The sequence below is a fragment of the Bos indicus genome, chromosome 18 (assembly GCF_029378745.1).
Source record: "Bos indicus isolate NIAB-ARS_2022 breed Sahiwal x Tharparkar chromosome 18, NIAB-ARS_B.indTharparkar_mat_pri_1.0, whole genome shotgun sequence".
NCBI lineage: Eukaryota > Metazoa > Chordata > Mammalia > Artiodactyla > Bovidae > Bos > Bos indicus.
This window is the reverse complement of record NC_091777.1, coordinates 58,431,257-58,575,435: the sequence shown is the minus strand read 5'-3', so window position 1 is coordinate 58,575,435 and position 144,179 is coordinate 58,431,257. Positions and strand designations below refer to the sequence as shown.

At 41.6% G+C, this 144,179-nt stretch overlaps 6 protein-coding genes and 2 pseudogenes across 6 annotated transcripts; all 8 read right to left on the bottom strand.

Moving 5' to 3' along the window:
• Positions 1 to 19,028: 19,028 nt before the first annotated feature.
• On the bottom strand, positions 19,029 to 20,301 carry LOC139177319 (vomeronasal type-1 receptor 4-like). Its single transcript, XM_070772275.1, has one exon. It carries the CDS (start codon positions 19,976 to 19,978, stop codon positions 19,040 to 19,042), a length of 939 nt encoding a protein of 312 aa, XP_070628376.1. The 5' UTR covers positions 19,979 to 20,301; the 3' UTR covers positions 19,029 to 19,039.
• A 17,214-nt stretch (positions 20,302 to 37,515) lies between these two features.
• Positions 37,516 to 40,203, bottom strand: LOC139177316 (vomeronasal type-1 receptor 4-like). Its single transcript, XM_070772271.1, has one exon. It carries the CDS (start codon positions 39,923 to 39,925, stop codon positions 38,975 to 38,977), a length of 951 nt encoding a protein of 316 aa, XP_070628372.1. The 5' UTR covers positions 39,926 to 40,203; the 3' UTR covers positions 37,516 to 38,974.
• A 14,823-nt stretch (positions 40,204 to 55,026) lies between these two features.
• On the bottom strand, positions 55,027 to 61,663 carry LOC139177318 (vomeronasal type-1 receptor 4-like). Its single transcript, XM_070772273.1, has one exon. It carries the CDS (start codon positions 59,381 to 59,383, stop codon positions 58,445 to 58,447), a length of 939 nt encoding a protein of 312 aa, XP_070628374.1. The 5' UTR covers positions 59,384 to 61,663; the 3' UTR covers positions 55,027 to 58,444.
• Positions 61,664 to 69,544: 7,881 nt separating this feature from the next.
• Positions 69,545 to 74,039, bottom strand: LOC139177311 (vomeronasal type-1 receptor 4-like; annotated as a pseudogene).
• A 129-nt stretch (positions 74,040 to 74,168) lies between these two features.
• LOC139177315 (vomeronasal type-1 receptor 4-like) lies at positions 74,169 to 81,536 on the bottom strand. The gene has a single exon (XM_070772270.1). The coding sequence runs from the start codon at positions 80,666 to 80,668 to the stop codon at positions 79,718 to 79,720; it is 951 nt and encodes a 316-aa protein (XP_070628371.1). The 5' UTR covers positions 80,669 to 81,536; the 3' UTR covers positions 74,169 to 79,717.
• Positions 81,537 to 81,544: 8 nt separating this feature from the next.
• On the bottom strand, positions 81,545 to 94,958 carry LOC139177317 (vomeronasal type-1 receptor 4-like). Its single transcript, XM_070772272.1, has one exon. It carries the CDS (start codon positions 87,163 to 87,165, stop codon positions 86,227 to 86,229), a length of 939 nt encoding a protein of 312 aa, XP_070628373.1. The 5' UTR covers positions 87,166 to 94,958; the 3' UTR covers positions 81,545 to 86,226.
• Positions 94,959 to 97,663: 2,705 nt separating this feature from the next.
• LOC109572179 (zinc finger protein 350-like) lies at positions 97,664 to 106,894 on the bottom strand (annotated as a pseudogene).
• Positions 106,895 to 122,913: 16,019 nt separating this feature from the next.
• On the bottom strand, positions 122,914 to 142,683 carry LOC109571807 (zinc finger protein 432-like). The gene is made up of 11 exons (XM_070770237.1): positions 142,400 to 142,683; positions 138,988 to 139,167; positions 138,221 to 138,347; positions 137,864 to 137,956; positions 133,358 to 134,693; positions 130,855 to 130,968; positions 130,705 to 130,767; positions 127,251 to 127,344; positions 126,811 to 126,937; positions 126,454 to 126,546; positions 122,914 to 124,437 (listed from the first exon to the last, which is right to left on the bottom strand). The coding sequence occupies exons 2-11, from the start codon at positions 139,000 to 139,002 to the stop codon at positions 123,143 to 123,145; spliced, it is 3,357 nt and encodes a 1,118-aa protein (XP_070626338.1). The 5' UTR covers positions 139,003 to 139,167; positions 142,400 to 142,683; the 3' UTR covers positions 122,914 to 123,142.
• Positions 142,684 to 144,179: the final 1,496 nt, after the last annotated feature.

The window sequence follows — 144,179 nt, the reverse complement described above, 5'->3', positions numbered from 1 at the left end:
ACCCTGGGTTGGGAAGATTGCCTGGAGGAGGAAATGGCAACCCACTCCAGTATTCTTCCTTGGGAAATCCCATGGACAGAGGAGCCTGGCAGCCTACAATCCATGGGATCACAAAGAGTTGATAATGACCTAGCAACTAAACAATGACATATAAAACCGAATTTAAAAAAATGAAAAACTGAAAAACTATGCTACAGTTGAATATCAAAATGGCATCAGTTGTGAGAATAAACGGGAATTTTAGCTAATTTTTAAAAAACCTTTATCTTTTAAATTTATTTATTTTAATTGGAGGATAATTGCTTTACAATATTCTGTTGGCTTCTGCCATAAATAAAGATGAATCAGCCATAGATATACATATGTCCTCTCCCTCTTGAACCTCTCTCCCACTACCCACCCCATCCCACCACTCTAGTTTGTCACAGAGCACCAGGTTTAAGCTAATTTTATTGTTTATTATTCTGTTTCTATTGCTGCTATAACAAACTTCCATGAAACTAGCACCTGAAACAACACTCATTTATTTTATAACAGGCCAATTAGTCAGAAGGCCAGAATCAAGTGGTCTGCTCTCCCGGGCACTTAACTGGACCCTCTCGAGGAGAATTACTTACAGGCTGATTTTTGTCTTTGCAAGAATTCTCCACATCTCTTCTACATGGCTTCCTCTATCTGGAAAGTCAGCATCAACAAACTGACACCCTCCCCCTCCTGTTTTCAATCTCTTCCTTTTCAGTTGCATCTAACTGGCCTTTCTGTTCTTTAAGGTCATGTAACTACAAACAATCTACCCAAATTATGAAGAATATATCCCGATTTTAAAGTCACATGACTAATAACCTTAGGCGTATCTGCAAAGGCCCTTTTGCCTGTAATCTTCCATGAACCACCAACAGATAATGCCAGGGGATAAAGATCTGCCTACAGTTCTAAGACAACAGTAGATTTTGTTCAATGAAATACATTTTTGTGATTATATCCAAACAACCATTGCAAGTGGTTACTTGGTATAGCTTCACACAAAAACAAACATTACTAATAATTTTTTTTCAATACTGTATAGTTACATTTTATGTCTTATGCAAAGCAGATGTTAAAGTTTAAAAACACTACAATAAGTAAGGGGAGTTTCATCAAATCAGTTTGGGGCATAAAAGTTGATGAATCATAGTATGGGGTCTATGTTGCCAACAGTCACAACAGGACAGGTCTCCTGTTGCCAACACTGAGGGCCCGGGACCAGTAAAGAGATGCTCTTGCCAGGTCCACACTAGTCACTTTCATGCCTGAAATTTCCATAGAGTAAAGTCCTGATGCTGTGGTATCATTCACCTTTTAGCAAGGGACCTACTGTATATTAAAACATTAAGGAGGTTTGGGTGTGGTCATGCTGTGAGGCTTGCAAGATCTTAGTTCCTTAACTAGGGACCAAACCCACGCCCCCTGCAGTGGAAGCATGTAGTCTTAACCACTGGACCATCGAGGAAGTCCCAGGAGTATTTGGTATCAGCAGAATTTTCGTTTCATGGGCCAAATGAAAAAAATGACCCAAAAGTGACTTGTGACTCAACTGAAAATGAGGGTGTTAATTATGGGGGATGAATTAGAGACCCCCAACCTGCCCTAATACCCCCATCCCTTTATCTCTATGTGCTCTTTCTCTACCTTTATCACCCAAAGACTTTCACCCCAGGACTTTGCTGGTCTTTATCCATCTTTTAGCACCTGTCCCATCACCCTGCAAGGCCATGACCTAAATTTCCCCCTCTAACCTCCACCTGACCCTTCTATTTCCTCACCCCACCTGCACTCTATCCCTCCTTGGAATCCTCTCCCTCTGACAACTCTATACCCCGACAGCATCACAGCTGGCTAATCCTTGCCTTGCATGACCTCCCTCTTCTTCATGGATCTATATTTTTTCACTATTTCACTCACTTCAACCCAATTCCCATTTCCTCTGTATACCTTCCTCTAGAAATCTTCCCTGTGAGTCAAATTTCTGGGGCCTTTCTCTTAAAGAAGCAAGCTGTATGTTTAGAAAAATTATTTTTCCAAAATCATTATAATCATGGAAATTTTCTCCCTTTATCCTGCTTCTCTTGGTGCCAGTGTACATGATCACCAAATTCCCAGACATCATTTATAAAAATAAAATGAGGAAACCATCCTATATGACCATGTAGGAAAGCATAAATTCGCAAACCTCACTTGCTCAAACTCTAATATTTGAAAGAAAGACCTGTCTTCAGCATTGCCTCACTCCTGGGACATAGCCTCTGAACTCTGGAATATTTTCCTGGTAAGAGTGTTTTGATATACTTGAGGCACTGGGCCATATAAGACCAGTGGGACCAGAGAAGTTAATCCTAACAATGCTATTTATGGTGAAGAGCTATTTCTGCTCTGGAGGGCTGGGGTCTGAGTAGCTGACATTAGTCACATGGGGCCACAGGGCTGCATGACCCCCAGCACAAAACCCTGCAACCAAGGCTCAGGTGAACTGCCTAGGTTGATGACACTTCACGTGTACTGTCTGTCACATCTTGTTCAAGGCAAACTCACAACATCCCCATGTTACTCCCCTGGGAAAGGACATGTGAAATCTTAAGCCTGGTTTCTTGCGGACTTTGCCCCATGCATGTTTTTCCTTTGCTTATTCAAGTAATAAAGAGTAACCTCGAGTGTAACCACTCCTGAATCTTGAGAGTCCTTCTATGATTCATTAACCTTGAGGATGGCCTTGGAGATCCCTGATGAATCATGTTAAAGAATATAACAAAGAATTCCTTGATGGTCCAGTGGTTCAGATTTGGCACTTTTACTTTAGGGTCCTGGGTTCCAACTCTGATTGGGAACTGAGATCCCATCAGCCCTGTAGGATAGTCAAAAAAATCACTACTACTATTAAATAAAACATTTTTAGAAATACCATCCTGTGGTAATAAGCTGTATTATTATGTCTAGGAGTATAGGCTAAGGAAATCCAACAGTGAATGTATTCTACCCGAAAGGGGCTTTAAAAATACACAAGAGAGAGAGAGATAAAGTTAGGATACTCATGGCCCTTGATTTATGGTTTTCTTAGAGGCACATGCCAAGATACATGGCATAAGGTGTCCAAACTCTGTGTCAGCACCAATTTCATGTGACTCTGAGTATTAAATAAGTACTGTTCCTGTCAAGTCCTTAGGAGGGATCTGCCTGTCAGGCATCCTCTTAGAACCAGGTCTGCTATGAGGCCCTGCTGGAGCTCCTGAATATGTGCTCAAGCCTGTGCATGAAGTAAAGATTCAGCAAATGCCCCCTAGAGGAGAAACAGGGATGTGGATGGATACCATCACCTAGACACACTTGCCAGTCCTGCCTATCTCAGCCTCCAGAAAGAGACAATAAGACATGTCAGGGTCAGTGTTTTCAATGACCATGACTTATGAAGAACAAGGTTCTGATTCAGAGCACCTTGTCCTCACAGCATTGCTGGTTTTAAGGAAGCTTATCCACAATACAGGAGAGAGTAGAGGGAGGGAAAAGTCTGAGGACCAGGGAAAGTCAGCTTGTTGCAGCCTAAGGATGCTACTGCACATACACAAAATTCACAAAATAAAAGAATACACTTAAATAATCTTTCATCATGGAAGCTGCGATACAGTAAGAAATATACGTTTGGACTTTGTCACTAGATTCTGACACAGTGCTACTAAAACCTCTGAAAGTGGTTGAGTGGTACAGATGAAAGGAGCCACTTTTGTTATCCATAACAAGCCGTTTTCAACCATATCTATTTGCTGCTGTTGTTGTTCAGTGCCTAGGTCAGGTCCAACTCTTTGTGACTCTATGCACTGCAGCACGCCAGACTCCACTGTGCTTCACTATCTCCCTGAGCTTGCTCAAACCCATGTCCATTGAGTCGGTGATGATATCCAACCATCTCTTTCTCTGTCGCCCCCTTCCCCTGCTGCCAGGAATGTCTCCCAACATCAGGGTCTTTTCCAATGGGTCAGCTCTTGGCATCAGGTGGTCAAAGTATTGGAACTTCAGGTTCAACATCATTCCTTCCAATGAATTCTCAGGGTTGATTTCCTTTAGGATTGACCAGTTTGATCTCTTTGTTCTCCAAGGGACTCTCAAGAGTCTTCTGTAGCACCACAATTGGAATGCATCAGTTCTTCGGTGCTCAGCCTTCTTTATGGTTCAACTCTCACATCGTACATGACTACTGGAAAAAGCATAGTTTTGACTATACTTTGTTGGCAAAGTGATGTCTCTGGTTTTTAATATACTGTCAAGATTTGTCATAGCTTTCCTTCAAAGGAGCAAGTGTCTTGCCATTTCATGGCTGCAGTCACTGTCTGCAGTGATTTTTGCAGCCCAAGAAAATAAAATCTGTCACTGTTTCCACTTTTTCCCCTTCTATTTGCCATGAAGTGATGGGACCAGATGCCATGTTCTTAATTTTTGGAATGTTGAGTTTTAAGCCAACTTTTCACTCTCCTCTTTCACTTTCATCAGGAGGCTCTTTAGACCCTCTTTGCTTTCTGCCATTAGAGTGGTATCATCTGCATTTCTGAGGTTGTTGATATATCCCCTGGCAATTTCAATGAATCCATCAAGCCCAGTATTTTGCATGATGTAATCTCCACAGAAGTTAAATAAGTAAGGTTTCAATCTACAGCCTTGACATACTCCTTTACCAATTTTGAACCAGTCTGTTGTTCCATGTCCAATTCTAACTGTTACTTCTTGACCTGCATACAGGTTTCTCAGAAGATGGGTAAAGTGTTTTGTTATTCTCATCTCATTAAAAATTTTCCACAGTTTGTTATGACCCACACAGTCAAAGGCTTTAGCATAGTCAATGAAGCAGAAGTCCATGTTTTTCTGGAATTCCCTTGCTTTCTCTATGATCCAACAACTGTTGGCAATTTGATCTCTGGTACCTCTGCCTCTTCATAACCCAGCTTGTACCTCTGGAAGATTTTGGTTCATGTACTAAAGGTCCATCTACTCAAGGCTATGGTTTTTCCAGTGGTCATGTATGGATGTGAGAGTTGGACTGTGAAGAAAGCTGAGCGCTGAAGAATTGATGCTTTTGAACTGTGGTGTTGGAGAAGACTCTTGAGAGTCCCTTGGATTGCAAGGGACTGCAAGGAGATCCAACCAGTCCATCCTAAAGGAGATCAGTCCTGGGTGTTCATTGGAAGGACTAATGCTGAAGCTGAAACTCCAATACTTTGGCCACCTCATGCAAAGAGTATACTCACTGGAAAAGACCCTGATGCTTGGAGGGTTTGAGGGCAGGAGGAGAAGGGGATGACAGAGGATGAGATGGCTGGATGGCATCACCGACTCGATGGACATGAATTCAAGTGAACTCCAGGAGTTGGTGATGGACAGGGAGGCCTGGCGTGCTATGATTCATGGGGTTGCAAAGAGTTGGACCTGACTGAGCGACTGAACTGACAGACTGAACTGACTAAATTAAAGGATTTGGGGCATTACCCTCCTAGCATGTGGAATGAAGAGTCATTGTATAATAGTTTGAATATTCTTTGTCATTTCCCTTCTTTAGGATTGGAATGAAAACTGACCTTTTCCAGTCCTGTGGCTACTACTGAGTTTTCCAACTTTGCTGATATATTGAGTGCAGCACTTTAACAGCATCATACTTTAGGATTTTAACTAGCTCAGCTGGAATTCCATCACCTCCACTAGCTTCGTTCATACTAATGTCTTTAAGGCCCACTTGACTTCAAACTGTAGGGTGTCTCTCTCCAGGTGAGTGACCATACCATTGTGGTTATCCGGGTCATTAAGACTTTTTTTGTATAGTTCATCCCTGTATTCTTGCTACCTCTTCCTAATATCTTCTGCTCCTCTTAGGTCCTTTCCATTTGTGTCTTTTATTGTGCTCATCCTTGCATAAATATTCCCTTGATATCTGCAACTTTCTTAAGGAGATCTCTAGTCTTTCCCATTCTACTGTCTTTCTCTATTTCTTTGCATTGTTCACTTAAAAAGGCTTTCTTAGATCTCCTTGCTATTCTCTGAAACTCTGCATTCAGTTGGGTTGATCTTTCCCTTTCTCCCTAGCCGTTTCAAAGCTTTATTTTAATTGGAGGATAATTACTTTACAACACTGTGATGGTTTTTGCCATACATCAACATGAATCGGCCACAGGGATACATGTGTCCCCACTCCATCTAGAACCCCCCTCCCATCTTCCCCACCCTCTCTCTCTGGGTTGTCCCTGAGCACTGGCTTCGGGTGCCCTGCTTCGTGCACTGAATTTGCACTGGTCATCTATTTTATATATGGTAATGTACACGTTTCATTGCTATTCTCCCTTGCCTTTCTCTTCTTATCTCAGATATTTGTAATGCCTCCTCAGACAACCACTTTGCCTTCTTGCATTTCTTTTTATTGGGGATGGTTTTGGTCACTGCCCTCTGTACAAACTTTAGTTCATAGTCCTTCAGGCACTCTCTCTACTAGATCTAACCCCTTGAAACTGTTCATTACCTCCACTGTATAATCATAAGGGATTTGATTCAGGTCATGTCTCAATGGCCCAGTGGTTTTCCCTACTTTCTTCCATTTAAACCTGAATCTTGCAATAAGGAGCTCATCATATGAGCCAGAGTCTGCTCCAGATCCTGTTTTTGTTGACTGTATAAAGCCTCTACCTCTTCAATAGCAAAGAATATAATCAACTTGATTTCTGTACCTACCTTCTGAGGGTATCCATGTGTAGAGTTGTCTCTTTTGTTGCTGGAAGAGGGTGTTTGCTATGACCAGTGTGTTGACAAAGGTCATAGCAAAGGTCTCTTGACAAAACTCTTGTTAGTCTTTGCCCTGCTTCACTTTGTACTCAAGGCCAAACCTGCCTGTTACTCCAGGTATATCTTGATTTTCTACTTTTGAATTCTAGTCCTCTATGATGAAAATGATATCTTTTGGGGATGTTAGTTCTAGAAGTTTTCATAGGTCTCCATAGAACCGTTCGACTTCAGCTTCTTTGGCATTCCTGGTTGTGGCACAGGTTTTATGACTGTGATGTTGAATAATTTGCCTGGAAATGAATCGAAATCATTCTGTCATTTTTGAGACTGTACCCAAGTCATGCATTACAGACTCTTTTGTTGAAGCTGAGGGCTACTCCATTTCTTTTAAGGGATTCTTGCCACAGGAAGATATAAGGTCATATGAATTAAATTCGCCCATTGCCATCCATTTTTGTTCACTGATTCTTAAGATGTCTATGTTCACTCTTGCCATCTCCTGCTTGACCACGTCCAATTTACCTTGATTTATGGACGTAACATTCCAGGTTCCTATGCAATAATGTTTTTACAGCATTGGACTTTACTTTCACCACCAGACACATCCATAACAGCATCATTTCCTCTTTGGCACAACTGCTTCATTCTTTCTGGAACTATTTCTGCACTCTTCCCCAGCAGCGTAATGGACACCTTCCAGCCTTGGGGGCTCATCTTCTGGTGTCATATCTTTTTGCCTTTTCATACTGTTTCTGGGGTTCTGGAAGCAAGTCTACTGGAGTGGTTTGCATTCCCTCTTCCAGTGGACCATGTTTTGTCAGTTAGTTAGATCTGAGTTCCTGTTAATGAGGTGATCTTGGTGGGCTCATGAGAGCTCCAATATAGGAAACTGGCTGTCAGATGAACCAATGGTTCAGTTGGAAGTTTCAGGCTTACCACCCCACCACGAGATCCAGACAGAGAGGAGGGACTTGAGGTTAGGCTTACTCATCAATTACCAAGATTTAATCAATGATGAAACCTCCATAAAAATCCCTTTAAAAATGGGCACAGAGAGCTTCAGAGTTGGACAACACATCAAACTGCAGGGATGGTGGTGATACCCAACTCTATGGGGACAAAAGTTCCTGTGCTTGGGCTCCTTCCAGGACTCACCCAATATACTTGTTCCTCTGTCCATTCCTCTGTATCCTTTATAATAAACTGTGGTAGTAAGTTAAAAGGTTACCCATAGTTTTGTGAATATTCCAGCCAATTTTTCATCTTGAACTGGAGGAGGACTGAGTATGGGATGCCTGATATTATAGTCAAGTCAGACAGAAGTATAGGTATCCTGGGCCCCCAGTATTGGGACGTGCAGCTGAACTGGGGAGAGTCTTGTAGAGTCTGAACTAGGTAGTTAATGTCATAGTTGAAGTGAGTTATAGAACACACAGTGGGGGTCCAGAGAGTTGAACAATTTATTTGCAGAGTGGAGAAAACCAACTCATATCTGGTGTCAGCATTGTTGGGAATAAACACAAGTCACTAAAACAGTGATAGGAAAATAACACAACAAAACAGACTGATAATTACAAAGATGAATTGCAAAATGGAGACAGCAGGTGAAAAACAAAGTACATTATAGTGACACAAAGAAGGTAGGTAACACCTCAACAAGCATTGGAAAAATTAATCCATTCCTTCCATAAAATATATTGGACATATTTTACCTGCTGTGTCAAGCACTTGATCTGCTGGCAGTAGACAGAACTCCATGAAGAAGGCACACATTTCCTACCCTTGTACAGCTTTATATTTTTGTGGGCAAAGAGAATGAATAGAAATGAAAAAACCCGCCTGAAGACAACATAGGAAGAATACTCTCTGATATTAATTACATTTACTTTTTTTTTGGATCTGTCTGCTAAGGGGAAAAAAACAAAAGCAATGATAAACTAATAAGATACCTAATTAAACCCAAAGGCCATTTCACAGCAAAGATAAGCACTGACAAAATGGAAAGACAACTTACCAAATGGGAGAAAATACTTGCAAATGATATGACTGATGAGGGGTTAACATCTAAAAGATATGAATAACTCAAAAAACTCAATATGGCAGAGGAATAGGACAGGGAGACCACTTTCTCTCCCACAAATTCATCAAGAGATCATTTGAATGCTGAGCAACTTCCACAAAACAATTTCTGAACACTGGTGGAGGACACCAGGCACCCAGAAAGGCAGCCCATTCTCTACAAAAGGAGGTAGGACAAAATATAAAAGACAAAAAGAGAGACAAAAGAGTTAGGGACAGAGGGAAGACACAATGGTGAAAATCAATGAAGCAGAGAGGAAAAACGAAAAAAGAATTAAAAGAAATGAGGACAACCTCAGAGACCACTGGGAAAATGTCAAACACCCCAACATTTGAATCATAGGAGTCCCAGAAGAAGGCAAAAAGAAGGCCATGAGAAAATACTTGAGGAGAGAATAGTTGAAAACTTCCCTAAAGGGGATGGAAATAGCCACCCAAGTCCAAGAAACCCAGAGAGTCCCAAACAGGATAAACCCAAGGCAAAACACCCCAGTTCAGTTCAGTTCAGTTCAGTGGCTAGGTCGTGTCCAACTCTCTGCGACCCCATGAATCGCAGCATGCCAGGCCTCCCTGTCCATCACCAACTCCTGGAGTTCACTCAAACTCACGTCCATCGAGTCAGTGATACCATCCAGCCATCTCATCCTCTGTCGTTCCCTTCTCCTCTTTCCCCCAATCCCTCCCAGCATCAGAATCTTTTCCAATGAGTCAAGTCTTCGCATGAGGTGGCCAAAGTATTGGAGTTTCAGCTTTAGCATCAGTCCTTCCAAAAAACACCCAGGCTGATCTCCTTTAGAATGGACTGGTTGGATCTCCTTGCAGTCCAAGGGACTCTCAAGAGTCTTCTCCAACACCACAGTTCAAAAGCATCAATTCTTCAGCACTCAGCTTTCTTCACAGTCCAACTCTCACATCCATACATGACCACAGAAAAACCAAAGCCTTGACTAGACAGACATTTGTTGGCAAAGTAATGTCTCTGCTTTTCAATATGCTATCTAGGTTGGTCATAACTTTTCTTCCAAGGAGTAAGCATCTTTTAATTTCATGGCTGCAGTCACCATCTACAGTGATTTTAGAGCCCAGAAAAATAAAGTCTGACACTGTTTCCACTGTTTCCCCATCTATTTGCCATGAAGTGATGGGACTGGATGCCATGATCTTCGTTTTCTGAATGTTGAGCTTTAGGCCAGCTTTTTCACTCTCCTCTTTCACTTTCATCAAGAGGCTTTTTAGTTTCTCTTCACTTTCTGCCATAAGGGTGGTGTCATCTGCATATCTGAGGTTATTGATATTTCTCCCAGCAATCTTGATTCCAGCTTGTGCTTCTTCCAGCCCAGTGTTTCTCATGATGTACTCTGCATATAAGTTAAATAAACAGGGTGAAAATATACAGCCTTGACGTACTCCTTTTCCTATTTAGAACCAGTCTGTTGTTCCATGTCCAGTTCTAACTGTTGCATCCAGACTTGCATACAGGTTTCTCAAGAGGCAGGTCAGGTGGTCTGGTATTCCCATCTCTTTCAGAATTGTCCACAGTTTACTGTGATCCACACAGTCAAAGGCTTTGGCATAGTCAATAAAGCAGAAATAGATCTTTTTCTGGAACTCTCTTGCTTTTTCTATGATCCAGCAGATGTGGGCAATTTGATCTCTGGTTCCTCTGCCTTTTCTAAAACCAGCTTGAACATCTGGAAGTTCACAGTTCACATATTGCTGAAGCCTGGCTTGGAGAATTTTGAGCATTACTTTACTAGCATGTGAGATGAGTGCAATTGTGTGGTAGTTTGAGCATTCTTTGGCATTGCCTTTTTTTGGGATTGGAACGAAAACTGACCTTTTCCAGTCCTGTGGTCACTGCTGAGTTTTCCAAATTTGCTGGCAAAGCCCCCAAGACACATATTAATCAAATTGACGAAGATCAACCACAAAGAGCAAATATTAAAACCAGCAAGGGTAAAGCAGCAAATAACAGAAAAGGGGATTCACATAAGGATAATAGCTGATCTTTCCATAGAAACTCTTCAGACCAGAAGGGAATGGCAGGACTTACTTAAAGTGATGAAAGAGAAAAACTTAAAACCCAGATTACTATACCCAGCTAGGATCTCATTCAAATTTGAAGAAGAATCAAAAGCTTTACAGACAAGCAAAAGCTGAGAAAATTCAACACCACCAAACCAGCTCTTTAACAAATGCTAAAGGATCTTCTCTAGACAGGAAACACAGAAAAGGTGTATGAACTCGAACCCAAAACAACAAAGTAAGTGGCAATGGGATCGTACTTATCAATAATTACCTTAAATGTAAATGGGTTGCGTGCCCAACCAAAAGACAAAGACTGGCTGAATGGATACAAAAACAAGACCCCTATATATGCTGTCTACAAGAGACCCACCTCAAAACAAGGGACACATACAGACTGAAAGTGAAGGGCTGGAAAAAGATATTTCATGCAAATAGAGACCAAAAGAAAGCAGAAGTAGCAATACTCATACCAGATAAAATAGACTTTGAAATAAAGGCCATGAAAAGAGACAAAGAAGGACACATAATGATCAAAGGATCAATCCAAGAAGAAGATATAACAATTATAAATATATATGCGTCCAACACAGGAGCACCACAATATGTAAGGCAAATGCTAACAAGTATGAAAGGGGAAATTAATAGTAACACAATAATAGTGGGAGACTTAATACCCCATTCACTCCTAGGGATAGATCAACTAAACAGAAAATTGGCAAGAAAAAATTTAAATGATACAATGGATCAATTAGACCTAATTGATATCTATAGGATATTTCACCCCAAAACAATGAATTTCACCTTTTCCTCAAGTGCACATGGAACCTTCTCCAGGATAGATCACATCCTGCACCATAAATCTAGCCTTGGAAAATTCAAAAAAATTGAAATCATTTCAAGTCTCTTTTCTTTCTTTTTTTTTTTTTCAAGCCTCTTTTCTGATCACAATGCTGTAAGATTAGATGTCAACTACAGGAAAAAACTATTAAAAAGAAAAAAAATATGGAGGCTAAACAACACGCTTCTGAATAACCAACAAATCACAGAAGAAATCAAAAAAGAAATAAAAATATGCATAGAAATGAATGAAAATGAAAACACAACAGCCCAAAACCTATGGGATTCAGTAACAGCAGTGCTAGGGGGAAGGTTCATAGCAATACAAGCTTACCTCAAGAAACAAGAGAAAAATCAAATAAATAACCTAACTCTATACCTAAAGCAAACAGAAAAAGAAGAAATGAAGAACCCCAGGGTTCGTAGAAGGAAAGAAATCATAAAAATTTGGGCAGAAATAAATGAAAAACAAGAAATGAGACTATAACAAAAATCAATAAAACTAAAAGCTGGTTCTTTAGGAAGATAAATAAAATACACAAACTATTAGCCAGACTTATCCAGGAAAAAAGGGAGAAGAATCAAATGGACAAAATTAGACATGAAAATGGAGAAATCACAACAGACAGCACAAAAATACAAAGGCTCATAAGAGACTACTATCAGCAACTATATGCCAATAAAATGGACAACTTGGGCGAAATGGATAAATTCTTAGAAAAGTATAACCTTCCAAAACTGAACTAGGAAGAAATAGAAAATCTTAACAGACCCATCACAAGCACGGAAACTGAAACTGTAATTTAAAATCTTCCAACAAACAAAAGTCCAGGACCAGATGGCTTCACAGGTGAATTCCACCAAAAATTTAGAGAATAGCTAACACTTATCCTACTCAACTCTGATGTTGGGAGGGACTGGGGGCAGGAGGAGAAGGGGAAAACAGAGGATGAGATGGCTGGATGGCATCACCAACTCGATGGACATGAGTCTGAGTGAACTCTGGGAGTTGGTGATGGACAGGGAGGCCTGGCATGCTCAATTCATGGGGTCGCAAAGAGTTGGACATCACTGAACAACTGAACTGAACTGATCCTACTCAAACTCTTCCAGAAAATTGCAGAGGAAGGTAAACTTCCAAACTCATTCTATGAGGCCACCATCACCCTAATACCAAAACCTGACAAAGATGCCACACAAAAAAGAAAACTACAGTCCAATATCACTGATGAACATAGATGCAAAAATCCTTAACAAAATTCTAGCAAACAGAATCCAACAACATGTGAAAAAGATCATACATCATGATCAAGCAGGCTTTATCCCAGGGATGCAAGGATTCTTCAATATTCGCAAATCAATCAATGTGATACACCACATTAACAAATTGAAAGATAAAAACCATATGATTATCTCAATAGATGCAGAGAAAGCCTTTGACAAAATTCAACATCCACTGTGATAAAAAACCTTCCAGAAAGCAGGCATAAAAGGAACATATCTCAACATAATAAAAGCCATATATGATAAATGCACAGCAAACATTATCCTCAATGGGGAAAAACTGAAAGCATTTCCCCTAAAGTCAGGAACAAGACAAGGGAGCCCACTCTCACCACTACTATTCAACATAGTTTTGAAAGTTTTGGCCACAGCAATCAGAGAAGAAAAAGAAATAAAAGGAATCCAGCTTGGAAAAGAAGTAAAACTCTCACTGTTTGCAGATGACATGATCCTCTCCATAGAAAACCCAAAAGACACTACCAGAAAATTACTAGAGCTAATCAATGAATATAGTAAAGTTGTAGGATATAAAATTAACACACAGAAATCCCTTGCAATCCTATACACTAACAATGAGAAAATAGAAAGAGAAGGAAACAATTCCTTTCACCATTGCAATGAAAAGAATAAAATATTTAGGAATAAATCTACCTCAGGAAACAAAAGGCCTGGCCTATACATAGAAAACTATAAAACACTGATGAAAGAAATCAAAGAGGACACAAATAGATGGAGAAATATACCATGTTCATGGATTGGAAGAATCAATATAGTGAAAATGAGTATACTACCCAAAGCAATCTATAGATTCAGGGCAATCCCTATCAAGCTACCAATGGTATTTTTCAGAGAACTAAAACAAATAATTTCACAATTTATATGGAAATAAAAAACCTTGAACAGCCAAAGCAATCTTGAGAAAGAAGAATGGAACTGGAGGAATCAACCTGCCTGACTTCAGACTATACTACAAAGGTACAGTCATCAAGACAATATGGCACTAGCACAAAGACAGAAATATAGATCAATGGAACAAAATAGAAAGCCCAGACATAAATCCACGCACCTGTGAACACCTTATCTTTGACAAAGGAGACAAGAATATACAATGGAGAAAAGACAATCTCTTTAACAAGTGGTCCTGGGAAAATTGGTCAACCTCTTGTAAAAGAATGAAACTAGAACACTTTCTAACACCATACACAAAAACAAACTCAAAATGGATTAAAGATCTAAGTATAAGACCAGAAAGTATAAAACTCCCAGAGGAAAACATAGGCAAAACACTCTCCGACATACATCACAGCAGGATCCTCTATGACCCACCTACCAGAGTAATGGAAATAGAAGCAAAAATAAACAAATGGGACCTAATTAAACTTAAAAGCTTTTGCACAATGAAACTATAAGCAAGGTGAAAAGACAGCCTTCGGAATGGGAGAAAATAATAGTAAACAAAGAAACTGACAAAGAATTAATCTCAAAAATATACAAGCAACTTCTGCAGCTCAATTCCAGAAAAATAAGCAATCCAATCAAAAAATGGGCCAAAGAACTAAACAGACATTTCTCCAAAGAAGACATACAGATGACTAATAAACACATGAAAAGATGCTCAACATCACTCATTATCAGAGAAATGCAAATCAAAACCACAATGAGGTACCATCTCTTGCCAGTCAGAATGGCTGCTATCAAAAAGTCTACAAACAGTAAATGCTGGAGAGTTTGTGGAGAAAAGAGAACCCTTTTATACTGTTGGTGGGAATGCAAACTAGTACAGCCACTATGAAGAACAGTGTGGCAATTCCTTATAAAACTGGAAATAGAACTGCCATACTACCCAGCATTGCCACTGCTGGGTATACACACAGAGGAAACCAGAAGTGAAAGAGATATGTGTACCCCAATGTTCATTGCAGCACTGTTTACAATAGCTAGGACATGGAAACAACCTAGATGTCTTTTGGCAGATGAATGGATAAGAAAGCTGTGGTACATATATACAATGGAGTATTACTCAGCCATTAAAATGAATAAATTTGAATCAGTTTAATGAGGTGGATGAAAGTGGAGCCTATTATACAGAGTGAAGTAAGTCAGAAAGAAAAATACCAATACAGTATACTAATGCATATATATGGAATTTAGAAAGATGGTAATGATGACCTTATATGCGAGACAGCAAAACAGACACAGATGTAAAGAACATACTTTTGGACTCTGGGGGAGAAGGTGAAGGTGAGATGATTTGAGAGAATAGCATTGAAATATGTATATTACCATATGTGAAATAGATCGCCAGTCCAGGTTTGATGCATGAGACAGGGTACTCAGGGCTGGTGCACTGGGATGACCCTGAGGGATGGTATGGGGAGGGAGTTGGTGGGGGTTGTTCAGGATGGGGGACACAGGTACACCCATAGCTGATTCATGTCAATGTATGGCAAAACCACTACAATACTGTAATGTAATTAGCCTCCAATTAAAATAAATTAATTAATTAAAAGGAAAATTCAATATCAAAAACCAAAAATTCCAAATAAAAAATCAATGAATGACCTGAATAGATATTTTTCTAAAGAAGACATACAAATGGATAACAAGCCTGTGAAAAGATATGCAACACTGCTCATCATCAAAAATGCAAATCAGGGACGTCCTTGGTGGTTCAGAGGTTAGAATTTGCCTGCCAAAGCAGGAGACAGAGGTTTATCCCTGGTTCGAAAAGATCTCACATGCCACAGGGCAACGAAGCCCATGGGCCACAACTACTGAGCCTGTGCTCTAGACCCTGCAACCCACAATTACTGAAGCCCTTGTGCCCCAGAACCTCTGCTAGGCAGCAATAGAATCCATCACAATGAGAAGCCTGTGCACTGCAACAAAGAGTAATCCCTGCTCCTCAAAGGTAGAGAAAAGCCAGTGCAGCAACAAAGACCCAGCTTAGCCAAAAATAAATAAAAGTGAAACAAAAAATGCAAATCAAAACAATGAGGTATCCCCTCATACCTGTCAGAATGGCTAGCATCAAGAAAACTGACAAACAGAAACGTCAGCCAGTTTGTATAGAAAAGAAAACCCTTGTACATTGTTAACATGAATGTAAATTAGTGCAGCGGCTAAGGAAAACAGTATGGAAGTTTCTCAGAAACACTCAAATTGAACTAGTATATGATCCAGCAACTCCACACCTGACGATACATGTAAAAGAAACAACACTAATTCAAAAGTAACATGCAGGACTCTCCTGGGGGTCTAGTGGTTAAGACTTGGTGCTGCCACTGCAGAAGGGGCATGGGTTTGATTTCTGGTCAGGGAAATACATGGAATGTGGTATGGGGGGAAAAAAGTAACATGCACTGCAATGTTCAAAGGGGCATTTTTAAAATACAATAACCATGATGACCTTTTGGGGGGGAAAATGAGGTACAATAAAGATTATTATTTCAATGTCCTTACAGCATTAGATAAAATGACACTGAATGTCATTTTTTACCTTTTATTCCACTTTTAAAATTTTTACTAGAGTATAGTTGATTTACAAGTATATGCAGGTCAAAAAACCTGTATGCAGGTGAAGAAGTAACAGTTAGAACCGGACATGGAACAACTGACTGGTCCAAATTGGGAAAGGAGTACATCAAGGCTGTATGTTTTCACCTTGATTATTTAACTTATATGCAGAGTACTTCATGCAAAATGATGGGCTGGATGAAGCTGGAATCAAGATTGCCAGGAGAAATATCAATAACCTCGGATATGCAGATGACACCACCCTTATGGCAGAAACCAAAGAGGAACTGAAGAGCCTCTTAATGTAGGTGAAGGAGGAGAGTGAAAAAACTGGCTTAAAACTCAATATTCAAAAAATGAAGATCATGGCATTCAGTCCCATCACTTCATGGCAAATAGATAAGGAAACAATGAAAACAGTGACGGATTTTATTTTCTTGGGCTCCAAAATCACTGCAGACAGTGACTGCAGCCATTCAATGAAAAGACGCTTTCTCTATGGAAGAAAAGCTGTGACAAACCTAGACAGCATATTAAAAGCAATGACTTTGCCAACAAAGATTGGTATAGTCAAAGCTATGGTTTCTCAAGTGGTCATGTATGGATGTGAGAGATGGACCATAAAGAAGGCTGAGCATGAAAGAATTGATGCTTTTGAACTGTGGTGTTGGAGAAGACTCTTGAGAGTCCCTTGTACTGTAAAGAGATCAAACCAGTCAACTCTAAAGGAATCAGTCCTGAGTATTCATTGGAAGGACTGATGCTGAAGCTCCAGTAATTTGACCATCTGATGCAAAGGGCCAACTCATTAGAAAAGACCCTCAAGCTGGGAAAGATTGAAGGCAGGAGGAGGACGGGATGACAGAGGATGTGATGGTTGGATGGCACCACTGACTCTATGGACATGAGTTTGAGTAGGCTCCAGGAGATAGTGAAGGACAGGAAAGCCTGGCATGTTGCAGTCCATTGGGTCAAAAAGAGTAGGACATGACTGAGCGACTGAACAATAACAACAAGTTGATTTACAATGTTGTGTTAGTTTCAGGTTAGAGCAAAGTGAATCGTCTATACATATACATATATCTTTGCTTTTAAATTTATGCTAAATTTCTCAGTAAAAGCTAACACATACTGAAAATACATCTTTCAAAGAGAAGATCAAAGTTATAAGGTAGAATTATATTTGAAAATTCATTGAAACAAAGTTAACAGAGATAAAATAAGAAAATAAACTATCAATACACAAAAGTATCAATTATTATACTAAATGTAAGTAAAGTAATTACTCAAAATTTTGTTACTACATTCATTAGCTGTTTTCCCAAGAGATAATGGTCAAATAATAGGATTAAAATACAAAAATGAAAAATACACTTTATGCAACTCAAAGAGAGAGAGAGAGATACATATACTCGTAGGTATGGCCATGTCTGTATTTTCTTCTTCTTGTTTTGTGATCCAGTTTGTGATTAATAATGAAGTGATATTCAATCTGTATATCCATTGGGTCAAAATTATTTTGTTTTTCAAGTGGTTGAATTCTCAATACTTTTATTGCCTGCAGGTTGTCAATACAAAGACAACCATAGAAAAATCTTTCCTAAAACCAAGGTAATGCTCAATTTGCCCTTGAAAATCAAGGAACCACAAACTCTATATACATAGAATAGATTCATGTTTTTCTTTTTTAAATGGCTCTTTCTACAGTGCTCCAAACTTAATGAACCTTTCCACTGCAAATTAATTTCATAGATTTGAAGATATGAGTATGCACCTTCAAGTCTCTTCCTTCCCAGTATGTTCAAGTCATTTTCACAAAAGAATGAAAATTCTGTCTTTTACAGATCCCACTCCCATGCAATTCATATCTTTTTCCATTTTCACAATGACCTGATGTTGCTCAAAACTATGGTAAAATGTATTTTTATCTTCTACTTTGCCCTTCTTCAGGTCAGTCGGGATGTTTCTACATGAAAATGTTGAAACATGCTCATCTCCCCACAAAACACCATATTTCATGTAAATGACTGTCTTCATTCTAAGAATATAATGGACAAAATTCATGACTAGCTTCCAAAAGCTTTGTGGAAGGACTAAATTTCCCCTCCAGCACAACTGCCTTCAGTTTCAGCAATGACCTGCCACATTCTCTTCCATTTTCACCCATTTCCTAGTATTCCATGCCTGCTCCATTTCTAGGAAATTTACAGTGATCCATTTAAGTTACACAGTCGTATACTTTATAACAATGAGAGTGTTTGTGGACCTGGTGTTTATTATTGCATAAATTCTGAACTCAATGCAAGCACTAGCAATACACCCATTACAGAAATATTGAGAAGATAATTACATAATACTTCTTTATCAACACTCCCATACCATTGTTTACTTTGAAAAAGATGCTCACCACTCCTGTTTAACATCCTCTGGTAAACCACTCACAATTTGACCTAGGACTCTGAGGGAAGCACCGAACAAGCCAAATGAATAAAAGCCAAACACATACCATTTACATCTTTCTCGTAAGGGTAGGGGCGTTTGTATTCCTCTTCCCAGCAAAGCAGAGCCTGGATATTGTGGAGTCACGACTCATGAGCAGAAAGGGACTTACAGTTGGGAAATATGAAGTGATTATTGAAGACATGGTCGAAATGAACAAACTAGGATTGTTCAAAAGACCCAAAACAATATAAGAGATGGAGGAAAGAGTGTTAAAAATAACAAAGATGCCCACCAGGAGAAGAATGGTTTTGGTGGCTCTGGACTCAGCAGAGGATATGGAGGACACACTGATCCTATGAAAGTTTTGGACCCTCTGCTTGTGCCTGTACAGGATGAAAACTGTGGAGCCACTTGTCCAGATCATGAGCAGAAAGCACAACACAACAGGGAAGAACATCATTGCTGTAAATATGTCTCCAGAACGATCATGATGAATAGCAGTACAATGTCTGAAACTTTTTCTGTTAGTGACACTTTTGTTGTTCATTATTCGAGTCACAAAAATGGGATAATTTAGATTTACCAGCAGGTTCAGGATCCAGCACAGGAAAATTGAAGGGACAATGAACTTGAGAGCTTGCACTTTAAGCTTTGCCCACCTGGAGTTCCTGGGACTGATCGTGATGGCCTGGAAGACACTCAAGATGCAGGTGATGCCAATGGATGTTCCCCTGCCCACTCCACGAACATATGCAAAAAATCTACATGCAGATCCACTGTTGAGATGATTCCACCCAAAATTTGTCATTGTACTGTGGAATCCAGCAGAGAACAGAACCAAGATGTTACCTACGATCAGGTTCTTCACAATCAAATCGACGGTCCTTAGCCTATATCCAGTGCAATACAGGAAAAGATAATGGTAAAGAAGAGAGAAATTCCCCAGCATTCCAAATACTGTCTGTGATAATAAGATGAATCCTGCTGCCAAATCACCTGCAGCCATGCTGTCAGGTCTGAGTAACTGATGGTTGTCTTCTGAGCTAGAGGGTCCTGAACGGGAATATGAGTTGTGGACCACAGGTACCAGGTCAACGGAAATCCAACATTCTCCACGTACCAATACTTCCTATTTTGAAAGAATTTGTTTTCATGTCATATCAGTGCTTCCAACAGTTGAATGTATAATCATTAAAGAACACTTGTAGTGTATGAATCAGTGCAATGGAAGACACACATGTAGTAGCCTCTTTATTCCTCACAAATTTATGAGGCAGACAGTATTATCTTCCTTATAAAGATGAAGCAAATACCAACACAAAGAAGTTAAGTGTTAGGTCTAAATTCAGTCCCTGATTGGGGGCAGATGATTACTTTGATTTGACCCTGGATTGGCTGATAACAATAGTGCATTTAATCCAGAATGTACTCAAATCCTAGTTGCCTGTGTTCTTCAATAAACCAGGTCTAGATTTAGTTTTGGTTTTGAACCCTGTCATTTCCATTTAGATTTGTAGAATTTTATTTTAAAATTTAGGTAGTGACAATTTCCCACTGATTTATGAAGAGTCATTCTATGGGCAAGAACAAAGTTTAAATAAAAAAAGAAATCTTAATTAAATGTAAATGTGCTGCTGCTGCTGCTGCTGAATCACTTCAGTTGTGTCTGACTCTGTGCGACCCCACAGACGGCAACCCACCAGGCTCCGCTGTCCCTGGGATTCTCCAGGCAAGAACACTGGAGTGGGTTGCCATTTCCTTCTCCAAGGCATGAAAGTAAAAAGTTAAAGTGAAGTCGCTCAGTCGTGTCTGACTCTTTGAGACCCCATGGACTGCAACCCACCAGGCTCCTCTGTCCATGGGATTTTCCAGGCAAGAGTACTGGAGTGGGGTGCCATTGCCTTCTCCATCACACAGCTAGAAGGCTTTAAAAATCTCATTAACACCATATTTTTTTAAAGCTGTGTTCTTGGGAGGAGGATGAAAAGGGAAAGCATTCCCTTGTGAATTTGATTTAGTGGGAAATGTATTGCCTCACTACAAAACTGCAGGTACCTGCCCCATGACAAGGTGGATTTAACGAATACAAAAATGGCTCAATATTAAGACGGCAATAGAAAGACTCATTTATTCTCACATGAGGACAAAAGCACAATGGCATAAATCATGGAAACAATGGTACAGGAAACACTGCTGCCTGATTAATACTGCATGGTAGAATCAAAATTAGTACCAATTTCAGTTCATATGGGGCTTCCCTGACAGCTCAGTAGGTAAAGAATCCGCCTGCAATGCAGGAGACCCCAGTTCAATTCCTGGGTTGGGAAGATCTGCTGGAGAAGGGACAGGCTACCCACTCCAATATTGTTGAGCTTCCCTTGTGGCTCAGCTGGTAAAGAACCCACCTGCAATGTGGGAGACCTGGGTTTGATTCCTGGGTTGGAAAGATCTCCTGGAGAAGGGAAAGGCTACCCACTCCAGTATCCTGGCCTGGAGAATTCCATGGACTCTGTAGTCCGTGAGGTCGCAAAGAGTCAGACACAACTGAGCAACTTGCACATTCAGTTCATATATGTATATATCAATTTATTAATACTGGAGTCAAATAAAGTATTAGCAGGAAGGAAAGATTTGTGAAAGATATGAAAATATAAGACACGTGAAAAATCAAATGTTAAGGCAAGCAAATTGTATACTGTAAAAAAGGCACATGTCTTCTGAATGGATATTTTAACATGTAAAAGCAATAGAAATATCACAAGATACATTTGAGCCTAAAAATGGTATCTGAAAAGTATAAAGTTCAATTTTTCTTAAATTCTGCTTTACTAAATGGGAAAATCCTCTACATATTCAATAGAGATGCAGTTATTAAATGTACTAAGTACTTCATACACCCATTCTATTGCAGCAACCGCTGCAAGACACAGTATTTCTGCACAGGATCAGATGATTCCTATAGATTTGTCCTACTCTTTCTTACAAGTATGGAGTATTATGGCTTCATTCTTAATCCTAAAAATTATGTCCATGACTCTTATAAAGTAAACTGCACGGCATACTTACTTGTTCATAAGAACACAAAATATTAGATTTCATTATTCACTGCAATAAACCACAAGAATCACAATCAGTCAGGATTACACACATCACATTAGGAGCATCAGGGATTGGTGAAAGGTCTAGGACCCCATCTTCCTTTTCTATCTCGGTCCAGACTCAGGATTTATCCCACCCTCCTGCAGGACTTTGGCGCTGGAACAAGTTCACACATGGGAGATTCCCTTTGTCCAGTATGTCCACTTACCAGATTCCTGATACAAATCCTTCCTTGATAGATTTTACCTCCCTGATGAATACTGAAAAAAATGCAATTTCTTTTTCCTGCTGCCTGGATGGTGGGCTCAGTGTAAAGGTCAAAGCAATCAGTACGTGTGCAGGAGGGGTAGCTCAACCCTGAGATATAAGTTTGTGATACTGTGACCTCACCTCCCCTCAGAACTGCAATTATCATGTCATCTGTAGCAGAGCTGGGAAGAATAGGTTTGGGAACTGGGATTATTTTTGAAAACAGTTTCCAAGTTGCTAATCGTCAAGAGTAATTATAAGTTTCCAGCTAATATGTCATAAGGCACTATTGGAGTTTTTGTGACTGAGGCTCATTTTTCCATGATCCCAGGAGGCAGACAAGGCTTACATGCACGGAGCAGGAAGAACTTAAAATTGACATATAAGGGATTGGCTGCAAGGATGAGTCTCCATGGAGGTTCTGCCTCACTGAAAACTTGTTCCCAGGACAAATTTTTCCTAATTTCATATACTGACCAGGATCATCAATTAAGTTAAGAGCAAAGAAGTGGAATTTGTCCAAATATCTGAGGTTTTCAAAACAGATAAAAGTAACAAGAAGGATGTGGTGTCAATAATCCACATTAGATATCAGTGTGCCCATTTGTAAAATTCAATATCAATAAATAAGTAAACTATTAGGAAACTAAACTGTACTGATATTGATCCTAACTAGGGTGATAGGTGAGCTTCCCTGGTAGCTCAGCTGGTAAAGAATCTGCCCGCAGTGCAGGAGAGCCGGGTTCGATTCCTGAGTTGGGAAGATCACCTGGAGAAAGGATAGGCTACCCACTTCAGTATTCCTGGGCTTCCCTGGTGGCTCAGATGATAAAGAATCAAACTGCAACGTGGGAGACCTGGGTTTGATCCCCGGGTTGGGAAGATCCCCTGGAGGAGGACATGGCAACCCACTACAGTATTCTTGCCTCGAGAATCCCCATGGACAGAAGAGCCTGGCAGGCTACAGTCCATGGGGTTGCAAAAAGTCAGACATGACTGAGTGACTAAGCAGATAGGAAGTGATGGTGACTAAGTGGTAGGAAGCAGAAGCAGACTGATATTGACAGAAAAGAGAAGGTTCTAAAAAGTCCCTCAAAAATAAAAGAACCAGGAGCAGATAGTTTAAAAAGAAGATTCTACTATTCCTGTAACTTTCAGATAAGCCAGTGCTACTCACTCAATTCAAGACCAACAAATGGGAATTCCCTGATAGTCCAGTGTTTATTTAGGACTTGGTGCTTCAACAATTGAGGCCCAAGTTTGAGCCCTGTCAGGGAAATCAGATCCCACCACTCATGAGACGTGGCCTTCCCCTCCAAAACAGACCAACGAGGTCAACAGAGGCCTCCACACTTCTTTTTATGCAAAATTTTGAGTAACCACACTTGCTTTTTAAATTAAGGAATATATATATACATTATATGTAATAGTTAAATTCAATTCTTAAGGTTTCCTGACACACAAATCTACTCTTTGAACTAGGTTCACTATGCAATAATTCTATAATGTCAAATCAGTTGCTCGAGCCATAATAGTGGACAACCCATCCTACACACACACCAACATGCTTACACACAGATGCAAACAAGCATGCATGTAAACTGACATACACAAACACACAGTCACACACATTCACATATTCACGGACATACACAATTACATGTTCATACAATGGCAACCACACAGTTAAGAGTATCAGTGCACACTCTGAACACATAAAAATTCTCATGTATAAATACTCAAAAATGCACACATGCACAGAAACTCAGAATTATCAGTTCAGTTCAGTAGCTCAGTTGTGTCTGACTCTTTGTGACCCCATGGACTGCAGCACACCAGGCTTCCCTGTCCATCACCAACTACTGGAGTTTGCTCAAACTCATGTCCATTGAGTCAGCAATGCCATCCAACCAGTTCATCCTCTATCATCCCCTTCTCCTGCCTTCAGTCTTTCCCAGCATCAGGTTCTTTTACATTCTTTCATAAAAATCAGTCACCATATTCTCTGTGTGTGTTATGACATGATCTTTCCAAAAAGAACAGTTTTCTATTTAGACTTCTGGATGCCTGAAAGCGGGAGCCTTCCCACACTCTCCAGGCCTTTAACCCTGCAAAAATCCCAAGGACAGTATTTACTACAATGCACAGCACCTCAAATGTATGGTAAATACTGCCATCTGATGTTAACACACACTCTGAGAAACTTGGCATGTTTGGGAGAGAGACTGTATGATGTGTGATAGAGTAGAGTAGGAATGGGTAAGACGGAATAGGAGCCATAAAGATAAGATGGTGGTGGAGTGAACCTGGGACATGGGGTTGTAGAGAAGGCATGGAAAGAGAGAGGGAAGAGAGAAAAGGCACAGGAAGTTTAATGTTCAAGTACATTCAAGTGCAAGGCTGGGGATGAAAATACATGTGAGCAAAGTGGGCAAGAAGTTATGATATGGGGAACTTCAGTATCTGGAGAGAGATGTCACAGGAACAAAAGTTCCATGGGGATGAGAAGTTCCTGGGCAAAAGTGAGCAAAGGTCAGTGGTGGGTGGGTGTACAAAACAGTGTGGGGAGAAGATGACGTCACGTGGAGTAGGCAGGTCCTGGTAGAGATAACAGTCCTCGTGAGATAGTGTGTGAGATGGGGATGGAGCCTGGGGGAAATAACAGGCACAGGACATGAGAGACACGGAGAGGACAGTGGGTATGAGGGAGCCCAAGAGCCCAGGACAAAGGGTCAGGACTACAGGGCTAAGGATCATGGATGCAGTGTGTGGACTGGGTCCATGGAGATATTGGGGAGAGCTGAGGTTCAGGGCAGATGAGAGTGAAGGGATACAGAAGGCATAGGGCATGTGATGAGATCTCTGAATTTGGGGCAGATGGTTGGCCAGAGGAAGGAAGGCACAGATGATGAACATTTCAGGGCTGAGGACAGCTGAGGAGGGTTAGAATGAGGTCCCTAGAATAATGGTCCCAGAGAGATGGACGTCAAAAAGGTCCCAAGATAGTGGTGGAGAGTGCAGTACTGAGACCTAAAGGAGTAGGATGGAGGTCGGAGACCAGGTGCGCTTTTAGGGGAGATCTAAATATCACAGGGTAGAGATGAAGGATGTGGCAAGGGAAGAGAGGCAGAGTGAGAACATGGACAGGTCCAGATCTAGGAGTGATGTTGGTGGCAGAGGGAGACTGGAGGCCTCTAACTGATTCTGCCTTCCATTTATTCCTTCATTTATAATCAAATCACAATACTCATGTATGGTTGGTTCCTTTTCTTAGTGAACTATATTTGACATATGACATTGTGTAAAGTTAAGCTGTACAACATTTCACTTCATGCTTTTATATATTGTAATATAATCACCATTGGAATGATAGTATTTCTGCCAGATGAAATAACCTTGACTACTTTTATGTCAATAGAACAATTACATTGGATACATACAATAGTGCATACATAAAGGACCTAGTTGTCTACTAGTTTCAAGTAGTTTAGGCAACTTTCCTATTCCTCCACCTCCCTACTTCTGGTAGCCATCATTTCCCTCTGTTTTTATGAGTCTGGCTTCTTTAGATTTCATGTACAAATGCTACCATACCCTCTTTGTCTTTCTCTGTCTGAATAATCTTAGTGTAATATCCTCAAGATTCATCCTTATCTCAAATGACAGGATAACCTTCCTTCTCATAACTGAATAGTATTGCATTATGTGTATGTGTGTTTATGTATGTATATATTTTTATCATTCTTTCATGAACAATTTGTTTCCATTATCTATGCTGTAGTAAACACGAGATTGCAGATATCTCTTTGAAAACCTGTTCTCATTTCCTGTAGTTTCTAGTTTCAATCAGTCAGTTCAGTCACTCAGTGTCTGACTCTTTGTGACCCCATGGACTGCAGTACGCCAGGTTTCCCTGTCCATCACCAGCTCCAGAGTTTGCTCAAACTCATGTCCATCAGGTCAGTGATACCATCCAACCATCTCATCCTCTGTCTTCCCCTTCTCCTCCTGCCTTCAATCCCTCCCAGCATCAGGGTCTTTTCCAATGAGTCAGTTCTTTGTATCAGGTGGCCAAAGTATTGGAGCTTCAACTTCAGCATCAGTCATTCCAATGAATATTCAGGACTGACCTCCTTTAGGATTGACTGATGTGATCTCCTTGCTGTCCAAGGGACTCTCAAGAGTCTTCTCCAACACCACAGTTCAAAAGCATCAATTCTTCGGTGCTCAGCTTTCTTTAATTTCAACTCAGGGGTAAAAATTATCCTCATGTAATATGCCCTTCAACACCCTTCACTTGAATCTACAGGAGAGCAGCTAAAATTTGGGGAGAACAAGACTTAACAGCAGTCTTTTTTTAATTTATTTTTTATTGAAGGATAATTTCTTTACAGAATTCTGCTGTTTTCTGTCAAACTTCAACATGAATCAGCCATGAACTGCCTGCCATATATATATATATATGTCTGCCGGGGTCCAGACCCGGTGGATCCAGGGAAATTCGAAGGAAAGATGGCATCGGCAAACTGGATACAATAGCTTTAATTAAATATTAATTAGAGATATAAAGAGTAATAGAATAAGGATAGCTCAGTAGGAAAATTCAGTGAAGAAAAGAGGCTGAATAACTTGGTTTACATGGAAAGCCAAAAAAATTTCAAGACAAGAAATTTGCGTCACCTACATAGGCCGCAGGCATCCTTCCGTTCTCCCGAAGGAGAGGAGACACTAAGGCCTCCCCGCTCAGATCTTAGAAGCCCAGCCATAATTAGTAGGCTTGACGAGCCTCCACTCTCCAGATGGGAATTCAGCCAGAAAGTGAGAGAAAGAACGACATGGGGAGACCAGTCTTTCCAGGAACTGATCCCATTTCTTTATTTTCCAGGGTCCGCTTTTATACACAGAGATGTAATACAAAAGTCATGCGGGGTCAGCAGTCCTGACTTTTATCAAAATCAGGTGCTTCATACAAATGTATACAAAAGTCTTAGGGGCATTACATCATCTTCTGGCCAGGGGGCCTGCTAACAATTTATGACCCTCTCCTTGTGACAGTGGTCAGTCAACCAGAACACTTACTTCTCCAGGAGTGATTATTCTTAAAACAGATGCCACCTTCCGAAGGCGCCAGATAAGGTTACATTCCTATAGGGTGAGGGTGTAGTGGGTTTTAATTAAGGAAAGAATTTCCTTAGCCTAAGGTCTAACATGATTAATATCAAAGGTTAATACTTATTTCTTCTATATATGCATTAATGTGTATAAGGGCAGGGGATGTGGACTTAGCAGCAAACATTGGCTCAACAAATGAAAACCCTTCACCAATACAATTTTTAATCAGCCCACTATACTACACTAATAATTTCCTAACTTCTCAGAAGAACCTGATTTTAGAAGGTTTAAAGCATCTCGTGCCTCTCACGGTTGGGAAGCTGTGAACAATCACATGTGGCCAGACAAACCTGTCAGGCAGGCTAGAGAAATTTCAGAGGAGTTTGTAGGTTGAAACACTTCTGTCACGCCCAGGAATTATTAACTGGAGCTCCGAGTTAACTCCTTCTCCGAAAGAGGTGGTGGGGGACAGCCCCCTGTAAAGTCAGAGGTGTAGGTGAGAGCACAAAGCAGTAATGTAGGCAGACTCTGGTTTTTGGGTAGGTGCTCGAGAATTTCCAGGGGGACTCCTGAGGCTCGATCCCGCCTTTGCATATGCCGAGCCTCCTTCCTCATGACCTTTGCCATGGGCAGAGTTCCTCACGCTGGCTCCTAGCATATGTCATGTCATATATATGTATATGTATATGTATATGTATATGTATATGTATATATATATATATATATATATATATATATATATTTCACTCAACAGTAATACACCAAAAGACCTGATGGGACATATCCAGGCTAAAGAATTTCCCTTTGGGCAAATATGGGATATTTTGAGCATCAAAATAAAAACTTACAATAATATTACACTATTGCAAATGAAACAGAAATCTTGAGTCCACTGTCATTAGATACAAGGAAACACTCTTCATTACAGAGGAATGACAATTATACACATGTGAGAAGGGGCTTTCCAGGTGGCTCAGTGGATAAAGAATCCACCTGCAATGCAGGAGATGCAGGGGACACAGGTTCAATCCCTGGGTTGGGAAGAGCCCCTGGAGGAGGGCATGGCAACCCACTACAGTATTCTTGCCTGGAGAATCCTATGGATACAGGAGCCTGGTAGGCTACAGTCCATGGCATCACAAAGAGTTGGACATGACTGAGCATGCCACATGCACACAAGTCATAGAAGAATGTTAAAACCATCATCTGATGGTTGATTCAGATGAAATATCAACAGTGGATGCTAGATAAATGTGGTCAACATATTAATATTTCAGCTACTCAGGGAACTTGAAGATATCACTGCAACAATTATTTATCAATTACACAGGAGAAAATCCACTTCTAGAAGGAGTAAATCTAGTGCATGATCATAACCAAGTAATCAAACTTGTGGCCAATAACAGAAAATACCCATCATCTGCCTTCAAGGTGACACAAACAGACATTTCTATAGTCATCTGGCTATAGAAGTTCTTATTCAATGTTAAAACTGAGTCTCAGAATGAAGCAGAGGATCAGAGAAATCTACATTTAAGGATGTTCTGCAAAACTGAGCATGATGGATTTAGCACTCTGAGTTCTACCTTTGGTCTGGAGAACAAAGATATTGATTGCCACACTGTACAAAAACAGTAAGCATGCGTTCTTTAAGAGTGTATCACTGAAGGGGGGAAAATGATCTGCTGGTGTTCTAGATTACAGAAATTAATGAATCAAGACAATTGACTCAATCCTTCTATCATGACTGGTCCTAGATTTCTGAAAGCAGTCATAAAAATATCATTGGGGAATTCTGTATATGGATGGTCTGTTCCATGATGGTATAACACTGTTGTTGATTTGTTAAGCATGATGGTTCTATTTGTAAGACATAAGAATGATCTACAAATAAGGAGACAAATATTCAGGTCAAGGGGCAAAGTCTCAAGATGTCAGAAAATTATTTTCATATGAAACTGCAAACACAGACAGATGAAAAACAACTTATGATAAAAGAGTAATGTTAGAAAAAAACAGTAATATTTAGTGGTTCCAGATGAAGCATATGCTGAAAGGTTAAATTTTCTGTAGAAATTTTCTGCTATATGTTTTAATTTTCTGGAGGTGTCAAGTTTTCAAAATTAAAAGTGACCACTAAATGAAAGTGGAGTGTACGGGTACACAGATGGTGGTATATGACTTTTTACTGCCAGCTCCAAGACCAATGTAGCTATTACGCACCCATAGTGGGATTCTGCGGTCATGGTGATAAACCCATGTTGCATCTCAGAACCACTGACATAATCCACACATGTACAAATCCATGTGACTGTCTACATACCATGGTGTGAGAGCTGATGTTCAATACTTTAACTGTATAAAAAGGGAGAGTTTGACAAAAATGTCTCATTAATGGCCTCCACTGAAAAAATGAAACTTCATATATTATTAGTGAGAATGTAATTGGTGCAACCATTATGGAAAACAGTATGAATGTTCTTTTAAAACAGAGCTACCATATGATTCAGAAATATCACTCCATGATACAACAGAACCAGAAAAAGTAAAAGCTCTAGTTAGAAAAGATACATGCACCCCAGTGTTCATAGAAACGCTACTAACAATAATAAAGACATGGAAGGAATCTAAATGTGCATCAGCTGATAAACGCATGAAGAAAATGAGGTCTAGATATACAATGGAATATTAATCAGTCATTTAAAAATAAAACAACACAATTAGTAGTAATATGAAAGGATCTAGAGATTATCATATTAAGTGAATTAAGTCAGACAAAGATAAATTATATAATATCACTTGTATTTGGAATCTAAAATATAATGTAAATGAGTCTCTACACACAAAACACAAACAGACTCACCAACATACAAAACAGACTTATGATGACCAAAGGAGAAAGGAGGGAGAGGGAGAGACTAAAAGTTTGAAGTTAGCAAACTATACACAAAACAGATAAGCAACAAGGATTTACTGTATGGCACAGGGAATTATATGCAATAGCTTGTAGTAACTGACAGTGCAAAATAACAGGAAAATATGTATATAACAGAATCACTTTGCTGTGAAACTAACACAAGTCACCTATACTTAAAAAATAAAAATAAAATTAAATTGAAAAATAATCTCCAATGAACACATAGTGATCATTCAGATAAAACTGTAGATCTATTTTTATTGGACTAAATATATCTTCATCATAGACCCCTGACAGAGGAAAGCATTGAAAAAGACCCTGATGCTGGGAAAGATTAAAGGCAGGAGGAGAAGGGGACGACAGAGGATGAGATGGCGGGATGACATCACCAATGCGATGGACATGAGTTTGAGTAGGGCCCGGGAGTTGGTGATGGACAGGGAAGCCTGGCATGCTGCAGTCCATGGGGGTCACAAAGTGTTGGACACGACTGAGTGACTGAACTGAAGTGAACAAAAACCTAGTGTGGCAATATGCTCTTCAGATAACACACATATTAAGACTTATCACTATTATAGTTATGGCAGAAAGTGAAGAAGAACTAAAGAGCCTTTTGATGAAAGTGAAAGAGGAAAGTGAAAAAATTGGCTTAAAGCTCAACATTCAGGAAACTAAGATCATGGCATCCAGTCCCATCACTTCATGGCAAATAGATGGGGAAACAGTGGAAACAGTGGCTGGCTTTATTTTGGGGGGCTCCAAAATCACTGAAGATGGTGATTGCAGCCATGAAATTAAGAGACGCTTACTCCTTGGAAGGAAAGTTATAACCAACCTAGACAGCATATTAAAAAGCAGAGACGTTACTTTGTCAACAAAGGTCCGTCTAGTCAAGGCTATGGTTTTTCCAGTGGTCATGTATGGATGTGAGAGTTGGACTATAAAGAAAGCTGAGCACAAAAGAATTGATGCTTTTGAACTGTGGTGTTGGAGAAGACACTTGCAAGTCCCTTTGACTGCAAGGAGATCCAACCAGCCCGTCCTAAAGGAGATCAGTCCTGGGTGTTCATTGGAAGGACTGATGTTGAAGCTGAAACTCCAATACTTTGGCCACCTGATGCGAAGAGCTGACTAATTGGAAAAGACCCTGATGCTGGGAAAGATTGAGGGCAGGAGGAGAAGGGGACAACAGAGGATGAGATGGCTGGATGGCATCACCGACTCAATGGACATGGGTTTGGGTGAACTGTGCGAGTTGGTGATGGACAGGGAGGCCTGGCATGCTGCAGTTCATGGGGTCGCAAAGAGTTGGACATGACTGAGCGACTGAACTGAACTGAACTATTGTAGTTATGGCCATTTTAAATTGTTCTTAACATACAACTTTACATTATATTACTGATAAATAACAAATATGGTTAATTTGATATGTATGTATATATACATACACATAGCTTCAAGCAAACACATATACACATTTATAGGTATCTGTACATGTATTTTCTTTTTCTTGCTGTGTGACCTAGTTTGTGGTAAATATTTAAGTGTTTCATGTCAGGTGAAAATGTTGGTTTCTCTTTGGGGTACAAGGTTCAATCTATATATCCATTGTGTTAAAATAAGTATTTTGCTTTTCAACCTGTTGAATTCTCAATACTTTCATTGGCTTCAGAATGGGAATACAGTAAAAATCTCTCCTTAAACTGAGACAATATGCACTTTACTCCTTGAAAATCAGGAACCACAAATTCTATACACACAGAATGGACCCATGTCTTTTCCTCTCAAATGGCTCTCCTTGGGATGCTCTGAATTTAATGGAAGTCTCCACCACAAACTAACTTCATAGAGCATTCATCTGCCAACATCTCCCATCCCAATATGTCCAACTCATCTTCACTAAAGAGGGAAAATTCTGACTTCGACACATCCCACTTCCAGGCAATTCACATCTTTTTCCATTGTCACAATCATCTGATGTTATTTAGAAACTAGTAAAATGTAATGTTATGCTCTCCTTTGCACCACTTCAGTTCAGTTAGGCCATTTATATCTGAACATATTTAAACATGCTCATTTCCCCCACAAAACATCATATTCCATATAAATTACTGTCTTCATTCTAAGGATATAATGGACAAAACTCATGACCGGCCTCCAAAAGCCTTACTCAAGGACTGAATTTCCCCTCCAAAATTCTGGTCTTCAGTTTTAGCAAGGACTTGCCACATGCTGTTCCATTTTCATATACCTTTTCTTAATGTCCCATTCCTACTTCATGTCTATGAATTTTATGGTTATAAATTTAAGTTACACACTCATACAATTCTCTATAACAACGAGATTGTTTGTGGACAATTGTTTCGTCCGCATTTGTTTTGGCATAAATTGTGAACTCCTCGACTGCAAGCACTAGTAAAACATCCATTGCAGAAGTATTTACACAATAATTATATCAGTTCAGTTCATTTTTATATAATACTTCATTAAAAGTACACCATAACATTGTTTATTTTGAAGAAGATGCTCACCACTACTGCTTACCATTCTCTGGTAAGCCACTCACAATTTTACCTAAAACTCTGAGAAAGGTGGGGAGGTTGCCAATAACCCCACCATAGAGCTGCCAGAACTTACACAGGACTGGGAAACAGACTCTTTGAGGGCACAAACAAAAACTTGTGTGCACCAGGATCCAGGAGAAAGGTGCAGTGACCCCACAAGAGACTGACCCAGACTTGCCCATGAGTGTCCAGGAGTCTCAGGCATGGGTCGGTGGTGGCCTGCTTCAAGGTTGGGGACACTGAGCACACCAGTGTGTGCATGAAACCTTTTGAAGGAGGTCACCATTATCTTCATCACCTCCACCATAGTTTGACCTCAGGTCAAATAACAGGGAGGGAACACAGCCCCGCCCATTAATAGAAAAAAGGATTAAAAATTTATTGTGTATGGCCCTGCCCATCAGAACAACACCCAGTTTCCCCCTCAGTCAGTCTCTCCCATCAAAAAGCTTCCATAAGCCTCTTATCCTTCTCCGTCAGAGAGCAGACAGAATGAAAACCACAATCACAGAAAACTAAACAATCTGATCACATGGACCACAGCCTTGTCTAACTCAGTGAAACCATGAGCCATGCCATGCAGGTCCACCCAAGACAGACAGGTCATGGTGGAGAGTTCTGACAAAACATGGTCCACTGGAGAAGGGAATGGCAACCCACTTCAGTATTCTTGCCTTGAGAACCCCATGAACAGTATGAAAAAGCAAAAAGATAGGACACTGAAAGATGAACTCCCCAGGTCGGTAGGTGCCCAATATGCTACTGGAGATCAATGGAGAAAAACTCCAGAAAGAATAAAGAGACAGAGCCAAAGCAAAAACGACAACCAGTTGTGGATATGACAGGTGATGGAAGTAAAGTCCAATGCTGTAAACAGCAATATTGCATAGGAACCTGGAACGTTAGGTCCATGAATCAGGGCAAAGTAGAAGTGGTTAAACAGGAGATGGCAAGAGTGAACATTGACATTTTAGGAATCAGCAAACTAAAATGGACTGTAATAGGTGAATTTACTGCAGATGACCATTATATCTACTACTGAGGGCAAGAATCTCTTAGAGGAAATGGAGTAGCCATCATAGTCAACAGAAGAGTCTGAAATGCAGTACTTGGATGCAATCTCAAAAACGACAGAATGATCTCTGTTTTGTATCCAAGGCAAATCATTAATAACACAGTAATCCAAGTCTATGCCCTGACCAGTAATGCTGAGAAGCTGAAGTTGAACAATTCTATGAAGACCTAAAGGACCTTCTAGAACTAACACCTAAAAAAGATGTCCTTTTCATCATAGGAGACTGAAATGCAAAAGTGCAAGTCAAGACATACCTGGAGTAACAGGAAAATTTGGCCTTGGAGTACAGAATGAAGTAGGGCAAAGGCTAATAGAGTTTTGCCAAGAGAATGCACTGGTCATAGCAAACACCCTCTTCCAACAACACAAGAGGAGACTCTACACATGGACATCAAGAGATGGTCAATACAGAAATCAGATTGATTATATTCTTTGCAGCCAAAGATGCAGAAGTTCTATACAGTCAGCAAAAAAACAAGACCAGGAACTGACTGTGGCTCAAATCACAAAATGCTTCTTGCCAAATTCAGACTTAAATTGAAGAAAATAGAGAAAACTACTAGACCATTCAGGTATGACCTAAATCAAATTTCTTATTATTATACAGTGAGAGTAACAAATAGATTCAAGGGATTAGATCTGATACACAGAGTGCCTGAAGAACTATGGATGGAGGTTCGTGACACTGTACCAGAGGTTTTTAATACTGTTTAGTTACATGTTATTTCTTATATAAAGCTTGTATTAAATTTTAAAAATACTAAAGTAAAAAAGGGGAATCTCATCCAATCAGTTAGAGGCATAAAAGTTCTTGAAGACATTGTACTTAGAAAGAGTCAGGTCTCCTGCTGCCAATACTGAGGGCCCCAGACCAGGAGAGATGCTCCAGCCAGGCCCATCCTGGTCACTTCCCATGCCCGAAATACCAAAGAGGAGTAAACTAGTGATGGTTTGGTATTCAATCAAACTTCAACCTAGGGACTTAGTGAATATAAAAATTATTAGCAATATTTTTTGGAGGGCTGTGCCATGAGGCATGTGGGATCTCACTTCCCAGACCAGGGATGGAATCCATGCTCTCGGCAGCAGAAGCATGGAGTCCAAACCACTGGACTTCCAGGGAAGTCCCAGGAGTATCTGATACGAACAGTATTTATCACTTCAATGTCTAGTTGTAAAAAATGGCCTATGAGTGACTTGTGATTCCGCTGAAAACAACAGTATTAATAATGGGGGATGAGTTAGTGACCCCCAAATCTGCCCCAAATAACTCCATCTACTTATTTCCATACTGGCTTCCCCTGCACCTCTAGTACCCGTGACCTTCACCCCACGACTCCTTAGGTCTTTATCTCTCTCTCAGGGCTATAGGCAACACTCTCCAAGCCCATGATCTACATTTTCCCCTCCAACCTCCACTAGGCCCTTCTATTTCCACACTTCTCTTCCACTCTATATAACTCCGTGGAATCCTCTCCCTTGACAACTCTATACTCCCACTAATCCCAGCACCTCAGCTGGCAAATCCTTGTCCTTCATGGCCTCCTGTTTCCCTGTGGATCTGTATTTTTCCCTAATCTAGTCACTCTATCCAATTCCCATTCTCTCTGTATCCCTCCCTCAAGAACCTTTTCCCTTGTGAGTCAGATTTGCGGAGTCTTTCTTGTAAAGAATCAAGCTTTAAGTGTAGACAATATATTTTGCCAAAATCATCATATTCATGCCAACTTTTCAGAGTTCTCAGGTTATTGTGCTTCTTGTGGTGCCACTGTACCTGATCAGCAAATTCCTAGACATCTTTAAGAAAACAAGAACAAGAGAACCATTCACTATGACCTAGAAGGAAAGAGTTAATTTGGCAAATCTTGGTGCTCAAACCCTGAAAATTTTAAAGAAAGACTTGTCTTCAGCATTGCCTCACTCTGGGAGATAACCTTTGAGCTCTGGAATATTCTCCTGAGAACAGTGTTTTGATATACTTGAGGCATTCAGCCATACAAGAGCAGTAGGACCAGGGAAGTTAATCCTAACAATGCCATTTATGACAAAGAGCCATTTGCTCACAAGGCCTGGGGTCTGAGTAGCAGATGTCCGTCACATGAGGCCTCAGAGTTATCTTCTTGACCCCTAGGACAGCCCTGCAGCTAGACTCAGCTGAACTTCCTAGGTTGGCAACACTTCATGTATAGTTCTAATACTTTTGCCACCTGAAGCAAACAGCCAACTCACTGGGAAAAACCCTGATGCTGGGAAAGACTGAGGGCAGGAGGAGAAGGGGACGACAGAAGATGGCATCACCAAAATAACAGACATGAGTTTAAACAAACTCTGGGAGATAGTGAAAGAAGAGGAAGTCTGGTGTGCTGCAGTCCATGGGGTCACAGAGTCTGACATGACTTAGGGACTAACAACAGCAACACGTGTACTGTCACATGTCATTTAGGGCAAACTCATATCATCTTCATGTCCTTTCCCTCGAAAAGACATTGAATCTTAAGCCTGGTTTCTTGTGAATTTCACCCCAGGTACCTTTCCCTTGGCTGATTCTAGCGTGTATCCTTGCACTGCAATAAAGAGTAACCCTGGGTGTAATCCTGGGTGTAATGGAGAAGGAAATGGCAACCCACTCCAGTCTTCTTGCCTGGGAAATCCCATGGACAGAGGAGCCTGGCAGGGTATAGTTCGTGGGGTCACAAAGAGTCAGACACGACTGAGTGACTGAGCACAGCACGCATATATATGTGTGTGGAGGTGTGGAGGGGAGTGTAATCACTCCTGAATCTTGGGAGTCCTTCTATTAGTCAACTTTGAGGATGGCCTTGGAGACCTCTGACTGAATGAAACAAGGAATTTCCTTGTGGTCCAGTGGTTAGGACTCAGCACTTTCACTGTTTGGGCTTTGGTTCGATCCTAGTTCGGGAAGTAAGATCCCATGTGCCCTGCACTGTGTTTAAAAAAAATACTACTTCTACTAACAAAACATATTTAGACATGTCATCTTGCTGTAGTAAGCTCTGTTACCAAATCTAGGATCCCGGGCCAAGGAAATCCAACAGTGAATACATTCTACCCCAAAGAGGCTTTAAAAATACACACACAAAACAAAAGACACAGAGAGTTACATTCAGTATAGACCTCACCCTTGAGACATGGTTTTCTTTAGGGGCACTTGTCAATATAAACCACATAAAATGTCCAAAACCAGTGTGTCACCCCCAATCTGCAAGTGAAATCCATCAGTACTAATTTCATGTGACCTGAGAAATAAGTACTCTTCCTGTCAAGTCCTTGGGAGGGATCTGCCTGTCAGGCATCCTCCCAGAACCAGGTCTGCTCCGAGGCCCTGCTGGAGCTCCTGAACATGGGCTCAAGGCCCTGCATGAGGAAAGATGAACACGTAAAGACTCAGCAAGTGCCCCTTAGGGGAGAATCAGGGACATGGACATCACCACCAGGACACAAATGCTGGCCCTGCCTGTCTCAACCCCCAAAAAAGACAATAAAAAAAAATCAAAGTGGGTGTTTTCAAAGTCATAACTTATACTGGACCTTGTATGGATTCAAAGCATCCTATCCCACAGCATTGCTGGTTTCAAGGACGGTTCTTTATGATACAGGAGAGGGTATGATGAGAGAAAAATCTGAAGTCCAGCGAAACTCAGCTAGCTGAAGTCTAAGGCCGGTACTTGCATGAACACAAAACTTACAATGTGAAAAAATAAACTTTCAGCATGAGAACTGTGACACAGTAAGGAACTCCATTTGGACATCTCCCTGGTGTATGACACAGAACTGCCAAAACCTTTAGAAATGTTTGAGTGGTACGGATGAAAGAAGTATTTTATTGTTTCTCATAACAAGCGTTTACTAATCATATCTGAGTATTTCTTAATGAGGTAACCTGGATGGGCCCCTAGAGAGCTTCAGGATGGCAGCTGATTGCCAGAGGAGCCAACCATGTGACTACAGAGGTGAAACATTCAGGTTGACCCCCCCAAACTCTTGGGACAGAAGAGGGACTGGAGACTGAGTGTACTCACCAACTGTCAATGACTTAATCAATGATGAAACCTCCAGAAAACCCCCGTGAGCAACAGTGCACAGAGACCCTCAGAGTTGGACAACACATCCACCCACAGGGAGGGTGGCAATGCCCAACTCCATGGGGACAGAAGCTCCTTTGCTTGGGCTCTGTCCAGAACTCACCCAACATATTCCTTCATCTGGCCATTCCTTTGTATCCTTTAAAATAAACTGGTGGTAGTAAGGAAAATGTTTCCCAGAGTTCTGTGAATATTCCACCAAATTCTTCAACTTGAAGAGGCGAGTGAGTGTAGGAACTCCTGATGTTACAGCTGAGTCATCAGAAGTGGACACAACATTAGCCCCCAACACTTGGGACTCCCATTTAACTGAGGACAGTCTTTTGGAATCTGAACTAGGTGGTTAGCGTCATTGCTGGAGTGACAGAGAGTTGAACAACTGCTTTGCAGAGTGTGGAAAAACCTACTCACATTTGGTATCACAACTGTTGGGAATAAAAGCACTTCATTGAAACAGTGGTAGGAAAATAAGAACAAAAAAATAGACTGATATTTACAAAGATGACCTGCAAAATGAAGACAAAAGGTCAAAGAAATAGAAAGCACATTATAGTGACACAAAGAAGGTAGGAAGAAACTCAGCAAGCACTGGACAAATTAATCCATTCCATCAGTAAAATATACTGAACCTACTTTACCTGCAGTGTCAAGCACTTTGCTGGCACTAGAGACAACAATTTACATGGGCTTCCAGGTGGCACTAGGGGTAACAGAACCTGCCTGCCAAGGCAGGTTAGAGGGAAGAGACACCGGTTCAATCCCTGGGTCCAGAAGATGCCCTATAAAAGGGAATCGCAACCCACTCCAGTATTCTTGCCTGGAGAATCCCATGGACAGAAGAGCCTGGAGGGCTACAGTACATGGGGTCACACAAAGTTGGACATTACTGAAGAGACTTAGCACAAATAAGGGTAGGAGATTTTGAGTGCCTTATCCCAGCAAAGCAGTTCCTGGATATCCTGGAGTCTCGGCTCATGAGCAGAAAGGGGCTGACCGTTGGGAAACATGCAATGATTACTGCAGAGGTTTTCACAAAAAAAACATCAATACTGTCAAAAACAGCGAAAATAATAGTACAGATAAAGGTAAGGATGTTGAAAAAGATAAAGGTGGTCACCAGGAGAAGGATGGTTTTAGTAGCTCTGGACTCAGGGGAGGATATGGAGGAGATGTTGGTCCTACGAAAGTTTTGGACCCTCTGCTTGTGCCTGGACAGGATGAAAACCGTGGAGCCACTGGCCAAGATCATGAGCACAAAACATAAGGCATCAGGAAAGGAGAGTAATACTGCATATAATGAGTCTTCAGGTTGGCCATGACTGACAGCGCTACAGTATCCGAGATCTTTTCTGTTTGTGGTGCTTCTGTTTCTCAATGTTCCGCTCATATACATAGGATAAATGACATTCACCAGCATGTTCAGGGTCCAGCACAGGATAACTGAAAGAACCATGCATTCGAGAACTTTCACTTTAAGTTCTGCCCATTTGGCAGTCCTGGGACTGATGGTGATGGCCTGGAAGACACTCAAGAGGAAGGTGGTGCCAATGGACACTCCCCTGCCAACTACACGAACATACGGGAAAAATCTGCATGCAAAATCACTGTCCATGAAATGCCACTCAAAATTTTTCACTGTATCATGAAATCCACTGGAGAACACAACCAAGATGCTGGCTACAATAAGATTCTTGACAATCAAGTCTATGGTTCTCAGCCTTTGCCCAGTGCAGCAAAGGAAGAAATAATGGCAAAGAACAGAGAAATTCCCCAGCATTCCAAATATAGTCTGTGATAAGAAGATCACTTCTACTGCCAAATCCTGGGCAGACATGCCGTCAGGTCTCAGTGACTGATGGTTTTCTTCTGAGCTAGAGGATCCTGAATGGGAACACGAGGCATCAAACACAGGTACAATGTTAACTAAAACCCAACATTCTCCACTTACCAATAGTTCCTACCTTGAAAGGATGGCTTACTTCAAGTATTCCCGTCAGTTAAGTGCTTCCAAGAGTTGAATGTATAACCATTAAAGAACACTTTCAATGTATGAATCACTGCTATGAAAGCCACATTTGCACGAATGTCTTTAATCCTCACAAATTCATGAAACAGACACTGTTATATTATATATAAGTATGGGGCAAACATCAGCATAGAGAAATTCAGTGTTAGGTCTAAATTCACTCATTAGATAGGAACAGAAGGCTAACAGCATGTGACCCTAGATCAGCTTGTAATAAGAATGGTGCACTTAATCGAGAATACACTTAAATGCTAGTCACCTCTGTTCTTCAAATAAACCAGGTCTAAATTTGGTTTTGCTTCTGTACTTTGTCATTATATTTAGGTTGGTGGTATTAATATTTTATTTTCATATTTAGGTAGTGACAATATTCCATTTAGTCCTAAAGACTCATTTTATAGGCAAATATTAACTTTGAATAAAGCTGTAGAAAAAAGTTAAATGTAGATGCACTGCCTCACAGCATAAAACTGCAGGTACCTTCTCCTGACAAAGCAGATTTAATGAATACAAGAACGGCTCAATGTAAGGATGGAAACTGAAAGACTCATTTACTTTCATTCCTGGACAGAAGTTCAATGGAACAAATCATAGGAACCATGGGACAGCAAATACTGATGCCTGATTAATGCTGTATGGTAGGTTTTATTACTAAATCCAAATCATATATACATATATATATATATTAATACCTGAGTCAAATAAAAGTATTAACAGTAAGGCAAGCTTTGTGAAAGATATGAAAATACAAGATGCATGCAAAATCAAGTGTTAAGGTGAGCAATTTGTGTACAGTATAAATGACATATATTTTTGGATGGGTTTTATAATATTTAAAAGCAGCAGAAATATCACAAAATACACATGAGTCTAAAAATGATATCTGAAACATGTAAACTTCTGTTTTTCTTACATGCTGCTTCGCTAACTTTAAGCAATAAGAGTTTCTCCACATTCTATACAGATACAGTTATTAAATGTACTAAGCACTTCATACACCCAGAGTTAGAGAAAACACTTCTACTCCAGCAACAGCTGCTAGACACACTGTTTCGGCACAGGATCAGATGATTCCCTGGTTCATCCTACTTCTTACAGTATGAACCACCCTGGGCACACTTATCAACCTAAAAAGTATGTCTATGATTCCTGAAAAGTACTCTGATCATCAAACTGGCTTAGGAACTACAGTCCTTTACCATATGAAAAAACAGATTTCATTATCACTTGCTTAAACCACAACGATCTGTCAGTGAAACATACGTACATCACACTAGGAGCCATCAGGAATTGGTGAAAGGTCTAGGACCCCATCTCCCTTTTCCACCTCAGTTCACACTCAGGATTTATCCCGCCTTCCTGCAGGGCTTTGGTGCTGACCAGGTTTATACACAGGAGATTCCCTTAGTCCAATATCTTCACTTACCAGATTCCTGACTCAAATCCTTCTTTTATAGATTCTACTTAACAGATGAATGTAGAGAAAACCACTGTTTCTTCCTGCTGCCTGGATGGTGGGGTCAACATCAAGGTCAAAGCAATCAGCCTGTGTGCAAGAGGGGTAGCTCGACCCTGAGATATGAGCTTGTGATACTATGACTTCACCTCCCCTCAGAACTGCAATTATCATGTCACCTGTAGTAACGCAGGCAGGAACAGGCTTGGGAGCTGGGATTATTTTTGAAAACAGTCTCCCAGTTGCTAATTACCAGGGACAATTTTAAGTTTCAAGTTAATATGTCTAAGAGACTATTGGAGTGCGTTTGTGACAGATACTTAGTTTTTCATGATCCCTGGAGGCAGGCAGTGCTCACATGCAGGGAACAGGAAGTACTTAGGTTTGACACGTAAAGGACTGGCTGCAAGTGTGTGTCTCAATGGAGTTCTGCCTCGCTGAGAAATTCTACATAGAACAGTTCTTTCCTTATTTCATACGCTGAGCTGAACCAGCAATTAAGGTAAGGGCAAAGAAATGGAATTGGTCCAAATATGACTGTTTCAAAAGATACACAGGTAAAAAGAAGGACATGATGCCAAGGATCTGCATTAGATGTCACTTCACTCATTTGCACAACTCAATACCAATGAATATGTAAACTTTAGGAATACAAACTTTACTATTGACCCTCACTAGTGACAGGAAGCAGAACCAACTATTATCTTTAGAAGAAAGAAAGAAGGTTCCTAAAAGTTCTTGAAAATAAAAGGACCAAGATCAGATAGTTTAAGAGGGAGATTCTACTATTCATGTAACTGTCAGATAAGCTAATGCTACTCAATCAACTCAAGACCAACAAACGGGTAATTCCCTGCTGGTTCAGGGTTGAAGACTCGGTGCTTTCACGTGCAGGTCAGGGCTTCAACCCCTGGTCAGGGAACTAAGATCCCACAAGCCACTGGCTGTGGCCCCCCAAAAGACAGCAACAAATGATCAACAGAATCCTCCACACATATTTTTGTGGAAAATTTTGAGTAAGGAACCATGATTGTTCTTTAAATTAAGAAACATATATATTTATATGAAACTATTCTGTATATATAAAACGTTGAATTCTATTCTTAATGTTTTCCTGTCGGGAGCCATGTTAGGCATTACTGACAAAATGGAGGCACGGCCCCCAGCCCCTTCTCCTCATTCCGAAGGCACGGACCAGGGATTAAGGAGTTAGGCCTTATAATTCTGACTTGTCTTTTCCTCTCCTCAGCTGAGTTGACTGAAAAGGAATATTAAGGTGCTTATTGTTCTTGAGAGGAGCATGAGAAGGCACAAAGCTTTCTGCAGCTGTGCTCAGAAAATAATTTATAAAGTTAATCATTGACATTTGTTCAAGGACTTTTACAAAAGAGTGTTCCAGGATGAGCACATAGGCCATAGCTTGAGGCCATGGGAGGATTGCTATTTGAAGCCTATTTGTGAGGAGAATGTTTATGGCAAGGGAGTTTACTGAATTTAGGGCTTAGAAATAATTAAAACAGTTAGAAGTTAAAGATTTAAGGAATGTTGTAAAGTTAGCATATTTTAACTATAGCTTATAGAAGTTAGGAATTTTTAGAGACACTATAGCTAGAAGCCTTTTTAAGAGATAGTGAGCTCAGGATGTTAGGGGCAAACGGGATTTAGGAAGATAAGTAGTAACCTGAGGAATGTAGCATGAGTTACAATGTAATTACAAGTTAACTATAGGACAGGAGGAAGTAGATAACAGATGATAAGGCTGATTCTGAGAGAGTCACTGAAGCAAGAACTCTGAAGAGCAACAGTGATTTACGGAGATAATACATCTGGGAAAGGGAGAATTGAAAATGTCAAACCTCTGGCCTAATGTTTTTCTAAAAGTATAAAACAGAATCTTAAACTTGAAATAAACAGGTAGTCCAAGAAAAATGAGAAGCTGTCTCATTCGCCGATACTGTTCATCTTTTCAGGTTGAATCCCTGGCTGCTGGAGTTGGACTCCGGCATTTTCCTATACACAAATCAACTCTTTGAACTAGGTTCATGATGGAATGACTGTAATATCAACTCAGTTTCTATAGCAATTAAGATGGCCAACCCAACCTACACAGAAACACCCCCCCCACACACACATGCCAACTCACCTACACAAAGATGCAAGTAGGCATGTGTGCACACTCATACATTCAAACATGTATTTATATACATTAACATGTAACACGCGCATACACAATCACTCTTGCTCTAGTAGTTTTCACTGAATCAATACACACTCAAAAGCATCAATACACACACTGAACACATAAAAACTGTCTTATATATTTATAGGGCAGCAGTGGAGAAGTAGACATATAGAATAGACTTACGGACATGGGGAGAAGGGAGGAGAGAGTGAGATGTATGGAAAGAGCAACATGGAAACTTACATTACCATATGTAAAAGAGAGAGCCAACAGGAACTTGCTCTATGGGTAAGGAAACTCAAACAGGGGCTCTGTATCAACCTAGAGGGTTGGGATGGGGAGGGAGATGGGAGAGAGTTTCAAAATGGAGGGGACATATGTATACCTATGGCTGATTCATGTTGAAGTTTGACAGAAAATAGCAAAATTCTGTAAAGCAATTATCCTTCAATAAAAAAATAAATTAAAAAACTGTCTTATATGAAATTTATGAACATTTTCATATCATAAATATACACAGTCATAGGAACTCAGAATTACACTGTTTCATAAAATCACAATCATCATGCAAGTGTGTCTCAGTAACATGATCTTAGGCAGAACAGCTGCATTTATAGACTTCTGACAGTCTGAAAATGGGAGTCTTCCTACATTTTCCAACCCTTCCAACACTGTGAAAATCACAAGGACAACATTTACTACAATAGACAGCATCTAAAATGTGCAGTCAACACTGCCACCTGATGTTAACACACGCTCTGGGAAACCTGGCGTATTGGGGGGAAAGACAGTGTGTGGGTGTGTCATAGAGTGGAGCAGGAATAGGCCACAGGGAAAAGGAGCCTTAATGAGGATAAGAGGGTGATGGGGTGAAACTGGGGGCACAGGGTCGTAGAGTGGGCAGGGGAAGAGAAACGACAGAGAGAGAAAAGGGAGAGGGAGTTTAATGTTGGTCAAGTACTAACACACAATGCCAGAGATCAAAGTGCAAATGGGAAAAGTGGGCAAGGGAGATACTACATAGAGGACTTGGGGATCTGGGTTGGTAAGGAGGATCATGAGAACCAAAGTTCCAATGGGTAGAGAAGCTCATGGGCAAAAGTGAGCAAACGGCAGTGGTGGGTGGGTTTATAAAACACGGTGTGGGGAGAAGGTGACTGCACATGGAGTAGGCAGGTCCTGGTAGAGTTAACAGTCCTAGTGAGATAGTGTGCAGGGAAGGGGATGGAGCCTGGGGAAGATAATGGGCACAGGACATGAGAGCCCTGGAGAGGACAATGGGCATGAGAGAGCCCAAGAGGCCAGGTAAAAGGATCAGTACTACACGGCTGAAGACCATGGATGGAGTGTGTGTCTGGGTCCATGGGAGCAATGATGAGAGTTGTGCTGTGCTTAGTCAATCAGACGTGTCCACTCTTTGGGACCCCAGGGGGCTTTCCTGGTGGCTCAGATGGTAAAGCGTCTGTCTACGATGCGGGAGACCCAGGTTTGATCCCTGGGTTGGGAAGATCCCTTGGAGAAGGAAATGGCAATCCACTCCAGTACTATTGCCTGGAAAATCCCATGGACAGAGGAGCCTGGTAGGCTACAGTCCACAGGGTCGCAAAAAGTCAGACACAACTGAGTGACTTCACATAGTTCACATATAGACTGAAGCCCACTAAGCTCCTCTGTCCATCGGGAGTCTCCAGGCAAGAATACTGGAGTGGGTTACCATGCCCTCCTCCAAGGCATCTTCCCAAGCCAGGGACTGAACACAGGTCTCCCTCATTCCAGGCAGATTCTTTACTGTCTGAGCGATGGGCCAGGGAAAATGAGAGTACTGGGTCACAGAGAGCACAGGGCATGGGATGAGGTCTCTAAATTGGGGGCAGATGGTCAGCCAGATGAAAGCAGTCATAGACGATGGACTTTGCAGGGGTGAGGAGAGCTGAGGAGGGTTAGACTCAGGTCCCTAGAGTAATGGTCCCAGAGGGGTGGACGTCAAAAAAGTCATAGAATAGCAGCAGAGAGTTCAAAACTGAAACCTAAGGGAGCTGGATGGAAGCACGTGGAGTTTTAGTGGAGGTCTAAATGTCACAGGGTGGAGATGAAGGATGTGGTGGGGGAAGAGAGGTAGATTGAGAACGTGGATGGTCCAGGAGTGATGTCAGTGGCAGAGGGAGACTGGAGGCCTCAGATTCTGCCTTCCATCTATTCCCACATTTGTGATCCAATCACAACATGTATGGTTCCTTTTCCTGCTGCTGCTAAGTCACATCAGTCGTGTCCGACTCTGTGCGACCCCATAGACGGCGGCCCACCAGGCTCCCCCGTCCCTGGGATTCTCCGGGCAAGAACACTGGAGTGGGTTGCCATTTCCTTCTCCAATGCATGAACGTGAAAAGTGAAAGTGAAGTCACTCAGTCGTGTCCGACCCTCAGTGACCCCATGGACTGCAGCCTACCAGGCTCCTCCGTCCATAGGATTTTCCAGGCAAGAGTACTGGAGTGGGGTTCCATTGCCTTCTCCATGGTTCCTTTTCCTAGTGAACTGTATTTGACATACAACATTGTGTAAAGTTAAATTATATAACATGTTTATATTTCATGATTTTGTAAATTGTAATATAATCACCCATGTAGTCACAGTATCTCACCCAGATTACATGATGATCAGTTTCTTGTGCTTAGAATAATCTTGATGATTATTATTCACTATTATTTTCCACATTCACTGTATTGCGGGTTACATCTCTAGGACCCAGGATTGTAATAGTTTCAAATGTATCCCATTAAACAACCTATCCCCCACTCTCCAACCCATGGTAATCACCATTTCACTCTGTTTTTATAGAAATGATATCACACAGTCTTTGTCTTTCTCTATCTGACTCATTTCACTTAGCATGTCCCACAGATCCATCCATGTTGTCTCAAATAGAAGAATTTCCTTCTTTCTCATGACAGAGTAATATTCCATTACACATGTATACATACATATATATATATATATAAAATCTCTTTTATGCAGTCATTCATTGTCAGACACTTAGGTTGTTTCCTTGCCTTGGCTGCTGTAAATCATGTGGCATAAACAGGGGACTGCAAACAGCATCTTGATAAACTCTTTTTATTTCCTATGGTTTCTAATTTCAGCTCAGAAGCAAAAACCACACTCTGAAAAAATGCCCCTCAATGGGCTTCCCTGGTGGCTCAGACGGTAAAGCATCTGCCTGCAATGCAGGAGACCTGGGTTCGATCCCTGGGTCAGAAAGATCCCCTGGAGAAGGAAATGGCAACCCACTCCAGTACTCTTGCCTGGAAAATCCCATGGACAGAGAAGCCTGGTAGACTACAGTCCATGGGATCGCGAAGAGTCAGACACAACTGAGCGACTTCACTTTTTCACTTTCACACTTCAATTGAATCTATAGGCAAAGTAAAATTTTGGGTGAACAACACTTAACACTATTTTCTCCCTTCTTACAGGGTACTATGTATAGGATCTACGATGGTGGGGCTGACGGGATAGGACAGGTAAGGTGAAGGAGGAAATGGGGGTGTGATAATTCAAGGGAATTAGATTTCCGTTTGAGGTGATAATAACGTTCTAGAATGAGACAGTTGTGACGGTTACACAGTACTGTGAATTTATTCAAGGTCACTCCATTGTACCCTTGAACTGCATGTTATGTGTATTTTAACTCAATAATTTCTACCAGAAAACCTGATGGGATATACCCAGGCTGAAGAATTTTCCAGTGGAAAAATTGGGACAATTTTGAGCACCAAAAATGAATATCACAGTAATAATTTATCACTGCAAATGAAAAGGAATTCTTGAATTCACAGTCAAAACATAAGAGGAAAAACTCTTCGTTAGAGAGGAGTGGCAATTAATACCCTTATGAGATAGGAGAATGCAGATTTGAAACTATCATCAGAGGATTGCCTCACATGAAATATCTACAGTGGATGCTAGAATAATTTGGTCAAAGTATTCAAGCTGTTCAGGCAACTTTAAGGTTTCACCCCAAGGACTATTTATCAATTACACAGGAGAAAATTCACCTCAAAAAGGAGTAAATCTACTATGGAATCATGACTAAATAATCAAACTCAACACCAATAACAGAAAGTATCCCTAATCTGTACCTCTGAGGTGATGCCATAAGACATTTCCATAGTCTTCTGGGTGTAGCAGTTCTGCTCAAATGTTAAACCTGAGTCTCAAGATGAGGCATAGGATCAGAGAAATCTACACTGAAGGATGTTTTGCAAAACAGTGAGTGTGTATTCTTCAAAAACATATCACTGAAGGAAAAAAAATAAGACCTGTAAGTATTCTAAATTAAAGAAACTAAAGAATCAAGACAATGGAATGCAATTCTCATATCAAGACTAGATCCTAGATTTATGAAAGTAGATAGAAAAGACATCATTGCCTCCCTGGGAGAAATCTGTATATGGACTTGCTATTCAATGATGCTGTTACATTAGCACTGATTTGTTAGTAAGATGCTAGTATTGATTGATAAATAAGATGCCTCTATTGTGTTAGAGAATGACCTTGAAAGAAGGAAGTAACTATTCAGCTATCAAGGGCAAACTGTCAAAAGGTATACAATTTATTCTCACATGAAACAACAAGGACATAAACAGATGAAAAAGAATTTGTGATAAAACGGCAATGTTTGCAAAGAAAATAGTAATGTTTGGTGAATCTAGATGAAAAGTACGCTGTAGGTTCAGGTATGCTGCAGGTCGATATTTCCTGCTGTATTTTTACATTTCCGTATGTTTAAATTTTTCAAAATAAAAAGTGATCATTAAGTGAAAGGTGGGAGTATGTGCAGAAAGCAAAAAACAACTAAAGAGCCTCTTGACGAAAGTGAAAGAGGAAAGCGAAAAAGTTGGTTTAAAACTCACCATTCAGAAAACTAAGATCATGGCATCTGGTCCCATCAGTTCAATTCAGTTCAGTCACTCAGTCATGTCCGACTCTTTGCAACCCCATGAATCCCAGCACGCCAGGCCTCCCTGTCCATCACCAACTCCCAGAGTTCACTCAGACTCAAGTCCATCAAGTCAGTGTTGCCCTCTAGCCATCTCATCCTCTGTCGTCCCCTTCTCCTCCTGCCCCCAATCCCTCCCAGCATCAGAGTCTTTTGCAATGAGTCAACTCTTTGCATGAGGTGGCCAAAGTACTGGAGTTTCAGCTTCAGCATCATTCCCTCCAAAGAAATCTCAGGGCTAATTTCCTTCAGCATGGACTGGTTGAATCTCATTGCAGTCCAAGGGACTCTCAAGAGTCTTCTCCAACACCACAGTTCAAAAGTCACTTCATGGCAAATAGCTGGGGAAACAGTGGAAACAGTGACAGATTTTATTTGGCGGGGGCGGAGGGGGGTGCATTCCAAAATCACTGCAGATGGTGACTGCAGCCATGAAATTAAAATATGCTTGCTCCTTGGAAGAAAATTTATGACCAACCTAGACAGCATATTGAAAAGCAGAGACATTACTTTGCCAACAAAGGTCCGTCTAGTCATACCTATGGTTTTTCCAGAAGTCATGTATGGATGTAAGAGTTGGACTATAAAGATAGCTGAGCACAAAAGAATTGATGCTTTTGAACTGTGGTGTTCTTGAGAGTCCCTTGGACTGCAAGGAGATCCAACCAGACCATCCTAAAGGAGATCAGTCCTGGGTGTTCATTGGAAGTACTGATGCTGAAGCTGAAGCTCCAATACTTTGGCCACCTGATGCAAAGAACTGACTCATTAGAAAAGACCCTGATGCTAGGAAAGATTGAAGGTGGGAGGAGAAGGGGACAACAGAGGATGAGATGGCTGGATGGCATCACCGACTCAATGGACGTGAGATTGAGTAAACTCCGGGAATTGGTGATGGACAGGGAGGCCTGGCGTGCTGCAGTCTACGGGGTCGCAGAGTCGGACACGACTGAGCAACTGAACTGGGAGTATGTTGATACACTGATGCTAGGATATTATTACATTTTACAGCCAGGTGTAAGAGCAGTTTAGCAACTATGCACCCACAGTGAGACTATACAGTCATGGTGGTGAAGCAGTCCCATCCCTCAGAACCAGTGAGACAGTCCATGTGTGCACAAGGCAACATGGCCAGCGAGCCACATCCCATGACGTGACAGCTGACATTTGACTCTTCAAATGTATAAACAGGAAGTGTTCTGACATGGAGGCCTCATTAATCATCTCTACTGAGAAAAGAGAAACTTCCTACACTATTTGTGTGGATATAAACTGGGGCAGTCACTGCAAAAACAGTATGGACAAGCCTTACAAAACTAAAAAAAAGGCTTACTATATGATCCAGCAATTCCACATCTGGGTATATATATTTAAAAAAAGACAACATACACACTAATTCAAAAGGTAACACGCACCCCACTGTTCACAGCAGCATTTTTCATAATACCAAGATAAGGACTCAGACTGAGTTACCAACAGATGAATGGATAAAGAAGAGGTGGTGCATACACAATGGAATACTGCTCAGCCATTAAAGAGAATGAACTTTTGCCACCATAACAACATGGATGGACTTAGAAATCACTGTGCTGAGGAATTATTATGTTTATAAGTCACAAAAAAGCCAATACTATATGATATTACTGTTATGTGGAATCTAAAAACTGGAACAAACTAGTGAATATAATAAAAAAGAGATTCATAGATATGGAAAATGAAGTAGTGGTTACCAGTGGGGAGAGGAAAGAGGGTAAGGGCAACAGGGGAATATGGGATTAAGAGATGCAAACTACTAGGTGTAAAATAAATTAGATCCAAGGATATATTGTACAGCACAGGAACCATGGCTGATATATTAACTATAAATGGAATACAAATTTAAAAATTGTGAACCACAATGTTTTACACAGATCAGATCAGATCAGATCAGTCGCTCAGTCGTGTCCGACTCTTTGCGACCCCATGAATCACAGCACGCCAGGCCTCCCTGTCCATCACCAACTCCCGGAGTTCACTCAGACTCACGTCCATCAAGTCAGTGATGCCATCCAGCCATCTCATCCTCTGACATATCCTTCTCCTCTTGCCCCCAATCCCTCCCAGCATCAGGGTCTTTTCTAGTGAGTCAACTCTTTGCATGAGGTGGCCAAAGTACTGGAGTTTCAGCTTTAGCATCAGTCCTTCCAATGAACACCCAGGACTGATCTTTAGAATGAACTGGTTGGATCTCCTTGCAGTCCAAAGGACTCTCAAGAGTCTTCTCCAACACCACAGTTCAAAAGCATCAATTCTTTGGCGCTCAGCTTTCTTTATAGTCCAACTCTCACATCCATACATGACCACTGGAAAAACAATAGCCTTGACTAGACGGACCTTTGTTGGCAAAATAATGTCTCCGCTTTTCAATATGCTATCTAGGTTGGCATAACTTTTCTTCCAAGGAGTAAGCATCTTTTAATTTCATGGCTGCAGTCACCATCTGCAGTGATTTTGGAGCCTCCAAAAATAAAGTCTGACACTGTTTCCACTGTTTCCCCATCTATTTCCCATGAAGTGATGGAACCATATGCCATGATCTTCGTTTTCTGAACGTTGAGCTGTAAGCCAATTTTTTCACTCTCCACTTTCACTTTCATCAAGAGGCTCTTTAGTTCCTCTTCACTTTCTGCCATAAGGGTGGTGTCATCTGCATATCTGAGGTTACTGATATTTCTCCCAGCAATCTTGATTCCGGCTTGTGCTTCTTCCAGCCCAGCATGTCTCATGATGTACTCTGCATAGAAGTTAAATAAGCAGGGTGACAATATACAGCCTTGACGTACTCCTTTTCCTATTTGGAACCAGTCTGTTGTTCCATGTCCAGTTCTAACTGTTGCTTCCTGACCTGCATATAGGTTTCTCAAGAGGCAGGTCAGGTGGTCTGGTATTCCCATCTCTTTCAGAATTGTCCACAGTTTACTGTGATCCACACAGTCAAAGGCTTTGGCATAGTCAATAAAGCAGAAATAGATGCTTTTCTGGAACTCCCTTGCTTTTTCAATGATCCAGCAGATGTTGGCAATTTGATCACTGGTTCTTCTGCCTTTTCTAAAACCAGCTTGAACATCTGGAAGTTCTACACATTCAAGTCCCACTCAATTCACATCTTTTTCAACTGTCACTACCACTTGATGTTGTTTAAAAACGTGGTAAAAAGTAATTTTATGCTCTAATTTGCACCACTTCAGTTCAATCTGGCCATTTCTGCCTAAAATAGTCAAACATGTTTACCTCCTCACAAAACATCATATTTGAAATAAATGTTTTCTAAGGGTATAATGGACAAAACACAAGACCGGCTGCCAAAAATTTTATACAAGGACTGAGTTTCCCCTTCAGCATTATTGTTTTCAGTATCAGTAATGACCTTTCTTTCAGACAGTATTCAATTCTCACATACCTTGTCTTGATATTCCGTGCCTACCTCATTTCTAGGAAATTTTACAGTGATATATTTAAGTAACACAGCTGCACACTTCTTCATAACATCCAGATTGTTTGAGGACCCAGTGTTTATCCATTAAATAAGTATTTGCATGATAATTACATAATACTTCATTACAATTACTGTCATAACTGTGTCTAATTTGAAATTCTTCAACTTGAATTGGGGGAGGGCTGAGTATGGGAATATCTGATATTATACGCAAGGCAGACAGAAATGTAGGTACCTTGGGCCCCCAATATTGGGACTTGCATGTGAACTGAGGACAGTCTTGTGGAGTCTGAACCAGTTAGTTAGTGTCACAGTTGAAGTGAGTTATAGGACACCCAGCTGGTTTCCAGACAGTTGAACAATCTCTTTGCAGAGTGGAGAAAACCCACTCTTATCTGGTGTCACAATTGTTGGGAATAAACCCTAAAACAGTGATAGGAAAGGAACACAACAAAACAGACTGTGATAGTTATAAAGATGACTTGCAAAATGGAGATAGAAGGTGAAAAAGATGGAAAGTACATTAGAGTGACACAAAAAAGGTAAGTAACACCTCAACAAGCATTGGAGGAATTATTCCATTCCTCCCATAAAATACACTGAATATACTTTACATGCTGCGTCAAGCACTTGATCTACTGGCAGTGGACAGAACCCCATGAACAAGGCACACAACCCTTGTGTAGTTTATATTTTGTGGGCAAAGAGAATGTATAGTAATGGAAAATAACCATCTAGAAGACAAGATAGGAAGAACTTCTCTGATATTAGTTACAGTAGTATTTTTTTTGGATCTGTCACCTAAGGGAAAAGAAACAAAAGCAATGATAAACAAATTAGACACCTATTTAATTTTAAGGGGCTTTCCTGGTAGCTCAGTGGTAAAGAATCCACCTGGCAAAAAAAATAAAAAGTCTGCCTTCCATGCAGGAGGAGTAAGTTCAATCCCTGGGTCTGGAAGATCCCCTGGAGAAGGAAATAGTACTCCATTCCAGTATTCCTGCTGCCTGGGAAATCCAATGGACAGAGGAGCCAGAAGAGTACAGTCCATGGGGCCACTAAAGAGTTGGACAAGATGTAGTGACTGAACAATAACAACAATTAAACTTAAAGGCCATTTCACAGCAAAGGAAACCACTAAAAAATGAGAAGACAACCAATGGAATGGGAATAAATACCTGCAAACGATACGATATCCAAAAGACATGAACAGCTCATATAATTCAATATCAAAAAACAAACAACCCCTCTGAAAAAACAAGTGAAAGGCCTAAATAGATATCTTTCCAAGGAAGACATACAAATGGATAGCAAGCACATAAAAAGATACTCAACACAGCTAGTCATCAAAAATGCAAGTCAAACAAAAGTGAGATATCACCTCATAGCTGTCTGAATGGCTATCAACAGAAATGTTGGCCAGTTTTTACAAGAAAAGAAAACCCTTGTGCATCATGATGGGAAATGCAAATTGGTGTAGCCGCTATGGAAAACAGTATGGAAGCTCCTCAAAAACACTCTAAATAGAATTACCATATGATCCAGCAATTCCACACCTGACTCTACATTAAGAAACTACTTCAAAAAGTAATCTGTAGGACTCTATAGGTGGTCTAGTGGTTAAGTCTTGGTGCTGCCACTGCAGAATGGGCATGAGTTTGATTCTTGGTCAGGGAAGTTCCATGTGCGGTGTGGTGCAGGAAAAAAAAAAGGCACCATGCACCTCAATGTTGAAAGTGGCATTTTTAAAATCAATAACCAAGATACGGACACAAACTGAGTTACCAACAGACGAATGGGTAAAGAAGAGGTGGTATATACACAATGGAATACTGTTCAGCTATTAAAGACAATGGAATTTGGCCATTGAAACCACATGGATAGGCCTAGAGAATATAACGCTTAAAGAGATAAATCAAACAGAAAAATAAATACTATATGATATTTGCTTCTCTGAGAAATCTAAATATAGAATAAACTAAAGAGTGTAACAAAGAAGAAATAGATTGGTAAATATAGAAAAACATCTAGTGGTTACAGTGGAGAAGGGGAAGGGGGTAAGGGCAAGAAAAGGTAGGGGATTAAGAGATGCAAACTACTATGCATCAAATAAATTAGATATAAGGACATATGGCATAATACAGGAAACATGGCCAATACGTTATAACAACAATACATGAAGTAGAACCTTTAAAAACTGTGAATGATTATTCTGTATTCATCAAACATATAATACTGTAAATCAACTATATTTCAATCTTAATTAACATGAAAAATTTTTTAAGTTCAAATAAAGGTAAATTAAAAATTAAGAAAAAAGTAAATAAAATCCTCTTCGAAGCCTTCTGGAAAAGATATGAGAAAGAGTGAATAGATTATTATCTCAGTGTCCTGATAGTATCAGATAAAATGACATTGTGATTAACTTTGACTTTTTACTCTTTTATTTCATTTTTATAATTTTTACCGGAGTATAGTTGATTTACAATGTTGTGTTAGTTTCACATTATAGCAAAGTGAATTAGCTATATATATACATATATCTTAGCTTTTAAATGTATATAAATTTCTAAATGGAAGCCAACACATAATAAGTACACAGATTTCAAAGAAAAAAATTGTAAGGTCAAATTATATTTGAAAATTAATGAAATGAAATTGACATAGGTAAAATAAAAAACAAACTATTGATACAAAAATGCATAAATTATTACATTAAACAAGTAGACTAATTTATTAATTGAAATTTTGTTATTGTATTCATCTAATTTTTTTTAGGTGATATGGACAAATAATAGGATTAAAGTAGGAAAATCAAAAATACACTATAAGGAATTCAAGCAGATATATACACATATTTGTAGGTATGTGCGTGGCTGTATTTTCTTCTTGCTGCTTTGTGATCTAGTTTATGGAAAATGTTTAAGTGTCTCATGTGAGTTAAAAATGGTGGTTTCTCTTTGGGGTACAAGGTTCAATCTATATAGATCCATTAGGTCAAAACAGTTATTTTATTTTTAAGTTGTTGAATTCTCAATACTTTTACTGGCTTCAGAATGTCAATACAAAGAAAACCTCTATCACCTCCATTAGCTTTGATTGAAGTGATATTTCCTAAGGCCCACTTAACTTCACACTCCAAGATGTCTGGCTCTAGATGAGCAATAACACCATCATGGTTATCTAGGTCATTAAGATCTTTTATGTTTTGCTACAAATAAAGCTAGTGGAGGTGATGGAACTCCAGTTGAGCTATTCCAAATCCTAGAAGATGAGGCTGTTAAAGTGCTGCACTCAATATGCCGACAAATATGGGAAACTCAGCAGTGGCCACAGGACTGGAAAAGGTCAGTTTTCATTCCAATCTCAAAGAAGGGCAATGCCAAAGAATCTTCAAACTACTACACAATTGTACTCATTTCACATGCTAGCAAAGTAATGCTCAAAATTCTCCAAGACATGCTTCAACTGTAAGTGAACCAAGAACTTCCAGATGTTCAAGCTGGATTTAGAAAAGGCAGAGGAACCAGAGATGAAATTGCCAACATTCTCTGGGTCAAAGAAAAAGCAAGAGAATCCCAGAAAAACATCTCCCTCTGCTTCATGACTACACTAAAGCCTTTGACAGTGTGGTAAATTCACAACAAACTCAAATTCTTAAGGAGACAGGACTACTAGATGACTTCACCTGCCTCCTGAGAAACCTGTATGGAGATCAAGAAGCAACAGCTAGAACTGGACATGGAAAAATGGACTGGTCCAAAGTTGGAAAAGAAGTATGTCAAGGCTGTGTATTGTCAGTCTGCTTATTTACTTATATGCAGAGTACATCATGCAAAATGCTGGGCTGGATGAAGCAAAAGCTGGAATCAAGATTGCTGGGAGAAATAGCGATAAACTCAGATATGCAGATGACACCATCCTTATGGCTGAAACCAAAGAAGAGTCAAAGAGCCTCTTGATGAGGTGAAAGAGGAGAGTGAAAAATCTGGATTAAAACTCAACATTCAAAAAACGAAGATCATGGCATCCAGTTCCATCATTTCATGGCAAATAGATGGGGAAACAATGGGAACTGTGACAGACTTTATTTTCTTGGGCTCCAAAATCACTGAAGATGGTGACTACAGCCATAGAATTAAAAGACACTTGCTCCTTGCAAGAATACTATGACCAACCTAGAAAGCATATTAAAAAGCAGACACATTACTTTCCCAACAAAGGTCTGTAAAGACCAAGCTATGGTTTTTCCAGTAGTCATTTATAGATGCAAGAGTTGAACCATCACGAAGGCTGAACGCTGAAGAATTGATGTTTTTGAGCTGTGGTGTTGAAGAAGACTCTTAAGAATCCCTTGGACTGCAAGGAGATCAAACCAGTCAATTCTAAAGGAAATAAATCCTCAATATTCATTCAGTCGCTCAGGCATTTCTGACTCTTTGAGACCCCATGAACCGCAGCACACCAGGCCTCCCTGTCCATCACTAACTCCTGGAGTTTACTCAAACTCATGTCCATTGAGTCCTGATGCCATCCAACCATCTCATCCTCTGTCATCCCCTTCTCCTGCCCTCAATCTTTCCCAGCACCAGGGTCTTTTCAAATGAGTCAGCTCTCCATCAGGTGGCCCAAGTATTGGAGTTTCAGCTTCAACATCAGTCCTTCCTATTAACACCCAGGACTGATCTCCTTTAGGATGGACTGATTGGATCTTCTTGCAGTCCAAGGGACTCTCAAGAGTCTTCTCCAACACCACAGTTCAAAAGCATCAATTCTTCGGCGCTGAGCTTTCTTTATAGTCCAACTCTCACATCCATACATTACTACTGGAAAAACCACAGCCTTGACTAGACGGACCTTTATTGACAAAGTAATGTCTCTGCTTTTTAATATGCTATCTAGGTTGGTCATAACTTTCCTTCCAAGGAGTGAGCGTCTTTTAATTTCATGGCTCAATCAACATCTGCAGTGATTTTGGAGCCCAAAAAAATAGTCAGCCACTGTTTCCATTGTTTCCCCATCTATTTGCCATGAAGTGATGGGACCACGTGAATATTCATTAGCAAGGCTTATACTGAAACTGAAGCTTCAATACTTTCACCACGTGATGTGAAAACCCGACTCATTAGACAAGACCCTGATACAGGGAAAGATTGATGACAGAAGAAGGGGACGATAGATGATAATATGGTTGGATGACATCACTGACTCAATGGACATGAATTTGAGCAATGCCTAGAGGTGGTGAAGGACAGGGAAGCCTGCAGTGTTGCCGTCCATGAGCTGGCATTCAGACTTGACAGAGTGACTGAACAACAACACTAAGCCAATACTCACTGTGCACCTTGAAAACTGAGGAGCCACAAACTCCATATGCACAGCATGGATCCCTTGCCCTTTCAAATGGTTCTTCCTCCAGTGCTCTGAATTTAATGGAAGTCTCCACTACAAAGTAATTTCATAGCTTTGGATATGTGAGCATGCACCCGAAAACCTCTACTTACCAATATGGTCATCTTCACAAAAGAAAGAAAACTCTGCCTTCTACAATCCAAGTTCCATGCAATTCTCAACTTTTTCAATTATCACAATCACATGATGATTTTTTAAAATATGGTAAAATGTAATTTTATGCTCTCCTGTACACCACTTCACTTCAATCTGGCCATTTCTACCTGAAAATCCTTAAACACACTCATCTCCCCACAAAAGACTGTATTTCACCTAAACAACTGTTGCCATTCTAAGGATAAAATTGACAAAACTCATGCCTACCTTCACAAATCTTTACTCAAGGACTGAAATTCCCTTCCCCATTGCCTTCAGATTCAGTAACAACCTGCCACATGCTCTTCCATTTCCACCCACCTTTTCCTAATATTCCATGCCTACTCCATTTCTAGCAAACTTGCATTGATACTTTTAAGTTACACCCTTCTACATGTGTCTATAAGAGCAGACTGTTTGAGGACCTGGTGTTTATTATTACATACATTCTGAACTCTTCGACTTCAAGCACTAGTAGAACGTCCATTACAGAAGACCATACATGATAACTGTATCATACTTCTTTGCAATTACTATCACAACAGTGTTTACTTTGAGGAAGATGCTCACCACATCCTGTTTACCATCCTCTGGTAAACCACTCACATTTTACCTAGGACTCTGAGGGATTGAGTGAATAAGCCAATGAATACAGTGCAAATACATACCATTCACACCTTTCTCTTAAGAGTGGGGGAGTTTGCATTCCTTTTCCCAGCAAAACAGAGCCTGGATACTCTGGAGTCACGACTCATAAGCAGAAAGGGGCTGATAGCTGGGAAACATGAAATGACTACTGCAGACATGGTTGAAATGAACAAACTAGAATTGTTGGAAATGCCCAAAATAATATAAGAGATGGAGGAAAGTGTGTTAAAATTAATAAAGATGCTCACCAGGAGAAGGATGGTTTTAGTGGCTCTGGACTCAGCAGAGGATATGGAGGAGCCATTGATTCTATGAACGTTTTGGACTCTCTGCTTGTGCCTGTACAGGGTGAAAACCGTGGAGCCACTGGCCAAGAGCATGACCACAAAAGAAAAGACAACAGGCATGGACATCATTGCTGCATATGTTTCTCCATAACGATCATTGGGAACAGCAGAACAATGTTTGAAACTTTTTCTATTTGTGATGCTTTTGTTACTCAATATTCCAGTCACAAAAATAGGATAAATGATATTTAACATCATGTTCACGACCCAGCACAGGATAATTGAAGGAACAACACACTTGAGAGCTTTCACTTTAAGCTCTGCCCACCTGGAGTTCCTGGGACTGATCGTGATGGCCTGGAAGACACTCAAGATGCATGTGATGCCAATGGATGCTCCCCTGCCCACTCCACGAAGATAAGCAAAAACTCTGCATGCAGATCCACTTTTGAGACAATTCCACCCAAAAGTTGTCATTGGACTGCAGAATCCAGCAGAAAACAGAATGAAGATGTTGGCTACAATAAGGTTTGTCACAATCAAATCTACGGTTCTCAACCTATCCCCAGTACACCACAGGAAGAGATAACAGTAAAGAAGAGAGAAATTCCCCAGCATTCCAAATACTGTCTGTAATAATAAGATGGATCCTGCTGCCAAATCACCAGTAGCCATGCTCTCAGGTCTCAGTGACTGATGGCTGTCTTCTGAGCTGAAGGTCCTGAATGGGAAGACGAGGCATGGAACACAAGTAGCAGGTCAACAAAAATCCAATATTCTCCACTTATCAATAATTCCTACTTTAAAAGAGTTAATGTTTTCCTGTCATATCAGTGCTTCCAAGAGTTGAATGAAGAACCATTAAAAAACACTTGATTGAATGAATCACTGTGAACAAAGCCACACAAATGAAAACATCTTTATTCCTCTCACATTCATGAGGCAGGCAGTATTATCTCCCTTACAAAGATGAGGGAAACATCACCCAGAGAGGTTAAATGCTTAATCTATATTCACTCACTGGCTGTGGGCAGATGGCTAGTGAGGATTTGAATCTGGCTGCCCCGGTAACAAGGAAAGTGCATTTGCACCAGAATACATGCAAATACTAGTGACCTGTGTTCCTCAACTAAACCAGATCTTAGTTTAGTTTTACAACTTGTTGTTTCAGATTAGTTTGGTAGTATTATATTTGAAAATTTAGGTACTGGGACTTCCCTGCTGGTTCAGTGGTTAAGATTTCACACTTTCAAGCAGCATGTGCTGTTTAGATACCTGGTCAGGGAACAGGATCCTGCATGCCTCATGGCAAAGCCCCCCCAAAAAGACATTCTAGGGTCAAGTATAAATTTTGAATAAAGCTTTATAGATACTCATAAGGAATATAATACTGCTGGCAACTGGCCTGTGTTCAAGTTGGATTTAATGAATACAAGAATGACTCAATATTAGAGCAGCAAAAAAAGACTCATTTACTCTCAATCCAGGAAAAAGCACAACAGCACAAGTCATAGTTCCATGGAACAGCAAACAATGATACCTCATTAATAGTTCACTGAAGAAACAAAAGTAGTATTAATATTAATTTCATGTGATATATATATTTATTTAGTAATACCTGCAGTGTTACCTCCAGGAGATCGTCCTATCCAGGTATCCTACATTGCAGGCAGATTCTTTACCTGAGCCCCCAGGTAAAGAATAGCCACTTCAGATTCATCTGAGCCACCAGGAAAGTGCAAGAATACTGGAGTGGGTAGCCTATCCCTTCTCCAGGAGATCTTCCTGACCCAGGAATAAATCCGGGGTCTCCTGCATTGCAGGCGAAATTCTTTACCAGCTGCATTATCAGCTGCTAAAGAACATGCCTCCCAACACAGGAGACATGGTTTTGGTCCCTGAATGGGAAAGATCCCCTGGAAAAGGAAATGCCAAGTCACTCCAATATTCTTGCTTGGGAAATCCCACAGAAAAAAGGAACCTGGCGGGCTACACTGGACAGGGTCGCAGAAGAGTTGGACATGACTTCACGATGAAATGACAACAAATATAAGTATTACCAATAAGGCAAGATTTGTGAAAGATATGAAAATACAAAATACATGCAAAATCAACGTTAAGGTAGGCAACCTGTGTATGGTATAAAGAACATACATTTTTTGAATAGGTATCATAATTTTGAAAAGAAGCAGAAATATGGTATCTGAATTGCATAAAGTTCTATTTTTCTTACATGCTGATTCCTTAATTTAAGTGAAAAGAGTCTCTCCACAATCAACAGAGACACAATAACTTAATCTTCTCAGTAATTCATACAACATCCAGAGTTAGAGGAGACATTTCTACTCCAGCAGTGGCTGCCAGACACACTGTTACTGCACAAGGTCAGATAATTCCTACAGACTCATCATACTCTTCATTACAAGGATGAACTATGTATGTGCTCACCTATGAAACCTGAAATGTAGGCACAGGCTTCCTGGAAAGTAGACTGAACATCATATTAACTGGGGAAATACAGTCCTTAGTTTTATAAAATAACACACTAGTATTAAACCAGAACAATCTCTGTCAGTGAGCCATATATGCATCACGTTAGGAGCCATTAGGAATCGGTGAACGACCTAGCACCCAATCACTCCTTTCCAACTCAGTTCAGACTCAGGATTTATCCCACCTTCCTGCAGGGCTTTGGTGCTGGATCACGCTCACAAAAGGGAGAATCCCTTTGCCCAATATGTTCACTTACATGATTCCTGATATAGATCCTCCTTTACAGATTCTATCTCCCTGAAAAATACAGAAAAAAACTCATTGACTTTTTCCTTCTTCCTGGTTGGTGGGCTCAGCATGAAAGTCAATCAGTATCTCTGCAGGAGGCCTAGCTGGACCCTGAGATATGAGTTTGTCACCCTGTGACTTCACCTCCCCTCAGAACTGCAATTATCATGTCACCTGTAGCAGCGCTGGCAGGAGGAACAGGCTTGGGAACTGCGATTATTTTTGAAAATATTTTTCCAGTCACTAATTACCAATGACAATTATAAGTTTGTAGCTAATATGTGTTAAGAGACTTTGGATTGTTTGTGACAGATGCTTACGTGTGAGCGTGCTAAGCCATTTCAGTTGTCTCTGACTCTTTGAGACCCTATGGACTGTAGCCCTCCCAGGATCCTCTGTTTATGAAATTCTCCAGGCAAGAATACTGGAGTGGGTTGCCATGCCCTCTACTTTCCACGGTCCCTGGAGGCGCACAGGGCTCACATGCAGGGAGCAGGAAGAACTTAGGACTGACATGTAAGAAACTGGCTGCACATCTATGTCTCAATGGAGGTTTTGCCTCACTGAGAAATTCTACCCAGGATAGTTCTTTCCCAATTTCATACACTGAGCTGGTCCATCAATTAAAGTGTGACAAAGAAATGGAATTTGTCCTCATATCTGAGGTTTTCAAAAGAGATACAAGTGATAAGAAGGACATGATTTCAACACTCTATATTAGATATTAGTGTACTCATTTGTACACATCAGTATAATGAATATGTAATTTGTTAGGAAAATAAACTTTCCTGATATAGATCTTCAGTAATTTTGGAAGCAGATGTAGATACTACCCCCAGAAGAAAGAGATATAGCTCAAAAACAGAACCATGCAAACAAAAGAACAAGGATCAGGTGGTTTAACAAGGAGATTCTAGTATTTCCATAAATGTCAGATAAGCCAGTGCTACTCACTCAATTCAAGACCATAGAGAGGTCAACACAGTTCTCTACAAAATTATTTTTTGCAAACTTTTCATTAAGACCTTAGGATTGCATTTTTAATTAAGAAATACATTTCCATAGGGTCAAGAAAAAATGTATATATATTATGAATTGAATCTAATTTTTCAGGTTTTCCTTACACATATATTAAATCTTTGATCCAGGTTCATTCCATATTCCCTCTCAATTGTCAAGTCAGTTGTTACAGCCATAATGGAGGACAATTCATTCTACACAAACACACACAAATGCTCACATACAAGCTCATTTACATGCAGGGATGCGAGGATATTCACACACTCAAATATATACTTGCACACATTCAGATACTTAGGCACACACATAATCACTCCCATCTGCATACAGTTTCAACTGCACACTCACAACCATGAATGCACACACTGCACCCATGAAAATTACCTCTCACATACACAAGTACTCATAAATATAAACGTACATAAACTCAGAATCACACTCTTTCATCAAGTCACAGTCACCACGTATGCACTTCAGTGATAAGAAGGACAGCTGTATCTTCAAACTTCTGGATGCCTCAAAATGGGAGCTTTCCTACACTTTACAGTGCTTCCAACCCTGTGACAATTACAAAGACAATATTTACTACAATACACAACATACTAAAATAGCAGACAACAGTGAGACCTGTTGTCAAGACACACTTTGGGAACTTGGAGTCCTTGGGGTAGTCACCGTGTGTGGATGTGTCACCGGGTGGAGTAGGAATAGGCCAGAGGGAAAAGCAACCGTAAGGATAAGAGGGTGATGGGGTGAACCTGGGGCCCAGTGTTATAGAGAGGGCCAGGGAAGAAAGAGGGCAGAGAGAAGAAAGGCACAAGGAGTTTAAAACATTTTTGTGGTCAGATTCGCAAAACAGAGTATGTTAAAAATTCATTTTTATACCAATTGTGATATAATATCAGGTTTACTCCTTTAAAGGGCTTCCCTGGGAGCTCAGTGATAAAGAATTCACCTGCCAAGCAGAAGACGTAGGTTCGATCCCTGGGTCGGGCAGATCCCCTGGAAGAGGAAATGGCAACCCACTCCATCAGTTGTAAGAATAAATGGGAATTTTCCCTAATTTTTAAAAAGCCTTTTTCAATTTATTTAAATTGGAGGATAATTGCTTTACAATATTGTGTTGGTTTATGCCATACATCAAGATGAATCCGCCATAGATATACATATGTCCTCTCCCTCTTGAATCTCCCTCCCACTACCCACCCCATCACAACACTCTAGTTTCTCACAGAGCAACAGGTTTGAGCTTATTTTATTGTTTAGTATTCTGTTTTTATTGCTGATGTAACAAACTTCCATGAAACTAGCACCTGAAATAACACTCACTCATCTTCTTACAGGTCAGTTAGTCAGAAGGCCAGAATCAAGTGGTCTGCTCTCCTGGGCTCTTAACTGGAGCCTCTCCGTGAGAGTTACTTCCAGGCTGATACATGTCTTTGCAAGAATTCTTCACAATTGCTTCTACATGGCTTCTTCTATCTGAAAGTCAACATCAGCAAACTGACACCCTCCCCCTCCTGTTTCCAATCTCTTCCTCTTCAGTTCCATCTAACTGGCCTTTCTGTTCTTTAGGGTCATGTAACTACAATGAGTCTACCCAAATAATGCAGAATATTTCCCAATTTTAAAGTCATATGACTAATAACCTTACGTGCATCTGCAAAGGCCCTTTTGCCTGTAATGTGACATGAACCACCAAGGGATGATGCCAGGGGATAATGAGCTGCCTACAGCTCTACGACAACAGTGGATTCTGTTCAATGAAAAACATTTTTGTGGTCAGACCCAAAAAACTATTGCAAGTGGTTATATCTTGGGATAGTTTCACACACAAAAAACAAACATTACTTATAATCTTTTCAATACTGTATCAGTTCAGTTCAGTTCAGTCGCTCAGTCCTGTCTGACTCTTTGCGACCCCACGAATCCCAGCACGCCAGGCCTCCCTGTCCATCACCAACTCCCGGAGTTCACTCAGACTCATGTCCATTAAGTCGGTGATGCCATCCAGCCATCTCATCCTCTGTCATCCCCTTCTCCTCCTGCCCCCAATCCCTCCCAGCATCAGAGTCTTTTCCAGTGAGTCAACTCTTTGCATGAGGTGGCCAAAGTACTGGAGTTTCAGCTTCAGCATCATTCCCTCCAAAGAAATCCCAGGGCTGATCTCCTTCAGAATGGACTGGTTGGATCTCCTTGCAGTCCAAGGGACTCTCAAGGGTCTTCTCCAACACCACAGTTCAAAAGCATCAATTCTTCGGCGCTCAGCTTTCTTCACAGTCCAACTCTCACATCCATACATGACTACTAGAAAAACCATAGCCTTGACTAGACAGACCTTTGTTGGCAAAGTAATGTCTCTGCTTTTGAATATGCTATCTAGGTTGGTCATAACTTTCCTTCCAAGGAGTAAGCATCTTTTAATTTCATGGCTGCAGTCACCATCTGCAGTGATTTTGGAGCCCCAAAAAATAAAGTCTGACACTGTTTCCACTGTTTCCCCATCTATTTCCCATAAAGTGATGGGACCAGATGCCATGATCTTCGTTTTCTGAACGTTGAGCTTTAAGCCAACTTTTTCACTCTCCTGTTTCACTTTCATCAAGAGGCTTTTTAGTTTCTCTTCACTTTCTGCCATAAGGGTGGTGTCATCTGCATATCTGAGGTTATTGAAATTTCTCCCGGCAATCTTGATTCCAGCCTGTGCTTATAGTTATACTTTATTTCTTATGTAAACCGGGTGTTAAATTTTAAAAACTCTATAATTAAGTAAGAGGAATTTCATGAAATCAGTTTGGGGCATAAAAGTTGCTGAATCATAGTACGGCGAAGGGGTGAGGTCCAGTATTGAAACACTGGAGCCCAGGACCAGTAAAGAGATGCTCCTGGCAGGTCCACACTAGTCACTGTTCCTGCTCAAAATTTCCAGACAGGAGTAAAATCCTGATGCTGTGTTATCATTCACCTTCTACCAAGGGACCCACTGTGTATTAAAACATTATTAGGAGGTTTGGGCGAGGGCATTCTGTGTGGCTTGCAGGATCTTAGGTCCCTAACTAGAGGCCAAACCCCTGTCCCCTGCAATGAAAGCATGGAGTCTTAACCACTGGACCACCAAGGAAGTCCCAGGAGTATCTGGTATCAGCAGAATTTTTGTTACATAGGGAAAATGGAAAAAATGACCCACAAGTGACTTGTGACTCCACTGAAAATGAGGGTATGAATTGTGGGGGATGAAATAGTGACTCCCAATTTGGCCTGATATGTCCATCCCTATATTGCCCCTAAAATCTACTTTTATCACCCAAAGACTCACCCCAGTACTTCTTAGGTCTCTATCCATCTTTTAGCACCTGTCCCATCACCTTGCAAGGCCAGGATTTAAATTTTCCTCTCTAACCTCCACCTGCTCAAAATTCTCCAAGCCAGGCTTCAACAATACATGAACCGTGAACTTCCAGATGTTCAAACTGGATTTAGAAAAGGCAGAGGAATCAGAGATTCAATTGCGAACATCCGCTGGATCATCAAAAAAGCAAGAGAGTTACAGAAAAACATCTATTTCTGCTTTACTGACTATGCCAAAGCCTTTGACTGTGGGGGTCATAACAAACTGTGGAAAATTCTTAAAGAGATGGGAGTACCAGACCACCTGCCCTGCCTGCTGAGAAATCTGTAGGCAGGACAAGAAGCAACAGTTAGAACCAGACACGGAACAACATACTGGTGCCAAATTGGAAAGGAGTAGGTCAAGGCTGTATATTGTCGATCTGTTTATTTAAGTTATATGCAGAGTACATCATGCAAAATGCTGGGTTGGATGAAACACAGGCTGGAATCAAAATTGCAGGGAGAGGTATCAATAACCTCAGATATGCAGATGACACCACCCTTATGGCAGAAAGCGAAGAAGAACTCAAGAGTCTCTTGATGAAAATGAAAGAAGAGAGTGAAAAAGTTGGCTTAAAACTCAACATTCAGAAAACTAAGATCATGGCATTGGGTCCCATCACTTCATGGCAAATAGATGGGGAAAAAATGGAAACAGTGACAGAGTTTATTTTGGAGGCCTTCAAATCACTGCAGATGGTGACTGCAGCCATGAAATTAAAAGATACTTGCTCCATGGAAGAAAAGCTATAACCAACTTAGACAGCGTATTAAAAAGCAGAGACATTACTTTGCCAACAGACGTCTGTCTAGTCAAAGCTATGATTCTTCCAGTAGTCATGTATGGATGTGAGAGTTCGACTATAAACAAAACTGAGTGCCGAAGAATTGATGCCTTTGAACTGTGGTGTTGGAGAAGACTCTTGAGAGTCCCTTGGGCTGCAAGGAGATCCAACCAGTCCACATTAAAGGAAATCAGTCCTGAATATTCATTGGAAGAACTGATGCTGAAGCTGAATACTTCGGCCACCTGATGGGAAGAAATGAACCACTGGAAAAGAACCTGATGCTGGGAAAGATTTAGGGTAGGAGGAGAAGGGGACGACAGATGTTGAGATGGTTGGATGGCATCACCGACTTGATGAACATGAGTTTCAGTAAACTCCAGGTGACAGTGAAGGACAGGGAAGCCTGGTATGCTGCCGTCCATGGGGTCGCAAAGAGTCGGACACAACTGGGTGACTGAACTGAACTGAATCTCCACCTGACTTCCATTTCCTCACCCTACCCCCACTCTAGCCCTCCTTGGAATCCTCTCCCTCTGACAACTCTTTACCCCCACAGTCTGTGCACCCCAACTGGCTACTTCTTGCCTTCAGGGCCTCCCTCTTCCTCATGGGTCTATATTTTCCTCTATCCCACTCACCTCAACCCAATTCCCATTCCCTCTGTACACCATCCTCTAGAAACCTTCCACTGTGAGTCAAATGTCTGGGGCCTTTCCTTTAAAGAAACAAGCTGAATGTTTAGACAAAATACTTTTTCCAAAATCTTCACAATCATGGAAACTTTCTCAGTTTTTCTTGCTTCTCTTGGTGCCGGTGTACATCATCACCAAATTCCCAGACATCATTTAGAAACATAGAACAAGGAAACCATCCACTATGACCATGTAAGAAAGCGATAATCCAGCAAACCTCGCTTGCTCAAGCTCTAATATTGGAAAGATAGACCTGTTTTCAGCATTGCCTCACTCCTGGGAGATAGCCTCTGAAGTCTGGACTATTCTCCTGATAAGAGTGTTTTGATATACTTGAGGCATTGGGCCATACAAGACCAGTGGGACCAGAAAGTTAATCCTAACAGTGCCATTTATGATGAAGAGCTATTTCTGCTCTGGAGGGCTAGGGTCTGAGTAGCTGATGTCAGTTACACAGGGCCTCAGGGCTACCTGCATGACCCCCAGGAAAACCCTGCAACCTGGCTCTGGTGAACTTCCTAAGCTGACAACACTTAATGTATACTGCCAACGTTGTTCAGGGCAAACTCACAACACCCCCATGTCACTCCCCTGGGAAAGGACATGTGGACTCTTGAGCCCGGTTTTTTGTGTACTTTGCCCCATGCACCTTTTCCCTTTGCTTATTCTAACCTGCATCCTTTCACTGCAATAAAAAGTAACCTTGAGTGTAACCACTTCTGAAACTTAGAGTCCTTCTATGATTTATCAACCTTAAGGATGGCCTTGGAGACCCCTGACTGAATCATGTTAAAGAATATAACAAAAAATTCTCTGATGGTCACTTTGCTGTGAAACTAACACAATAAGTCACCTATACTTAAAAAATAAAAATAAAATTGAAAAAAATTCAATTGAAAATTAAATTGAAAAATAATCTCCAATTAATAAATAGTGATGATTCAGATAAAATTGTAGATCTACTTTTATTGGACTAAATATAGACCCCTGACAGGGGAAAGAAATTTGATTACAAAGTAAATCCATGAAGACAATATTTGTGTAAAAATTTAACCAAAATGGACTATATTAAAGAATTCATTTTTATGTCATGTCAAGTAAAACATCAGGGATACTCTAAAACCACATTTTTTAAAAGGGTATACTTAAAGCTAAAGAAAATTATTACACATCAGTATCAAAATGCCATCAGTTGTGGGATGATAAATGAGAATCTTACTTAATTTTATTGTTTGTATATTATTGTGTTTCCATAGGAATCAGATTTCTATTACGCTGTAACAAACTGACATGATATCAGCTACCTCAAACAACACATTCATTTTCTCACACGTCAGTAAGTCAGAAGTCAAAGTGTCTGCTCCCCTGGACTCTTGCTTTCAAATTGGAGTATAGTTGACTTACAATCTTGTGCTGGTTTCAGGTGTACAGTAAGTGAATCAGTTGCATATATACATATATCTTAGCTTTTAATGTGTAGTAAAGGACTTCCTTGGGGGTTTCCAGTGGTTAAGACTCCACCCTTTGAGTATAGACGGTATAGCTTCAACCCCATCAAGGAACTAAGATCCCAAAGACAGATGTTGCACTCAAAAAAAACAAGTACGCTAAATTTCTAGGTAAAAGTTAACACATGGTAGGGAAACAAATTTCAAAGAAAAAAATCAATTATTAAGTAGAACTACATTTTAAAATTAATGGAAAAGAAGTTCACATACATGAAACAAGAAAATAAACTTTATTGATATACAAATGTGTCAATTATTACATTAAATGTAAGTAGACTAATTTCTTAATCAAAACTGTTACTATACTCAATAAATGTTTTTTCAAGAGATACAGATAATAATATGATTAAACTGGAATAATAAAAAGTACAGTTTATGAAATCTTAACAAAAAACAAGTATGGCAATATGCTCTTCAGATAACATACATATTAAGATTTATCACTAGTGTAGTTATAGGCATTTTAAATTGTTCTTATGTACAACTTTCCAATAACAAATATGTTTAATTCTATATGTATTAATATATACATAAACATAGCTTCAAGAAAATAAGTATACATATTTATAGATATCTGTACATTGTGTATAAATATACACATTTATAGATATATGTACATATATCTATAAATTTATAGATTTATAGATGTATGTACTTTCTTTTTCTTGCTATGTGATCTAGTTTGTGGTAAATATTTAAGTGTTTCAAGTGAGGTGAAAATGTTGGTTTCTCTTTGGGGTACAAGGTTCAATCGATATATAACCATTGGGTTAAAATAAGTATTTTGCTTTTCAGCCTGTTGAATTCTCAATGCTTTCATTGGCTTCAATGAAAAAAAATTATGTAAAATGTAAATGTAAAAACAAAATCTCTCCTAAAACTGAGACAAGATGCACTTTGCTCCTTGAAAATCAAGAACCACAAACTCTGTACACACAGAATCGATCCACGTCTTTTCTCTCAAATGGCTCTCCATGGGTTGCTCTGAATTTGCTGGAAGTCTCCACCACAAACTAACCTCATAGAGCATTCACTTGCAAACATCTTCCATCCCAGTATGTCCAATTCACCCTCACTAAAGAGGGAAAACACTGACTTCTACACAACCCACGTCCATACAATTCACATATTTTTCCATTGTCACAATCACGTGTAGTTATTTAGAAACTAGTAAAATGTAATGTTATGCTCTCCTTTATGCCACTTCAGTTCAATCTGGTCATTTCTATCTAAGAATGCTTAAACGTGCTCATCTTCCCACAAAACATCATATTCCATATAAATGACTGTCTTCATTCTAAGAATATAATGTACAAAATTCATGACTGGCTTCCAAAAGCATTACTCAAGAACTGAATTTCCCCTCCAGCTCTCTAGTCTTCAGGTTTAGCAATGACTTGCCACATGCTGTTCCATTTTCATACACCTTTTCTTAATATCCCATGCCTACTTTATTTTTGGAATTTTATGGTTATAAATTAAAGTTACACACTCATACAATTCTCTATGACAATGAGATTGTTTGTGGACCTGACATTTGTTATGGCATAAATTCTGAACTCCTCAACTGCAAGCACTAGTAAAACTTACATTGCAGAAGTATTTACACAATAATTATAAAATACTTCATTAAAAGTACACCATGATATTGTTTACTTTGAAGGAGATGCTCACCACTACTGTTTAGCATTCTCTGGTAAGCCGCTCACAATTTTACCTAAGACTCTGAGGGAAGTGAGGAAACAAGCCAATGAATATAGTTCAAATACATACCATTTACATCTTTCTCTTAAGGGTAGGGGGGTTTGTATCCCTTTTCCCAGCAAAGCAAAGCCTGGGTATTCTGGAATCATGACTCATGAGCAGAAAGGGGCTGACAGTTGGCAAACATGCAGTGATTATTCCACAGATGTTCAAAATGAACAAACTAGGATTCTTCAAATGACTCAAAACAATATAGCAGATTGAGGAAAGGGTGTTAAACTTAACAAAGATGCTCACAACAAGAATGATAGTTTTAAGGTATCTCTGGATGCAGGGGAGGATTTGGAGGAGACATTGATGCTATGAATGCTTTGGACTCTCTACTTGTGCCTGTAGAGGATGAAAACTGTGGAACCACTGGCCCACATCATGAGCACAAAACATAAGACATCAGGGAATGATATCAACGCTGCATATAATGAGTCTCTGATTTGGTCATGGCGAACAGCATAACAGTGTCCAAACATTTTCTGTTTGTGAAGTTTTTGTTGCTCAAATTTCCAGTCACATACATAGCATACACAACATTTACCAGCATGTTCACGATCTAGCACAGGATAATTGAAGGGGAAACCAACTGCAGAGCTTTCACTTTAAGCTCTGCCCACCTGGAGGTCTGGGGACAGATGGTGATGGCCTGGAAGACACTCAAGAGGACAATGGTGCCAATGGACACACCTCTGCTCACTCCATGAACATATCGGGAAAATTCGCATGTAAAGTCACTGTCCATGAGGCGCCACCCAAAATTTGCCATTGTATTGTGGAAGCCACCAGAGAACAAAACCAAGATGTTGGCAACAATCAGATTCTTGACAATCAAATCTATGGTCCTCAGCCTATACCCAGTGCAATAAAGGAAGAGATAATGGAACAGAGAAATTCCCCAGCATTACAAATATAGTCTGTAATAATAAGATCAATCCTTCTGACAAATCACCACCAGCTATGCTGTCAGGTCTCAGTGACTGATGGTTTTCTTCTGAGCTAGAGGATTCAGAATGGGAATATGAGGCATGGAACATAGGTACCAAGTCAAGTGAAATCCAACTTTCTACCCTGAATTAATTACTTGAAGTTTTCCTTCAGGTCAAAGTTTCCAAGGGTTCCATGTACAGCCATTAAAGAATACTTGTGATGTATGAATCACTGCTATGAAAGCCACACATGTGGTAATGTCTTTATTTCTCACAAATTCAAGAGACAGACACTATTATCTTCCTTAGAGTGATGAAGCAAACGTTGACACAGAGAGGTGAAGTGTTTGTTCTAAATCGATTCACTAGTTGGGGGTACATGGCTAATAGGGATTCCTTGGCTGAGCTGGGGAATAGTGCACTTAATCCAAAAAGCACTGAATAACTAGTTAGTTACCTGTGTTCTGCAAATAAACAAGATCTAAATTTAGTTTTGCGTGTTGTCATTTCAATTTAGGTTGGTGGTAATTTATCTTAAAATGTAGGTACTGAAAACTTTTGAGTAATTTGTGAAGACTTATTATACACACAATTATAAAATCTGAATAAAGCTAAAGATCTTCAATTATCCAGGCCAGAATACTTCTCCAGGGGGTCTTCCCAACCCAGGAGTCAAACCCAGGTCTTCCGCATTGCAAGCAGATTCTTTACCACTTGAGCCACAAGGGAAGCCCAACAATACTGGAGTGGGTAGCCTAACCCTTCTCCAGTGGATCTTCCTGACTGAGGAACCCAACCAAGGTCTCCTGCATTGCAGGCAGATTCTTTACCAAGTGAGCTATCAGGGGATCCCTACACACAAACAAATCTTTGACCCGGGTTCACTATACATTCACTCCCAATTGTCAAGTCAGTTGTTAGAGCCAGAATGGTGGACCACCCATTCTACACACACAGACACACACACACACAAAGTCATTACACAGACATGCAAGCATACACACATGGACATTCACATACTCAAACATATAGTCACACACATTCACATATTTATGCATATACACACGCACATCCTCAAATAATCTCAATGGATATTGACACTACTAATGCACGAACTGAACACATGAAAATTCCCATGCATATATACAAATATTCATAGATACACAAACTCAGCATACCACTCTTAAAAATACAATCACCATGCATGTGTGTGTCTCAGTGACATGATCTTCCATAGAAAAACAGTTCTATCTGCAAACTTTGGGATGCCTCAAAATGGGAGCCTTCATACACTTTCCAGTCCTTCCAACCCTGAAACAATCAAAATCGCAATATTTAGTACAATATACAGCACCTAAAATGTGAGGTGAATATTGCCATCTGATGTCAAGACAGAGTCTAGGCAAAGGCAACTTGTAGTGTTTGGAGTAGTGACAGTGTGTGGGTGTGTGACAGTAGAGTAGGAATAGGCCACGGGGTAAAGGAGCCATGTGAATAAGATCGTAGTACAGTGAACCTGGAGGCCAGGGATTGTACAGTGGGCAGGGGAAGAGAGAGGGTGGAGAGAGAGAAGGTAGGAGTTTAATGTTGATTAAGCATTCAAGTACAAGCCTCAGGATGAAAATACAAGTGGGCAAAGAGGGTAAGAAGTCACCATATGGGGAACTTGGTGATATGGGGTAAACAGAATAATGGGGATAAAAATTTCAGTGGGGATGAAGTGAAGTCACTCAGTTGTGTCCAACTCTTTGCGACCCCATGGACTGTAGCCTACCACACTCCTCCATCCATGGGATTTTCCAGGCAAGAGTACTGGAGTGGATTGCCATTTCCTTCTCCAGAGGATCTTCCCAACCTAGGGATTGAACCTGGGTCTCCCGCATTGTAGGCAGACGCTTTACCATCTGAGCCACCAGGGAAGTCAGTGGGGATGAAACATGGGCAAAAGTGAGCAAAAGTCAATAGTAGGTGGGTTTATAAAACATGGTGTGGGGAGAAGATGACTTCACATAGAGTAGGCAGGTCCTGGTAGAGATAACAGCCCTAGTGAGATAGTGTGTGGAAAGGGGATGGGTCTGGGGGAAATAATGGAACCAGGACATGAGAGACCTGGAGAGGACAGGGGTATGAAGGAGCCCAAAAGCCCAGGACAAAAGGTCAGGACTACAAGGCGGAGGACCATGGATGCAGAGTGTGGACTGGGATTATATATGGAATCTAAAAATAATACAAGTGAATCTATATATGAAACAGAAAAAAACTCACAGACATATAAAACAGACTTATGACTACCTAGGGGAAATGGGGAAGCAGAGTAAACTAAAATTTGAAATTAGCAAACTACGATGGAAACTCCTAGACACAAAATAGATAAGAAAGAAGGATTTACTGTATGGCATACAGAACTATAATCATTATGGAAAAAGACAACGAAAAATAATGTGAACAATATACATATAGGGAAAATTGAATCATTTTTCTGTAAACCTGAAACAAACATACTATTATAAATCAACTGTATTTCAATTTACAAATTAAAAAGAATCTCTATGGAATAAATGTGATGTTTCAACAAATTTCTAGATCTATTCGTATGGAACTAAAAATATCTTCATTATAGACTAGTGATTAAGGAGAGCAATTTGATTAGAAAGTAAGTCCAGTATGACAATATTTCTTTCAATACTGAACCAAAACAGAATACTTTAAAAATTCATTTTAATGTCATTTCATGTCAGTTTAATGTCATTTAATGTCAGTTCATACTACTAAGAACACTCTAAAACTACATTCCCCCCGCCGCCTTTTTTTTTTTAACTTTACAATATTGTATTGGTTTTGCCATATATCAACATGAATCCGCCACAGGTATACACATGTTCCCCATCCTGAACCCTCCTCCCTCCTCCCTCCCCGTACCAGAGTGAACTTGAACTGAAGAAAATTGTTACAGCCAAGAGTAAAATGCTATCAGTTGCAGGAAATTAAGTGGGAATTTTACCTAATTTTACCTAATTTTATTTATCGTTTATTTTATAATTCTGTTCTTTTGGCTGCTGTTACAAACTTCCATGAAATTAGCAGCTAAAAAAACAGTGATTCATTTTCTCACAGGTAAGTTAGAAGGCCAAAATCAAGTGGTCTGCTCTTTTGGGCTCTTAATGAGTCTCTGGGGAAGAATTACTTCCTGATCAATTCACGTCTTTATGAATTCTTCATAATCTCTATGTGAATCCCTCTATCTTGAAAGCCAGCATTAAAACACTGACCATGACCATCCACACCCTCCCCCACTGCCCAGTCCTATTTTCTATCTCTTCCTCTTCATGTGCTTCTAACTGGTCTTTCTATTCTTTAGGGTTATGTGACTACAAACAGCCTCCTCAGATAATGCAGGAGAATCTCCCTATGTTAAAGTCAGATGACTTGTAACCTTAGGTGCATCTGCAAAGACCTTTCTGCCTATAATGTGACACGAACCACCAAATTAAAGCACCAAGGGAGGGAGATCTGCCTATAGCATTACAATTTTTTTCTTCAATGAAAAACATCTTCAATTGTGATCATATCCGTAGAACTATTGCCAGTGATTACTTCTTGGGATGATTTCACACAAAAAAACAAACATTACTTATAATTTTTCAATACTGTTTAGTTACATGTTATTTCTTATATAAAGCTTGTATTAAATTTTAAAAATACTAAAGTAAAAAAGGAGAATCTCACCAAATCAGTTTGAGGCATAAATGTTCTTGAAGACATCCTACTGGGTAAGAGTCAGGTCTCCTGCTGCCAATACTGAGGGCCCCAGACCAGGAGAGATGCTCCAGCCAGGCCCACCCTAGTCACTCCCCATGCCCGAAATACTCAAAGAGGAGTAAACTAGTGATGGTTTGGTATTCACTCAAACTTCTACCTAGGGACTTAGTGAATATAAAAAAAAATTATTAGCAGTATTGCGACGGGGGGTGGGGGTGGGGGGGGCTGTGCCATGTGACATGTGGGAATCTCATTTCCCAGATCAAGGATTGAATCCATGCTCTCGGCAGCAGAAGCATGGAGTCCAAACCACTGGACTTCCACAGAAGTCCCAGGAGTATCTGATACGAACAGTATTTATCACTTCAATGTCTAGTTGTAAAAAATGGCCTACGAGTGACTTGTGATTCTGCTGAAAACAACGGTATTAATAATGGGGGATGAGTTAGTGACCCCCAAATCTGCCCCAAATAACTCCATACCACTTATTTCCATACTGGCTTCCCCTGCACCTCTAGTACCCGTGACCTTCACCCCACGACTCCTTAGGTCTTTATCTCTCTCTCAGGGCTATAGGGAACACTCTCTGAGCCCATGATCTACATTTTCCCCTCCAACCTCCACCAGGCCCTTCTATTTCCACACCTCTCTTCCACTCTATATAACCCCGTGGAATCCTCTCCCTTGACAACTCTATACTCCCACTAATCCCAGCACCTCAGCTGGCAAATCCTTGTCCTTCATGGCCTCCCCCTTCCCTGCGGATCTATATTTTCTCCTAATCTAGTCACTCTATCCAATTCCCATTCTCTCTGTACCCCTCCCTCAAGAACCTTTTCCCTTGTAAGTTAGATTTGTGGAGTCTTTCTTGTAAAGAATCAAGCTTTAAGTATTCAATTCAGTTCAGTCACTCAGTCGTGTCTCTTTGCGACCCCATGAACTGCAGCACACCAGACCTCCCTGTCCATCATCAACTCCCTGAGTCCACCCAAACCCATGTCCATTGAGTCGGTGATGCCATCCAACCATCTCATCCTCTGTCGTCCCCTTCTCCTCCTGCCCTCAATCTTTCCCAGCATCAGGGTCTTTTCAAATGAGTCAGCTCTTTGCATCAGGCGGCCTAAGTATTGGAGTTTCAGCTTCAACATCAGTCCTCCCAGTGAACACCCATTTATGCTATTTATGATGAAGAGCCATTTGATCTGAAGGCCTGGGGTCTGAGTAGCAGCTGTCCGTCACATGAGGCCTCAGAGCTATCTTCTTGACCCCTAGGACAGCCCTGCAGCTAGACTCAGCTGAACTTCCTAGGTTGGCAACATTTCATGTGTATCTCTAATACTTTTGCCACCTGAAGCAAACAGCCGACTCACTGGGAAAGACCCTGATGCTGGGAAAGACTGAGGGCAGGAGAAGGGAATGACAGAAGATGAGATAGTAGGATGGCATCACCGACTCAATGGACATGAGTTTGAGCAAACTCTGGGAGATAGTGATGGACAAGGAAGCCTGGTGTGCTGCAGTCCATGGGGTCACAGAGTCTGACATGACTTAGGGACTAACAACAGCAACACGTGTAGTGTCACATGTCATTCAGGGCAAACTCATATCATCTTCATGTCCCTTCCCTCGAAAAGACGTGGAATCTTAAGCCTGATTTCTTGTGAATTTCACCCCAGGTACCTTTCCCTTTGCTGATTCTAGTGTGTATCCTTGCACTGCAATAAAGAGTAACCCTGGGTATAATGGAGAAGGAAATGGCAACCCACTCCAGTCTTCTTGCCTGGGAAATCCCATGGACAGAGGAACCTGGCAGGGTATAGTTCATGGGGTCACAAAGAGTCAGACATGACTGAGTGACTGAGCACAGCACGCATATATATGTGTGTGGAGGTGTGGAGGTGAGTTTAACCACTCCTGAATCTTGGGAGTCCTTCTATGAGCCAACTTTGAGGATGGCCCTGGAGATCTCTCACTGAATAATAACAAGGAATTTTCTGGTTAATGGAGAAGGAAATGGCAACCCACTCCAGTCTTCTTGCCTGGGAAATCCCAGGGACAGAGGAGCCTGGCAGGGTATAGTTCATGGGGTCACAAAGAGTCAGACACGACTGAGTGACTGAGCACAGCACGCATATATATTATGTGTGTGGAGGTGTGGAGGGGAGTGTAACCACTCCTGAATCTTGGGAGTCCTTCTATGAGCCAACTTTGAGGATGGCCCTGGAGATCTCTGACTGAATAATACAAGGAATTTTCTGGTGGTGCAGTGGTTAGGACTCAGCACTTTCACTGTTTGGGCTTTGGTACGATCCCTAGTTTGGGAAGTAAGATCCCATGAGCCCCGCACTGTGTTTAAAAAAAAATACTATTTCTACTAACAAAACATATTTAGACATGTCATCTTGCTATAGTAAGCTATGTTACCAAGTCTAGGATCACAGGCCAAGGAAATCCAATGGTGAATACATCCTACCCCAACAGGGCTTTAAAAATACACACACAACACAAAAGACACAGAGAGTTACATTCAGTATAGACCTGACCCTTGAGATACGGTTTTCTTTAGGGGCACTTGTCAGTATAAACCATGTAAAATGTCCAAAACCAGTGTGTCACCACCAATCTGCAAGTGAAATCCATCAGTACTAATTTCATGTGACCTGAGAAATAAGTACTCTTCCTGTCAAGTCCTTGGGAGGGATCTGCCTGTCAGGCATCCTCCCAGAACCAGGTCTGCTCCGAGGCCCTGCTGGAGCTCCTGAACATGGGCTCAAGGCCCTGCATGAGGAAAGATAAACACGTAAAGACTCAGCAAGTGCCCCCTAGGGGAGAATCGGGGACATGGACATCACCACCTAGACACAACTGCTGGCCCTGCCTGTCTCAACCCCCAAAAAAGACAATAAAAAAAAATCAAAGTGGGTGTTTTCAAAGTCATAACTTATACTGGACCTGGTACAGATTCAAAGCATCCTATCCTACAGTGTTACTGGTTCCAAGGAAGGTTCTTTATGATACAGGAGAGGGTATGATGAGAGAAAAATCTGAAGTCCAGCGAAACTCAGCTAGCTGAAGTCTAAGGCCGGTACTTGCATGAACACAAAACTTACAATGTAAAAAAATAAACTTTCAGCATGAGAACTGTGACACAGTAAGGTATCTCCATTAGGACATCTCCCTGGTGTATGACACAGAACTGCCAAAACCTTTAGAAATGTTTGAGTAGTACAGGTGAAAGAAGTATTTTATTGTTTCTCATAACAAGCGTTTACTAATCGTATCTGAGTATTTCTTAATGAGGTGACCTGGATGGCCCATAGAGAGCTTCAGGATGGCAGCTGGTTGCCAGAGGAGCCAACCACGTGACTAGAGAGATGAAACATTCAGGTTGACCCCGCCAAACTCTTGGGACAGAAGAGGGAATGGAGATTGAGTGTACTCACCAATTGTCAATGACTTAATCAATGATGAAACCTCCATAAAATCCCCGTGAACAACAGTGCACAGAGCCCCTCAGAGTTGGACAACACATCCACCTGCAGGGAGGGTGGCAATGCCCAACTCCATGGGGACAGAAGCTCCTTTGCTTGGGCTCTGTCCAGAACTCACCCAACGTACTTCTTCATCTGGCCATTCCTTTGTATCCTTTATAATAAACTGGTGGTATTAAGGAAAATGTTTCCCAGAGTTCTGTGAATATTCCACCAAATTCTTCAACTTGAAGAGGGGGAGTGAGTGTAGGATCCCCTGATGTTACAGCTGAGTCATCAGAAGTGGACACAACATTAGCCCCCAACACTTGAGACTCCCATTTAACTGAGGACAGTCTTTTGGAATCTGAACTAGGTGGTTAGCGTCATTGCTAGAGTGACAGAGAGTTGAACAACTGCTTTGCAGAGTGTGGAAAAACCTACTCACATTTGGTATCACAACTGTTGGGAATAAAAGCACTTCATTGAAACAGTGGTAGGAAAATAAGAACAAAAAAATAGACTGATATTTACAAAGATGACCTGCAAAATGAAGACAAAAGGTGAAACAAACAGAAAGCACATTATAGTGACACAAAGAAGGTAGGAAGAAACTCAGCAAGCACTGGACAAATTAATCCATTCCATCAGTAAAATATACTGAACCTACTTTACCTGCAGTGTCAAGCACTTTGCTGGCACTGGAGACAACAATTTACATGGGCTTCCAGGTGGCACTAGGGGTAACAGAACCTGCCTGCCAAGGCAGGTTAGAGGGAAGAGACACTGGTTCAATCCCTGGGTCCAGAAGATGCCCTATAAAAGGGAATCGCAACCCACTCCAGTATTCTTGCCTGGAGAATCCCATGGACAGAAGAGCCTGGAGGGCTACAGTACATGGGGTCACACAAAGTTGGACATTACTGAAGAGACTTAGCACAAATAAGGGTAGGAGATTTTGAGTGCCTTATCCCAGCAAAGCAGTTCCTGGATATCCTGGAGTCTCGGCTCATGAGCAGAAAGGGGCTGACCGTTGGGAAACATGCAATGATTACTGCAGAGGTTTTCACAAAGAAAACATCAATACTGTCAAAAACAGCCAAAATAATAGCACAGATGAAGGTAAGTATGTTGAAAAAGATAAAGGTGGTCACCAGGAGAAGGATGGTTTTGGTAGCTCTGGACTCAGGGGAGGATATGGAGGAGATGTTCGTTCTATGAAAGTTTTGGACCCTCTGCTTGTGCCTGGACAGGATGAAAACCGTGGAGCCACTGGCCAAGATCATGAGCACAAAACATAAGGCATCAGGAAAGGAGAGTAATACTGCATATAATGAGTCTTCGGGTTGGCCATGACTGACAGCGCTACAATGTCCGAGATCTTTTCTGTTTGTGATGCTTCTGTTTCTCAATGTTCCGCTCATATACATAGGATAAATGACATTCACCAGCATGTTCAAGGTCCAGCACAGGATAACTGAAGGAACCATGCATTTGAGAGCTTTCACTTTAAGTTCTGCCCATTTGGCAGTCCTGGGACTGATGGTGATGGCCTGGAAGACACTCAAGAGGAAGGTGGTGCCAATGGACACTCCCCTGCCAACTACACGAACATACGGGAAAAATCTGCATGCAAAATCACTGTCCATGAAATGCCACTCAAAATTTTTCACTGTATCATGAAATCCACCGGAGAACAGAACCAAGATGTTGGCTACAATAAGATTCTTGACAATCAAGTCTATGGTTCTCAGCCTTTGCCCAGTGCAATAAAGGAAGAAATAATGGTAAAGAACAGAGAAATTCCCCAGGATTCCAAATACAGTCTGTGATAAGAAGATCACTGCTACTGCCAAATCCCGGGTAGACATGCCGTCAGGTCTCAGTGACTGATGGTTTTCTTCTGAGCTAGAGGATCCTGAATGGGAACACGAGGCATCGAACACAGGTACAATGTTAACTAAAACCCAACATTCTCCACTTACCAATAGTTCCTACCTTGAAAGGATGGCTTACTTCAAGTATTCCCGTCAGTTAAGTGCTTCCAAGAGTTGAATGTATAACCATTAAAGAACACTTTCAATGTATGAATCACTGCTATGAAAGCCACATTTGCACAAATGTCTTTAATCCTCACAAATTCATGAAACAGACACTGTTATATTATATATAAGTATGAGGCAAACATCAGCATAGAGAAATTCAGTGTTTGGTCTAAATTCACTCATTAGATAGGAACAGAAGGCTAACAGCATGTGACCCTAGATCAGCTTGTAATAAGAACGGTGCATTTAATCAAAAATACACTTAAATGCTAGTCACCTCTGTTCTTCAAATAAACCAGGTCTAAATTTGGTTTTGCTTCTGTACTTGGTCATTATATTTAGGTTGGTGGTATTAATATTTTATTTTCGTATTTAGGTAGTGACAATATTCCATTTAGTCCTAAAGACTCATTTTATAGGCAAATATTAACTTTGAATAAAGCTGTAGAAAAAAGTTAAATGTAGATGCACTGCCTCACAGCATAAAACTGCAGGTAACTTCCCCTCTCAAAGCGGATTTAATGAATACAAGAACGGCTCAATATAAGGATGGAAACTGAAAAACTCATTTACTTTCATTCCTGGACAGAAGTTCAATGGAACAAATCATAGGAACCATGGCACAGGAAACATTGATGCCTGATTAATGTTGTATGGTAGAGTTTATTAGTAATTCCAAATCACATATACATATATATATATATATATATATATATATATATATATACACCTGAGTCAAATAAAAGCATTAGCAGTGAGGCAAGCTTTCTGAAAGATATGAAATACATGACACACAAAATCAAATGTTAAGGTAGGCAGTTTGTGTACAGTATAAATGACATATATTTGGATGGATGTTATAACATTTAAAAGCAGCAGAAATATCACAAAATACACGTGAGCCTAAATATGATATCTGAAACATGTAAACTATTTTTCTTACATGCTGTATCGCTAACTTTAAGCAATAAGAGTTTCTCCACATTCTATACACATACAGTTATTAAATGTACTAAGCACTTCATACACCAAGAGTTAGAGAAAACACTTCTACTCCAGCAACAGCTCCTAGACACACTGTTTTGGCACAGGATCAGATGATTCCCTGGTTCATCCTACTCCTTCTTACCGTATGGACCACCCTGGGCACACTTATCAACCTAAAAAGTATGTCTATGATTCCTGAAAAGTACTCTGATCATCAAGCTGGCTTAGGAACTACAGTCCTTTACCATATGAAAAATCAGATTTCATTATCATTTGCATTAAACCACAACAATCTCTGTCAGTGAGACATACATACATCACACTAGGAGCCATCAGGGATTGGTGAAAGGTCTAGGACCCCATCTCCCTTTTCCATCTCAGTTCATACTCAGGATTTATCCCGCCCTCCTGGCAGGGCTTTGGTGCTGACCAGGTCCTTAGACAGCAGATTGCCTTTGTCCAATATGTTCACTTACCAGATTCCTGACGCAAATCCTTCCTTTATAGATTCTACTTCACAGATGAACGTAGAGAAAACCACTGTTTTTTTCCTGCTGCCTGGATGGTGAGCTCAACACCAAGGTCAAAGCAATCAGCCTGTGTGCAAGAGGGGTAGCTCGACCCTGAGATATGAGCTTGTGATCCTGTGACCTCACCTCCCCTCAGAACTGCAATTATCATGTCACCTGTAGCAGCATGGGCAGGAACAGGCTTGGGAGCTGGGATTATTTTTGAAACCAGTCTCCCAGTTGCTAATTACCAGGGACAACTTTAAGTTTCAAGTTAGTATGTCTAAGAGACTACTGGAGTGTATTTGTGACAGAAGCTTAGTTTTCCATGATCCCGGAGGCAGGCAGGGCTCACACACAGGGAGCAGGAAGTACTTAGGACTGACACAGGAACTGGCTGCAAGTATCTGTTTCATTGGAGGTTCTGCCTCACTGAGAGATTCTACTCCGAACAGTTCTTTCCTCATTTCATACACTGAGCTGCACCAGCAATTAAGGTAAGGGCAAAAAAAAATGGAATTGGTCCAAATATGAGTTTTTCAAAAGATGTACAGGTAAAAAGAAGGACATGACACCAATGATGTATTAGATATCACTGCACTCATTTGCACAACTCAATAGCAATGAATATGTAAATTGTTAGCAATACAAACTTTCCCAATATTTACCCTCACTAGTCACAGGAAGCAGAACCAACTAATATCTATAGAAAAAAGAAAGAAGCTTCCTAAAAATTCTTGAAAATAAAAGAACCAGGATCAGATAGTTTAAGAGGGAGATTCTACTATTCGTGCACTGTCAGATAAGCTAATGCTACTCAGTCAACTCAAGACCAACAAACAGGGAATTCCCTGCTGGTCCAGTGTTGAAGACTCAGTGCTTTCACTTCCAGGTCAGGGATTCAATCCCTGGTCAGGGAACTAAGATCTGGCAAGCCACTGGGAATGGCCCCCTCAAAAAGAGCAGCAGATCATTAACAGAATCCTCCACACTTATTTTTGTGCAAAATTTTGAGTAAGGAACCATGATTTCCTTTAAGTTAAGAAACATAACATAATTATATGAAAATATTCTGTATATAAAAAACAGTTGAATTCAATTCTTACGGTTTTCCTACACACAAATCAACTCTTTGCTCTATGTTCAGGATGGAATGACTCTGTAATTTCAGCTCAATTACTATAGCCATTACAACAGCCAACCCAACCTACATAGAAACACCCAAACACAAACACCCCAACTCACCTACACAAAGATGCAAACAGGCATGTGTGCACACTCTATACATTCGAACATGTATTTACATACATTCACATAGTCATGCACATACACAATCACTCTTGCTCAAGTAGCTTTAACTGAATCAATACACGCTCAAAAGCATCAAAACACACACTGAACACATAAAAAGTGTCTTATATGAATAAGCATAAATATATACACTCACAGGAACTCAGAACTATTTTTAAAAAATCAAATCATGATGCAAGTGTGTGTCTCATCACAACATCTTAGGCAGAACAGCTGCATATCCAGACTTACGGAAATCTGAAAATGGGAGCCTTTCTACACATTCCAATCCTTTAAACCCTGCAAAAATCACAAAGACAATATTTAGTACAATACACAGCACCTAAATTGTGCAATCAACACTCCACCTGATGTTAACACATAGTGAGTGTGTATTCTTCAAGTGTATCACTGAAGGAAAAAAAAAGAGCTGCAAGTATTTTAAATTAAAGAAACTAAAGAATCAAGACAATGGAATGCACTTTTCATGACTAGATCGTGACTAGATCTTAGATTTATGAAAGTAGATATAAAAGACATCATTGCCTCATTGGGAGAAATCTGTATATGGACTTGCTATTCAATGATGCTATTAGGCATTGATTTGTTAGTAAGATGCTACTATTGATTGATAAATAAGATGCCTCTATTGTGTTAGATTAGAGAATTACCTAGAAAGAAGGAAGTAAACGTTCAGCTAGCAAGGGGAAAATTGTCAAAAGGTATACAATTTATTCTCACATGAAACAAGTACATAAACAGATGAAAAAGAATTTGTGATAAAATGGTAATGTTTGCAAAGAAAATAGTAATGTTTGGTGAATCTAGATGAAAAGTATGGTGTAGGTTCAGGATTTTGCAGGTCTATATTCCCTGCTGTATTTTTACATTTCTGTATGTTTCAATTTTTCCAAATAAAAGTGATCATTAAATGAAAGGTAGGAGTATGTGCAGAAAGCAAAGAAGAACTAAAGAGCCTCTTGATGAAAGTGAAAGAGGAGAGTGAAAAATCTGGATTAAAACTCAAAATTCAAAAACGAAGACAATGGCATCCAGTCCCATCATTTCATGGCAAATAGATGGGAAAACAATGGAAACAGTGACAGATTTTATTTTCTTAGGCTCCAAAATCACTGAAGATGGTGACTGCAGCCATAGAATTAAAAGACGCTTGCTCCTTGGAAGAAAACTGTGACCAACCTAGACAGCATATTAAAAAGCAGAGACATTACTTTGCCTACGAAGGTCTGTACAGACCAAGCTAAGGTTTTTCCATTAGTCATTTATGGATGTGAGAGTTGGACCATCACAAAGGTTGAATGCCGAAGAATTGATATCTTTGAGCTGTGGTGTTGGAGAAGACTCTTGAGAGTCCCTTGGACTGCAAGGATATCAAACCAGTCAATTCTAAAGGAAATCAATCCTAAATATTCATTAGCAAGACTTATACTGAAGCTGAAGCTTCAGTACTTTGGCCACTTGTTCCAAAAACCCAACTCATTAGAAAAGACCCTGACACAGAGAAATATTGATGACTGGAGAAGAAGGGGACGATAGACGATAATATGGTTGGATGGCATCACTGGCTCAATGGACATGAGTTTAAGCAATGTCCTAGAGGTGGTGAAGGACACGGAAGCCTGCAGTGTTGCCGTCCATGAGCTGGCATTCAGATTTGACAGAGTGACTGAACAACAACACTAAGCCAATACTCACTGTGCACCTTGAAAACTGAGGAGCCACAAACTCCATATGCACAGCATGGATCCCTTGCCCTTTCAAATGGTTCTTCCTCCAATGCTCTGAATTTAATGGAAGTCTCCACTACAAAGTAATTTCATAGCTTTGGATATGTGAGCATGCACCTGAAAACCTCTACTTACCAATATGGTCATCTTCACAAAAGAAAGAAAACTCTGCCTTCTACAATCCAAGTTCCATGCAATTCTCAACTTTTTCAATTATCACAATCACATGATGATTTTTTAAAATATGGTAAAATGTAATTTTATGCTCTCCTGTACACCACTTCACTTCAATCTGGCCATTTCTACCTGAAAATCCTTAAACACACTCATCTCCCCACAAAAGACTGTATTTCACCTAAACAACTGTTGCCATTCTAAGAATAAAATTGACAAAACTCATGCCTACCTTCACAAATCTTTACTCAAGGACTGCAATTCCCTTCCCCATTGCCTTCAGATTCAGTAACAACCTGCCACATGCTCTTCCATTTCCACCCACCTTTTCCTAATATTCCATGCCTACTCCATTTCTAGCAAACTTGCATTGATACTTTTAAGTTACACCCTTCTACATGTGTCTATAAGAAGCAGACTGTTTGAGGACCTGGTGTTTATTATTACATACATTCTGAACTCTTCGACTTCAAGCACTAGTAGAACGTCCATTACAGAAGTCCATACATGATAACTGTATCATACTTCTTTGCAATTACAATCACAACATTGTTTACTTTGAGGAAGATGCTCACCACATCCTGTTTACCATCCTCTGGTAAACCACTCACATTTTACCTAGGACTCTGAGGGATTGAGTGAATAAACCAATGAATATACTGCAAATACATACCATTCACACCTTTCTCTTAAGAGTGGGGGAGTTTGCATTCCTTTTCCTAGCAAAACAGAGCCTGGATACTCTGGAGTCACGACTCATAAGCAGAAAGGGGCTGATAGCTGGGAAACATGAAATGACTACTGCAGACATGGTTGAAATGAACAAACTAGAATTGTTGGAAATACCCAAAATAATATAAGAGATGGAGGAAAGCGTGTTAAAATTAATAAAAATGCTCACCAGGAGAAGGATGGTTTTAGTGGCTCTGGACTCAGCAGAGGATATGGAGGAGCCATTGATTCTATGAACATTTTGGACTCTCTGCTTGCGCCTGTACAGGGTGAAAACCGTGGAGCCACTGGCCAAGATCATGACCACAAAAGAAAAGACAACAGGCATGGACATCATTGCTGCATATGTTTCTCCATAATGATCATTGGGAACATCAGAACAATGTTTGAAACTTTTTCTATTTGTGATGCTTTTGTTACTCAATATTCCAGTCACAAAAATAGGATAAATGATATTTAACATCATGTTCACAACCCAGCACAGGATAATTGAAGGAACAACACACTTGAGAGCTTTCACTTTAAGCTCTGCCCACCTGGAGTTCCTGGGACTGATCGTGATGGCCTGGAAGACACTCAAGATGCATGTGATGCCAATGGATGCTCCCCTGCCCACTCCACGAAGATAAGCAAAAACTCTGCATGCAGATCCACTTTTGAGACAATTCCACCCAAAAGTTGTCATTGGACTGCAGAATCCAGCAGAAAACAGAATGAAGATGTTGGCTACAATAAGGTTTGTCACAATCAAATCTACGGTTCTCAACCTATCCCCAGTACACCACAGGAAGAGATAACAGTAAAGAAGAGAGAAATTCCCCAGCATTCCAAATACTGTCTGTAATAATAAGATGGATCCTGCTGCCAAATCACCAGTAGCCATGCTCTCAGGTCTCAGTGACTGATGGCTGTCTTCTGAGCTGAAGGTCCTGAATGGGAAGACGAGGCATGGAACACAAGTAGCAGGTCAACAAAAATCCAATATTCTCCACTTATCAATAATTCCTACTTTAAAAGAGTTAATGTTTTCCTGTCATATCAGTGCTTCCAAGAGTTGAATGAACAACCATTAAAAAACACTTGATTGAATGAATCACTGTGAACAAAGCCACACAAATGAAAACATCTTTATTCCTCTCACATTCATGAGGCAGGCAGTATTATCTCCCTTACAAAGATGAGGGAAACATCACCCAGAGAGGTTAAATGCTTAATCTATATTCACTCACTGGTTGTGGGCAGATGGCTAGCGAGGATTTGAATCTGGCTGCCCCGGTAACAAGGAAAGTGCATTTGCGCCAGAATACACGCAAATACTAGTGACCTGTGTTCCTCAACTAAACCAGATCTTAGTTTAGTTTTACAACTTGTTGTTTCAGTTTAGTTTGGTAGTATTATATTTGAAAATTTAGGTACTGGGACTTCCCTGCTGGTTCAGTGGTTAAGATTTCACACTTTCAAGCAGCGTGTGCTGTTTAGATACCTGGTCAGGAAACAGGATCCTGCATGCCTCATGGCAAAGCCCCCCCAAAAAGACATTCTAGGGTCAAGTATAAATTTTGAATAAAGCTTTATAGATACTCATAAGGAATATAATACTGCTGGCAACTGGCCTGTGTTCAAGTTGGATTTAATGAATACAAGAATGACTCAATATCAAGGCAGCAAAAAAAGACACATTTACTCTCAATCCAGGATAAAGCACAACGGCACAAGTCATAGTTCCATGGAACAGCAAACAATGATACCTCATTAATAGTTCACTGAAGAAACAAAATTAGTATTAATATTAATTTCATATGATATGTATATTTATTCAATAATATCTGCAGTGTTACCTCCAGGAGATCGTCCCAACCCAGGGATTGACCCCAGGTATCCTACATTGCAGGTAGATTCTTTACCATTTGAGCCACCAGGGAAGCACAAGAATACTGGAGTGGGTAACCTATCCCTTGTCCAGGAGATCTTCCAGACCCAGGAATCGAATCAGGGTATCCTGCATTGCAGGTGGATTCTTTACCTGCTGCATTATCAGCTGGTAAAGAATGTGCCTCCCAACTCAGGAGACATGGTTTTGATCCCTGAGTGGGGAAGATCCCCTGGAAAAGGAAATGCCAACCCACTCCAGTATTCTTGCTTGGGAAATCCCATGGAAAGAATGAACCTTGCAGGCTACACTCGATGGAGTCGCAAAAGACTTGGACACGACCTAGTGATGAAACAATAACAAATACAAGTATTACCAATAAGGCAAGATTTGTGAAAGATATGAAAATACAAGATACATGCAAAATCAGTGTTAAGGTGAGCAACTTGTGTATGGTATAAAGAACATACATTTTTTGAATTGGTATCATAATTTTGAAAATAAGCAGAAATATGGTATCTGAATTGCATAAAGTTCTATCTTTCTTACATGCTGATTCCTTAATTTAAGTGAAAAGAGTCTCTCCACAATCAACAGAGACACAATAATTTAATCTTCTCTCAATTCATACAACATCCAGAGTTAGAGGAAACATTTCTACTGCAGCAGTGGCTGCCAGACACACTGTTACTGTACAAGGTCAGATAATTCCTACAGACTCATCATACTCTTCATTACAAGGATGAACTATGTATGTGATCACCTGTGAAACCTGAAATGTAGGCATGGGATTCCTGGAAAGTAGACTGAACATCATATTAACTGGGGAAATACAGTCCTTAACTTTGTAAAATATCATACTAGTATTAAACCACAACAATCTCTGTCAGTGAGAAAAGTACATACACTACATTAGGAGCCATTATGGACTGGTAAAAGGTCTAGGACCCCATCTGCCTTTTCTATCTCAGTTCAGACTCAGGATTTATCCCACCCTCCTGCAGGGCTTTGCTGCTGGACCAGGTTTATACACTGGAGATGTGCTTTGTCCAATAAGTTCCCTTACCAGATTCCTGATACAGAGCCTTCCTTTATAGATTCTACCTCCTTGATGAATATAGAGAAAACTCACTTTTTCCTGATGCCTGGATAGTGGATTCAGTATGAAGGTCAAAGCAATTAGCCTGTGTGCAAGAGGGGTATGAATATGAATGAGATATGAATTTGTGATCCTGTGACCTTACCTCCCCTCAGAACTGCAATTATCATGTCACCTATAACAGCTCTGGCAAGAACAGGCTTTGTAACTGGGATTATTTGTGAAAACATTTTGCCAGTTGCTAATTATCAAAGACAATTATCACTTTCTAGTTAATATGTCTTTACAGACTATTAGACTGTTTATGACAGAGGCTCACTTTTCATGATCCCTGGAGGCAGACAGGGCTCACCTGCAGGAAGCAGGAAGAATTTAGGACTAACATGCAATGGACTGTCAGCAAGTATGTGCCATGGTGAGGAGGTTCCACCTCACCAAGAAATTTTACCCAAAAGAGTTCTTTCCTAATTTTATACAGTAAGCTGCACCATCAGTTCCCTTAAGAGCAATGAACTAGAATTTGTCTAAGTATTTGAGAAGGATCTAAAAATAGATACAGGAAACAAGAACATGATGCCAATGATCTACATTAGATATCACTGCACTCATTTGTACAACTCAATATCAATGAATATGTAAACTGTTAAGAAAATAAACTTTACTAATATTGATCCTCACTAGTGATAGTAAGCAGAAGCAGACTAATATCCACAGAAGAGAGAAGGCACTAAAAGCGTCTCTTGCAAATAAAACTACCAGGATCAGATAGTTTAAAATGGAGACTCAACTATTTCTGTTCCAGTGGTCATGTATGGATGTGAGAGTTGGATTGTGAAGAAAGCTGAGCATCGAAGAGTTGATGCTTTTGAACTGTGGTGTTGGAGAAGACTCTTGAGAGTCCCTTGGACTGCAAGGAGATCCAACCAGTCCATTCTAAAGGAGATCAGCCCTGGGTGTTCTTTGGAAGGACTGATGCTAAAGCTGAAACTCCAGTACTTTGGCTACCTCATGCGAAGAGTTGACTCATTGGAAAAGACTCTGATGCTGGGAGGGATTGGGGGCAAGAGGAAAAGGGGACGACAGAGGATGAGATGGCTGGATGGCATCACCGATTCGATGGACATGAGTTTGAGTGAACTCTGGGAGTTGGTGATGGACAGGGAGGCCTGGCGTGCTGGGATTCATGGGGTCGCAAAGAGTTGGACACGACTGAGCAACTGAACTGAAGTGAACTGAACTGAAGCCAACAGTACTCAATTTAAGCCCATCAAGTGGTCAATAAAGACCTCCACATTTGCTTTTGTGCAAAATTTTGAGTAGGTAAATCATGATTAACTTTTAAATTAAGAATTATAAGGCTTCCCTGGTGGTCCAGTGGTTGAGAATCACTGGCCAGTGCAGGGGCCATGGCTTTAATCCCTAGTCCAGGAAGTTCCAGACGCCTCAGGGCAGCAAAGCTCATGCACCACAACTACTGAAGCCTGCACCTAGAGCCTGTGCCCTGCAACAAGAGAAGGCACTGCGATGAGAAGCCCACACCCCACAACGAAGACCAGAGGCTGATTACCCCAACTGGAGAAAGTGCACGTGCAGCAACAAAGACCGAGTGCAACCAAAAATAAAGTAAAAAAAAATTTTTTTAAGCTGAGGTAGCTAGAATAGAAAGTAGAAAGAATACACATAAAAACAGACCTATATTTTTGTCAGCCACTTTGCTAATTAGAACAACATAAATTCAAAAATATTTCTGGAAAACTTTAAGGGAACTTCCAGTAGATATATAAAAACAAGGTGCGCCTTCTAAACCACTGCATAAATTAAAAGCTAAAAATGTATGATCTAGGTAACAGGAACTATAAAGGAAAATAAACTACCAGGAAACAGAATTTTAAAAAAGGAGCAAAACAGAAGCGAGAGACACACAGTACAGGGTTGGGGCAGCAAACGCAAACTGTAAAACTGTCCATGAAAAGACAAAGCTGACTGGAATAAATAAAAAGAAAACAAAATCTAGCAACTGACTGGCTCTCAGAGACACTCACATCCTTAAAACTGTCCAGGGAAAATAACCTGTAATAGACAAAGTATATCAGGCCCAGGCAAATGTAGATAATTGGAAATTAGGAGGAGTAATAGTAACAGGAACCAGTAAAAGAATTTAAGATGATATCCATTCCATTGGATAAAGTAGAAATTCACAGAATAACATGAGTTAGAAGTTACAGTGTGGTTGCTTTATGTAGCAAGTCATAGGGAACCAAATCACATAAAACAAATACTGTTGAAAAAAAACAAGGATGTTTGGCAGGAACACCACTGAGATAGACAATATTAAAATACCACTGTAATTTTGTGACAATGTAGGAAAATACTGTATACATGGTCTAAATATTAAAACTAATACAGACCAGCAATATATCAAAGTAGTTAAAAGATGCACATATTGAAAATAATACATTCTTTTCAATTATTTATGTTTGCCTTAAAAGAGAAAATCATATAGGGAATCACAATGGAAAGTGTGATAAATTCCTCAAGACAGAATTAGGAATAACAAGAAAGACAGCAATCAAAAGTTCCAAACAAAACAAAATTTAAAATTATCATAAATGCCTCCTATGTGAAGTAAGAACAGAATTAGCAAGTTCTGCCTACTTTTAAAATAACAATAAATATTTAAATGTGAAAAATTATGGTGAAGAAGCGTGAATACAATCAGAATCAATGTCATTATTTCTATGATTACTAGGTAGAAACAAGAGAAGGATCATATCCAAGAGATCACTGGCCTACAGGAAAACTAAAAACATGTTCTGAAAGAGAATAATTTAATGTTTTACATATGTTGGAGAAGGCGATGGCACCCCACTCCAGTACTCTTGCCTGGAAAATCCCATGGACGGAGGAGCCTGGTAGGCTGCAGTCCATGGGGTCGAAAAGAGTCGGACACGACTGAGCGACTTCACTTTGACTTTTCACTTTCATGCACTGGAGAAGGAAATGGCAACCCACTCCAGTGTTCTTGCCTGGAGAATCCCAGGGACGGGGGAGCCTGGTGGGCTGCCATCTATGGGGTCGCATAGAGTCGGACACGACTGAAGCGACTTAGCAGTAGCAGTATCCTCATCAAGCAATATACAGTTTTTATGTAATAACAGACAAAATCTCATAAGCATACCAGTTAAAAATATATTTTAAAAAAGAAAGAAATAGTCCACATGGTTCAACATTCACAAGGTACAAAGGGCATCATCTTAACCTGAGGTCCTTCAGCCACCCAGTTCCTCTGTTCCTACTTTTGTGAATCTTTACAGAGACAGTGTATGAAAATACAAGCAAATATCACTTTAGATTTTCTCAGGCTCTGATCATTTAAAAATGCTTTAAATTTTTGTAGGGATGTGATCAAGGCAAAGGAAGACGTGAACAGAAGTGTAAGTGTGAGGAGGGGCTTGACGGGAACAGCTGGTGAACTGCTGAAGAACCTGGGGCAGAATGTCACAACACAAAGCTCCTTCCGGTTATACAGGTTGGAAACTCAAACCCAGGATCTCCAGGGAGTCCCTCCCCAATCACGAACCCCACAGGCTTCCCAAAGCAAAGACCTTCATGAGCTCACCTGTCAGACACCGATACTTAAGTCTCCCCAGTCATGAGAATATGCTAACACCAATCCCATTCCATCCCCTGCCCCAGTAATAGTTCTAAACGCTGACTCCAGTATCCATCAGTGACCCTCCTCCAAGCCCCTAATATCCCTCAACAACTCCATCACTGCCCCCTAATACCTCATCCTCAACCTCTACGAGGTCCCTAGACCTCCACATTAGTAATGCCCACACTCTCCCATAATAGACCTGAAGACTCCCCATCACAAACCCTAAGTCTTATCAGCGACCATACAGCGTCGGTTACCAGCTCTCACAGACTTCCCCATCAGCGACCTCGTAAACGTCCATCCCTCATTCTCCAGGCCCTGAAATTTGAACCCGCGGATTCACCGTGCTGTCGCTGATCCCACGTTCCCTCCATCACTGAACCATAGATTCACGCAATGAAAACCTGCACAGAGATCACTGATTCAGTACTCCTGGACAGTCCCGGATTATCAACTAAACAAACGGCCTATCAACTCAATACACCCGCTTCCTCGATCCTTACAGATTGTTGCCACTGACCCTACCAAAACACGTAACGCCACGGAAGTCTCTCCTCTTTCCGGGTCTTCTCACTATGCAGCTGAAACAATAGGCTTCCAAAGTCTACCTTCCAAATCAGGTCGCCTGGCAGCGCCGCAGCGCCTCACAGCGAACACTCCGCAGAGAACACTCCAAAACTCCACACAACCTGAGAGCCACCAACGGCCGCCCGTCGTGTGACGAACAGCCAGGAAACCAGATTCTGCACGTAGGGGGCGCTGCTGGGCAATATGGCGGTCAGCGCCTGTGGAGAATCTGTTTTCCAAGTTGGTCTCTCTTTTGAAGCTGCGATCTCTTCAGCCGGACACCTGAGCTCTGAAGCCTCCATTTCCCCAAGCGCCATCAATAGTGTGGCACACGTACGGACTCTGACCATGCAGCTTAAGCTTCTTCCCTGTCAGTTAAGTGGGACCAAGACCTAAATTGCCTGTGTCCACCGAGTCTGTCACAGGAGGCTGTGGCCATGTTGAAGGAGGTGGTTGTGTCCAACTGGCTGAGGTCTTTTATCCTTAGCAGAGAAGAGTCTGGTCAATAGGCAGACTTTGAGAAAGTTTTTGGCTAGAGAAGGCTCTAGAAAAAAGTCCAGGTTTGGAGAAGTTGAGGTGATTAAACTGGGTCCCCCTAAAACTGAGTTCCCCTACTGAAGCCGAATCCAGCATCTGTACCCCGACACTGAATTGATTTTGGAGACTGAGTTTTGAGTGAAGTAGGAAACAGTTTTACAGCTTTGCCAGGCACAATGACCCACAGCACTCTAAACCTTCAAAACTGTGTCCTGAAGAGGGTAGTGAGGGGGTTTTATAGTAAGGGCTCAGAGAGGGCGTGGTCAGTTCATGCACACTCTTCTGATTGGTTGGTCGTGAAGTAAGTGGGTGTCAATATAGTGAACCTGGATTCAAGCGGTCAGGGGTCTAAGTACTTGGATGCAGCACAGGCTGTAATATAATTAAATTCTCCCACCTGGTGGGGTTTCAGTATCTGCAACACAGCTTAACTGACAGGGTGTGAATTCTTTTGCTACCAAGCCCAAGCTCTTTCTGCTCCATGCGAGACAGGCCAAGACTAGTTGGGACAGGGAGTAATGACTTTAATCAGAAAACTAGCAGACTGAGAAGATGGCAGACTAGCATCTCAAAAAGTCAGCTCTCGGTCAGAATTTAAGCTCCTTTTATATACAAGAGCAGGCAATGGCACCCCACTCCAGTACTCTTGCCTGGAAAATCCCATGGATGGAGGAGCCTGGTGGGCTGCAGTCCATGGGGTCGCTAGGAGTCGGACACGACTGAGCGACTTCACTTTCACTTTTCACTTTCATGCATTGGAGAAGGAAATGGCAACCCACTCCAGTTTTCTTGCCTGGAGAATCCCAGGGGCAGGAGAGCCTGGTGGGCTGACGTCTATGGGGTCACACAGAGCCGGACACGACTGAAGTGACTTAGGGGCAGCAGCAGCTATGTACAAGAGGGGGAGGGCAAGGGGCCCCCGGTGCCACTGACCAACGGTGAACAGGACCACTAACGGTCCCTGGTTGGCAGTTGCTCACTAGCGATCCTTGCTTGTGGGTGGGACCTATTGTGGCGCCAGCCAATGGCTGAGGGAGCCGGCTAGAGCCTGTGCCTGGCTCACTGCCATTACATACAGAGTGGGAGCGGAAAGGGGCAACTCTGAAAAGCATCCGAGTCCGAAGAAGTACTTGGGACTCCAGCAACATCGTGCTCCAGCCCTCAATGGAGCGAGGCATAGAGGCTGCAGAGGCCACGGCGGTCACGCAGAGGCAACTGATGGGCCCATTAACCGGGTCACTGTCTGAAGCGGCAGGCACTGTGGGTTCAGCCTGCCGCCGGCCCCACCAGCCAGCTCGTGTCCAATGGGGTGGCCTGGGAGCTGGTGCCTCCGGAGTGTAACCTGCCCGCTTGCACAGTGGGTGGATGGCCCGAGCAGGGCAGCCTGTGGGCTAGGTGCTGCCGCCCACAGAGAGGCGCTGTGGAGCGGCTCCTGCCTCAATGAAGCACGCAGGCGCAAGGGAAGAAGTCTAGCACGCTTTGGGTTTGGTTGGGGAGGCCACCACTACACTTGAGGGGAAACAGGACTCTGCGCCAGGCCAGGCTTCTCTGGTGACTCAGACGGTAAAGAATCTGCCTACAATATCCCCTGGAAAAGGGAATGGCTACCCACTCCAGTATTCTTGCCTGGGAAATCCCATGGACAGAGGCGGCCGGCGGGCTGCAGGCCCTGGGGTTGCAAAGTATCAGAAAGGACGGAGCTACCAACACTAACAGGACTCTGCCCCAGGGCTGCACTATTGTTTCTGGTCTCTGCATTCCTTCCCTTCCCTAATTAGCATCCATTTGAACCTGCCAGAAGGAACTCAGGAAGGGTCATGAAGGCTAAATGAAGCCTCTTTTCTATAATCTAGAAGTGGGGGACACAGAAAGGCTATCATGCCCAGGAACCCCACATGGTCTTGCTTGGTATCACTACTGAGTTTATGATTAATCTGTCCAGAACTTTATTCCCTTATACTCTCTGACCCCAGCCCTGAACTAAGTGAACACTAATCCACCAGAGTCAGATGTGAGACTGCTGCTGTCAATAACACTTTTAAGGTAATAAAATTGCTGTTGTAGATATCATCATTAACCTATTAACTCAGGTTGTTTCTTCCGGGCAAAATGAACTCAAAGACCCTCAAGCCATGGACCAAATAGCCAGAATCATACACACATTCTGAATCCCAAAACAATGATTAAGAAATATCACGGGACTTCCATGGAGGTCCAGTGGTTAAAAATTCACCTTCCAATGCAAGGAGTGTGGGTTCGATCCCTGGTTAGGAAGCCAAGATCCCATATTCTTCTTGGGAAAAAAACAAAACAAAACATAGAACAGAAGCAATATTGTAACAAATTCAATAAGGCCTTTAAAAATGGTCCTCATTTAAAAAAAAAAAAAAACTTTAAAAAATATTTTAAAAAGAATTCTGTAGAGGCCAGTGATGGGAAGGTCCTTGTCGTCAGGTACTGGGCAATCCCAACAGTCAATTATTGGATGTATGTCACGGCTGGAAGCCACTGGAAAGAGGGCTTTTGAAATTATCAGAGTCCAATTCTCTCCCCCAGATTGTGTTCTTTAAATATTACCCTTCAAATTTAGGTCTTTGATCTAACAAGAATGGATCTTGATGTACAATGTGAGTAAGTAAGTGTTAGTTGCTCAGTTGTGCCCAACACTTTGTGACACTTTGGGACTGCAGCCCACCAGGCTCCTGTGTCCAGGAGATTTTCCAGGCAAGGATACTGGAGTAGGTTGCCATTCCCTTCTCCAGGGGATCTTCCCAACCCAGGGATCGAACCCGGGTGTCCTGTACTGCAGGCAGATTCTTTACCAACTGAGCTACAAGGGAAGCCCAATGTGAGGCAGGGACATAATTTTATCTTTTTCTATATCAATGATCAGTAATTCCAGCACCTTAAAGGATCTTCCCTTTCCTCACTTTACATGATTTCAGACTGTGTACCTGTCCCTAAAATAAGAACATACAAAAAACAAAATATATAGAACAGATTATAGGGGCATAAACCATACTAGTGTTTTGTGTCATAAATCTTATCAGTTACTAACAAATCCCACCACATATACACACAACACACAAATCATGACTAGTAACTTTACTAATAGATTGTCTTATATAGAGCAAATATTCAAGGACTGTTTAAATACGTATCATTCATAAATATATTTTCAATCTGCACTTGTCTGTAAGTGAACTGTAACATCTGTAAACTGCGGGGCCGGGGGCATGTGCCACAGTTAATTTCAACTTAAGTAGGTTGCTGGCCTGATTATTTGGCTACTATCTCTCACCTCTCAACCTACTCTTCCACTATCTGCATTGTGATAGCGCAAACCAGATTCTCTTGCCAGCTTCATAATAAGTTCTGCCAATGTGGGGACACTAAAAAGAACAGGTAGGCAGAATGAAGATGGAGATGGGCCTTGCTTTTTCCTGTTTGTCTCCCTGCTGCAGAGAAAACAGTTGGTGTTTTCAGTGTTTGTCCAGTCTCAGAATCATCTTCATCCCATGTCCTCAGGCATTCTAGCAGCAGCCAGCCATATACTGTCCTGAGAGAGTGGAAGAAGAGTTCCAAGGTGGAGAAGGGGAAGTGAGAGGAAAGCAGTGGGGGAAGAAAACTGGGGGGGTGGGCGGGGGGAGGGAAGGGGTGGGTAGTAGTTGTTCATCCTCCAGGGTCCTGACTCAGCACAAAGTTTCAAGTGAGTAACTGGTAAGCAGTGACCTCTAGCTAAATCCCTCCTATGTAACAAACAAGGTGACATTTGTGAGATTTTCTTATCAGCCAGGGCCCTCCTCCCATGAGACTGGGTGTTCTCAATGGCACTGGAATCTGAGTATATACTAGGGTCTTTAATGTGTCTATATTTTTTTCTAGGTACCAAATTTGAAGGAACAGGCAAATGAAAAAACAAAAACAAAAAGCGTTAAGTGGATGCTTTAATGCTTTGCTGCTACTGCTGCTAAGTCACTTCAGTCGTGTCCGACTCTGTGCGACCCCACAGACGGCAGCCCACCAGGCTCCCCCGTCCTTGGGATTCTCCAGGCAAGAACACTGGAATGGGTTGCCATTTCCTTCTCCAATGCAGGAAAGTGAAAAGTGAAAGTGAAGTCGCTCAGTCGTGTCCAACTCTGGCGACCCCATGGACTGCAGCCTACCAGGCTTCTCTGTCCATGGGATTTTCCAGGCAAGAGTACTGGAGTGGGGTGCCATTGCCTTCTCTGTTAGTGCTTTAGTATTATACAACTTACAGAAAGGGTAAGGGAAAACCCAAAAGGGATGCACTATCATGGTGGCCATGGAAGTCACCCCCATGGCCACTGAGAAGCCAGCCTAATGCTTAGCTCTCATCATCATTGGGTGTGCCTGTCAGAAACACTCTGCCACACCCGATTCAGGAACCCTTACCACAGACAAGTTGGTTATGTGGTCACTCAATTCTGGTGTGTTTCACCTGCTCACCCAGGTTGTCACAAGAGCAGGGCTCATTTTTGTCAGTAGGTATCATAACTTGGGTGCAGTTCCAGTAGTGACTGACTCATCCCTTTTCTGAGTGGAACACACATTCCATTGCACTGAGCCCACTCTGAGTCATCCTGTTCCAGTTTCTGGATACATCAGAGCAAGATGCAGCCACCTCAGAGGTTCTTGCAGCTTCATTAACTTCTCAGCATGTTCCCCTCTCTCGCGAGACTGGCTAGGAAGACATTTAACAAAGTTCTCCAAAGCCACATCATCACCATCAGAGTAGTGAGAGGTGGACAGGTAAATTTCAGAGGCTCCAGGTGGATCTGGCAGCCTCCAAGCCCTGGCAGGAGTGCTGGGCCCCTGCGAGGGGTACGTGGTGGTCACGTCAGGGAGCTGAGAGGCAGCAGCTCACCACACTGGAGCAGCAGCAGACACCTTGGGCGTGGTCCAAGGGTGCCGTGAGGCACTGGCAGAAGGCTGGCTCTGCATGGCCAGGCTGGGTCAAGGTGGGGTTGGGAGGTGGGGGGGAGGGGCAGGTTGGGGAGACACAGAGAACACCAGGTTCTGTTCAAGCACTGTTTAAACAGGAAACCATGTCAACTTTCCACAAAGAATATCTTTTTCCCTGATGATTATTCAGGCAGGTTGAGTCTAAGAAGGCCCTCAAAGATGTGCAACTCTCCCACTGTGTGTGGGCTGGCCTAGCAACTTGCTTCTAAAAGAATCTAACAAAGGTGACCAAACATTTAGATATAATAGGTACAATGTGACACTGCCTATGAACCATCATCAGGTGAGTTATGGAGACATCCCCTAGCAATGCAAAAGAGTTCAAGTCCTTCTCTCTCAAACTACACATTAAGGACTTCCTTGGCAGTCCAGAGGTTAAGACTCCATGCTTCCACTGCAGGGGGCATGGGTTTGATCCCTGGTCAGGGAAGTTTCACAAGCCATGGGGGTGCAGCCAAACAATGAAAACACACACAAACACATATTAAGGGTGTTAATCTGATAGAAAATGAGGGTAGTTTTACGTCAACAAGTTTCCAAATTTCCACTGCAATCACAAGCTTATCTCCTTTATGAGATTGGCTGTCATTCTGCTAAAGGTTCTACACATTTCGTGTATCCATAGACATTTATTTCTGACACATGATGAGGAACAATCTTATTAAAAACCTTATTGTTTTCACTAGTGTGCAAATTAGGTGACTTGGCAGGTTGGGGGTGTTCAGATCCTGCACATTCCAAATAAAGGACTGGCTTTTGACCAGCACCTGAGAGGGAACCTCCAAGCCCTTGGAACTGCCTGCCTGCCAAGAGCGTCTTTGCATACCTGGGGTCTTAACCATGTCATACAGTTTATGCCAGCAATATGATTTTTGCTGAACACTTGCTTTTGTTTGCCTGGGGGTCTCTGGGCCATGCTGTATTGGTTTGACTTCAAGAAGGCTAGAGCTTGAAAAGCTAAAGTCAGTCATGTGGTTTCCCCATGCTGGCATAAGGAGCACCCTTACTGACCCCCCAAGTCCCCGGGCACTAAGGCTCAGGTGAGTTTCTCTGGCTGGCAATATGCAGATGAGTTGTCACATCATTGCTGGCAGAATTACATGCAGTCCATACAACTCCGCTAGGAGGACAATGGATGTACCTGGTTTCTCCTAAGGTCTGCCTTAAGCACCTTTTAAATTTGCTAATCTGTAACTTTTCACTGTCACAACCTGTAATCATAAGTATAGCAGCTTTTGGGTTTTTGAGTTTTCGAGGTTTTGGGGGGGCTTTTTAGTTTTTGAGTCAGTGATTTCAGAGAATAATCAAACATGAGGGTGGTCTTATGGACTGGACATATTTGCCCTCCCAAAATTTCTTTCTGATGTGAATTTATGATGCTTTTAAAGTGAAGCTTGCTACAGTTCAACCTACTAAGAGCTGCTGATATTTAATGAGACATATCTTTGTACTGGGCTCTCCTTAGTGGCTCAGATGGTAAAGAATCTGCCTGCAATGGGAGAGACCCAGGCTTGACCCCTGGGTTGGGAAAATCCCGTGCAGAAGGGATTAGCAACCCACTCCAGTATTCTTGCCTGGAGAATCCCATGGACAGAGGAGCCTGGCAGGCTGCAGTCCATGGGGTCACAGAGTCAGCCACAACTGAGCGACTAACACTGACTGACTGACCTTTCCACTATCGCTACATTCATTAGCATTCTCTCAGAGTTTTCAACTACATAAAAAGCTAAACTTTGCTCCAAAGCCTTGTCCATATTGAATGCACTCCTCCTTACATGTTTCCTGTGACATAAAAGAAGACATAATTGGTAACTGAAGGCAATACCACATTAACTACATTCATGAGGTTCCTCTCCTGTGAAAACTCTCTGCCATCTCCTGAAGGGACACATCTGGCCACAGGCTCTCCCACAAGAACCACATTCCCTTGGGCAAGGAACCTGTAGATGTTTAATGATGCCTGCACTGCCATAGCAGGCCCCTGCATTGTCACTGTCTCAACAGAGGTTTTCTCCTGTTTAGGTTCTGTGGTACATGAGTCATGGCTCTCTAAAGAATCCTTTTCCACCTTGACTGAATCGACACCTTTCTCTTTTGTATGAGTTCTCTTATGTTTAGTGAGGAAGGACTTGTGGCAGAAGGCTTTCCCACAGCTGCTGCACCCATGGGGCTTCTCTCCCGTATGGACTCTCTGGTGTCTGCTAAGTATGGACTTCGTGGAGTAGCTTTTCCCACACACGTTGCATTTGTGGCACTTCTCTTCTGTATGACCTCTTTGATGTCTAACAAGATTTGACTTCTGAAAATAGGCTTTTCCACACTCACTGCATTCATAGGGAGGATTTCCAGTGTGAAATATTTGATGTGCAACGAGACATGGCTTGTGACTGAAGGCTTTACCACACTCTTTGCATCTATAGGGCTTCTCTCCAGTATGAATTCGCTGATGTATAAGGAAGTTAACCTTCTGGATGAAGCCTTTCCCACATTCACAGCACATATAGGGTTTCTCTCCCGTGTGAGTTTTCTGATGTACAAGGAGCTGAGACTTCCTGGAGAAGGTTTTCCCACACTCACCGCACACGTGGGGTTTTACTCCTCGTTCAACTTGCATGTGTATATTAAGCTCTGCCTTCCTGCAGAAGGCTTTACCACATTTAAGGCATTTATATGGCTTCTCTCCTGTATGTGTTCTCTGGTGTACAGCGAGTTGAGACTTTTTGATGAAGGTTTTACCACCTTCCATACATTCATGTTTCTTTTTCAATCTGATGTATACTGAGTTTTGAATTGGTGCAGAGAATGTTTCCATGTTTATAGCATTTAATTAGTGTAATGTTTTTCATGCTTACTATGAAGAACTAATTTCTCTTATTTATTAAACTTGTCAGGATTCTTTGCTATGGAGCTTTTATTCTGGTTAACTAAATCTAAATTAGAGTTCAGTATGTCAAACTTATCATGGCTTTGCCTTAAAGTAACAAGATTTCCATGCAGACAAAAAATATTTCCCAAAGAACTGAGTTCATGGCCTCTTTCCATATTTTTATGCTTGTATTGGATTTCCAAGGATTGCTGCATAGGATCACCAACTTCTAGAAAGAAAATAAATTTTCACAATTAGGTTATGCAATAAAACTGCTTCTAAAATGAAATGGTTTGGGCTAGCTCTCTGTGACAGTTATGTCATATGAAAAAAATCATTAAGTGTAAATTTACTTCTTGAAAATGGGGGGAAACACAATAAGGCCATAACATCTTAAAAAAAAAAAAGATACAGAATCAGTGGCAGACAATTCTCAATTAGTAAAGTTTTTGGTGCTCTCCAAAGAGATCCTTGCAAAACCGGCAAAAGAGGACAAAATAGAAATGTGTGTCATTAACACAAAATAAAATAAGTTAGAAAGACATCTGATCTAACATGAGGGAGGATGTATCCATTCTCTCCCACAATGTTTATTGAATGTCTAATATGTACCATGTGCTGTCATAGCATCTGAATACACACCAAAGAGAAACACGTTTTATGCATTCCCCTGGGCAAAAGAGGACAAAATGGAAGCAAAGAAATAAGACAACTTCACACTGAAAAGTGGTTCCCAGCACATGAAAAAGAACAATGGGAAACAGGTAATTACCTGTGAGGAAATAAAAGGTGAGCCAAGAAACTAGGAATAAAAATTAAGCAGCTTCATGTAAGTAACTTCATGTTTCATTCAAGTATGACAGCAGTGCAAAAGCCTTGACAAAAGAAAGGTTTGGGCCAGGTCAAGAAATAGAAAGGTAGCCAGTGGGCCCTGAATAGAACAGTTACATAGGGAAAAGGAAAACTTAAAGTTCAAAAGGTAGACAGAAGTCATACTATGTAGATCTGGTAGAAGAATCTGAATTTAATGCTAAGACTAGTGACAAGCCACTAGAAGCTCTGAGGAGGTGGGGGGTTCTAATTTATATTTCTAAAAGACTGCCAACTGCTGCATGGATAGTGATAGGAGAGGAAGAAGTGTGGAAGAGAAAGTTAATGAAGTAATCAGGCAAGAGACAACAGTGGCTTGGTCTGGAGCAACAACAGCGTCCATGTGGACAAGTCGAAGAACTCAAGGCACATCTAGGAGAAGGAAAACACAACATACAGTGTTGAATTCAATGAAAGTAAAAAGGAGGAATTAAGGATTTTCCTCAGGTATTTGGCCTAAATGACTAGAATTTCCAGCTTAAGTTGGTGAGGAACACCAGGGAGACAGATTTTTAATGTAGGAAAATCCATGTGTATTTTGACACAAACATTCTGAGGTGGGTATCTTAGTACAGACATAAAGAACTCAACTGGAAAGAGGAATTTGGAGAAGATTTTGGTTAGAGGACAAATATGGGGTTATCTGTATGGGCATAGACTCAGAGATATTCCAGGTTCAGTTCCAGACCTCCACAATAAAGCAAGTATTGCAATAAAGCTAGTGACATGAATTTGTTTCCCAGTGCATATAAAAGTTATGTTTACACAATACTGTAGTCTGTTAAGTGTGCAATAGCATTATGTCTAAAACAGAGTACATATCTTATTTAAAAATACTTTCTCATTAAAAATTGCTAACCATCATCTGAGCCTTCTGTGAGTTGTAGAAGTAACATCAAAGATCATGGATTACAAATCAGCATAACAAACATAATAATAATGAAAAAGTTTGAAATATGGAGAGAATTACCAAAATATGAGAAAGACACAAAGTGAGCAAATGCTGTTGGAAAAAATGATGCCAACAGATTTGCTTGACACAGAGCTGCCACAAACCTTCAATTCAATTTGGTTTTTTCGGCTGCACCACACAACTTGCAAGGGATCTTAGTTCCCTGACCAGGGATCTAGTCTGGTCCGTACCCACTGCAGTGGAAGCATGGAGTCCTAACCACACGACTGCCGATGAATTCCCTCTTTGGGTAATATTTCTATACAAACACAGCTCATTTTATTGTGTTTTGCTTTATTGTACTTTGCAGATAGTGCGTTCTTTGGTTTGTTTGTTTGTTTGTTTGTTTTAACAACTGAAGGTTTTGTGAGGACTTCCCTGATGGTCCAGTGGTTAAGACTCTGAGCTTCCACTGTAGGGGACACAGGTTTGATCCCTGATTTGGAAACTAAGATCCTGTGTGCTGTGCAGCACAGACAAAAAAGAGAGAGAAAAAAATAAATAAATATCCAGCAAATATATGAAGAAATCAGCAAAGTATGCATGAGGGTTATAGTTTGATTTCAGGTGAGGCCTAAAATTGTGAAATTTTTTTTTTTTTTTTACTTGACTGAATTCATTTCAGTCTATGTGGGAGGCATAATTCTTTCTGAAAATTACAATACTTTATAGCTCTTCTCACAATTTTATTAAAAAAAATTTCAAACATACAAACTGAATGAATTACACAGTGAACAGCTATATACCCACCTCTTTGATTCGACAGTTAACATGTTGCTACATTTGCTTTATCTCATATTTGCCCATCCAGAATGAATAAACAGGCAGATGTACACTAAAAGACCAAGTTGCCATAAGAACACAGCATTCAGGGTGGGGCTGAATGTTAGGAAGGGAAATCAATATTACCTGAGGTTCACTAGTCAGGAGATGATGGTGAATTTGAAGTTCTCTCTTTGCAGAGAGGCATGGAAGCCTGAATTTTCAAAGCAAGGTAAGAAGAAGGAACAAGCAGTGGTACTACGGCAGTCAATGAAGAAGGGAAAAACTTGAGAATCCATAGAAATTTAAAAATCTAAGCAAAGCAAATCAAGACTCTAGATGAAATAAATCCGTATGAAATCCAGAGGTGAAAACATGAGTATTTTCCTCTAAATGATTAAGTAATGAATATTAACATAGGAGAGGAATCCTCAGAGGCTCTGTTGAGATACTGTCAAAGTTTAGAAACTAGAAGATGAGTCACCATAACACGATTTTAAAGCTGTGAGGCCTTCATGGATCTAGGAATTTATTTCTTTTCTACCTGGATGCTTCTCATTCACTTACCTGGATCATGGATATTTCCCCTTTCTATCCATGGTTTGTCTCCTTGCTTCAACTTGAAGATTTCAATTGGTTTGGGACTTTGATACCCTATTCACAAAAAAATAACATATTATTTAGCAAAATCTTTGGGCATGAAATCTAAACACTGTTCAATGATCCCATTTATATTAACAGATTATGCAGCTACACCTTGGAAGTAGCTTTTCCCTTGGAGTAGCAAAAACTTGAGAATCCATAGAACGGAAAAAAAAAAAATCTAAGCAAAACAAATCAAGATCCTAGATGAAATAAATCTGTCTGAGGCCTAAGGGGAGACTAAGAATCTATCATTTATAAAAATTCAAGTTATATGTATGGGTCAACAAATTCTGGTCAGTGACTGTAACTAAGACATTACACTTTCACACTTTAAGAGTGTTATTCATTCAGAATAAAGTGCTCTTACAAAACAGTTTTCAAGAAGTAAAGGAAAACTTCAAAAATATGATAGCAAACGTGTTTTGTACCATTACATTTTAAAAATTAAAATTACTTAAAAATATTCATCTCATGAATGTCTCATCCTTTTGACATTTCTATTTTTATGTATCTTTTATAGTACGTATGGACTTCCCTGGTGGCTCAGACAGTAAAGAATCTGTCTGCAATGTAGATGACCTGGGTTTGATCCCTGGGGTGGGAAGATCCCCTGGAGAAGGAAATGGCAACCCACTCCAGTATTCTTGACTGGAGAATTCCATGGACAGAGAAGCCTCGTGGGCTAGTCCACGGAGTCACAGAGTCGGATATGATTGAGTGATTAACTCTTCCTTACTTATAATACATATAATAAATTTAGCAGAATACCTACATAATCGATTATATATATATATAGATAGATAGAGAGAAATATATATATATATACTCAGAGAAGGCAATGGCAACCCCACTCTAGTACTCTTGCCTGGAAAATCCCACGGGTGGAGGAGCCTGGTAGGCTGCAGTCCATGGGGTCGCAAAGAGTCGGACACGACTGAGCGACTTCACTTTTACTTTTCACTTTCATGCACTGGAGAAGGAAATGGCAACCCACTCCAGTGTTCTTGCCTGGAGAATCCCAGGGACGGCAGAGCCTGGTGGGCTGCCATTTATGGGTTCACACAGAGTTGGACATGACTGAAGCGACCTAGCAGTAGCAGTAGCATATATATATACTGGGCTTCCCTGGTGGCTCAGTGGTAAAGAATCCACTTGCCAACGTAGAAGACATGGGTTTGATCGCTGGTCCGGGAAGATTCCACATGCTGAGGAGCAACTAAGCCCATGTGCCACAACTACGGAGCCTGTGTTTTTGAACCCAGGAACTGCAACTACTGAAGCCTCCATGCCCTAGAAACCTCCTCACAAGAGAAGCCACTGCAATGAGAAGTCTGTGCACTGCAACTAGAGAGTAGTCCCCACTGCCTAGAGAAAAGCCCACACAGCAAAGAGCAAGCACAGCCATAAATAAATAAACAATATATATATAGTGTGTGTGTGTGTGCTGAAAAAAAAAAAAAACAATAAATAAATGTGTTCTTTAAAAAAAAAGAATATGTAACAGAAACAGTAGGCAGTCCGAACAGCCTGCAGTATTTGCTATCTGGTCCTTTGTAGAAGTCTGACAATCTCTTTCACACCATTCGTACTTCAGATATCTGAAATCATTCCACAACTGAGAAAGGAAAGACTGCTGACTTGACACACTAAGCGGCACAGAGGAACAGTCCTCACCCACAGACAGCAGGTTGCGATAGTTCTCCCACATCACGTCCTAGTACAGGTCCTTCTGAGCAGGGTCTAGTAGACTCCACTCCTCCCAGGTGAACTCCACAGCCACATCTTCAAATAATAACAATCCCTGTAGTAACAAATTCTTCTTTAATCTGGGGTGCTTCCTTGATGGTTTGGAAGAGATGTATAGAAATCTAATCATTTCTACTGTGTAGGCTGTATCCATATATGTGATATATTATCCACTGTGGAAGAATGGAAAATCTTATACAGACATCCTGTTACTCTAATTCAGCCACCCATTCGCTCAATCATTCAGAAGGTTTTCTGAAACATGGCCTTTAAAACCTCTTTTAATCTTGACACATGTGCCAACTGTGTGCATATGTGCGTACACTGAACTATGTGCAGGTGATATCCAAATGAACACTCATGTTCTTACCCTCAAGAAGCCTTCATAGTCCACAAGTTAAACAGAAACAACAAGCACTAGAATTAAACATGAAAAACCTGATGATGCTGGAACTGTAAGACACTGAAATATAGACAATGTTTAATGCGTGCAAAGGCATAACAGTCTTAAAGATGAGAGGGCTAACTTGAAGAAACAAAGATCAATTTAAAGCAAGGAATCCAGAAACTGAAAATAGGAATTTCAATTTATAGACTGACTACCAATTAGATGAACCAGAGATCAAATTGCCAACATCTGCTGGATCAAGGGAAAAGCAAGAGAGTTCCAGAAAAACTTTCTGCTTTATTGACTATGCCAAAGCCTTTGACTGTGTGGATCACAATAAACTGTGGAAAATTCTGAAAGAGATGGGAATACCAGACCACCTGACCTACCTCTTGAGAAACCTATATGCAGGTCAGGAAGCAACAGTTAGAATTGGACATGGAACAACCAACTGGTTCCAAATAGGAAAAGGAGTACATCAAGGCCATATATGGTCACCCTGCTTATTTAACTTATATGCAGAGTACATCATGAGAAACACTGGGCTGGAAGAAGCACAAGCTGTAATCAAGATTGCTGGGAGAAATATCAGTAACCTCAGATATGCAGATGACACCACCCTTATGGCAGAAAGTGAAGAGGAACTCAAAAGGCTCTTGATGAAAGTGAAAGTGGAGAGTGAAAAAGTTGGCTTAAAGCTCAACATTCAGAAAACTAAGATCACGGCATCCGGTCCCATCACTTCATGGGAAATAGATGGGGAAACAGTGGAAACAGTGTCAGACTTTATTTTGGGGGGCTCCAAAATCACTGCAGATGGTGACTGCAGCCATGAAATTAAAAGACACCTACTCCTTGGAAGGAAAGTTATGACCAACCTAGACAGCATATTCAAAAGCAGAGACATTACTTTGCCAACAAATGTCTGTCTAGTCAAGGCTATGGTTTTTCCAGTGGTCATGTATGGATGTGAGAGTTGGACTGTGAAGAAAGCTGAGTGCCGAAGAATTGATGCTTTTGAACTGTGGTGTTGGAGAAGACTCTTGAGAGTCCCTTGGATTGCAAGGCACTGCAAGGAGATCCAACCAGTCCATTCTAAAAGAGATCAGCCCTGGGTGTTCATTGGAAGGAATGATGCTAAAGCTGAAACTCCAGTACTTTGGCCACCTCATGCGAAGAGTTGACTCATTGGAAAAGATCTGATGCTGGGAGGGATTGGGGGCAGGAGGAGAAGGGGATGACAGAGGATGAGATGGCTGGATGGCATCACCGACTCAATGGACATGAGTTTGAGTGAACTCCAGGAGTTGGTGATGGACAGGGAGGCCTGGCGTGCTGCAATTCATGGGGTCGCAAAGAGTCTGACACGACTGAGCGACTGAACTGAACCAATTAGATATAACACAGAAGTGAACTGGACAACAGATCTGAAGTGCAAAAGACAACAATGGAAAGTGCAAAATGAGGTTGAGAGATATGAAGGACATAATGAGAATGTTGAATTTATACCTATTCTGAATCTGAGAGAAGAAAAAAATCTGAGGGAAAGTAATAATCAAAGATATAAAGGCAGATTATATTTTAGAAGTGGTAAAAGACAAAACCTCAGAATGAGAGAACTCAAGAATGCCAAGCAGGAGGAAAAAGAGATCCACAGCTATACACACACGGAGGTAAAACTGCAGACACCAAACTCAAAGGGAAAATTCAAAAATATCCAAAGGGAAACTACATATACATAACAAAAGAATAACCAGTATGATTTATTGCCTCTAAGTTCTCAACAGCAAGGATGACTTCCCTGTTGTTCCAGTGGCTGCTACTGCTGCTAAGTCACTTCAGTCGTGTCCGACTCTGTGCAACCCCAGAGACGGCAGCCCACCAGGCTCCACTGTCCCTGGGATTCTCCAGGCAAGAACACTGGAGTGGGTTGCCATTTCCTTCTCCAATGCATGAAAGTGAAGAGTGAAAGTGAAGTCGCTCAGTCGTGTCCGACTCTTTGCGACCCCATGGACTGCAGCCTACCAGGCTCCTCTGTCCATGGGATTTTCCAGGCAAGAATGCTGGAGTGGGGTGCCATTGCCTTCTCCAGTTCCAGTGGCAAAGGCTCCACATTTCCAATGCAGGGGGCCTGGTTCGATCCCTGGCCAGGGAACTAGGTCTCACATGCCACAACTAAAAGAGACCATACATTGCAACTAAGACCAAACACAGCCAAATAAATAAGTCATTTATTAAAACTTCAGTGCCAGGAAAGATATACTTTACTGAGGAAATGACCTACCTTCTCTGCACAAAAACACAAATCACATAATGCTTTGTATTTCTCTTGTTGGCACTGGCTTCCAAAATGATTGGAGATAATCTGGTAGAGCAACAAATGAGAACGAAAAAGCTGACTTAAAACTCAACATTCAGAAAACTAAGATCACGGCATCCGGTCCCATCACTTCATGGCAAATAGATGGGGAAACAGTGGAAACAGTGTCAAACTTTATTTTGGGGGGCTCCAAAATCACTGCAGATGGTGACTGCAGCCATGAAATTAAAAGACACCTACTCCTTGGAAGGAAAGTTATGACCAACCTAGACAGCATATTCAAAAGCAGAGACATTACTTTGCCAACAAATGTCTGTCTAGTCAAGGCTATGGTTTTTCCAGTGGTCATGTATGGATGTGAGAGTTGGACTGTGAAGAAAGCTGAGTGCCGAAGAATTGATGCTTTTGAACTGTGGTGTTGGAGAAGACTCTTGAGAGTCCCTTGGACTGCAAGGAGATCCAACCAGTCCATTCTAAAGGAGGTCAGTCCTGGGTGTTCTTTGGAAGGACTGATGCTAAAGCTGAAACTCCAATACTTTGGCCACCTGATGTGAAGAGTTAACTCATTTGAAAAGACCCTGATGCTGGGAAAGACTGAAGACAGGAGAAGGGGACAACAGAGGATGAGATGGTTGGATGGCATCACCGACTCAATGGACATGAGTTTGGGTAAACTCCAGGAGTTGGTGATGGAGAGGGAGGCCTGGCGTGCTGCAATTCATGGGGTCGCAAAGAGTCGGACATGACTGAGCAACTGAAATGAACTGAACTGAATGGTTTTTCCTAGTCATATGCAGATATGAGAGTTGGACTATAAAAAAGGCTGAGTCCTTAAGAATTGATACCTTCCAATTGTGGTGCTGCAGAAGACTCTTGAGAGTCCCTTGGATCTCCCAAGGAGATCAAACCAGTCAATCCTAAAAGAAAGCAACCTTGAATACTCACTGGAAGGACTGATGCTGAAGTTCCAATACTTTGGCCACCACACCCAAAGAGCTGACTCATTGGGAAAGATTGAGGGCAGGAGGAGAAAGGGGCAACAGAGGATGAGATGGTTGGATAGCATCACTGACTCAATGGACATGAGTTTGAGCAAACTCTGGGAGACAGTGAAGGACAGGGAGGCCTGGGTACACATGAGGTCGAAAAGAGTAAGATATGACTTAGTTACTGAATAACAACACAAATAACCCCTAGGGTCTTACAGTTTTTTAATTAATATTCTGACGTTAAAAATTCTGAGCAGATTCTCTGACGTGCATTCCCCCCTATTTCAAACTTACCTTGACATAGACATTATGGTTGATATTTTTCCTGAGATTCAGGCTCTTAAAAATGTGTCATTTTCCAATAAATCAATTTTTATAAGCCTCTACAAATACAACATGAAAGAAAGGAGGGAGTAAACATGTCAAACTCACCTGGTCCATGGTCATTTTCTTCTGTTCTTCAAAAATGACTGGAACTGGGATTCTTCTGTTTTTCCAGATTGTCACTCAAAAACTGATCACAGACCTCACATCTCAAATTAACGTATCCCCGGAAGTGATCCTTTCCTGGTCCTGGAACTTCGTTCTCCTTACTTCACTTGATTCTAAGGACTTAAAAACAAACTCACTTTACTTTTCCTGGAGTATAATTGCTTTACAATGCTGTGTAAATTTCTCTTGTACAGCAAAGTGAATGAGGGACACACATACATATACCCCCATCTCCTTAGAGTGCGTTTCCATTTAGGTCACCACAGAGCACTGAGTAGATTTCCCTGTGCTATATAGTAGGTTCTCATTAGTTATCTAATCAATAGTGTATATCATAGTATTAATAGTATATACATGCCAAGCCCAGTCCAAAAGCCAATTCACTTCAATCTGTACATTCCCCTGGAAATCCCATGGACAGAAAAGCCTAGTGGGCTACAGTCCAGCTACAGTCCCTGGGGTTGCAAAGAGTCAGACAGGACTGAGGGACTAAAACACCACAACTACTGGGCCATACCCCTTGCTGGTGTTCTTAAAGGTGCTGCGACAGGCAGAGTCATGGCCCCCACACAGATATCCACATTCTAACCTCTGGAAGCTGTGAATATGTTACACCACATGGCAAAGGGGAATGGAGCTTGTTAATGAAATTACAGTTGCTAAAAAGATGACCTACTAATCCAAAGATTCCCTGGATTATTCAGGTAGGCCCAATGTAACCAAATGGGCCCTTATGCGTGGAAGAAAGCAAAGGGACCAGAGAGAGATGTGATATGATAAGAACTCAGCATGCTGTTTCTGGCTTTGGAGATGGGGAGAAAGGGAACCAGGAGCCAAGGAGCATGGACCGACTCGAGAAGCTTGAAAAGACAAAGAAATAGTTTGTCCACCACAGCCTTCAGGAAAGAACACATTCCTGCTGAGACCTTGGTTTTAGCCCCGTAAGATCCATGTTGAACTGCTAACCCATAGAACTCTAAGACAATAAATAGACTTGTGTTTACATGACTAAGTTTATGTTACTTTATCACAGATTGAAGGCAGGAGGAGAAGGGGCTGACAAAGGATGAGATGGTTGGATGGCATCACCAACTCAATGGACACAAGTTTGTATAAACTCCAGGAGATGGTGAAGGACAAGGAAGCCTGGCATGCCGCAGTCCAGGGGATTGCAAAGAGTCGGACATGACTGAGCAACTGACCAACAAAATCACAGAACCAACACAAAATCTAATATGGGTGTCCTCTAACATAAAATCCTAATTCTTGAAAGTTTCCTTTTGTTTAGAAAACCACATCTAGACCTCAAGGCAGTGCAAACACCATGAATATTAACATGCTAAGCAAATCATAAGTATTTTCTTATTTAATCCTTGCCACCAATTCAGATGTATCAAATCACTATGCTATGCTATGCTAAGTCGCTTCAGTCGTGTCCGATTCTGTGCGACCCCATAGATGGCAGCCCACCAGGCTCCGTCGTCCCTGGGATTCTCCAGGCAAGAATACTGGAGTGGGTTGCCATTTCCTTCTCCAGTGCATGAAAGAGAAAAGTGAAAGTGAAGTCGCTCAGTCGTGTCCGACTCCTATCGACCCCATGGACTGCAGCCTACCAGGCTCCTCCGCCCATGGGATTTTCCAGGCAAGAGTACTGGAGTGGGGTGCCATTGCCTTCACTAGGTTTATGTTTAAATGAAACAAGTCAAGGCTTAGAACTTAGAGATAAAGTATCTTGTCCACAGTTGCATACTTTCTCAGAGGCAGTGCTGAATTTCAAACCTGGGCTGCTTCTCTCCACAGCTCATCACCCTAACTACTTTGTACTTTCTTTACTAGACAACCTCCAAAACTTTAGTTCTCTGTAGAGCTGGCTGAACAAGTTTACTACCCATAACATCACACTAGAAAGTAGCATACAAGCTCAGTGCATATACTAGGTGTCTGAAACAGCTCTTAGAACACTCAATGCACACACACAGAGCAACCTTCTTCCACAAAGAGAGAACTAGAACAGGAGCAAGTCCCAACACTTACTCCAAAGCAGCAAATCAAAGACAAAGACTCACATTATAAGCTCATTGATTCAGTGGGATCACCTTGAGTTTTTGTTTCCACTCCTTCTGGCCACAAATTTTTCCAAGATAATTTCCCAATAGCTTTTCTAAACCCCCAAAACCATAGACCCACCTCCATTCTACCCACCACAACTGTTCTTTGATCTCTTGTTGTTAAGTCACTAAGTCATGTCTGACTCTTTGCGACCCCATGGACTGCGGCACACCAGCCTTCCCTTACCTTCACTATCTTCCAAAGCTTGCTCAAACTCATGTCCATTGAGTCAGTGACGCCATCCAAGCAACTGATCCTCTGTCTTTGACCTCTTGGTACATGCAATTCCACTCGGTCGCCAACCTTGAATCACTTTACTCTATGCACCAGGACCGGAGATCTGGACAAGAGAAAACATATAGAACTATTTATAGGACTATCAAGGACCATCAAACTCAGGACTACTCATGGGGAGGAGAACATGAATACAACATCTCAGCCACATTCAAATTTCATAATCCCCTGTTCACGAGTCCTCCTATCCCTCCTATAATGAACGGGTAGGATTTGCTGATGATTTCTTGGCACTGCACACATTCACTTTATGGCATCACTCCTGTTTCCCTAGAAGGGCCACCTGCTTTTCCAGAAATACACACATGTACAAAGAGAAAAATATGAAGCCTTAAAGAGCAAAGTAGGCCATAGAAAGACATTTTCATAGGTTTCACAAATTAATATAAAAGCAGCTTACTTCTTGACCACAACACAACAAAACCAGAAATGCAAACCATGGTGTATGCATATGTTTAATATTTTTGTGTTACCTTTGCTTGGAAAAGGCACCTCTTCCATACCTTTGGAATGATTTGTATAAGAGATATGGCTTCCCAGGTGGCTCAGTGGTAAAGAATTGGCCTGCCAATGCAGGAGATGCAAGACAGAAATATTAATGACATATTCAACACATACATAAAAACAGAAACCAAAACCTGCATATCCAGGGAAAAAAAATGAAAAACCTTCAAACTAAAAGGGAAATATAAATTAAAACTCTGAATTATTCAGTGGTAAATGACAACAAATCCTGTGGGTGGGTGAGAGAACCTGGATAAGCAGAGAATCATTAACATGCTGCAGAAAAGCCTAAGTATGTAAGTCAACCCTATCCAAATTAATGTACATGTACAGTTTATGTGACTCTAGTAACCTTGCAACTGGTTCACTCACCTGACATGACACTACTGCAGCCATTAAGAAAATGTAATCATTTTATACTATGGAAATGTTTATAATTAGAAATAAAGTGATAAAACCAACATCTGTTATATGTGCATATGTGTGCGCTGAGTTGCTCGGACATGTCCGACTCTTGCAACCCCATGGACTGTAGCCCACCAGGGTCTTCCGTTCCTGGGACGGGACTTTCCAGGCAAGAATACTGGAGTGGGTTGCCATTTCCTCCTCCAAGGGATCTTCCCCTGCCAAGGATCAAACACATGTCTTGCATCTCCTATGCTGCCAGGCGGATTCTCTACCACTGAGCCACCTGGGAAGCCATATTTCTTACACAAGTCATTCCAAAGGTATGTTAAAGGTGCCTTTTCCATCCAAAGGTAACACAAAAATATTAAACACATATATACACCATGGTTTGCATTTGAGATCAGCATTTAGGGTAAAAGAGATGTTTTTACTTGTATAGGTTAAACCTGAAAGGGAATACATGAGAAAACTGTGGAGTAGACTTGGAAGCAAGAGAAATAAAACACATCTTTTATAACACATCACTAGATTATATCTAACTATTTTTAAGAGAAGATAATGACAAGAGTGTTGTGTCATAACAAAAGTTTTCAGTTAGTGTCTTGAGGAAGGTATGGGCTTAAAGGAGTGAACTGGATTTGGATCAACTGAATGAATCTGTCATCAAATCCATGCCCAGAAGTCCATATCTGAACCTCAAGCCTACCTACTCTCCAAAGCTCCAGCCTTATACCTCTTAACATACACTAGTCACCCCAACAAAATAAACCAGAACAAACAAAAAACCTGACTCCAAGTTAAATCTGGACCATAAATCCCCCTTCACTGGCACCCTTCCCCCACCCCAGGTTTCGCCATGTCTGAGCCCCACAGTGACAAGTTCAGTTCAGTTCACTTAGTCGCTCAGTCGTGTCTGACTCTTTGCAACCCCATGAACTGCAGCACGCCAGGCCTCCCTCTCCATCACCAACTCCCGTTGTTCACTCAAACTCACATCCAACCAGTCCGTGATACCATCCAGCCATCTCATCCTCTGTCATCCCCTTCTCCTCCTGCCCCCAATCCCTCCCAGCATCAGATCTTTTCCAATGAGTCAACTCTTCGCATGAGGTGGCCAAAGTACTGGAGTTTCAGCTTTAGCATCATTCCTTCCAAAGAAATCCCAGGGCTGATCTCCTTCAGAATGGACTGGGTGGATCTCCTTGCAGTCCAGGGGATGCTCAAGCATCTTCTCCAACACCACAGTTCAAAAGCATCAATTACTTCAGCACTCAGCCTTCTTCACAGTTCAACTCTCACATCCATACATGACCACAGGAAAAACCATAGCCTTGACTAGACGAACCTTTGTTGGCAAAGTAATATCTCTGCTTTTGAATATGCTATCTAGGTTGGTCATAACTTTCCTTCCAAGGAGTAAGCATCTTTTAATTTCATGGCTGCAGTCACCATCTGCAGTGATTTTGGAGCCCAAAAAAATAAAGTCTGACATTGTTTCCACTGTTTCCCCATCTATTTCCCATGAAGTGATGGGACCGGATGCCATGATCTTCGTTTTCTGAATGTTGAGCTTTAAGCCAACTTTTTCACTCTCCACTTTCACTTTCATCGAGGCTTTTAAAGTTCCTCTTCACTTTCTGCCATAAGGGTGGTGTCATCTGCATATCTGAGGTTACTGATATTTCTCCCGGCAATCCTGATTCCAGTTTGTGTTTCTTCCAGTCCAGAGTTTCTCATGATGTACTCTGCATATAAGTTAAATAAACAGGGTGACAATATACAGCCTTGACGTCCTCCTTTTCCTATTTGGAACCAGTCTGTTGTTTCATGTCCAGTTCTAACTGTTGCTTCCTGACCTGCATACAGATTTCTCAAGAGGCAGGTCAGGTGGTCTGGTATTCCCATCTCTTTCAGAATTTTCCTCAGTGTATTGTGATCCACACAGTCAAAGGCTTTGGCATAGTCAATAAAGCAGAAATAGATGTTTTTCTGGAACTCTCTTGCTTTTTCCATGATCCAGTGGATGTTGGCAATTTGATCTCTGGTTCCTCTGCCTTTTCTAAAACCAGCTTGAACATCAGGAAGTTCACAGTTCACATATTGCTGAAGCCTGGCTTGGAGAATTTTGAGCATTACTTTACTAGTGTGTGAGATGAGTGCAATTGTGCAGTAATTTGAGCATTCTTTGGCATTGCCTTTCTTTGGGATTGGAATGAAAACTGACCTTTTCCAGTCCTATGGCCACTGCTGAATTTTCCAAATTTGCTGGCATATTGAGTGCAGCACTTTCACAGCATCATCTTTCAGGATTTGAAATAAACTCAGGCTTAGAAGACCTCAACTCCGATGCCTTTCAGGGAAGGGTTTTTTAAAGCAATTATTTGTGATGAGGGATGCAGGGTTCATGACTTCCTACTGACTGGTTGGTGGTGAGGTAGCAGTTTCAGGAAACTTCATCATCAACTTTCTAGTTCTAACCAGTCTGGGGTCTACAAGCTTGTGCTCAACAAATAAACATATCTTCCACCCCGGCAGGTGTCTGAGTTTCTGCAGAACAACTCAAAGGTATGCATCAGAACCTATGCATATCCCTTAAGGAGGAACTAAGATTCCGTGAACTATTGTTTCTTGCCTGCTTTTCCTTAGTTTCTGCATTCCCTCACTTCCCACTTTCCTAATTAGTCTGCTCTTTGGATATCCCTTAAAGTCCAGGAGATCAAAGCGTTTTTCTACAAACAAGAAAGGGGGCTGACAGGGAGGGCCTTTTGTACCCAAGAGGGCCCTTCAGGATCCAGCTCACTTTCAATCCCCCTTTCCTTTGATAGTCCTCAATCCTGAGGGGAACTGGGTGGGACACGGAAAAGAAAAGTTCTGGTTGGAGAGGTCAATTATAAAGTCAGCAAGGGATTTTAGGAAGGCTGGGTTTCAAAATACAGAGACACAAACCCTCAGTCATAACCTCGATAGCTTCTCTCTTCAGAGACTTAATAGCACTGACTGCCCAAAGGGCCTATGACTAAAGCCAAGCCTCCCCAGTGACTGAACCCAAAAAAACCGCCTGAAGGCCTTCCACTGGCCTCGCAGGCCCCTCACTCCGGATCCACGTCCTGAACACTACCCACCTGATACTAAAATTCTCAAGGCTCCGGGCAGCTACCAAAGGCTGAATTCACTTCCAAAATGATTCCCATTACCATCTTGTCGAGCGCAAGTCCCTTCTCTGGCTGCCACTAGGGACGCTTCTGATCTGGCGCGAGCTCAGAGCCTTTTGAGGTCTTGGACTTCTGGCCTCCTGCCCAGCTCTATGACGTAACGGGACCACGCCCACCGCAGCGATGCGAGAGGAATCGGTCATCGCAGACGCTAGGGTTCAGAGCGGGAACTGAAATCACCTTAGGACACTTCCTTCCCTTTCCCTCCTCGTTGTCGGTCAAACGCACCATGCTGAACAAGTTTTGAGAGACTGGACCCTATCCAAGACCGTGGCGGCGCGGGCTGGATTCTATTTTGCCTTCTGGAGCATACGGAGAGATGGCGCCCGCCAATACCAGGGAGAAGCACTATGGGGGCGGCCATCTTGAAGGAAGTGCAGTTCCGTACGGCGGAAAGACGCGAGAAGCTAGCCTTAGGGGCCGCCTTCGGAAGGTCAATGAAGTTTGTAGGAGTGAAGACAAGTTATAAACGCGGCTGTCAAAGACAAGGTGAAATCTGGAAAGGAGGTGGAGGAGGATGGAGAATGAGTAAGGTCGGTCTGAGACCTGTTGAAGGGGCGGAGCCGCCGATGCTGAAGAGCCCAGCACTGTAAACACATATACCGGGGGCGGGGAATGTGGCTGTTGCCAATTGCGAACCGAGAGGGGCGAGGCTTAAAAGGAATGCAAATATTTCCTTAGAAAACAAAGGGCAATTCCGAATAACTACATGGTGATATAAAGTATTACATTGTTTGGCATCATTCCCAAATAAAACACTTCAATATTAGCCATTATTTTACACAGAGGGGTAGTAGAGGATATTATCTGTACATCCTTTCTAGAGGGCAATTTAGAAATTATCTATACAATTTGAATCTCATTGATGCAGAATTTCCAATGCCAGGCATTTTTGTTTGGTAATTTTTTTTTTAACTAGGAATAACCTGAGTGTACAATCAGCAGGTGAATAGTTGGGTAAATTAAATAGATGTCTTCAACAGAACAGTCTACAGTAGCCTTTAAAAAGTCAGTTATAGGGACTTCCTTTGTGGTCCAGTGGTGATGACTATGATTCCAGTACAGCCCTGCGGGTTGATCCCTGGACCAGGAACTACAATCCCATATACCATGTGGTGTCCCCAAATTGAAAATAATATAAATAAATAAGCCAATTATGGAATTACCTGTATTTTTTAAATGACTTATTGAAAGGATGAAATATTGACCTCCAGAACAGCATTCATAATATGATCCTATGGCAAACATTACTAAGCATTTCAAAAATTGGAAGGGATTAAGAAAAACTTACAAGTTTGATTATATTTGGGGTATGGACTTGGAGATGGAATCTTCACTAAACTCAAAGATTAACATAGCATCACAACATACTGCCTGCTCCAGTCTGGAAGCTCCTCAAAGTGCACAACTCTAAAATATAAGTCCTCTCCCTTCCAGACTGAATTTTCCCTTATTTTGTTTCTCGTCTAGCAGTCACTACTACACAGTAAATCAAGAATGGAGATGTGTTACCTGGATTGTAGGTTGATGTGAAGGTCAGAGGATCAACCCAAAATATAACCTATGTGTCACCATCACACTGGCCACTGATTTCTGTTAATACCATCTCAAAAATAACCCCAGAATCACTCCCTGTGCTCGCCCTCATTGCTTTATTCCATTTATATGAATTATTATTGAATTTGCCCACCACACCAGCCTCAGAAGTGATTGCCTCTCCGACCACCTCTTTTCCCATACTGCAACCATCTTTGTTATTATACTCTCCACAAAACCCTGAATTAGTTTACTGATAACAGACTAAAGCAAGATCTCAAGAGAATGCTTTTAAGGCTATATAGAGGCACACACTGAACAGATTCTCCATTATCATCTTCATTACTCTCTGCCTCCCACTTAATTCTTCCACTACTCTGCTTACTTCCAAGACTTTGTGGTCTCATAGGCTACCAAGAATTTGTGAATACTTTCCCTCCACTGAAGTCCTTGGCACACAGGAAGCAATGAGAGAATATTAGTTACTATGGCTGTTCTCTCATGAGTCATCTTAGATGTTACTTCTTCAGATAGCAGTCAGGGACACCTTCCAGGCCAGTCTCAAAAACAATAATACGATTATTAAATATAAAATTGCAACTACATTGTGGTACTAACAATAGAAAGTACAAAAGGCATCTAATAGAGAAAAAGATAACACATCAATACAAGGGATGACTGAAGATCATTATCTTTCTAGACCATCATGCTGATTTGACTGCCCTCCAAAAGGTACTATGAATTCCTCAGACAGAAACTCTGTAATATTTTTGTATCTCCAGTTCCCAGAACAAAAACTTGAATGGGTTTCAATAATGGACTATTAAATGCTAACAGGCTTCCCAGGTGGTGCTAGTGGTAAAGAACCCACCGGCCAATGTAGGAGACCTTCAATCCCTGGGTCAGGAAGATCCCCTGGGGGAGGAAATGGCAACCCACTCCAGTATTCTTGCCTGGAGAATCCCATGGACAGAGGAGTCTGGTAGGCTACAGTCCACAGGGCTGCAAAGAGTCAGCCATGACTGAAGGGATTTAGCACACATCCAGAAAAGCTTTTCCTTGGGGAGGGGAAATCTCCCTCATTACTGCTGCTGCTGCTACTAAGTCGCTTTAGTCGTGTCAGACTCTGAGCAACCCCATAGACGGCAGCCCACGCTCCTCCGTCCCTGGGATTCTCCAGACAAGAACACTGGAGTGGGTTGCCATTTCCTTCTCCAATGCATGAAAGTGAAAAGTCAAAGTGAAGTCGCTTGGTCTGACTCTCAGCGATGCCACAGACTGCAGCCCACCAGGCTCCTCCGTCCATGGGATTTCCCAGGCAAGAGGACTGGAGTGGGGTGCCATTGCCTTCTCCGTCCCTCATTACTACCTTATTATAAATTACTACTACTAATATTAGTCATTTCTCCTTTATTTCTCCTCATAGAATTTATCACTTCCCAACGTTTTATAATCCATTCACTCTCTGTCCTTCACTAGATTGTGTGGTCCACTGTGAAGGCTGTTCCTTTGCCCATTTTGTTCACTGATGTTTCCTCACTGTGCAAAACAGTGATTTGCAGTGATGGTGTTTAAAATGTTTCCGGAGGAGTAAATGACCCAAACCCAGGATTGCTATTGCATTCTGAGTTGGCCATAACAGGGCAAATTTCCATTGTTTTTCCTATGAGTTGGACTCACTTTGTAATTGGGATCTTCTATTCTCATGGTACTCTTGCCTGGAAAATCCCATGGACAGAGGAGCCTGGTAGGCTGCAGTCCATGGGGTCGCTAAGAGTCAGACACGACTGAGCGACTTCACTTTGACTTTTCACTTTCATGCATTAGAGGAGGAAATGGCAGCCCACTCCAGTGTTCTTGCCTGGAGAATCCCATGGACAGAGGAGCCTGGTGGGCTGCCATCTATGGGGTCGCACAGAGTCGCACACGACTGAAGCGACTTAGCAGCAGCAGCAGCAGCATTCGCATGGTACTATAGGAAAGAACTCCAGATAAAGGAGAAAGCAAAGACCCCACTTCAATGACAGTGGGAAGGAAAGAAGGAGAAGTCACCTGTCTCAAATCAGAGGATCACAGAGGAGCTGAGACTTTTTTAAAACTTAGTTTTTGGCTAAATCACATGGCATATGGGATCTTAGTTCCCAGACCAGGGATTGAACCCATGCCCCCTACATTGGAAGCATGGAGTCTTAACCACTGGACACCCAGGGAAGTTCCAGGATATTTAAATGGCAGCTCTTCACAGGTGTCAGGCCTGTGGACAAATCTCAGGATATAGCTCCAAGTCCTTCCAGAAAGATCTTACCGACTCCCTATACACTCCACACTCTTAAAGACTAAGGCTTCTATTTCGCATTTTGTTCTATTTATTTGAGCAATCATTTTCCTTTCCTGCTTTGTCCCCTTATAATCAGTTAAGTCTCTCTGACACTTCAGACAGTCTGCTCCTTAGAACCATCTTTCCCTCCAGTGATAGAATGCATTTTGATTAGCCCATCAGTTTATTCATTCACATTCCAAATCTATATATGATAAGGGTTTTGAGTGTTTTTTCCCCCCTCTCTGCTGGGAAACAGAAAATCATGAACATCAGCACTCTACTCTCCGGTAGGAGGAAATGATGATGGAGCAGCCCACCCCGCTCTGACCATTTTGCTGTCTGTGCTGTCCAGTTTGATCTAGTGCCAGGAGTCACATGACTATTAAGCACTTGAAATGCTGCCACTGCAACTGAGAAACTGGTTTTTTTCATCTTACTGGTCTTCCGTTTTTTTAAACATTGAAATTTAAGGAAATTCACTAAAATTAAGGAATTTATTATCTCCTTGGTAGAGGTAAGAAATAAGCATTTCAAAAATAATTTATTTGAAACAATGGTCCTCCTGTATAGGACAGGGCTCTATATTATCCTGGGATTAAACCATAATGGATAAGAATATGAAAAAGAATGTATATATTTGTATACCTGAATCACTTTACCATACAGCAAAAATGAACACAACATTGTATGTCAAGAAAATAAATTTTAAAAAAATCTACTTGTGTTCTATGGTGCTTAAATACCATTAAGTCCTTCCCCAATCCCCCAAATGAGGTGCTCCTTCAATAGTAAATTTTCTTTTTCCCTTGAGCCAATTACTCCACGTCTATTACATTTATTAGAAACACTTACAACCTCTCGCTAAATTAACTTGAGTGTAGAGATACACTGAGATAGACACTTGAAGATAATCCTACCACCTCAATGGTATCTCCAGGAGACCATGGGTTTTCTTTGTTTTGATCACCACAATCTCCTCAGCTTCTAGGACTGAACCAGGTATCAAGGAAGTATTTGCCAAATACTCTGTAAATGAACAGACTGACTCAACCTAAGGCTGTTGCTTGCCAAGTCTCCCTTGGCAAAATCAACTTTACCAGGTTTAAAGGACGACATCCTGGTTTTGAATTCACACTTCACCTTGGCTGGGGGTAACTGAATTGATACCAACACACCCCATATGCCACCAACTCAGTATTAGCCCTTTTGTGCTTTTTCCACATACACATTATATGCTTAAAAATTCACCTCATTTCTTCCATTTAGTTGAATTCAGGCTTCCTTCATTTGCTTTCCTAATGGTTCAGCAGATAAAGAATACGCCTGCAATGTAGAAAACACAGGAGACGTGGGTTCGATTCCTGGGTCAGTAAGATCCCCTGGAGAAGGAAATGGCAACCCACTCCAGTATTCTTGCCTGGGAAATCCCATGGACAGAGGAACCTGGGGGGCTACAGTCTATGGGGTCACAAAGAGTCAGACATGGCTAACAACGCACACCTTACCTTACCTTCCTTCATTTATTCAGCACAGTAGAACAACTGAAGTGTATCTGTTGGGTTAACATGATATTATTCCTCTGTACCAATGCATATATTTAACTGGATGAGAACATTATGCCCGTCCAGTCTCCACACTCATACAATTTCTTATGGTGTATACTTTCAGCCACCGTCTGAGCTAGAAATTTTTGCTCAACCCTTTTCCTCAATGTGTTTTGTTTTTTCCTACTAGTTTCCGGTGACATAAAATAAAATGTAATTGACCACTGAAGGCACGACCACATTCACTGAGTTCATAAGGGTCCTCTCCTGGGCCAGGCCCCTGTTGTCTCCAGTGGGTAACCATCGGGTCACAGGCTGTCCCACTAAGACCGTGCTCCTGTTAGCCAGGAGCCCACTGATGCCGACTGGCAACTGAGGGGCCAGAGGAGGCAGGTGCATTGTCACTGTGTTCAGGTTTTTCTCCTGGAGAACGACACTGCTCTGGGGGGACTTCACTGAGGGAGGGAGTTTCTTGACTGAGTGAGTTTTCAGGTGTTTATTGAGGACCGACTTCCCTCTGAATGATTTCCCACACTTGCTGCATCTGTAGGGTTTCTCCCCCGTGTGGATCCTCTGGTGTATCACGAGCTGTGGCTTCTCGATAAAGCCCTTCCCACAGTGGCTGCATTCAAAGGGCTTCTCTCCCGTGTGAGTCCTCTGGTGCTTGATGAGACCCATTTTCTGGGAAAGCGTCTTCCCACACTCGCCACACACAAAGGGACTCGTGCCAGTGTGAATCCGCTGGTGTGCCATGAGACACGTCTTCTGGGTGAAGCCTTTCCCACACTCGGTGCACGTGTAAGGTTTCTCGCCTGTGTGGATCCGCAGATGGACCACGAGGTTTCCCTTCTGGATGAAGCCCTTGCCACACTCACTGCAAATAAATGGTTTCTCTCCCGTGTGGGTTCTCTGGTGCACATTGAGCCCTGATTTCTTGAGGAAGGTTTTGCCACACTCGGTGCACTCGTAAGGTTTGTCCCCCATGTGCATCCTCTGGTGCTCAGTGAGCTGGAACTTTCTGAAGAAGGCTTTCCCACAGAGGTTACATCGATGGGGCTTCTCTCCTGTGTGAAGATTCTGATGATCAGCGAGCCAAGACTTCTTGACGAATGCTTTCCCACATTCACTGCACACATGAGACTTCTTCATTTGTTTAGTGTGCTGATGCTCCATGAGTTGGGACTTAGCGCTGAGGAGTTCAGGATGAAATGGTTCCCTGTCAGCATAGGGGCAGGATTTCCCATCTGCAGGAGGCTCAGCAGGTCTCTTTATTTCACAGTTCAGACTCTCGGAGAGTAAACTTGAATTTGATGCCATGCTTCTTCCATGTAAGTCAAACACATCATGATTGTGCCTGAACAGAGCTCTGCTCTGATGACCAGAATTGTCCAGTGGGTTCTGTTCAAGCCATTGTTCTAGTCTTTTCTCCACTCTCTTCTTTTGTAAGTGTTCCAGCAGGTGGCCATCAACTTTCCAGACTTCTAGGAAAGAAAAGAAGAATGAATTCCTCTATCTTTTAGATCTGGAATAAAAGGTGTTTTTTTTTTCCTTGTGGCATGTGAGATCTTGGGGCTTCCCTGATGGCTCAGTGGTAGAGAACTTGCCTGCAATGCAGGAGACGCCAGTGTGATCCCCAGGTTGGGAATATCTGGAAAAGCAAATGGCAGCTAACTCCAGTATTCTTGCCAGGAGAATCCCATGGACAGAGAGGCCTGGCAGGCTGCAGTCCATGGGGTCGCCAAGAGTCAGTCAGGACTGAGCAACTAATACACACGTGGGATCTTAGTTCCCCAACCAGAGATCAAACCTGCACCTCTGCAGCGGAAGTGCACAGTCCCAACCCATGGACCGCCAGGGGAGTCCCAGAATAGAGGTATTTTTTACAATACTTCGATGTGAGATGTCTTTTTAGTGATGAGCCTACAGTATGAGTGTAAATAAAGCTCTGTGTTTAATATTCTTCATATGCTGGGGGGGAAAAAGAGTCATAATGAATAAAGACAGATTTGATAACTGTCTAAATACTGTAAAATACAAGCAATCTCCTGTGAGCAGGAGACTGCAGGCTGCAGGGCCACCTCATCTACATTGTGACGGATGGACTCATTCAGTCCACAGGTCTTGACTGATGTCCACAGTGGACCAGGAATGGTGCTAGTGCTGGGGAGTCACAAACGTACTCCTCAGGTGCACAGAGCCTATGCTGTAGTGGGGTCAAACCACTTCACAGGGCAGAGACAGGACACGAAGAAGACAGCTGTAAGTTGTGAAAACTGGTGGGAAGGAGCAATGAAGAGGGAGAGGGGTGGAGGAAATCCAGGCTCAATTTGGAGGAAGATAGGCCTCCCTGTGGATCCAGCACTGGGGTTGCTGGGAGGGGGAATGAAGAAAATGATACAGCGACTTCCCTGGTGGTTTAGCAGTTAAGACACTGCGCCTCCAGTACAGGGGGCTCGGGTTCAATCCACCGTGTGTGAGTTGCTCAGTCATGTCCATGACTCTTTGCGACTCCGTGGACTATAGCCCACCAGGTTTCTCTGTCCATAGAATTCTCCAGGCAAGAATACAGGAGTAGGTAGCCATTTCCTTCTCCAGGGGATCATTCCAGCATCACAAGCAGATTCCTTACCATCTGAGTAAGATCCCATATGTCATATGGCCAAAAAAAAAATTTTAAGGAAAAAAAAAAAAAACAGAAAATGACACAGCAGAGAACTGCAACCACATCTAAGTTACATCCTACATCCCAGAAAGCTGCTCCCTTTCCTAAAAGAGGAGCCCCAGCTCACAGTGGTCCATGACACAATTTAATTCCATCACAGCTGTTTTCACCCCCTGGTCATATTATTTATTTTAGATTTTGATTAAACTTATGTCTCATCCTCTTAGAATGAAAGCTCTCAGGCTATTAGTTTTCTCAGCTGCTATAACATCCCAGTTTACAATAGATTATCAAAAAAATTCATAGAGGAAGGAATCAAGGAAGCAGTCCCACATATGAAACAGACTGGGAGGTTTAGGAATAAGACAGAAATCTCTGGGAATAAGATGATATGTCATGATGATCACAGAAAGGAGAATTTTTATGTCATAATAGGGAACATGGTTACCTGGGACTTAATGTTATCAGGATATGAGGGGAAAGAAATGAAAGCCTTCAGGAATACAATGTTAAGGTCTACAACAAATGAGAAGAAAGTTCAAAACTAGTACATACACAAAGGAATTAACTGGAAGTAGGCAACAGTTAGGGCTTCCCAGGTGGCTTTAGCATTAAAGAATCCACCTGCCAATTCAGAAGATATAAGTGACGCAGGTTCAATCCTTGGGTTGGGGAGAACCCTGGAGAAGTGAATGGCTAACTCCATCCAGTATCTTGCCTGGGGGAGCATAACATCAGGAGACAGATGGACAGAGCCTCCAATCCCCTCGCAGCTGTGGCTCTTCTCTGACAAGGTCATTTCCACAGCCTGTCCCCCTGCTGGTCTCTCACTCACCTGAATGGGTTCGACAGTGGATTTCATCATCCATCATCCATGGTTCTCCTTGATCCAATTTGGAGAGTACCTCTGGTGTGCTTGCTTGAAAACCTGTTCATGGGAAATGACAGACTATTTAGGCCCAGTGAGTTTGCCTTGGGGTCTGTGAACACGGCAGAATGCTACATGTGAGGCCAAAACAATTTCACAACCTACAGAGTCAAGGCTTTTCTCACAGGAGAAGAGAGAATACACCCACTTCTCTTGGGCCAGAGAGGACACCGAGCATCACAGATGCTCCAGAGTTCTCAGAAGCTGGAAAGGAAAGGCCACTGACTGGGGACCTGGTCAGTGACCCAAGGGAGCCATCCTCACCGGCAGACACCAGGTTGCTATAGTTCTCCAGCATCACATCCCTGTACAGGGCCTTCTGAGCAGGGGCCAGGAGCTGCCACTCCTCCCACGTGAAGTCCACGGCCACATCGTCAAATGTGAGGGTTTCCTGTAAGAAGAGAGGTGTGTGATGATGATGTCATCTTGATGATATGGAAGAAATGTTAAGGGTGTTCTGCTCATTTCCACTTTACAGGCTGCACTGAAATATCCAGTAGGGTTTTTAGTTTCATGTATCATTAAAGAAGCAAATGCTGAATACAATATTCTCTAATATATGTGTATGTATATACACACACATATATATATGACATGAAAAGATACACAAATTTATACTTTATGGAATAATGAAAGTGATTTTTTACAGGCCTCTAAAAATCCATTAGGGAACAAAGGAAAGAATAAAAGAAATCAAAAGTCACCTGGGCCTGGATCATTTTCTTCTGTTCTCTGAAAACACCTGGTACCATTGATGTGTCTCGTGGATCTGCTCTCAATTTCTGTTCTGAAACTTGTCTTCAACCAAGCATATCCCAAGAAAATGCTGCCACCAAATCTGTAACTTCTTCCTCCTTCAACTGATTATTTCACTCCTGGGGACTCAGGACCTTGGGTGGAGGAGAAAATTCAAGCTGAGGGTACATTTTCTCTGGGCTCAGATGCTATCGCTGCTCCTGGGTGCTCACCTTAGCCCAAGACCCACAGCATTGCTGAGTGTCCCTTCGTTTGCTGGCCCAGAAGAGTTTATTCCTCTGGCCAAGAAGTCTAAGCTTCTCACTGTGCTGGTGATATATTCTTTTATTCTGTGAACTTGAAGTGGTGTGACAGTCAAAGGAGATGAGGGAATCGAGATCCATCACAGCAGCAGGCCTCAGGGGCATGAGAATCACAAGTGGCTCTGTATACAAAAGGGACCACATGGCAGGAGAGGTCCTGAGCACTGTTTCCTTTAAACAATGTGTACTCAGGGACCTCGTCAAATGTTCTTATATGCCCCGTGAGCATGTGCACTCATTTTGAAAACCAATGCACTGGTCAAACCAGAAACGCTTTCTTATAAGCGATAATGGTAATATCTTAGGAGGTTTCAAATACATAAAAATTAAAATACAAAATAATCATACATAATTAAATTTGAAGTGCTCTAAAACTACTATATTGTCCAGAAGAAAGCACAAAAGTACAAATTAACAAGAATTTGACAAACAAAAATTATATGTGGTACATACTCTTCAGTGTCATAATGCACACTAACAATTCTCTTAAAGCACATAGACTGTGGCGCTATCAGAAGAGGGAAATGTAATAACAGAAACTAGATGCTAGAACACCTCATAAAACTCAGATAAATATTTTAGGTTCTATATTTATTTAAAAAAAAAAACATAAATAACTTTATAACTGAGGAACAGGTAGATGGAAGAGGTTCCCAAGACAGGGTATGTGTGGAAGGGTGAGGCGTGCCCCCTACAGGAGGGTCACTCTTCCTGCATCTCCACATGTTCAAGCCAGAAGCAACTTCACTCTGAGGAACACATCTAAGAAATAACATCCCTCCAAAAATCTGGGTTGAACAAGAGAACACTGTCATGAATTTCCATAGTAACATTATTCATAATAAACCAAAATGTAAACAACACACATTTCATAAATAGTCGGAAAATCATATATTCAAACAACAGAATAATATTGGAAAAGTACAGTCTTTGCTCAGCTTCAAGCTAAAAATGCCTTTTACATTTCTCAAGGGCTATAAAACAAAAATAAAGAAGTATATGTGAGAGAATGGTGGCATGGAAACCCCAAAATATTTACTATGTGGATATTTAATATTTGCCTGACCCTGTTACACAGGGGGGAAAAAAAGTATACCTATGTGCAAAAACATGAATGATTCTCACAAATATTGACCCTGACATTAAAAAAAAAAAAAAAAAAAAAAGCATGATGTGGAGAAAACTCTAATTTGAAAAGATACAGGCATCCCAATGTTCACAGCAGAACTAAAATATAATAGCCAAGACACAGATGCAACCCAAGTGTCCTTCAAGAGATGAACAGATAAAGAAGATGTGCTGTATAAATATACACAGTTGAAAATAGAAAAAACTAAATAAACTATAATGAGGAATAAATAATTATAACACCATAAAGAAAAATGCGAAAGAATAAGTTAACATTAGAAAATTGGGCCGATATTTTTCAGCAATATCATTATCAACATGAAATGATACTTATTTGAAAGAAAAAATGCTCCCCTAGAAACCCCAAAGGACATCTACATACATAGCTGGTTAGAAATGCCCAAGCTCATTTCTTAGTACTAACTCAATCACTGGCAATGGGAACTTGAAATACACGATTGACTAAGACCAGCCAGGACTTCCTAGTAAACTGGGATATGGGTGGCCTTGCCAAAGGTCACCTTGCCAGATGATTAAACAAAAAGAAGATTCTGTTACCAAATAATGTATGCTAACGTTCACGTATGTCAGGGAGGTAAGTAATGGTGCTGTTGCAATATACCGATATTAGGAGGTGAGTGCAGGTGTTGACAAATATTTTCTGCAAAAAAGAACAGACAGATTTTCAAATTTGCAGGCCAGAATATCTGTCACGACTATATTCTGCCTTTGCGATGTGAAAGCAGCACAGGCGGTACAAAAACAGATTGGCTTTGCTGGTTCAGCCTCTCGTCCTGTAGTCAACTCCTCGATTAAAAGCTAAACCAGGTCCTACAGTACAGCACAAGGAACTATATTCAATGTCCTGTCATAAATCATAATGGAAATTAATATCAAGGAGAATGTATATATATGTGTGTAACTGAATCACCTTGCTGTACAGTAGAAATTAACCTATCATTGTAAATCAACTATACTTCAGCAAATTTAAAAAGAAAAACACACACAAAAAAAGCTAAAATACAGATGGTTTGGAACTACTGCCCTGGGATGTAGAGTCTTCTGTCGCACCAGCAGAAACTGGAACCTCAACTCAACTACCAACACAACCATCCTTGGCGTCCAACTCTTCAACCATCACACACCTCTCTGTACCGGATACTGACTACACTACACACTTCCTTATTAACCCAAAACCTGGGCCAGACACCCTCATGTGATGACCCAGTCCCCGCCCACCACTGAGCCCCGAATTAAATCCCTAACCTGAATCCAATACTGCGATCGTTGTCACCGAAGAGGAAAAGTTAAAATTTTACATAACCTCCTGCTTGTTCTGCCTCTGCTTGCTCCTTGCAAAGTTTGGATCACAGGTCACGTAGTCTCAGGAAGTGGGGATTTACAATACTAGGAACTGGAGCTTATCTCACTTACCCTTGTCCTGCTCTTTGCAATTGCCCGGCCCCTGCAATCCTGCTTAATCATGCCTGTCCCTGTAAAGGTCAGGCATCCCCCTCCCCGTCTTGACCGCTGTTCCCGCGCGCGCGAAACCCCTTAGTTTAAACCACCCTATTAGCAGCTGAAGTGACTTAGCAGCTTAGCATTAGCAGCTAATGTTGCCTACTATAGTCTGTCTATAAAAACTCTATAAACCCCTTGTTTATGGCTCAGAGCTTGAAGTGTTAACTCCTCTGGGCCCACCTGCTTAGTAAACCTGAGTTCTCCAACTCAGAGTGCGGTGCTTGGTTTCTCCATCACTGGTTTCTTCAACACATGTACACCTTGCAAGCCAAGTAATCTACAAAACCCCAAGGTCTGACAACTGGAAGAGTATTGATCTCTACACAATCTAATTACACTGATTCACAGGACACGCTCCCAATCCAAACCACAGACAAACTCCACTTCTGGTTCTCCACAAATCCGGTACCCACCTGGTTCCCCTTAAATATAACCACCTCGGCATTTCTACCCTCCCCCTCTGCCCTCTGGCAATAATCTCATGGGTCCAGACGGCACGAAGTCCTCTATCACCCTGGAAGAAAAAATACCACCACTGTAACAACAACAACAAATTCCAGTGACAAAAATTGCATGCTAACCTGATATTCCTCAGACTGACCATCCGCCTAAACAGCGTCGTGCTTCCGCGAACTGCTTTGACCTCCAAAACTGTCTACGGAAGCCGAGGTGGATCTGGGGCGTGTAGGCGCTGAGGCCCGACTTCCGGTACGTCCTAGAGAAGCAATGTCTGCGCCCAGCTCACCGCGGCCCCTTGGGAGCAGCCATGTTGGCACACCTGACGTACAGAATACCCAGGGACGCGTTTGTGCCCCAGAAGCTGGGGATGCCTGGAGGGGGAGAAGCCACTGAACTTCTCTCATTTCCTGGCACTTCGATTCTTGCAGAAAATAGGTACATTTTCAGTCTCAGGCTTCCCAAGACAAAACTGATGCAGACTAAGGTGCTTTCAAGCCTGCTAGGGAGGGAAGTAAAAGGCCACGGTGTGTATTATACACTTTGTATTTAAAAAAAAAAAAAAAAAAAATCCAAACAGAAAGGTAAGAGTTCAATCGTCCAATTGGCAGCGGAGATGCACTCCCAGAAAGGGAAAACAATACATCTGGTAAACGGACACCACGGAGGGAAATAGTTTGCAGGAAGCTGTTTTTTTAGAACAGAAAACAATTTCCAGGAGCTGTACAGTATGGGGCTGGCCATTAACAGCGCAAAGAGCAGCAGGGACTACCCAAGTTGTGACTGGGGGTGGGGGCTGGGGAAAAGGCCGCCAGAAGTGAGGCCATTAATGGTGTGGAGTCGATGGAAAAAGCTCGACTTGAATCCATCCCACCACAATGTGAGCGTGGTGATGGGGACAGTAACCCAAAATTTAGGGCAAAGAACATCAAAATTAAGTATGCCTCAGGCCGTTGTTAAAAATGAGGGGTCCTCAATTGTAGCCCCAAAGGTTCTGGTTTCAGAGCTGGGGGACATGGCTAGGATATTTGCATTAAGTTTCTCAGAGAATCTGAGGCAGGAAGGCTGTCAAATACAATCACTAGAAACAGTCCTGGAATATTCTCTAGTTACCTATATTAAGTACTAACTCCCGTTAGTACTTAAGTCTTAGTTCAAATTATATCCAGAAAAGCTTGGGATGGGGAACCTCCCGCATTATTACCAAAGCATCCATGCATGTGTGCTATCTCGCTTCAGTTGTGTCTGAGTCTGTGCCACCCCGGTGGACTGTACTGTAGCCCACCAGGCTCCTCTGTCCATGGGATACTCCAGGCAAGAATACTAGAGTGGGTTGCTGCTGTCCTCCAAGGGAAATTCCCGATTCAGGGATTGAACCTGGGCCTCCTGCATAGCAGTAGATTTTTTACTGTCTGAGCCACCAGGGAATCATGTATATGTATAACTGAATCCTTTGCTGTACACTTGAAACTAACACAGCATTGTAAATCAACCATATTCCAATAAAATTAAAATATTAAAAACAAAATAGAATGGTATTAAGAAGTGGGCATTTAAGAGGCAACTGGGTCCAAAGAGTGGAACCCTCATGATTGGGAATAGTGCCTTTATAGAAGAGAACCCACCCCCGCTTTGCCCTTTCCCCAACATGAGGATACAATGGGATGACCATCTTCTATGAACCAGGAGCCCTCATTAGATACCAAGTCTGTCTATAGCTGTAATACCCTGAATGTGCTGATCTCATTTGAGCTGAAAAGCTCAGAGGATCAGGCCTCCTTAGTACTTGGATGGGAGATACTAAATCTGCAGGCCCCTTAATCTGGGACTTTGTAGCTTCCAGAACTGTGAGAAATGAATTTCTGTTTCTATATGCTATCCAAGTGATGGTCTTCTATTATGTTAACTGGAAGGAACTATGAAAATATCTATTTCGTTTAGTGTATGTATTTACATCCTCTTACTATTAACAGATTAGCTGATGTACTACTTAAAAATAATAGTTACCTCAAAGCTCTCTCTAGGAGACCACGGGTTTTTTCATGGGCTTAATCACCACTGTATCCTCAGCTACTAGGACGGGACCCAATAAAAAGGGAAGTACTCAACAAATACTCAGTAAATGAATAAAATGACTCAATCTAAGACTCAAGCAAACTGGCTCGATCTAAATCCCTCTGCATAATATAAAATTTCTTAGAGTTTAAGGTAGACATCCCAGTTTTCAGTCAATCCTTCACCTTGCCCTGGAGAAACAGAACTGATATATATATACACACACACATATACATATCCCATAGCCCACCAAACCAGTATTAGCCCTGTTTGTTCACAGGAACCTTCCACATACAAATTGTATGCTTAAAAACTTCACCTACTTATTTCTTCCACTTAGTTGGACTCAGGCTTCCTTCCTTCATTCAACTGACACAACAGAACAATTGATGTGTTTGTGTTTGGATTAACATCAGATTATGCCTCAGTATCAACGCATATATTTAACTGGATGAGTATATCATGGGTTCCTGGTCTCAGCATTTATACAGTTTCTCTCAGTATAAACTTTTCAGCCACCATTTGACCTAGAAATTTTTGCTCAATGATTTCTAACTTTTACACATAGTATGTCTTGAGTTTTTTTCTAGGGGTTTTCTGTGACACAAAATAAAACATAATTGACCACCGAAGGCACAACCATGCTCACTGCGTTCTTAAGGGTTCTGTCTTCTGCAGACCCTCTGTCATCTCCTGCGGGTGCACACCTGCCCACGGGTGGTCCCGTTATGAGGACGTTCCTATTTGCTAGGAGTCCACTGATGTTGACTGACGGCTGAAGGGCCATGGAAGGCACCTGCACAGCCACCAGGTTAACAAGGCTCTTCTCCCGCATGGCATCACTTGTCTGTGAGGCAGGATTCTCCCCCTTGATTGCATCTCCAGGTTTCTCTCTTGTGTGTATTTTCTTATGTTTACCAAGGCAAGACATGTAGGCAAAAGCTTTCCCACACTCATTGCAGGTATAAGGTCTCTCTCCCGTGTGAGTCCTTTGATGGACAATGAGCTTTTGCTTTGTAGTGAAGGCTTTCCCACAGTCACTGCATTCAAAGGGTTTCTCTCCTGTGTGAATTCTTTGATGTTTAATGAGACCTGACTTCTGGGAACAGGATTTTCCACACTCACTACACACAAAAGGAGTCTTTCCCGTGTGAAATCTCTGATGGGCAATGAGGCAGGTCTTCTGGATGAAGCCTTTTCCACATTCATTGCATGTGTAAGGTTTCTCACCTGTGTGAATTCGCTGATGGACAATGAGATTTCCCTTCTGGATGAAGCCCTTTCCACAGTCACTGCAGATATACCGTTTCTCTCCGGTGTGGGTTTTCTGATGTATATTGAGCCGTGATTTCTTGAGGAAGGCTTTGCCACAATCAGTGCACTGGTAAGGTTTCTCTCCTGTGTGTGTTCTCTGATGTTCAGTGAGCATGAATTTTCTAGAGAATGCTTTGTCACAAAGATTACATCGATGGGGCTTCTCTCCTGTGTGAATTATCTGATGATCAGTGAGCCAAGACTTTTTGATGAAAGCTTTCCCACATTCACCACATACATGAGGCTTCTCTGTTTTTTTAGTTTTCTGATGCTCATTGAGTGGGGATTTGGAGCTGATGAGTTTTTGGCTTTGGGGGAATTTAATTTCAGGATGAAACTGTTCACTGTCAGCATGGCGACAGGATTTCTCATCTCCAATAAGCTCATTGGAGCTCTTTATTTCATAGCTGAGGTTTTGAGAAAGTAAAGTTAAATTTGACTTCATACATTTATCATGTAAGTCAAACACATCATGATGCTGCCTGAGCAGAAAATGAGTTATGCTCTGATGAACAGCATTTTCTAGTGGGTTCTGTTCATGCCATTGTTCTAGTCTCTTCTCCATGCTCTCATTTTGTAAGTACTCCAGCAGGTGGTCATCAAATTTCCAGACTTCTAGGAAAGAGAAGAAAAATGAATTTCCTAAAAATACCTTGATGTGAGGAATCTTTATGGGGATGTTTTTATAAGTGTAAATAAAATTCTATGTTTAATGTTCCCTGCACACTGGAACAGTGCCACATACCAGTCAAAAGGAAAAAGTAGTTAGTGTAAAACACAGGGCTGGATAATTCACAATGAAAAAGTACAGATTTGAATACCTTCTAAACAATAGCCTTGCAGACATGCAGAGACTGTAAAATACAAGAATGTTCTGTGAGAAGGAGCCCAGAGGTTGCAGGGCACCTTATCCACATTGTGATATGGACTCATCCAGTCCACAGATCCTGACTGCTGACCATGGTGGACCAGGAATGGTGCTAGTGTTGGGGAGTCACACACACATTCACAGGTGTACAGAGCCCATGCTGTAGCGGGATAAAACCACTTCGTGGGGCAGAGACAGAACATGAGGAAAACAGCTACAGGCTGTGAAAAGTGGTGGGAAGGAGTGATGGAGAGGGAGAGAGGTGGAGGAAATCTGGCTCAATTTGGAGGGAGACAGGCCTCCCTATGGATCCTGTGTTGTTGTTGGCATGAGGGGAATGAAGAGAATGACACAGGGACTTCCCTAGCAGTTTAGCCATTAAGCCTCTTTGCTTCCAGTACAGGAGGCTTAGGTTCAATCCCCGGTATGTTAGTTGCTCAGCTGTGTTCAACTCTTTTGCGACCACATGGACTGGAGCCTGCCAGGTTCCTCTGACCATAGAATTCTCTAGGCCAGAATTCTGGAATGGGTTGCCATTCCCTTCTCCAGGGCATCTTCCCAACCCAGGGATCAAACCCAGGTCTCCCGCATTGCAGGCAGATTCTTTAGCATCTGAGTAAGATTCCACATGTCTTTCGGCAAAAAATTTTTAAAAAGAAGGGGAAAAAAGAAAGAAAATTATACAGCAGACAACTGCAAGCACATCTAAGTTACAATCTGCACCTCAGAGAGCTGCTCCCTTTCCTAAAGGAGGAGCCCTGGCTCACACTGGTCCATTAGGCAACTTAATTTCATCACAGCACTTTTCACCACCTAGACATATTATTTATTATAAATTTTGATTAAATTCATGTCTCATCCTCTTAGAACAAAAGCTCTAGGTCTGTTTTTTCAACTGCTGTGTTTGTGTGTGTGTTAGTTGCTCAGTTGTATCCAACTCTTTGCAATCTCACGGACTGCAGCCCAGCAAGCTCCTCTGTCCATGGAACTTCCCAGTGGGTTGGAGTGGGTTGCCATTTCCTTCTCCAGGGCTCTTTCCAACCCAGGGATTGAACCTGGGTCTACTACCTTGCAGGTGAATTCTTTCCTGTCTGAGTGGCTCAGACTGCTGTAATGTTCCAGTTTACACTTCACTATCAAAAAATTCATAGAGGAAGGAATCAAGAAAGCTAGCTATTCCATGTATGGAACAGACTGGGCGGTTTAGGAAGATGAAAATCTCTGTGTGAATAAGATGATCTGTCATAACGATCACAGAAAAGAGAATTTTTTTGTCCTGAAAGGGAATGTGGTTACCTGGTACTTAATTTTATCAGGATACCAGGGGAAAGAAATTAAAGCTTTCAGGGAGTGAATGTGATGGTAAGGTCTACAACAAATGAGAAGAAATTTCAAAACTAGTAAATATACAAAGGAATTAACTGGAAGTAGGCAAGAATTATGATCGAGTTGAGGCTGGAACTAAGAATGCAGGATGTTAAAATAATTTTCTAGTTAAAAATTCATCCTGAACAGCTGAGCCCTTTACAGAGGAGAGCTCTGCAAGGGGCCACAGTGGAGGTAAAGTCTGACTAGCCAGGATGGAGGCTGCACAGGAGTAAGGGAGAAGCTAACTTGTAGGGTTTCCTGGGAGGGAAGATGATCCACAACCAGATAGTTACTAGGAACTAAGGAGAGCTGCCATTGAGATGAGGAAATTGTACAGAACCAAGTCTGTGCTGGATCACAGTGGGGAGGTATCAACTTGGGAGTCTTCTCCAGTGAGCCAAAGGAATTTGTTAGCTTATTAGAAAGAAGAAAACGTGGAAGGTCAAGAGATCACTGAGTAAAAGGGAAAGCAAAACATTAGTAAAACCTCAGGGCGGAGAGAAGGCCCAGTGAAGACCAGTCTACTTTGGGGCCGGCATCCAATGGGATGGTTGTGAGAAAGGAAATCAATATGAACAGTGGAGCAGGAAGGGGCAGTAGACGGCAGCAGACAGAGAGGAATTCAAAGTTTTCTCTGTGGAGGGCTTCACTGGTAGCTCAGTGGTAAAGAAACTGCCTGCCAATGCAGGAGACACAAGTTTGATCCCTGATCCGGGAAAACCCAACATGCTGGGGAGCAACAAAGCCCGTGGGCCACAACTATCAAGCCTGTCCTCTAGCACCTGGGAACTGCAACAACTGAAGCTCTTGAGCTCTGGAGCCCGTGCTCCACAAGAGAAGCCACTGCAATGAGAAGCCTCTGCACCAAAACTAGGGAGTAGCGCCCCTCGCCGCAAGTAGAGAAAAGCCAGCATGCAGCAACGAAGACAAAGCGCAGCCAAAAACAAACATTTTTAGAAAAAGTCTTCTCTGTGGCGAGAGGTCCTGGAAGGGGGAATTTCATAGAAAATGAGGTGGGAGAGTATGGAGACGGAAAAGATATGAAAATGGTAGGAAAAAGAACACTAGGCAAACAAAAATCAAGATGGCAGTAAAATAAAGAAACAGATCCCAGAACACACAGAATATTTCCTAAAAAGGGATACATTCTTCTCTAAACTCCTACAATACTTTGGCCACCTGATGCAAAGAACTGACTCATTTAAAAAGACCCTGATGCTGGGAAAGATTGAAGGTGGGAGGAGAAGGGGATGACAGAGGATGAGATGGTTGGATGGCATCACCGACTCAAGGGACATGAGTTTGAGTGAACTCCGGGAGTTGGTGATGGAGAGGGAGGCCTGGCGTGCTGCCGTCCATGGGGTCACAAAGAGTCGGACACGACTGAGTGACTGAACTGAACTGAAACTCCTACAAAGAAAAGTTCTCTGATACCGGGAGAGAAATGCAGGGAGGAACTGTTCACCCATCCTCCAACCCCCTCACAGCTGTGGCTCTTCTCTGACAAGGTCATTTCCACAGCCTGTCCCCCTGCTGGTCTCTCACTCACCTGAACGGGTTTGACAGTGGGTTTCATCATCCATCATCCATGGTTCTCCTTGATCCAATTTGGAGACTACCTCTGGTGTGCTTGCTTGAAAACCTGTTCATGGGAAATGACAGACTATTTAGGCCCAGTGAGTTTGCCCTGGGGTCTGTGAAGACAGCAGAATGCTACATGTGAGGCCAAAACAATTTCACAACCTACAGAGTCAAGGCTTTTCTCACAGGAGAAGAGAGAATACACCCACTTCTCTTGGGCCAGAGAGGACACTGAGCATCACAGATGCTCCAGAGTTCTCAGAAGCTGGAAAGGAAAGGCCACTGACTGGGGACCTGGTCAGTGACCCAAGGGAGCCATCCTCACCGGCAGACACCAGGTTGCTATAGTTCTCCAGCATCACATCCCTGTACAGGGCCTTCTGAGCAGGGGCCAGGAGCTGCCACTCCTCCCACGTGAAGTCCACGGCCACATCGTCAAATGTGAGGGTTTCCTGTAAGAAGAGAGGTGTGTAATGATGATGTCATCTTGATGATAGGGAAGAAATGTTAAAGGTGTTCTGCTCATTTCCACTTTACAGGCTGCACTGAGGTATCCAGTAGGGCTTTTATTTTAATGTATCATTAAAGAAGCAAATGCCTAATACAACATTCTCTAATTGTGTAGTTAGTCATCCATTCATTTATCCAATTGGAACTTGGAACTCCAGTACTTTGGCCACCTCATGCGAAGAGTTGACTCATTGGAAAAGACTCTGATGCTGGGAGGGATTGAGGGCGAGAGGAGAAGGGGACGACAGAGGATGAGATGGCTGGATGGCATCACTGACTGAATGGACGTGAGTCTGAGTGAACTCCGGGAGTTGGTGATGGACAGGGAGGCCTGGTGTGCTGCGATTCATGGGGTCACAAAGAGTCGGACACGACTGAGCGACTGATCTGATCTGATAGTATGTAAAACTAAATCTTCTTGTTAAACTAGAAACACTACATTCTCACATATATATGTGTGTATATATATAACAGGAAAAGATATACAAATTTATACTTTATAGAATAACGAAAATGATTTTTTACAGGTTTCTACAAACCCACTGGGGAACAAAGGAAGGAATAAAACAAACCAGAAGTCACCTGGGCTTGGATCATTTTCCTCTGTTCTCTGAAAACACTGTCGATGTATCACGTGGATCTGCTCTCAATTTCTGTTCTGAAACTTGTCTTCAACCAAGCATATCCCCAGAAAATGCTGCTACCAAATCCTATAACTTCTTCCTCTTTTGACTGATTCTTTTGCTCCTGGGGACTCAGGACCTTGGGTGGAAGAGAAAATTCAAGCTGAGGGTACATTTCCTCTGGGCCCAGAGGATATTGCTACTCCTGGGTGCTCATCTTAACCCAATGCCCACAGCATTGCCGAGTGTCCCTTTACTGGTAGCCCCAGAATATTTTATGCTTCTGGCCAAAAAAGCCTAAGCTTCTGACTGTGACGGAGGTAGTGTTCCTTTGTTCCACAAACTTTAAGTGGGATGACTGTCAAATGAGACGAGGGACAAGAGATTCACCCAGCAGCAGGCCTTGGGAGCAGGAGAATCGCAGGCACTTCAGTTATACAGAAGGGACCACATGGGGGGATAGGCGCTGCTTATCCTCTAAACCACGTGCGGTCAGGGACCTACTCAAAAATTTGTATACATCCCGTGACTACATGCACTTAATTTTGAAAACTACCATACTGCTCAAAGCAGAAATGCTTTGTTATAAAAAATACTGGTAATATCTTAGAAGGTTTTAAATACATAAGAAATTAAAATACAAAATAATCATATATAAATGAAGTTGAAGTGCTCTAAGACTACGTTGTCAGAAGAACGTATAAAAGTACTAATTAACATAAGAATTTAACAAGCAAAAATTATATGTCATACGTACTCTCCAGTGTCATAATGAACACTAACAACTCTCTTAAAACACAGTTTGTGGTGCTATCAGAAGAGGGAAGTGTAATAACAAGAAACTCATCCACAACAAGGTGGGATTCTGACACCAATTTGATACGTAGTTCTTTTTCTAACACATCAGGAAACAATTCTACAACACCAGCTGGATGTCCTACACTTCAACTCAATTCCGCCACTATGTACCTGGAGATAATATCATATTTCATGAGTTAAAGGCTCCGTCCTGTGAGACTGGCCTCTACCCTCTGCTTCAAGTGCAAACACAAGTCCAGTCTGTCACCTGGGCTTCCAAGCAACTGGCCACAGAGCGCAGGGTCCAACGACCCCCTCCTTGGGTTGATTCATTTGCTAGAGGAGGGAATTTTGTGGAGGTCCAGTGGCTAGGACTCTGTGCTTCTACTGCAGGGGGTGTGGGTTCCATCCCTGGTCAGGAAACTAAGATCCCACATGCTGTGTGGCACAGCCAAAAACAAAACAAACAAAAATATGCTAGAACGGCTCCCGGAACTCAGAGAAACATTTTAGGTATTATATTTACTTACAAAAAGATGTAACTCAGGAACAGGCAGATGGAAGAGGTGCCTGCCCAGGACAGGGTAAGTGTGGAAGGGTGAGAAGTGCCCCCTACAGGAGGGTCACTCTCCCTGCATCTCCACGTGTTCACCAAGCCAGAAGCAACTTCACTCTGAAGAATACATCTAAGAAATACATCCCTCCAAAAATCTGGGGCCTCCCTCCAAAAATATGGGTTAAACTGGAGGACACTGTCATGAATCTCCATAGTAACATTATTCATAACAAACCGAAATGCAAGCAACACAAATTTCACAAGTAGTCAGAAAATCATATAGTCAAACAATAGAATGCTATGGAAAAACAACAGTCTTTGCTCAGCTTTCATGCTAAGAATACCTTTTACATCTTTCAAGGATAATAAAACAAAAATAAAGACTTATACACGAGAGAACGGTGGCATGCAAACCACAAAATATTTGCTATGTGGATATTTATATATTTGCATAATCCTGTTACACGGTGGGGGCGGGGGGGGAGTACATCTATGTGCAAGAACATAACTGAGTCTCACAAATATTGAGCCTGACATTAAAAAAAAGTGCATGATATGGAGAAAACTCTAATTTGAAAAGCTTTAGGCATCCCAATGTTCATAGCAGAACTACTTACAATAGCCAAGACACAGATGCAACCCAAGTGTCCATCAATAGATGAACAGATAAGGAAGATGTGGTATAAAAATATATACAGTTGAAGACAGGCAAAACTATAATAATGATGAGGAATGAATAATTACAACACCATAAAGAAAACCTGAAAGAATAAGTTAACATTAGAAAACAGGGCCAAAACTTTTCAACAATATCATTATCAATATGAGAAAAGAGATTCAAGGCCTTACTTCTTTAAAAGAAAAAAATGCTTCTCTAGAAACCCCAAAGCACATTTCTACATACATAGCTGGTTAGAACCGCCCCATATACATAAGCTCTTTTCTTAGTACTAACTCAATCACTAGCAATAGGAACTCAAACCACATGATTGACTAAGACCAGTCAGGACTTCCCAATACATGGGAATACATGGATGACCTTGCCAGAAGGCATCTTTCCAGATAATTAAGCAAAATGAAGATTCTGTTAGCAAAGAACAAAGTTTTCACGTATGTCAGGGAGGTAAGTAACAGTGTGTGTTAGTTGCTCAGTCGTGTCCTACTTTTTGCATCCCAGGGACTGTAGCCTGCGAGGCTCCTCTGTCCATGGAATTCTCCTGGCAAGAATACTGGAGCGGGTTGCCATTTCCTTCTCCAAAGTAATGGTGCTGTTGCAATATATCGTTATTAGGAGGTGAGTGCAAGTGTTGACAAATATTTTCTGCAAAAAGTACACACGGATTTTCAAATTTGCAAGCCAAAATGTCTCTGTCATGATATACTCTATCTTTGCAGTGCAAAAGCCGCACAGACAATATAAGACAGATTGGCATTGCTGGCTCAGTCTCTCCTTCTATAGTCAACTTCTCGATTAAAAGCTAAACAACTAGGCTAACCAAGGTCCTACAGTACATCACAGGGAGCTATATTCAATGTCCTGTCATAAATCATAATGAAAAAGAATATTAAAGAGAATGTGTATATATATCTGAATCACCTTGCTATACAGTAGAAATTCACAATGTTGTAAACCAATTATACTTCAATGAATTTAAAAAGAAAACACACGTACACAAAAGATAAAATATAGATGGTTTGGAACTATTGCCCTGGGATGTACGGTCTTCTGTCACTTCTTTATGAACCCGAAACCTGGTACTGACACCCTTATGAGATGACCCAGGCACACCCCGCCATCACTGAGCCCCGAATTAAATCCCCAATCTGAATCGGACACTGCGATCGTCGTCAATGCCACCTGTACACCCTGCAATCGGAGTGATCCACAGAACCCCAAGCCTTGAAAACTGGAAGAAGAGCACTGATCTCTACAGAATCTAATCATACTGACCCCCAGGACACCCCCAACGCAAACCACAGACAAACTCCGCGTCTGGTTCCCAAATCCAGTACCCACCTGGTTCCCCTTACATATAACCACCTCGGCACTTCTGCCGTATGCCTCTGCCCTCTGGAGATAATCCCAAGGGTCCAGACAGCACCAAGTCCACGTATCACCCTGGGCGAAACAATACCACTACTGTGACGACAAAAAAAAAAGGGGGGGGGGTGGGGGGAAATCCAGGCACAAAAATCACACACTAAACAGATTTTCCCCAGACCGACGGGAAGCTAAACGCCCTCCTACTTCGGTGAACTGCTTTGAAGTCTAGACCTGTCTACGGTTGCCGAGGTGGATCTGAGCTGTCACTGGAGCCAATGAACCAACTTCCGTTACGTCCTAGACAGGCAATATGTCTGCGCCCAGATCACAACGGCCCCCAAGGGGACGGCCATGTTGGCACATCTGACGTACGGAAAGTCCAGGGATGGATTTGGAGGCCAGGAGCTGGGATGGCCTGGAGGGTGAGGAGCCACTGAAATTCTCTCATTTCCTCACATTTCGACTCTTGCAGAAAATAGGTACGTTTTCAGTCTCAAGCTTCATGAGGCAAAAATAATGCCGGCTAAGGTGCTTTCAGAAGGCTAGTCATGGAAGTAAATACGGCTTCGGCATGTATTATCCGTATTTTGTATAAATTGTATATAATTTCTGTAAAAATTATATACAATTATATACAATATACAATTTGTATAAATTACATACGTAAATTGTATAAATTTTTGTATAAATCCGTATTTTTATACTTTGTATGAAAAAAAAAAAAATTCCAGAGAGGTAGGAGTTCACTGGTTGGCTCGGCAGCAAAGAACACACTCCCAGAAAGAGAAAAGAAAATACATTGGGTAAACGGACTCCAAGGAGAGCTTCCGGAGGGAAAATAGCTTGCAGGAAGCTGATTTTAAGAAGAGAAAAAAGATTTCCAGACACTGCTACAGTATGGGGCTGGCCATTAAGGAGGGAAAGGAGTGGCAGGGGCTACCCACGTTGTGACTGGGGGTTGGGGCTCAGGAAAAGGCCACCAGAAGTAAGGCCATTAATGGTGTGGAGTCAATGGGAAAAGCTCAACCTGAATCCATCCTGCCATAACAGAAGGGTGGTGATGGGGACAGAACCCAAGATTTACGGCAAAGAATGTGAAAATTAAGTGTGAATCAGGCTGTTGTGAAACCAGGCCATGGTTAAAAGAAACAGTCCTGGAATATTCTCTAGTTACCAATATTATGATGGGGGGCTTCCTTTAGTATTTCAGTGTTGGCTCAAATAGTATCCAGAAAAGCTTGGGGTGGAGAGCCTTCCCTATTATTACTAAAGCATGCATATGTGTGCTAAGTCGCTTCAGTGGAGTTCCACTCCTTGCTTTGCTCTCCTCCAGGAGATTTTCCCCACCCATGGATTTAACTGGAGTTTCATGTCTCCTGCCGGAGAAGGCAATGGCAACCCACTCCAGTACTCTTGCCTGGAACATCCCATGGACAGAGGAGCCTGGTAGGCTGCTGTCCATGGGGTCGCTAAGAGTCAGACACGACTGAGCGACTTCACTTTCACTTTTCACTTTCATGCATTGGAGAAGGAAATGGCAACTCACTCCAGTGTTCTTGCTTGGAGAATCCCAGGGACGGGGGAGCCTGGTGGGCTGCAGTCTATGGGGTCGCACAGAGTAGGACACGACTGAAGTGACTTAGCAGCAGCAGCAGCATGTCTCCTGTATTGGCAGGTGGGTTCTTTACCACTAGCTCAACCTGGAGCTTCCCTGATAGCTCAGTTGGTTAAGCATCCACCTGCAATGCAAGAG

Bases quoted from the DNA above. Each gene is read 5' to 3' on its own strand.
- LOC139177319 (XM_070772275.1), bottom strand. From the start codon at position 19,978: ATGGCTGCAGGTGATTTGGCAGCAGGATTCATCTTATTATCACAGACA.
- LOC139177316 (XM_070772271.1), bottom strand. From the start codon at position 39,925: ATGTCTGCCCAGGATTTGGCAGTAGAAGTGATCTTCTTATCACAGACT.
- LOC139177318 (XM_070772273.1), bottom strand. From the start codon at position 59,383: ATGGCTACTGGTGATTTGGCAGCAGGATCCATCTTATTATTACAGACA.
- LOC139177315 (XM_070772270.1), bottom strand. From the start codon at position 80,668: ATGTCTACCCGGGATTTGGCAGTAGCAGTGATCTTCTTATCACAGACT.
- LOC139177317 (XM_070772272.1), bottom strand. From the start codon at position 87,165: ATGGCTACTGGTGATTTGGCAGCAGGATCCATCTTATTATTACAGACA.
- LOC109571807 (XM_070770237.1), bottom strand. The intron at 137,957-138,220 runs GTGAGGATGGCT...TCCCATGAACAG, and splicing joins TAGCAACCTGGTGTCTGCCG to GTTTTCAAGCAAGCACACCA. The intron at 126,938-127,250 runs GTGACTTTTGAT...CTCTTCTTACAG, and splicing joins AGAAAATGATCCAGGCCCAG to GAAACCCTCACATTTGACGA.